Raw genomic sequence first — 144179 nt, forward strand, 5'->3', positions numbered from 1 at the left:
CTTGCAGTTCATCCAGCCTGGCATTTCACATGAGATACTCTGCATATAAGTTAAATAAGCAGGGTGACAATATATAGCCTTGATGTAGGCCTTTCCGGATTTGGAACCAGTCTCTTGTTCCATGTCTGGTTCTAACTGTTGCTTCTTGAACTGCATACAGATTTCTCAGGAGGCAGGTAATGTGGTCTGGTATTTCCATCTCTTGAGGAATTTTCCACAGTTTGCTGTGAAGCCTTGACGTATTCCTTTCCCAATTTTGAACCAGTCCATTGTTCCATGTCTGGTTATAACTGTTGCATCTCGACCTGAATACAAGATTTCTCATGAGGCAGATAAGGTGGTCTGGTATTCCCAACACTTTAAGAAATTTCCATGGTTTGTTGTGATCCACACAGTCAAAGGCTTTAGTGTACTTAATGAAGCAGAAGCAGATGTTTTTCTGGAATTCTCTTGCTTTCTCTATGAGCCAACGGCTGTTAGCAATTTGATCTCCGGTTCCTCTGTCTTTTCTAAATCCAGCTTGTACACCTGGAAGTTCTCAGTTCATGTATTGTTGAAGCCTAGTTTGAAGGATTTTGAGCATTACCTTGCTAGCATTGAAATCAGTGCAATTGTACAGTAGTTTGAATAATTTTTGGCATTGCCCTACTTTGGGATTGGAATGAAAACTGACGTTTTCCAGTCCTATGGTCACTGCTGAGTTTTCCAAATTTGCTGGCATGTTGAATGTAGCAGTTTCACAGCATCATCTTTTAGGATTTGAAATATCTCAGGTGGAAGTCCATCACCTCCACTAACTTTGTTCGTAGCAGTGCTTCTTAAGGCCCACTAGACTTCACTCTCCAGGATGTCTGGCTCTAGGTGAGTGATCACACCATTGTGATTATCCGGGTCGTGAAGATCTTTTTTGTACAGTTCTTCTGTGCATTCTTGCCACCCCTTCTTAATCTCTTCTGCTTCTGTTAGGTCCCTACCATTTCTGTCCTTCATTGTGCTGATCTTTGCACGTGCATCTTTACTTGTAGGTGACATTATGGTCTGTACAGAAAATCTGATGGAATCTACAAAAAAGCTATTAGAACTATTAAGTTAGTTTATTCCGGGTTGCAAGATATAAGATCTATATACAAAAAATCAGTTGTGTTTCTCTATATTGGTAATAAATAACTGAAAATCAGAATTAAAAAAAAACATCTTATGCAATGGAATAAAAAACTTGAAATTATTTAGGGCTAAATCTGACAAATGTGCAAGAACTGTACAATGAAAACTACACATAAATATTTCTGAGAGAACAAAAAGCCTGAACAAATAAGGAGCTGTATCCTGTTCATGAGTCTAAAGATTCAATGTTATTAAAATGCCAATTCTTCCTCAAATTATTTATGAAGTTAAAGCAATCCCAGTCAAAATCCAGAATTTTTTTTGGTAGAAACTGATAAACTGGACCTAAAATTCAGAGAAATGGAAAGACCTATCAGACCCCTAGAATCATCAAGATGACTTTGAAGAAGAATAAAGTCAGAAGATATAGATTACCTGCAGATTTATTTTGTGAGAGTCGCTCAGTCATGTCTGACTCTTTGCGACCCAATGGACTATACAGTCCATGGAATTCTCCAGGCCAGATTACTGGTGTTGGTAGCCTTTCCCTTCTCCAGGGGATCTTCCCAACACAGGGATTGAACCCAGGTCTCCCACATTGCATGTGGATTCTTTACCAACTGAGCCATCAAGGAAGCCTTATTTTGGAGTTTTCATAATCAAGACAGTGAAGTTTTGGTGGAAAGTTTGGTAGAGCAACAAAATAGAAAAATCCAGAAATGACACACATGTGTATGGTCAACTGGTTTTTGACAAAGATTAAGAGGGAATTCAGTGGAGGAAGTATAGTCTTTTCAACAAATGGTACTACAATAATTGGAAATATATTTTTTTTAAAGTGAAAACAGTTTTGATGCATAACTTGATACTTTGTATCATATAAAATTAATTCAAAATGGATCTTGGATTTAAATACAAATCTTAAAACTATAAAGCTTCTAAAAGAAAAGATAGGAGAACATTTTTATGACTTTGAATTAGGCAAATATAACACTGAGAGCAAGATATTTAAAAGAAAAAAAAAATAATTTGGATTTACCAAAATCAAGAACTTCTTTCTGCTGTTTAAAGAACAGTGTTAAGAGAATGAAAATATAAGCCACAGACTGACAGGAAATGATTGCAGCTCATATATCTGACAAATGGCTTGTGACCATAATATATGAAAGACTCTCAAAACTCAATAATAAGAAAACAAAAGAACTCAATAAAATTGAGTCAAAGAACAGACACATCCTATAGAAGATATATGGAAGCAAATCATATGAAAACATATTCAGTTAGTCAAATGCAATTCATTACAGAAATGCAGTTTACAATTATGTTGAGATATTATGACACACCTCTGAGAATGTCTGAAATTAAAAACACTGACCATATCACGTGATGACAAGAATGTGAAGCAACAGGAAACCTCATACACTGCTGTTGGGAATGTAAAACAGTACAAGTCCTTTGAGCAACAGTTTGCCAGTTTCTTATAAAGTTAAACTAATACCTAAGATATGAGAAGTTACTTTACCCCTAGGAATTTACCCAAGAGAAATGAAATATGTCTATAAAAAAGTATGCATATTAACGCTCATAGCATCTTTATCTATGACAACCCCAAACTGGATAGAACCCAAATATCCATCAGATGTTTAACAAATAAACTGCACTATAGGCACAAAAGATTATATTTTGCAATAATAAATGGAACAAACATGGATGAACCTGAATATATTCTTTTTTCATGCCCAGTGAAAGAAGCCAGAAAAAAAGCAAGTGCATTCTGAATCATTCTATTTGTATAAAACTCTAGAACAAGACGCTTACTCCTTGGAAGGAAAGTTATGACCAATCTAGGCAGCATATTGAAAAGCAGAGACATTACTTTGCCAACAAAGGTCCATCTTAGTCAAGGCTATGGTTTTTCCAGTGGTCATGAATGGATGTGAGAGTTGGATTATAAAGAAAGCTGAGCACCGAAGAATTGATGCTTTTGAACTGTGGTGTTGGAGAAGACTCTTGAGAGTCCCTTGGACTGCAAGGAGATCCAACCAGACCATCCTAAAGGAAATCAGTCCTGGGTGTTCATTGGAAGGACTGATGTTGAAGCTGAAATTCCAATACTTTGGCCACCTCATGCAAAGAGTTGACTCATTGGAAAAGACCCTGATGCTGGGAAAGATTGAGGGCGGGAGGAGAAGGGGACGACAGAGGATGAGATGGCTGGATAGTATCACCGACTCAATGGACATGGGTTTGGGTGGATTCTGGGAGTTGGTGATGGACAAGGAGCCCTGACGTGCTGCAGCCCACTGGGTCGCAAAGAGTCGGACATGACTGAGCGACTGGACTGAACTGAACTAGAACATGAAAGCTGATACAGAGGGACAGAAAACAGTAAGTGGTCTCGTGGGGACAGTGACAGGAGAGGACTGGAAGGGTGAGAGGGAGGGAAGTTTACAAAGGGACGCAGGAAGCTGGCTGGGCCACATTCTGAGTTATGGGTGTTTTCTGAGTCTGTGTTCTATTTGTATTTGATATACGTGTCAACACTTTATCAAACTGTACACTTTAAACAGTTTCCAAGTGGCGCTCGTCGTAAAGAACACCCCTGCCAATGCAGGAGACATTAGAGATGGGGGTTGGGTCCCTGGGTTGGGAAGACCCCTTGGAGAAAGGGTCTTCTCTTGCCTGGAGAATCCCATGGACATTGCAGCCGGGCGGGCTACAGTCCATAGGGTCGTGGAGAGTCAGACACACCTGAGGGATGTGCACACGTATAGTGTACTATATATCAATTATACCTCAATAAAGCTGTGAAGATTTTGGTAGTTCACTCTAATAAATTGTATAGGTTCTCATAATATGCATTTCTGAGTGTCAAATATACTTTTCATTTTGTGTTTTTTTAATACAAATTTTTTATTGTTTTCTTTCTCTTTTTTATCTCATGTCACTGTATTATGGGCTTTGAAGGTGGCTTCATGGCAAAGAAAAGTAGCGAAAGTCGCTCAGTTGTGTCTGACTCTGCGGCCCCATGGATTGTAACCTGCCAGGCTCCTCTGTCCATGGAATTCTCCAGGCAAGAATATTGGAGTGGATTGCCATTCCCTTCTCCAGGGGATCTTCCCCACCCAGGGAATTGAACCCAATGTGCACTGCATGCACATTGCAGGAGGATTCCGGTCTGGGCCACCAGGCAAGCCCTCAGTGACAAACAATCTGCCTGTAATGCAGGAGCCATGGGTTTGATCCCCGGGTCAGGAAGATCCTTAGGAGAAGAGAAAGATGAGCCACACTAGTATTTTTGCCTGGGAAACCCCATGGACAGAGGAGCCGGGTGGGGGACAGTCCTTGGGGTTGCCAAAAATCAGACACAACTTAGCAAGCAAACAACACTTTAGTATACATGAAGTCTCAGCAAATTCTTTTTGTAGTAAGATGGGGTATAAAAACACACACTAGTAAATACAATAGTGCCATATTTTTATCAGGATCAGGAGATGCTAAATGGTAACAAAGCTTCTGCACAAATATCTATTTAAAATGTGTCACCAACTGTTTGTATTCTTTTTTTCATGAACTTCTTGTTCATTACCTTAGTCTGTTTTTATTTTGGTAAATAGGATTTAATTTAAAGTGCTAATATAATATATAAGATACCAAGACCATCATAACGATGAAAGAATCTAGTCTGGTTGTACTGTATGTCTTGGGGAATTAAAGTCTTATGTTAATAACTGTTAAATGTCAAGAAGAGAAATAGTTTCATTGTTTCTATTACTAAAGTGAAAGATTGTGTATTAATTGTATAAAATTAGATACTTTGCTTAAGTAAAAATATTTGGAATGTTTTTTAATTTTTCATTTCATTGTTGTTCAGTCACCAATTCGTGTCCGACTCTCTGCCACCCCATGGACTGCAGCACGCCAGGCTTCCCTGCCATCACCAACTCTGCTCAAACTCATGTCCACTGAGTCGGTGATGTCATCCAACCATCTCATTCTCTGTCGTCCCCTTCTCCTCCTGCCCTCAATCTTTCCCAGCATCAGGTCAGAGTTAGCTCTTTGCATCAGGTGGCCAAAGTATTGGAGCTTCAGTTTCAGTATCAGGACCCAGGGTGGTCATTTCATTAAGCATGCCCAGATATTCCAAGCACAGTAAATAACACGTTTTAAAAAGTTCAAGTAGCATTTATAGTAGAGGAAGCATTGCTATCCCCAGCTCAAGTATAACAGTGACATAAAAAACTGTCATCTGTCTTGTCATTATAAGAATAAAATGATTCACATTAAAAAAAATAAAATGCACCACCAAGAAACAGACTCAGGATATAGAGAACAGATGGGTGGTTGCCACGGCGGATGGACTGGGGAGGCGCGGAGAAGGATGCTGGTGTTAGCAGGTGAAAGCATTTATGTGCAACATCCATGAACTGCAAGGTCTGAGTGTGTAGCGCAGAGAACTATACTCAATATTCCACAACAAGCTGCAATGGGAAAGAATATATATACATAAAAGAAGGTATTAATGTGTACATGTACAACTGAATCACTTCGCTGTATGGCAGAAATTAACAGAATATTGTGAAGCAAACTATACTTCAATGAGAATAAATAAATAACTAAACGAAAAACAGTGTACCATAAACAGGACTGTCCATGGGATATGGGTCTCATTCCATACCATACCCCCAACACTTCTCCCGAATGCTCTGGTATCATTAACTCTTTTACTAAATTACAAGTATGTATTTCTTAGAGTAATACAAACATGATGTTGAATTTACTTGCTCATAGATGCTTATCACTGTAGTTAAAGCATTGCATGTAAAACTGCCAACTTTAGGTAGAAAGTTCTACTGACGCAAGATGCAGAGTTTCATCTCTATATTAACTTTTTCTTAGCTGTTCAGTAGAATAGTTTATTTTCAGAATCATGCTGACACATTCTGACATTTGAGTGGTTTGATTTTATTTGATGTATTACCCTTTTTTAAAAATAGGATGCATGCCAAACATCTCTATGAACTTCAGTGTTTCTAGGATAGAATTATTAATTAGATATAGTTCTTCATTTGAAAAATAAGTTTACTGGATCGTACTGATTGGAGTGTGAGTTAATTTAATGTATGTAGTCTGAAATAGAGGAATCACCAAATGCAGTTAAATTTGTATGTTCTTTTTTCTATTTCTTAAAGCTCATGCCCCTATTTAGAGACTTTTTTCTCCCCTAAGAAGATTTCTGCCTTTTTAATTTTGCCTTTGTGAGCATGTTGCAAATATTCTACCTCACTCTGTTCTTCAGGTCCATTGTAGTAGAGCCAATTCTTTGTTTCTCTGCTTCTCACCTGTTTCTGTCTATTTATTTGTGTATAAGATGTCAAAGGAAAATGAAAAGTAACACCTCCAAATACCACCTTGAAAGAGAAAATGCCAACAAATTCTTTTCTGCACCTGAAGCTTTTAATTCTTTAATCCACCATGGAATGTTGCTTAATTACATATTTTATTATGCATAACTGAAAATTATGTACTTTAGTTTCAACAATGATATGAAAGCACTTATTGTTTATAAATAAAGAGTGGCTGGTTTGTCTCTTTTTGTTACAAATATTTGTGGAATTCTCAAAGGTTCTCTTTCTAAAATTGGCTTTTTGAAAATTCTCAGAGAGACCCAAGAAAAACTTCAAGTTTTAATACTTTCTTCGGAAACCAGAAAATTCGTTACTTTGCAAAAGCAAGATGGTGTCACGTCATTATGGGCAAAAGCCATTGAATAGTTTGGATATTTTCATAAGTTTCATCACAATTTTAACAAGCTTCACAAAGTATTTATCGATGGAAAAATGTTACAGTGGTTGAACTAGGTGATGAACGCTTGGAGGTTCATTATACTATTCTATCTTTTTGTGTGTGTGTATTTGGAAACTCCTATAATCAAATGTGTGTTTAAAAAAACTTGGATATATGGATTTTGACCAGAGTTTTGGAGTTAATATTTCATACACTTGAATTCAGTGACTTAGCGATGGACTTTTTCATAGTAGTAAAATAATTACGCTATGTTTCTGAAAATGTCAAATTGCATTTAATTTTTTTCTATATTTTCTGCATTTGATAAAGCTCTGATTGAGAGGGAAACAGATAGGACCTTGCAGATATAAGACTTGGGTTTGAAACCTCTGTGGAGCCGCCCCTCCCTCGCGTCTGCCTTAAGTATGCTTAGTGGGACAGTGATGCTTGTGGCTGTGCCGGGGAAAATGAAGCTTTTCACTAATGTTGTTGCTATTATCACTTTAAGCATATTTGAGGGCAAAGCTAGGAAGAAGCCTTACAAGGTAGAAAGTCTTTGTATGAGACCTGGTAGAACAAATATTTGAAAATTAAAATTGGAAACAAAGGTGGAGCAGGTGAAACCTGTCCTCTTGTGAAGATGCTGTGGGGTAGATTTGTGAACTAGACAAACGTGCATATTGCCACCCACTGCCACAGGCTCAGTGAATTATCACACACACTAAACATATCTGAACTTTCTCAGCATTCTCACTTAACAGGTGCTGTTGGTTCTTTCATAGAGCAGCCCATGGGACACCCTTTCTTTGGAGGGGGAGGGGTGTAAGGATGAATCAGAGATTGTCACTGTCATGAAAACTTATTTGAACACCATAAAAAGCAAATATTCAATAACAGTAAAAGAAAATGCAACAAAGAATAAAGAAAGAATATGCAACATTTAACGCAGTGCAAAATACATTACTTTAGAGTTTTTCTGCCGTTACTTCTTAAAGCAACAAAAATAATAGGCTGCTGTTTTTCCTCACCAACCACCTCATCAGCTAGTATCAGAGAGAATAGGGCCCCAGTCATGTGCTTCTGATCACAACAGGGATATTAGTTGAAATAGCTGACACAGGAAGGTGACTTAATGCATAACCTTGATATAGAGCAAGGAATCAAAATGGAATTCTTGAAGAATTATTTTGATAAAATGGAATTTTTGTAGAATTATTTTGATAAATTAATTTGGAAATCCATATGATCCACCTAAGGAGGGTAAAGCAAGGAAGGCTTAAAAATGTTCATCTTTTAAACATGAATTCCAAACTATTTTTATTTGACATGTGGAATTGTTAAACAAGTAATAGTATTCTGGTCATATACATTTCTTAAATAAGGCTTCTTTGTATTTGATCAAAATGTGCATGGTACCAGACTGTAGTTTAGCCTTTGTTCAAAGACATGCAAGTATTTAGTATTTACACTAAATGGATAGCCTCAGAAGAATAGTGAATACATTCCCTTAAAAAGTAAAAAAAAAAAAAAAAAAAAATCTTTACGGTGAACCATAATATCTTTATCTCTTAATGTTTTAGATAGTATTAATATTCTTGAACCTCCATTGGTTTCCACATTCTCATGCAAATTTCTGGCTTGCTTTAACACAGCAGTCCGATTTCTGTTGGCTATATGACAGGGCATACGCGTGTTAATTGCTCTTTTTGAAAATATCACCAAGCAGTTCAGAATACCTTATTTATTGATAATATCGTGAAAATCAAGGACCTTATATCAGCCAAAGATAACAATATGGAATAGGGCAGAACTGAATAATGAAATGTATGAGATTGTCATTTTCATCTTGAACCATTTGAAAATGTTTTCTACTTAAGCTACATATTTTAGAGAAGCACAGTTAGATATAGATTTCACTAATGAAGAAATAAACACTTTTCTTCTTTTAGCTCAGAATTCCTTAGGACTAAATGTTAATTGATATGCATTTTATATATAATATGTACAGGCTTTGTAACCAAGGGTCACACAACTAGGGCACACATGTTAGTTACCTTGGTTTTCAAGGGTTATGTGTCAACTCTGCATATTATGTGCCAAGGAGATACTATCAACATTATTTTTTGCATAATGTGCAAGTATGATATGGCCACAGAGTGTAATACAAATTAGTGGCAAAGTGCTGAGGGAAGGGATCCACGACAGACTCAGATGCACAAGGTTGAATATTACCCGTAAACTATCTGACTCTGCTAAGGCCTTACCAGCACAGAGTGCCAAGCCATGCCCAGCTTTTAAAAGCTTCTGAAATACTTGGACACAAGGAAGCTTGTGCAAGGAATTCTACCACAGCCTCTGGCAACACTGGGACTGGTGGGAGGGATAAATGACACCCGGGAAGCAACCTGGAAGTTTCCTCAAACCTCTTGCAAAATGTACCATCTTCCCGAAGAACAATTTTGCTCACTCCATCATGACCAACGTTGTTTATTGATATGTGCTTTTTTTTTTTTGGTTTAAAATATATTAGCAAGATGCTGCTGCAGGAGTTAAAAAGAGTCTGAGAATTTTATTGTCATGTTGATTTCTTATACACACTTTTCAATTTACTGAAAATGTATTTTCAAAGAAGTTGAGGTTAGTGGGAAAGAAAAAAATCTTATTTGCAACCCAAATTCCCCTTAAAAAGGTATTACATCTTTGACTCCTTATATTAAGTGCTGTACTCATGTTAAAAAAAAAACACACAAAAAACCAAAAAAAGAACACTACTCTCCGCTCTAGCTTTTCCCTTTAAAGTCAGAGAAGATAGGTTGTTTTCCTTTAAATTTCATAGCATATTTATTTACCCTATTTTTAAAAAATATATGAAATCTTGTTTCCATTTGAACTCAGAATTATTTTGCTAAAATGATTTTCTGAACCCTAGTAATAAGCTAGAATGTTTACAGGTTTTCTCTCATTTAATACAAAGATGTGATAAATTTTTCGACATAATTTTAAGTTTACAGCAAACCAGCTGCCTCTGAAGTAGTTCAACTGTGCTTCAAAAGTAGACAGTAACTTTGAAAATTGAATTGGGAGTTTTCTATGATCCCATTTTAGTTTAAGTTTGGCATCAGAGGAGTCCAGTTGCCCTCCGATGAGCTCATCAGTGTCCAGGGAAAAGAGGCAGGAAGAGAGTGGGTGATTTCAGAACCAAAGGAACCCAAACACCCCCTAACAAGTAGGAAATCTTAAAAAAGCAGCAGGAAAATATAGTGAATGTGAACAAAAATAACCAAAACTGCAACACTGGCCCTAACCTTTACATGAACATTAGCACACCTCACTTCATATCCTGGAGTTTACTGAGCTTTACGCTGCAAGAATTTTGAAGTGCATGTTTAAATTCCAGATTTGTTATTCTTATCTTCTTCATGGAGTTCTTATGGTTATGACATACACAACCAAATGAGCTCAAAGTTATTAATTTGTATTTCATTTACAACTAAAAAAAAAAATACAGTGCTTACAAAGGAGTTCTTGGACAGAAGGTCCATTTTTTCCCCCTACTTATGTTACTTTTAATGGCCTTTAAAAATGTATATACACCAGCTTTAAAAAAGTGTTGCCATGGCGGGCATATTGTGAAGTGCAGATGAATCTATTCTAAGTGCATATCTGCTAGAGCCTGAATTGATGTCTTTGTTGGTGGGTCTTTTGACCATCCTCCTAATCAAGTAAAATGTCAACCAAAACCAGATTATTGTCTTCACTGTTTAACTTAAAAAATGAGCATGTGTTCAGGATTTAAATTTACAGTGTTTCAAGTGACTTTTAAATTGCTCTTTTTCAGATCTGTAAAATGTCAAGAAAGTTTTAACATGCATCTTACTGAGAGGGCCATCTTGGACTCTGTGTTACTTCACATAAGCAGACAAACCCTACCATGTCATACCATACAAACAATTTTAATTGTGTAGTTACAGTCAATAACCACTCCTAATCAGAACATTTCTGCATAAAGAAAATTGTGATACACTTATAAAAACAGCCAGCTGTAACAAAATAGCTGGTGTTTTCATAGCCATAAACTCATAAAAAAGAAATAACACCTTTATACAGAAATTTTATACAGATGTAGCTTTAAAATTGATTGTAAACCAAAGGAAGACACGTTGCAAACATCAATTATTTTCACATTAATTGCATAATTTTCTAAGGTGATCTATTAGTTTTATTAACCTAAGCTTATTTGCATGATAGTAAAAATTGCATACAACAATAAGAGTGAAGCTTATAGTATGAATTGCTTGGATAACATAGAGCACTTTTTATAGGCAACTGTGTAAAGCACATTTTATCTATTTAAAACTTTTAAGACACTTTGTTTTACTGCCCATCAAAATACATTTATAAATAGAAAAGAACCAGTATGGTAACAAGAGAAGCAATATTACATTTAACGGAAACTTCCAAAAATTAATTACAACATGATGCTGCAGGATCTACAAATAAATAATGAGGACTAAATTGTGTTTCACATTTTCTTTTCATTTTTTAAAAAATCTTGTAACAATGAGAATGAAAAAAATTACAGTGAACTTTTATTTCCAAAATAAAAACAAATTTGAATTACGGCAGTGCCATATAATACAAGGCATTTGTTGGCATATGTCATCTTTAAACTGCATTCCACAGTCTATAGTTCTTTTGCAACATACAATAGAGTAACAAACTCTTTTTCTTTTTTAAAACAAGGGGCGAGTTTCCAAAGATAAGTGTGAAGTGTTACAGAAATAAAAGAAGGAAATGATAATCATAGAAGTTATAATGCTTGTTTTGAGGCTCCAGAATAATAATTATAAAATTAAAAAAAAAATCACTGGTTATCATGCTTACGGGTACACACACCCGGGTGTGTTCCGTGAACACAAATTTTCCATTTTTAATACCAAACAATCCGATGCTTCACCTGGGGCTGCCAAGCAGTTCGTAAAAGAGAGAGGAAAACGTTTAGTGCAGTCAGTATCAGCCTTTCTCGACGTTCCCGTTTGTGCAAGTTTCTGACGATTCCCCGGCTGAACGGCGGCGGAGCGGAGCGCGAGGCTCGCGCGGGGCGGAACCCCCGGCCGGGGTGGGGGGGCGCTGATGGGGGCCCGCAGCTCAGTCCCTGGCGTCGGCGCTCGCGTCTGTGCTGCCGTCGGCCGCCGGCTCGTCCTCGAGCTTCACCGCGAAGAGCGGGCTCGCGCCCGCGCCCGGCGCACCCTCATCTGGGTCCTGCAGCAGCTCGTCGTCCTTGTAGTCGGCCACGTCCACCTCCAGGCCCGCGTGGTCCTTCAGCCGGCCGTGGTGCTTGAGGTGGTAGCGCTGATTCTGGAAGAACTTGATGACAGTGTGCTGCGGCAGGTCCAGCTGCGCCGACAGCGTCTGGATGGCCTCCTCGTCCGGGTGCAGCCCCACGTCCTGCATGAAGCTCTGCAGGATGCCCAGCGCCTCCACCGAGATCTTGGTCCGCGGCCGCGCCTTCGGCCGGCTCTCATCCTCCGCCTCGGCCGGCGCCGCCGCGGGAGGCTGCCGCGCGGGAAGCCGGGGCCCGGTTGGAGGCGGCGGCGCCTGTGCCGGCGCGGGGGGCGGTGCGGGCTGCGGCTGCGGGGGCGCCTGCGGCGGCTGCGGGAAGACAGCGTCACAAAATCAGCGGCGCTGCACGTGCCCGGCCCCGCGCGCCTGGCCACTGCCTGTGCCTGGTCCGAGCACTGCGCATGCTCGGTCCCTGCGCAACGCCTGGTCATCGCGCGTGCCCGGGTCCTACGCAATACCTGGGCACTGCGCATGCGGCCTCGTGCGCGGCACACAAGGGCCCGGAAGGAGCGAGCACATGACCTGCCGGGATCGGAAGGTGGGGACGGGTGCCCGATACAATGCAGGCCAGCTGAACGGCCCACGGCACCGGGTAGAAGGTCAGAACGATCGCTAGGAAGGGAGGACCGGGGAGGGTCAGGGTGGCTCCTGGGCTTCGTCGTCAGAGGTCAGGCTGGCTTGCTTACACGGCTGACACTCAGCACTCTGAAAGTGTGAGCCACGTTCACCAGGAGGATATGCCTCCGACGTGAGGACAGCACATTGTGATGTCAGTAATTAATAAAGATTTTAAATGAAGACGGAGAACTGAAGAGTGCCAAAGGCAGTTTAGGAAGGTGAGCTGTGGACACACTGGGAAGGAAATGTATTTCGTCCCATTGCAGCAGATGGTTAAAACGTGGCCCTGGCTTACAAGATCTTAGTTCCAAGTAAAACAGGGAAGCCTCTGCTCTTCTACAGCATTCAAAGTGAAAGCCGCTCAGTCATGTCCAACTCTTTGCGATCCCAGGGACTATACAGTCCGTGGAATTCTCCAGGCCAGAATACTGGAGTGGGCAGCCTTTCCCTTCTCCAGGGGATCGTCCCTACGGAGGGATCGAACCCGGGTCTCCTGCATTGTATAGGTGGATGGATTCTTTACCAGCTGAGCTATGAGGGAAGCCATTAGCTCTTGTGAAACCAGAGAGTTTCTGAGATTCACACGTTTGTGAATTTCCTACCAGACAGTTTCAATCTAACGGACACATTTCTTACTGAATTGCACTGGGCTGACACTGCAAGATTTTTTCTTACCAAAAAATAAAGGTTTCATTCACTCCACAACGGCTAGCAAATTGTTCTGTCTATACTAAGCTCAGATGTAATCATGATTTAAATTTAGTGTATATAGACACTTTTTCATAATTTGTATATGTGCTGTAATTTTCCATACACAATTATACATAGCAAATGTGTGACACACACACACACACACACACACTCTCTCTCTCTCTCTCTTTCTCTCTCTCTCTCTCCAGCTCCAGGATTCTTACCAACAAAGGAAATCAACCTAAGGAAGCCTAAAATATTAGAACGTTTGTATTGTGCCCTAAGCATTTCCTTAATCCCCCTAAGAAGCAATTTTATTAAAAACAATTTACATTTTCAAACAAGTACTTTTTTTTTTACTTATCTTTTTTTTGTTTTTGCTAAACAGTACATTTTTCAGGCTTTCATGATTATTTTAGTGCTTGATATCCTAAGGGATTCTCCTTCTTAATTTATCTTTAACATATACTCAAGGATTCTTTTTCTTAGTGGATGGATAACCCTATTTTTGTTGTGTGTGTGGGTCTCACCACTCCCCCCCCCCCCACCTCCATGCCCCCACAGACACACACAGCAGTACCAAGAAATAATGCAGGTGATTCAACAAAGAGTGTAGAATTTTAAAACTCGGGAAAGCAATGGCATTTTCCCTTAAAGGGGAAAACTAAAAGCATCCCTTTGGATGTAACAGAAATAATTAGTACAGCTCACGTTCAGTTCCAACAGGTTTCCTAAGTAATTGAGGTCAACAACTAGCTGGGCCCAGACTGTCCCCATCTAAATGAACTGGGGATGAATTCAGTGGATCCACTCAGTGGATGAATGGAGACAGGTCTTAGGTTTTGGAAGGGAGTAATTTAGGGGAGTCTGAGGCTGACCCTGCGGGTGCAGTGTATTTGGCCACCACCAGTGTTAGTCTGGCCTTTCCAAGGCTGAGCATCCCGACCAGGGAGCAGGTCTCAGCACCAACCTTCTGTGTGTCCCCCTCTGGCTGGCTAACCTGTGCCTGCTCAGCTGTGGAGCAGTACCAGCCACGGGGTCCAATGCCTCTAGACTCTCCTTGCCTAAGGGTGGTGGGAGAGGGGCTCTAACGGAAAGACAGACAGACGTGACTCACCCCTAACTGGTGCTCACTGAGCCTGCGGCGACAGACAGACCTAAAGTGAAGCCAGGGCTGGGGAGTCGGAAGCCAGATGCCAATTTGGTTTCCGTCCCCTCCTCTCTCTAGGACAGAATCCAATGTATACATTTGTGATCCTACAGACTTCCTCTGCAGAAACAACAGTCATGCTTTTCCTCGGGGACAGGATTGGTGTTCATTAAAAAATATGTGGTGTGTCTAAAAATTCAAATTTTGCTGCAATGCGGGAGACCTGGGTTCGATTCCTGGGTCAGGAAGATCCACTGGAGAAGGGATAGGCTACCCACTCCAGTATTCTTGGGCTTCCCTGGTGGCTCAGCTGGTAAAGAATCCGCCTGCAATGCAGGAGACCTGGACTTGATCCCTGGGTTGGGAAGATCCCCTGGAGAAGGGAAAGGCTGCTACTGCTGCTGCTGTCACTTCAGTCGTGTCCGACTCTGTGTGACCCCATAGATGGCAGCCCACCAGGCTCCCCCTTCCCTGGGATTCTCCAGGCAAGAACACTGGAGTGGGTTGCCATTTCCTTCTCCAATGCATGAAAGGGAAAAGTGAAAGTGAAGTCACTCAGTTGTGTCTGACTCTTAGGGACCCCATGGACTGTAGCCCACCAGGCTCCTCGGTCCATGGGATTTTCCAGGGAAGAGGACTGGAGTGGGGTGCCATTGCCTTCTCCAAGGGAAGGTCTACCCACTCCAGTATTCTTGGGCTTCCCTGGTGGCTCAGCTGGTAAAGAATCCGCCTGCAATGCAGGAGACCTGGGTTCGATCCCTGGGTTGGGAAGATCCCCTGGAGAAGGGACAGGCTACCCACTCCAGTATTCCGGCCTGGAGAATTCCATGGACTGTATAGTCTATGGGGTCGTAAACAGTTGGACACGACTGATCGACTGTCACTTTCAATATGACAAAATAGATTAAGCTCTCACATAGTTCTAATGAAGACTGGCTTGCCAAAGAACAGTGGAAGGGGGTTCCTGCCGCCGGGGGCGGGGAGCGGAGAGGAACACAACACACGTGTTGGAAAACCCAGGTCCTCCTTTGCCCCCCCAGCCGAGATGGCAGGGTATCGTCATCTCTTGCTCAGAAGCCTATGTTCAGATTGGCGGAAAGAAGAGAAATGCCCCTTTCCCTGCCATGTTTAAGCGTCTGTTTACCGCGTGCTCTACTGCAGCGGCCGAGGTGCACGAACCTGAATCTGCTCGGCGGGCACGTGGATGATGTGCGGTGGTCGGTCTCCGTGGTGATGCACCGCGTTGCTCTCCTGTTCGTAGATGGCATCGCGTTCCGGCTGGGGGAGGCTGAGGAACCTTCGGATCATGGAGAGGTTCTCCCACAGGGTCCTGTTTTCTGGAGAAGGGTCTTCTTTCCAGCGTAACAGCTCACACAGCCACCCCTTAGAGACAAGGGCGTTAGCAGGTCAGTTCAGGTCCAAGAGGGGGTGGGTGGGGAGCTGACGGTTCCCATTAGGAAGTAAAAAGGAAGGACCCTGTGCAGTTAACTTTTTCTCAGCTCAAAACACTCCCAATATGCTTAAAAAAAATATTTTTAACCTGTTAAAAGAGAATAGGTGTGATTATCGAAGAGGAGGCAGGTTCTGTTTTTTAATACACAATTGAGATTTGCATCTTAAAGGAGGGCCCTATTTTTCAGACTCCAAAGGCAAGACCCATTTACCCTAGACTCTGCAGAATGTGCCCAAGGAGAAAGCAAGACTGAGTGTGCTTCTGGTCCTATGAATGGCCACATGAGCTTCTGAAGATACTATTTACAAAGGGCTGGGATAGCTTTTTAGAATAATTTTCCAAAAAGGATTCCCTAAGTTTATAATTTTTGCATTAAAAAAGCAATTCTGTGAATATTTGTGTGTGTGTCAATGTATGTGTGCATGTGTAGAAAAGGGAGAGAAAGGATGTGTGCAGTTGTGTGAGCAAGAATGTCATCCAAGGTAAGGCTTTATGTTAGAATGAGTATCAGAAGAATTCTCCAACACAGAACTTTCCAGAAAGACACCTCAGAGTCCTGCCTGCAGCTGTGCACACACGTGGTTCATCGGGGAAGCACTTTCATAGAATCCCTGGGGCCAAGGGAGACGATGGCCACTGAGCGCCGAAACCTGAGTGTCTCTGCTGCACTCCAAGGCCCAGTTTCTGATCCTGAGATCCTCAATCATGAACTGAGTGGTCGAACGTGGGACAGTGGGACTGATATACACACAGAAGTAATAGGCGCTGGGCTGGATGAAGCACAAGCTGGAATCAAGATTGCTGGGAGAAATATCAATAATCTCAGATATGCAGATGACACCACCCTTATGGCAGAAAGTGAAGAAGAACTAAAGAGCCTCTTGATGAAAGTGAAAGAGTAGACTGAAAAAGCTGGCTTAAAGCTCAACATTCAGGAAACTAAGATCATGGCATCCGGTCCCATCACTTCATGGCAAATAGATGGGGAAACAGTGGAAACAGTGGCTGACTTTATTTTTCTGGGCTCCAAAATCACTGCAGATGGTGACTGCAGCCATGAAATAAAAAGACATTTATTCCTTGGAAGGAAAGTTATGACCAACCTAGACAGCATATTAAAAGGCTGAGACATTACTTTGTCAACAAAGGTCCATCTAGTCAAGGCTATGGTTTTTCCAGAGATCATGTATGGATGTGTGAGTTGGACTATAAAGAAAACTGAGCACTGAAGAATTGATGCTTTTGAACTGTGGTGGTGGAGAAGACTCTTGAGAGTCCCCTGGACTGCAAGGAGATCCAACCAGTCCATCCTAAAAAAGATCAGTCCTGGGTGTTCATTGAAAGGACTGATGTTGAAGCTGAAACTCCAATACTTTGGCCACCTGATGTGAAGAGCTGACTCACTGGAAAAGACCCTGATGCTAGGAAAGATTGAAGGCAGGAGGAGAAGGGGACGACAGAGGATGAGATGGCTGGGTGGCATCACCGACTCAATGGACATGGGTTTGGGTGGACTCTGGAGTTGGTGATGGACAGGGAGGCCTGGCGTGCTGTAGTCCGTGGGGTCACAGAGAGTGGGACACGCCTGAGGGACTGTACTGAACTGGATACTATGTATAAAGTAGACTGACTAAGGAGCGCCTACTGTGTAGCACCAGAAACTCTACTTGATGCTCTGGTGAGACCTAAATGGGAAGGAAACCCAAAAAAAGGGGGTGGGGTGGGGGGGGATTATGTACGCATGGAGCTGATTCACTTTCTGTACAGTAGGAACTCACACACCATCGTAAAGCAACTTTGCTCCCATAAAAACTAAAAGCAAGTGTTCCAACCAGCGTGCACTGTCTCCCGTTCTAACCACCATCTCAAACCTCCTTGTCTCGGCCGCCACATGGGTACTGAGCAGCAGGGCGGGGAGGCGGAGGGGAGGGCCGCCTACACCGGCTCCCGCTCTCAGCTCAGAACCGCGCTCCAGAGAAGCATCTGCAGGCCAGCTAACGGGGGACGCCGGCTGCTCCTCTGCCTCCTAAGGGTCCCTCTCCCCCGGCGGCGGCGACCCGCCGGCCGGCCCTCCCGCCCACCGGACCATGGACCGCGCCCTGCACCCTCGGCTCTCCAGACGTGCCCCTCCCGCCCACTCACCCCTGGGCTGTGAATGCAGGCTTTTCCTGAGGCCACGTTCTTCCTGGACTTGCCTCTGCTTTCTTATCCTCCCGATCTCCTGCTGGGTCCCTCACCAGATCAGGGGCCTCGGATTCCTTACCTTAGCTTCTGCTTTAGGGAAACTGACCTAAAACAACGGGGTTCCTTAGAAACTAGTTGGATGGGAATGCAAAGAGGACAGGTTAGTATCTGGTTTTTAGAACTGGCCAAGGGGAGTTGCCTTTTACATGACTTTAGGGTGAGATCAGAACATGGCATGACTTTTCCTTTCTTTTCCAATGTGAACCACGGGAGAAATTCTCTGCTAACTGTAATACACAGTTGAAGAAGACCCCAAACAGCCTGAGAGATTTTAAAGAATAGCTGGAGACTCATACAGTAGCTTCCCGAGACCCACCGACCACCCAGCCAAGGGTGACAGCTGCTAAACCCCATGAGCCCTACTGACCCTAACTGAAGCCAGGGCCTCTGATTCTCCACTCCACACACCATTTAGCCATGTGCATGCCTAGGGACAGTCATGCAACTGTGCATTCACTTGATGCCGCCACGTGCATGATCCCAGGATAACAGAACAGGCGGTAAACTGAAGGTTTACCAGAAAGAATATTAGCTCAATAAAAAAGAACCATGACAACGGCGCCACTGAACATGCTTCTCTTCTAACCATGGCAGCTGTAGGCTTCTTTCCACAATCAGATCATAGGTCACATTTTTACTCTTATCTATGAATGCAACATTAACTACAATTTGAGTATTTGAAATATTTGAGACCCACTTGCATAGGCTGCCCTGGAAATGTTTGTTTAGCTCCTACTGACAAATATTTGCTCTCTGGATTGAGCCATGGAAATATTTTATATTTTCCTACATCAAAAGTTATTGCTTTATTCTTCACTTCTATATTTTGATGCAAGGCAAGTTTTAGATCTGTCTTCCTGAAGGAAGGCTTGACTATTAACTCTGGTTAAGATTATACCCCTGCCCCCTCCTCGTCTCTTCTTTAGCTGTGGCAACCGGCAGGGCCCCATGCCTATATACAGAAAACCACTACAATTTTATTTACCTTTCAAGAGATGCTAGAAGGTTCATCAAGAATATGTTCTTTTTTTCTTTACTTAGCTAGGATTATACTCTTGTAATAAGTGCTAAACACTGACCATATAAGTCTTTTTTTTTTTTCAGAAATAAATGCTTGTAACCAAAAATTGCTAAAAGTTAAATTAAGAACAATTCATGTAAGAAAATCTTCTTGAAGAAAGCTGAAGCACTCCAATAATTTTTTAAATCCTTTTAGAAACTTTTTAAAGTAATGCAGATATCAGTTAGCACTTGGATATATGTGGGGGGGGGGGGAAACATGTGGATCACAGATGTTCTTTGGAAAGGAAAATCATTAGTTCTTTTAAAATGGCTAATAATGATAGCTAATTCCCAAACAATCACACTCATGCTGGTTTCACAAATATTTCAGAAAAAGAGCCTTGACTTATTCAACAAACATTTTGCTCATATTGTCACTTCTGTGTCTCTAAACTTATAAGACAGATTCTTATTTTTATTAATTGCCCATGACTAACATAACATTTCCAGTAGTTTGCTATTAACCTTTGCCCTTAAATAATACTTCTAATTCCTTATCTAAAAATAATGTGATGAATTGTAAATCTGAAGCATGTCTCCGTTAGCCTTTCAAGAGACACGATGATTTTAAGAGACTGAAATCAGATGCTTCTTAGAAAAATATTTAACGGTGCAGCTGGGAACTGTTAGTTCTACAAGGGTATTCCAAAAAACAAAGATGGGGGAGGGGCAGCGTGCTTTTCTCTTGATATGTGTCGCTCTTAACAAATAATGGAAAACAGACATTCTGACAGGCTAGTTCTTTGTCAGCAGAGAAATCAGCTGGCTCATTCCCAATTTACGCTGGCAAAAAGAAGATTAATTTACTATGATTCCATTTAAATACCTTGGAATATTCTGACTCCTTCAAATCCTATCGATCAAGATGATGACAGTAATCTGGTCTATGTTTTGCAGGAAGTGAGGAGAAGCACCAAACACTTTCTAATTCCCCAGTACCTGTCCCGAGGTCACTTTTCCATAAATGATACTGTTGAGCAAATACACTTGGGAAGACAATATATGTCAGAATATAGGTAACATGTGGCAAATAAAAATAATGATTTCCCTAAATACTATATTGGTTCTTTTAAAATGATACATGTATAGATTTACTGGGTGGAGGAGAGATGGTGAATAAAATGCAAGCACTTTGCTGCAAAATGTGAACATAATTACGTTTTAAGCCAGGTCTCTGGGACTTGAAATATTGTAAGAGGGGTAGGGAACTGCTGTGACAATTAAATTAGATCACAACTGTTCTGAACAGTAGAAAAGACAGGAGACTAACAGCCTTAAAATAATGAGACCGATCTATTCTCAGAAAACTAAAATGGCACAAGGAACAACCTAAACTTTAAATGTAGTAAATTTGCCAAGCAACATTACACTGCATATAAAGAGGGCAAAATATAAACAGTAGCCACATGTAAATAAATTAGTCAAACTTTCAGGATGTTCCTACTTTTCAAACTGACAAAGTTTAATTTGACACCTTCTGTTCTAAACCCTTTGTTTCTATTCAAAATCACGCCTTGAGCTGTTGCTATCAATCACAGCACTCCCCCTATTACTTAAAAAAACTGGCATGGACCCTAAACAAGCTGAAAATGCCATGCAGATGAATTCTGAGATAATATGTTCAAACCTGTTATATACAACACAAATCGTGTAAAGTTATGTATTGTAAACCTACATTTATTGAGAACTAAAAGTCTTAAATCCATCTGCCACAAAAGAAATACTGTTATGTACTTTATAGGAACCAAGAACCATCTGTAAATGTCTTGCCACCGTAAGCAAGAAACTGGTACAGAAGATGCTAAACCTCAGACAGCATGAAATCAATAACAGTCTTTGAACTGGCTTTGGTTTAGGGAATCTATGAAAGACATGGAAGATGTGGGGAGGGTAAAGGGGCGAAAAAAAAAGGAAAAGAGAAAATGCGGAACGACTGCCAACCCACTACTGAAAAAAAGCAAAACAAATTCAATGACAACACAATGGCAATTTATCATGGTCCATGAAACACATGACTGTATGCTCATTTTAAAGGAAAAATTAGCAGTTCTGAACTCAATATTCTAATGATGTGCTTTACCGACAGAATCTTGTTGTACCACACTGAAATAAAAATCCTGGCACCTTCATCTCTCAGCTGCTAATTTCCACCCAAACTCAATCTCTGATTTCCATTCTGCTCTTTTTAGAACAGTTAATTCAAGTCGATTCCCTTCTACCATTTTAATGGGTAAGGAGTACGCAATGATTTTTCACCGAGTCAGAAAAGCAACCTCCTTTCACGAATGAATTTATTGTACCTAGGGAGCCTCACATACATGAAAAGAGACCCCTGGCAAGGCCGGGTCTGTGACAGTCAGGAGCACGGAACACAACTAATTTTCCAGGGGGAAAGAGACTTTCGTGTTCTCTAAGGAAAAAAAGTCACTTAGTACAAGGATATGTATATATTGTTGTCATGTACATAATACGTTTTAAACTTAAGAGCTATAAAAAGAGAAAGAAAATGACAAATAATTCTCACTGCAACTAAGAAGGAAAAATACATTAAAAAAAAAAAAAAACAGAAAGATAATTTGTGTTCTAAAAAGGAAAACATTTTATAGTCTGTATTTATTCCCTACCCCTCACCCTCATCTTTTATGTGTTATTTGCAGAAGTATTTTGTTCCGATCTCTGGGGCGTATAGTATAATAATATATGATATTAAAAGAAATCAATCTAAATAGGGAGGTATTTGATACAAACATTTTAGTGGAAAGCATGAATTACATTTTAGCAAGTAGTAGGGATAGGATTAAGTACATAATCCATTAAATAGTACTTCTCACACACAAAAAATTTCAGTATTGTAGACTAAACTACACCAGGCATTTTGAATGAGTACATTTTCAACAACAACTAACTACAGAGCTAGCAATTTATCATTCAGCAAATAATTTTCTACTTTTAAAAGAATCTGTAAGTGTTACTTATGCTAATGAAGACAGTTTTTAATCTGCCCACAAACATGCTAATAGAGGGCAATTTTTTTTTTTTTTTTTTAATTTACAAAGCTGTCTGCTCTGGAGGGTAATTTCATATCAATGTTCTGTAAGGGAGGGGTGAGTTCTAATTGTCAGAACTACTGAATCTTTTACCCTATAAAGGCTTAAAGGTATCACAAAAGATGCAAAGTGACTAATGACGTTTTAAACCACTCCCTGAATGTTCCAGAAGGGACATTTTCACACTTTTTATGTTTTATACGCACTGCCTCAAATATAGTGTTGAAACGTACTACTTCTTCCACACCCTGACACAGAGACACACAGGTCTGATGGGGGTGTGACGCCTGCATCCTTCCTTCACACACCACCATCTAACTTTTTTTTCTTTTTTGTGAGAACAATCATAACACTTTGAATAGTGAGAAACAAAAGAGCAGCAAAGCAATACTGGAAGCATTTTCAATTATTTACGAGGTTAAAAGGGTGAAATGATACTTTAAATACATCAAATTTCATCGTCTGGGCCATTTTTTGGTGGCAAAGTGGTATTGATCTTTCCAAATGCTGAAAATTAACTATTTTCCAGAAGGTCATTATTTGATTAAAGGCATTAAAGTTGAGGGCAAAGAAGCGATGCACTTCTTCCTCTCCATTCAAATCATCACATAATTTAATAAAAACCATCCCATCATGTTCTGTAATAAAAATGCTTATCTTAAGATATTGTTCTTTACCTAACATATTAACCTTTAAATGTTATGAAGTTCTTAAGGAGAAAAACCTTTGCTAAAGCAGATTATTCTATAACATAATGAGAGGCCTCCACCATTAACATTAATAAAGATACATGTTCTCTATGAAATTAGCAGGAAATACATGAATCTTCTTCCCCAGCTTACTAACATCTACTTTGTGTAAAGTAAGGAGAATTTCAGCAGGCATGACAAGTAACTTTTTCCTGCTAAGTTAACATGGGCCTGAATCCAGAAAACATGGGAAGTAAATCTGAGCAGAGACGGAGCAGTAAACGCATTTTCCATTCTAAAAGTAGCATTCTACATCCACTTTATCCAAAGAGAGGTTTTAAAAAGAAACATACTTAAGTGGAATGACATGCATATGTGTGAGCTCAGTCATGTCTGACTCTCTGTGACCCCATGGACTGTAGCCTGTCAGGCTCTTCTGTCCATGGAATTTTCCAGGTAAGAAAACTGCAGTGGGTTGCCATTTCCTTTTCCAGAGGATCATCCCACCCAGGGATTGGACTGGTGTCTCTTGTGTCTCCTGCACAGGCAGGCAGATTCTTTACCACTGTGTCACTTGGAAAGCATATGTGTGTGTCCCCAGATATATTTTATCTTCAGGGTGTGGTTTCTGATGCTTGTATTTTTGCTGGAAAAAAAAAATCACACTGGTTTTTAAAATTATTATTTTAAACTTCTAAACTGTTACTGTTTTAAACTCTCTCCAGACTCCACAGTTTATTTAAGGGACTCAGCATCTTAGCCAAAATCTGTGGGTTTCCATACTGAATTAATAATAGGTCATAAACAACTATCCATGAATTTCTCACTTGAGTAGATTTTTGCCACTCTGTCTTTAAGAGGTTAGACAAAGCTAGCAGAATTTCTGGAGGTTTGGCCTTAACAAAAAGAAATGTTTCTATAATTTAGGGAAAGCTCACATTAAAATTTAGTCAATTTAGAAAGAATATCCAGAATCCCTGGTAAATGATTTTTATTTATCAATTATGCTTAAAATTTAATTAAGCAAAAAAAAAAAAGAAAGAAAATTACTTTTTCTCTGTGGTTTGACTGTTTACTTCCTTACATTCTCAAAGGCACTGGCTTGAGGGAGTATATAAATATGTGTTCTTTTCTTTTCCTATAGATTGTTTGGTTCATAACAAGAGTATCAGATAGTCTGGCCAGAGTAGATAAAAACATAAAAATTGTTCTCCCTTAAAAAGACCATCAGGAAAGTTTTAAAGAATATTTTCAGGAAGAATTTGAGGAGAAAAATTAATGACGATAAAAGTATGAAATTCTAGACAACATATTAAGCTAGCTGACAAGAAGATAATCTCTTAATTTGATTGAAACAGAATTTCCAAAAAAAGCCTTCATCTTATTTTTAAAAAAAAGTAGATCTGGAAGATAACTAATTTAAAGATTAATTTTTTCAAAGACTTCAAACCTGCTTTCAGGATGGTGTCTTCAAAGTTTAAACAAAAATCTGGCTTACGTGTCTGATACTGGATACAGACTCTAAAATAGAGTTCATGTTTTTCCCTCTCAATCTCGATGCATTTTTTACTATTATGTAAGTTTCAATCATAAGGTTTGGCTTTACATTTATACCCTCTGCCTTAAAAATCTTCCTTAAGGGAGGGGCGGAATAGATTAGGAGTTTGGGATTAACAGATACACACTGCTATATATAAAATGGGTAAGCAACAAGGACCTACTTCACAGCACTAGGAATTTGATTCAGTATCTTGCAATAACCCATAATAAGAAAGAATCTGAAAAAAAAAATATAAATCTCTCTATATAAATCTCTCTATATAACTGAAGCACTTTGTTTTACACTGGAAACTAATTCAAAGCTGTGAATTAACTAAAACTTCCAATAAAAATCCAAGAAAATAAAAAATAAAATACCACATCTGTTTTTTTAAAAAAAACACTTAAACTTCAGTCTTTATTCTCTCCTCCTTCTTCATATCAAGTGTCATTAAAAGACAGGAAACTCAGTATCTCCAAGGTTCTCCAAGGTTCACGCTGTGATACTCGTTTCAATTTCCATTGCTGTTTCCATCGTAAAGAACAGTCTGTTCCTTTCCATCCTGCCCACCGCTGACCTGTCGGCACGGGGGCAACTTTTCCTTGAATGATGCTCTTAGGCACCAAATAATCGTTTTAAGTACGTCCCAAGGACGGTTATCTTAAATTCAGAACAAAACAGCCTTTGAGTAATCATTCCTTTCCCTCTCTTAGGGGAAGCATATAGCAGCGATGACTAGAGCTTTAGGAAAGGGGAGAACGAGCATTACCATGGAGAGTTGGAACTCCTACAGAAACAAAGATAACGTCTGGCTTGGCCCGTGGCACTTCCTGCTAGGTAAACACACAGGTGTAATTAAGCTTTCTGGAATCCGCTTAGTCCACTTTGAGATGCCCTTGGAAAAGGGAGGCCAGGATGAAAATCACTGTTCTGGTCTTCGCTTGCAAACTACCCGAAGTTATCCTATTGCTCAAAATGACCTTGAAAGCTTCCCAAGAGAGAGAAAAAGGCTACTCTCCCTAGAGCTTCACGGAAGAGTCCTTCAGTCACGTGCGGACTCAGTCGCTCAGTCGTGTCCAACTCTCTGTGACCCCGTGGACTGCAGCCCGCCAGGCTCCTCTGTCGGTGGGATTCTCCAGGCGAGAACACTGGAACGGGTTGCCGTCTCCTGCTCCAGGGGCTCTTCCTGACCCGGAGATCCGACCCGCGTCTCCGGCATTAGGTGGCAGATTCTGGGCCACTGAGCCGCCTGCAAACCCAATCACACTCAGGTCCTAATTCATCGGACCGTTTACCAGCTATCATTTCCCACATTCTACACCCACTCCCCATACTGTTTTCTCAAATAGAAGAGCCCTCTCCTTTGTTTTTTCCTGCCTATCTAAATACTAACTCCCCTTCCAGTTACTCTCCATCACCTCAGCATACCAGTTAAGAGTTATATCCAGGGCAGACACTTATGTATGCGAACTTGAGCAAATCCCACGAGTCCCTGATCCTCCTTGACAAAGTGCAGATAATAATGGCATTCATCTCAGAAGACTGCGGCTGCTACAAATGAAACAGGGTTATGTTCAGCCCAGTGCCTGGCCTGTGATAACCACAAACGGTCTGATGGCTTAACCCAAAGCACTTGCCTTAAATGGCCCATAGTATAGTAGGGAAGAAGCAGGACTCAAACATAGCTATCAGAGCAAGGGAGTGTGTAGTGAAAGTCAGCGATGGGCAGACATCATGTGGGAACCAAGAGGAGAGATGGGCTGGAGGGGCCAAGGACGTCTTCGCTGACGAAGAGTCATGGCAGCTTGGGTTTGAAGAATGGGCACTATTTAGTGGGAAGAATAAAGAAAAAAAAAGAACTAGCAACAAGCTAGGAAAAATAGGTGGACAGTAGCTGTAGAATCCACTATGCTTACCATTCTTTCACCATTGCTCTTTACCATACTTGCTTGAAGATACTACTTAATTACTGTGACTTCATCTCCTCTATCAGAGAAGGCAATGGCAACCCACCCCAGTGTTCTTGCCTGGAGAATCCCAGGGACGGCGGAGCCTGGTGGGCTGCCGTCTATGCGGTCACACAGAGTCGGACGCGACTGAAGCGACTTAGCAGCAGCAGCAGCATCTCCTCTATATAATGTACCTCTAAGGTCAATTTGTTAAGAAATCCTATGTCTTCATTTTAACACTTATTCTAATAGTGACTAGCCCAGTAACCTTGGTCAAGTGCCTTGAGTTCTCTAGACCCGAATTCACTCCTCTGTAAAATGGGGGTAATGTTACCACCACTCATAGGGTTGTAAGAATTGTTGAGATAATTCACACTAGGGGCTTGGCACACAGTAACAGTATGATGAATGTTAGCTTTTATTATCATTGTTGTCATTATCACCAATATAGTCCAAAGGAATGTGGGTATCTGGGGAGTTAATGAAATTAATTCAGCTACCACATCCCAACCTGAACCCAGTATCTTTCTCCCACAAACACAGCTCCTTCTATATAGTTTAACTGTTAATGGCATCACCACTCACCCAGTCACCCGGGTGAAAGGTTGCTATTTGAAGCATAAATTAGTATAATCTTTCCAAAGCACAATGGGAAATGATGAGTGTAGAATGACTAGCAATTACCTTTAAAACACAAATGCCTTTTTTGATCCAATAATTTCTACTTCTGAGAATTAACCCTAAGGAAATAATAGGTGTATACAAATATTTAACTATAATAAAGTTCACATTAACATTGTTTGTAACAGCAAAAGTTGAATGCAACTTAAATATACCTCAATAGGGAATTAATTAAAAGGTGGGTTTAGAGTATGAATGAATGAAAGGCATGTATGTGCACACATGTGTATGTATGTATATGCATAAACATACATATATGTGTATACAAAGAACACAAATCAGGCTATTTCTAGTTAATTGGGATTTGGGTATTTTTTATGGTCTTTCCTCCGTTATGATTTCTTTAAAATGTATTTTTCTATACTGGCTAGCACTATTTTTCAATTTTAAAAAACCATGGCAAACAGATGCAATTAAAAAATCTGACTTTTTTTGTTTGTTTTCTCCCTAAACAATCATAAACTCCCGTCAATTCTACTCCTCGGTGTCTTTCGAATTTGCGTCTTCTTTTCCATTCCTGCTCTCCGGTCCCGGCCCTCCACGTTTCTCCCACAAACTGAGGCTGGCGGACTTCTTGACTCCAACCCACCCCCATCTCTGCTAAGTTACATCTGTCGTAAACTCGGAGAGCCCTGTGCAGGGCATGCTCTGCACAAGCCTTCACCTAAGAGGTCTGGAGACGCCCTGAGGCTCACACTTCAGTGAGTGAGCGTAAAAATACAGCAGAAGATTCCCTGCAACACTGAAGTGGCAGTGAGTTGGGGGAATCAGAGGTAAGTAGAAAAATAACACAGTCTGAGCCATTTAGTTAGTGGCAAAAAACTGAATACACCACTCCCATTCCTGAGGGCACTGCGCATGACAGCAAAGTCCAACAACTTATAATAATGCTGCATTTCAAAAAAGTAAGATAGAAAGTGAGCTCAGCCTAGTAGGGTCACGAGGCAGAGAGGCCCTGTAACAGGTTTCTGGGACTCCTCTGGGGGTCCAGTGGTTAAGACTCCATGCATCCCACTCAGGGGACACGGGTTTAATCTCTGGTTGGGGAACTAAGATCCAACATACTGCACGGCATGGCCAAAAAAATAAATACATAAAGATAAAATGAAGTGTTATAAAAAAGGTTTCTGTCAAAGGCATATACATTTGACTATTTACAGTAGAGGTTTCCTGGGAAACTTATCTTTTTCCAAATCCCTCAACCCCAATAAACGTGTGCTCTTATACCATAATATTATGAAGCAAATTTCTTATGTAGCATTAAGGCACTATTAAAAACTTAAAATACTTATTTTTTTCTTCAAAATTACAATGATCATAAAGAAAAAATGTTGCAGAATATCTGTATATGCCATGTGCAAAAACAAAAACCTATAAAAATGTGAACCTATAACATGAGTAATTTTTAGGTGATGATTGACTCAATACCCTAGTTGTCAGCTTACAAAAATAATCTATTGTCAGGTTAATTTAAACAAATATTTCTGCCATTGCATTTTTCATTGATTTATATAAAACTTTTCAGCATTGCAGATAAATCCTCAAATGAGCAATACCTCTCATTACTCATATTGAGGGGCTGCAAATTAAAAATTTAAATCTTCCCTCTATGATATTCTACGAGAGATAACAAAAGAATGTTTAAAACCAGAGGAAGGCAATTCGGGATTGTAAAAGTTATGGGGCTCATATCTTAGAGGAACCATCAAGCGGGCAGGGTCATTACAAGCTCCCAAGCTGCTTATGATTTTACAGATAAAGTAACACCCATTTTGCGGCCAAAAACCACACTGTTCTATCCATTATGCAAAGCGACTCATCAGAAGTCAACTTAAATGAGGAACTCGAATTTGGGGATTTAAAAGAAAAAAAAAAAAGAGACTTAAAAGAAAGAAAGGGTGACTATTTCTAGAAGCATCATGGGAGTCACAGTGATAAAGGCCAGGTTAGAAAGGTACCAGTGAAGCGGATGCGCAGGACCGCCACACGAGTGGGAGGCCTCTCCCCGCCGGCCCGGAGAGCAGGTCCAGAGAGGCGGGCAGAGCCGGGCCCACCCTGGCCTCCCGGACACAGGGTCTCCGGCCCTCCTCCCGCCGGGCCCACCTCAGGCAAAACTGCACCTGGATGAACTCCTCCTGAATCATTCCGCCCTTCCACAAATAACCTCAAAGGGCAGTCTACCATGAGGCTGAGACGTGCGGACAGATAGAAGACCGACCATCTCTCCCAGCACTTATTGGCCAATGAGGTAGATCAGCTGAAACCTCAGACTGAAGCTGAGAGCCAAGGTATAGTTTAATTGGCAAAACGTTTCCAGCCTGAGGGCTAAGGCGCTCTCCCAAATGCTGGCACTATACGTGGGCATCAGAATACTGGAGGAAAGGTTGTGTATAGGGTTGTGTTGTTTGAAATGTCACTGCAATCATCGTCACCCATGCTTACATACTCTGGAGCGCAGGGTACTTGAAAAATAAGCACCTGAAAAAGTAATAAATAAATCTTTCCCAGGTAAATTTAAGAACTCTTCAGCTAATGTTTTAAAAAATCAGACATTATTTTTTCTTCTAACACACAACTGATCTAAACATTCGTCTCCCCTCTTTTGTGTGATGGACCTTTCTGGTAGTTTGATAAAGTCCATTGTTTTCAAGACAATGTTTTTATGTGCCAGAAATAAAATGTGTAAAATTATAAAAAAAAAAAAAATCAACTGTACTGAAATACAGTCATCAAAACTCTATGTTGTAGTAATATAACAATGTGTGCTTCTTTATTAGCATACTAAATAACAAGATCTAGGAACAGAGCTAAGACCTACCATAATTTTAGAGTGATGAGCAAAACAGTATTTTGAGATTATCTACAATAAAAATGTGACATGAAAATATTTATGATTTTTATTGGTGACAAATCCTTAGGTATTCCTAATAATACTGTCACTCGTTGCCTATATTGATAATTAAGTGCCTAATCTCAATAAGACATCAGTGAAATAAAGTTCTTTATTCTACCTAAGTTCATGCATGGGCCCTTGGGGGAAGGTGAGACACAGGTTAAGAATTCCTGAAGAGGGTGCCCCCTACCTACATCTATGTGTCTGTGTAGATATGTAGACACACACCTATATATATATATTTCAAACATTATTCCAGAACTATCTCATATAAGCTCCTAGTAGATTAGAAAACGGTGGCATTTAGGAATTCTTGGAACAGATCTCCTTGTCATGTTGCTTTTTGTTTTTGTTTGTTTTTGCCACCACACCTCTTAGAGATGGGTTGAAGGGAACAGTTATCACTAGTCAATGGTTCCCATATTGCGTCCCGAGGAGCCCCAGGATTCCACCAGGGGTGTTTCAGCAGAGCTCTGGGTGTTTGAGTGTGTGGTGTGGGTGCGTGTGCGTGCATGTGTGGGTAAGACCCCACCCACACTCAATCCCCAAGTCAGTCGTGAGAAGACTTTTATCAGATTTATCTGTTTCAGGTCTGGAGGAGAATGCATTCATAAAGTGATAGTTTAATAGTGTGAACTTTCTTGGTTGACAGTTGCACCAGCACATATGTATACCTCACTGTGTTTTTACTTGGTCCTGTTATGAACTCAGTAAATGGGTTTACACATGTGAATAAGGAAGCGCCCACATTCTGACTTAGTTCAGGTCATACCATCCCCAAAACTATAAAGGTAAGCACCATCAGCAGAGTTTCCTTTGAGAAACGTCTATCTGCCTGGAGAGCAGCACTAACAGTACTTTTCCAAAGACACCTGGGTTTCCTAAACAGAAGAGGAAAAAGTATCGGGGCAGGTACAAGATGGAGCAAGGAAAAGGAATGGAATTAAGGCAGGTGCAGGCCCTTGCAGTGGGGGGGGGGGGGGGGGGGGGAGGTGGTGGCGGGAGGGAGGCTTGCAAACAAACAATGATTGGTCTTTCTTCCCCTCACCTCTTCAAAGGGCAAATGGCTATGAAGGATAGCCTTGCAGATGAGAGCAGGCAGAAGGAAGCTAGCAAAGGATTAAAGAAAAAGAAAGTGAACAGGAAAGACAGTAAACGGAGGGTAGAAAAGGAGCCCATGACTGTCTCATCGCTGTACATTCTATGTACACCTCAGTGCTAAATTTATCCAAAAATATAAACACAACTCTCTGCCTGGAAATTAAGCTTGATGGATAAGGCGTTAGTTCTTATGGTTACCCAGGGTCCAAGTTATTTAGTCTCTTTAATCAAAATACTAAAATAAAATCATTACCCATTAGGCTATTACCCTTCCCCCAATCTCCAAACACACAAGCAAAAATTAATTGCAAGTCAGGAAGAAAGAAGGCAATTTAGACAGTAACAGCTTGGCATGGACCAAGCTGGGTTTTCCTAATAGCATTTGTCTGTTTGTGAACGTATATTTACAGCCTTCACTTCCTTGACCCCACTGAAAGTAATTTATTTTTTACCTAATCTGCATTTCATTTTAACCACCAAATACTCCATCAACAAACCAGTCAAGTAACGTCCTGACAAGCAGCCTACTGTTGGTATGTAACAAACGGGGAAACATTTAAAGAAGACAGCTGGGGCTAGGCACCCCTGAGCAGCTATCGGACACTCCAGGTACTAACTGACAAGCTTGCAACCAAGAGTGTCAAGGTAACTCCTTCACACCGGCTCTCATTCCCTGCCTCCTTCACCCAGTTCCCTCTCCACTTCACCGACCTCTTCCAAACCTGTGATTTCTCGTGGACTGCGTCTAATTTTTCCCCGTCGATGTGCCATCCTGCCTTGAAGAATGTTTTTTTTTCTTTTTTTTTAAATCAATCCCCTAAAATGAGAAGTTGAAGGTGGACTTTCAGGCATCAGTTAAAAACCCCAAAAAAAGACATGTTAAAGGAGGAAGCTCTTTAGCAATCTATATCACAGGGTGTTGGTAACCACTACCCCACCGCATAGCGACCCAACCCCAAGCCCCAGCTGAGCGGAGCTCGCCTCCTCTGTATACTGGCCCGACTCCGCATGTTCCCTGACGAAGGAGGCGGCCGTTCCAGCTTTCCAACAGCAGGTTTCAGATGCCAGCACACCAATCCGGAGCTCAGTTCACACTATGTAACACAGAGTTCACAGCCTGGGTTTCAGACAGCCCGTTCTCCTCACTGTACGTCCCTCATAAATATTTCTTTCAGGCTAAAACACCCCCCAAACAGTGCTGGGTCCCCACCCGCTAAGCCTTTCCATTATCCCAAACCTTGCCTCCTCTGGGACTCATCCCCACACTAACATGCCTGCCGGCGGTACCTCCAATCAAAACAGCATCCTTTTTCACACTTGTGCCCCTGCCTCAGCAACAGACTCACGGAACATGGACCTGCCCAGGACGTGGCAGTCTGACCTGACCTGCTTCACTTTCCAGAAGGGGAAAGTCAGAGGCCTGGCAGGTCATGCAACTTGCCTGGGTGTCCACAACGTGACGGCCAGGAAACTGGGACCCCTACTCTTTGCAATCCCCAAGGCCTTCTCTGAAAGATGAAGTTTATGTACAAGCTGTTATATAAACCACAAGTGACTTTGCAGATCAGTATGTTTCTGACATAGATAATCAGGAACCACACTCTCCTCTTTTCTTCAGCTTGGAGTAAAAACATGGGCTACACTACAGATGAAATTGATGACTTCAGTGATGCTGGTGAAAAATGCTGACCTTGAAAATAGAGTAAATATTCAAAGAACAAATTCTGTTTCCTGTACATCTCCCTGAAGATCTGCATGACTGCAGAGTGGGTGAAGGTGGGCTGAACTGAAAGGCAGGATCCTTTTCTACTAATCTGCTGCCAGGACTCACTAGTAGATATATGAAAACTGTCTTTGCATTAGACAGGGACCCAGTAGGGTCCATAAAGAAAATTACAGTATTTTCCTTGAATAATGGGGATTCTTGCAGTCTCGTTAAATTTAATGGAAAGACGTGTTCTTGTCTCCTACTCAAAACTCAAACTTCACACATACTCCAGAATCCCTGAATATTCTTTTTTTTTTTTTGGTTCTTCTTTCTCTTCTCTTTTGTATCCGCAGGTATACTTAAGACAAAAAAAAACCCTAACATATGAAAACTAAAGTTTGCAAATGTGGAAAACCGGGGATGACTTCTTAGGTCACAAATGGAAACTTTCATTTGCAACGAAACAAGGCAAGTTTCCTTTAAGACCCAAGTTCAATGACTGCAAAATATGATTTCATGTGCATGCTGGCTCACCTGTTTTGAAGTAGCTGTGCAGAATTCTTCAGGGTCATTAAAGCAGAGGCAGGATAGGAGTCACAAGCTGCAATTTCTTACCCCCACGTTTCTTATTTCTTCTTCTCATCCCCATACAACTACGTTACAGATATAGCAAGTCTCTTTCTGGGTATCCTAGAGGACAAGTGACAGCCGCGGTGGGTGGACCTCACTGATTAGCAACCGGTGCTTCACTTCTGTGTTAAGAAGGATTCTGAGGTCGTACCTGCACTCAATAGAAGTCAGTGAAGTGACAGGTAATGTGAGACTTTAATCTTCCATGATAATAGTATCTTGCAAAATGACTACCCAGGCTGATTAAGACTGAAGACATCAGCTATGTGAACTGCTCAGCAGTTCATATGTAAGAGGGATTCTAAGACAAATACTTTCTTCTCCTCTAAAGTGATATTCAGGCCAAAAGAAAAAGGATGAATAGGCAGAAAGATGCTAGTTGCAAAGTTGGAAGACATTATGAAGCAAACACAGAGCAAACAGTGAAAAACTGAGAAGGGAGACTTTCCTGTTTTTTAACATAAGGAAATAAGGAAGCAAGGTAAGTGGCTAAAGAAAGGAAAGAAAGGAGAAAAATTCACTATTCCGTGGGAAATGGCACCTCTCATCAAGTGAGGAAGTCTCGAAATGAGGCTCATAACTTCAGTAGTAAAACAAAAATAAAGATAAAAAGGAAGAGTGTATTTTATTTGGCATTAAAAGATATTTAACTAGCTCGATCTACATTTTAAATGGTCTCTAAAGTGGATTGTTGCAAGCCTTCTCTAGAGGTACAGTTCTACATCACCACAGATCTTATTCCTTCCTCCTCTCTTAATTTTAGTTTTCCACCAGCTTTTGCCTTCTTAGAGCTCCAATACTTTAATTTTCTTATGGCTGGATTCTTCCGAGACTGGTGATAACTTTGGCCTTAATGGTTACCCTGCACCTGCACTTTCTGCCAGGCTGTCTCCACTATTTCTAAACAAACAGAATTCACTGGTTTTCAGTTCTACCCTTCACACCAATTCTGCAAATCAACATACCTCTCTGGGAAATAGATTTTTGATGGGTCCATTTTTGTTTTGGGATTGTGAGGAATATGATCGCCATGCCTAAACTACTAACTTTTCATTGACAAAAATAAGGGAAACTCTCCTTTAAAAAACTGCATATATCCACTGTAGAAATTCTTTCTGAATTTAAGTTAAAAAAAAAAAAGGTTTGACACTGACAAAATAAAAAGGCAGAGTCTAAAGGGATATTATTGCTCCCATCCAAAAAAAGAAAGAAAAAAGAAAACTTGTGCAAAATAAAAAAAAGGGGGGGGCAGAATGGAGAGTTCTATCATTTTCCATCTGACTTTTGGCAAAGGTTAAAAAAAAAAAAAGGAAGTTGATGATAGTTTGGATAAAACTACCTGGGGAAAAAAAAACTCGGCAACTTCTCTATTTTTCTAGACACTTTTGTCCATCGCATTTTATTTTTATTTAAGAACATCTCCCACACACACACATGCAGACCCCCAACTCTTAAAAAAAAAAAGGGGGGCCTGAAATTTTAGTTACACCACATGTGGTTTTCATTTGTGAAAAATGAACAAGCTGTTTGTGGTTAAACTGTCTAATCGCCTGTTATCAATCTAGCGCTGCATTCAAGATTTACAGGACCCATCAGCTTCTGTGCTACATTAGCTGGAAAGGCGGGGGAGAGGAGGAGGAGGAGAGAGTTTATCCTGAGGAATAATATTTCCAATGCAGCCACGCTCGCGCTACATCTGGTTGTGCTGGTAGCGGCAGTTAAATTGAAATATTTCACAGCGTGTGTCAGAAACATGCAGAATGGTAATTATGACAGATCTGATTAAGCCCGAGTGCCACACGCTCCCTGGCCAGCGACGGTTGTGCAGGTGTGACCTTGTGCGTGCCTGCGTGTGTAAATAAAATTAATTACAAGCGAGAGGGTGAAGGCTCCGGTGACATCACAAAGCGGAGGAACTCCCAAGGGGGAGACCTAATGGAATATTTTCCCTCAGTCTAATAATACAGTTCATATTGACTTGAGGTAATTAGTGGGATCATTAAAGCAGTTTTCCCGGCGTATTTGGCTGCCTGATCAGATTAGTGAAAATGTTCTTCAGAACAAGCCCTGTGTGGTCTGCCAGAGAGGAGGAAATAAAAAGCAACAAAGCATATTTTGGAATGATAAGCAGCACTGGACTTGTACTCCAGGAAAAAAAAAAAAAACAACCACACGCACACAGAACTCTCCACTCCTCTCTGGAGCTTTCAGATCTCACGGTCCTGTCCGTTTTCATTCTGCTATCCGACTTGTGTATTCCTAGACACATTCTCAACTATTTCTTTCATTTCCCCTCTCTGCTACATCTGACTGCTCCATCATGATGAGCCAGCCCAACTCCTCAACAAATCTCTTTTAAACAAGGCAGGATGAAAACTGGGGAAGAGGCTCTTCAATGACTGCCTTGCCATTAAGTGACTGGATGGGGCCATTGGGAAAAAAAAAAAAAGAAAGAGAGGAGGGGGAAAACAAGCCCAAAGGAAGGAATGCCACTGAAAATTCACCTGCTAAATAAAAGGGTCCTCTCTTCTGCAACCTACAACAGAGGCTTACATATTTCTCTGCCTTCGGATCGCAAAATGGGTTTTGGCATGGGCTGAAGTTGCGGCCAGCGTTCTTGAGTTGAACAGAACGCAGGGCCCTCGTCAAGTAAAGGGCCATTTGTCTGAAACTAGTCTACTGAGCATGCTCTCGGCAGCCACCGGGATGTGCCAAGCGCTGTCACAGATGGCAGGCTCTGACAGTTCCCATCCACAGCGTCGGGGCTCGACAGTTCAGCAGAAGATCAGTGACATTCTGTCTCATTAGAACCACGCTAATTATCACAGCTAGTTTCAGGGGAAACCATGTGTTGCAATGGTCAATTTGAAGGAGTCTGTGCATCAACAAACTGGTAATAAGGATCAGACACCTTATTATACGACAGCATGCTGCCTGTGATCTGATTTACAGGAGCAGAGGCTCTGAGGCGGCCGGGGAGGCGGGTGGGTTATGAGACTGTGTGTTTCAGCCCAATTCCTGAAGCCTACGGGCTGAAAATGCGGTCGTTTAAAAAAAAGAAAAGAAAAGGCCACTGGGATGGCTGAAGCAAGAACTCAAAAGCGAATACGTTCTCTATGACCAGACACCCAAAACAGATGAAGTCTCAGAGAAAGGACAACTTCATCTCTTTAGCAATCACATGGTGATGGCACCAGCAGATTGGAGCTTTTCTTTTTACAAGATACTTAATGATAAATTATAGAATGGCTACATTCCTACTAACCTCTAAAATCTATTTTAAATATATATATTTCGTACATGCAGATATAGATATTTACATGGCTGGTCTATGATTTAGTTGTGTCATTTTATCAGGCAAAAGAACAGCATGTATAAAAGCATAACAACTATAGTTATATGAATGAATAACCCCAAAGGTTACTTTTTAAGGTACTAAAGGTCTTCTTTGAGCAGGGACGAAAAATCCTACATCAGATTCATATTCCCAACATAAGTTCTTCCGTCTCTCTTTTAGGACCTTTCATTGATGTGAAATTTTAATAGTGCAGTTTCTTCTAGAGCTATTTTTCTATTGTCATTTTGCATAAATGCCTTTTCATAGCTCATTCATTTCACAGGGCCTTTATTTTCATTTCTCATATGAGGGAAAAAGAAGATAAAGCTAAAATAAAACCTACCTTTACTACCCAAGCCATAAAAGACAACTGGTGAGACTTTTGAGAAAACACTTTGTCTTTTCACTTGGCAGTCTGTTAAAGAACTATATCGGTGTTATAATTACACACGAAGTTTAGCTGAATAGCATTCTGTTTTGAAATTCGTCCCTGCTGAGAGTTAAAATCCCACTGGTCTGGTCTGTTCCCTACTCCCATTTTGTAGATAGTGGAGCTTGTCCTTTAAGTCTTCAACTGTCAAGCTAACTATATTGGGTCGGCCAGAAAGTTCCGTTTGGGTGGGAAAACCTGAACGAACTTTCTGGCCAACCCAATAGAAGGCTTCCAAAAAGAGGAACTTTCATAAGATATCCTGAGTCTACACTTTTCAACTTGTATTACATTTCAGGACAAAAGGTGGCCCTAGATTACAGTAGATTCTACAGATACATGCTTGGTATACTCATGCCTTAGAAGGCATCACACGCTGGCCTGCCTTGAAGGACCCGCTCTGGGGGTCACCCTCCCCAAACTTCCTCACGTGCTGACCCTCTTTTAGAGAGCTGACTCAACAGTTACAAACTGCTTCTTTCCAAATCCTGAGTAAAAACTTTTTATGACATTTTTTGAAAGCTGGAGAACTGGGCTTAATGAGTTATGATTATACTTGTTACAGTGAACTTACTAAATGGGAGAATGAGGAACGTATATTTACATGACTCCAGTTACTTAATCTTAAATTTTAGAAGAAAAGAAATTTTTCAAGGATGTGCAGGCAGCAATAAGATATCCAAAAACCTTTGGTTTGACTTGCTGAAATAAACAGTACCAAGTGTGTAGGGAGACAACACCCCTTTACGTGATATTTTAACCAAAAATATAATCAGCAGGTAAGCTTCTATTGAATAACTCTGAACCTACCTCTGTGATCAAACCCCAGATTAATTAAAATACATGCTTGTTTTTATAATGCAGAAATGTGAAAAGAGTTCATATTCAGATTCACAGATACAGTTCTTAAAACACTATATAACATACAATCATGTACCTTCAAACTGCTATATTATGTCAATGTTTATGTATTTAAAGCCATTAATTTCAGAAGTCCTGTTTAGCAATCAACTAGACTACAGTGGTCCCCAACCTTTTTGGAACCATGGACCGGTTTTGTGGAAGATGCTTTTTCCAGAGACTGGGGGGAGGGACTGGCTACAGGATGATTCAAGTGCATTACATGTCATTTATTGTGCACTTTATTCCTATTATTATTACATCAACTTCACCTCCTATGATCAGGCCTTAGACCCCAGAGGCTGGGGACCCCTCGAAACATAAAGTATATGTCTACACTTTAGAAAACTAAGTACGCTTCCCTAGTGGTCCACTGGTTAAGACTCCATGCTTCCAATGCAGGGGGTATGAATTCCATCCCTGGTTGGGGAGTGGGATTGTCACAAATATACTATTGATACCATGTGTAAAATTGGTAACTCACGAGAACATTCTGTATAGCATAAGGAATCCTACTTAGAGCACTGTGGTCTAAATGGGATCATTTATTCTTCTATACCATCATTACCTGATTCATGACCATCACTCTTCTATACAGCAGAAATGAACACAACATTATAAAGCAACTATATTCCAATAACAGAGAAGGCAATGGCAACCCACTCCAGTGTTCTTGCCTGGAAAATCCCATGGACAGAGGAGCCTGGTAGGCTGCAGTCCATCGGGTCGTGAAGAGTTGGACACGACTGAGCGACCTCACTTTCACTTTTCACTTTCATGCATTGGAGGAGGAAATGGCAACCCACTCCAGTGTTCTTGCCTGGAGAATCCCAGGAACAGCGGAACCTGGTGGGCTGCCATCTATAGGGTCACACAGAGTTGGACACAACTGAAGTGATTTAGCAGCAGCAGCATATTCCAATAACAAAATTAATTAAAAAAATAAAAGCATAATTCAAGTTAAAAAAAAAAAGGAAAAGTCAATCTAATAGGGACCCCGGTATTTAGACAGAATGGACTCTTAGAGATCGCACAATGCAGAATACCGTACAGATGGGCAGGACCCCAGGTCCTCATCACGAAGGCAGCACGGAGCCTCCCAAGACGTGGGCTAACCTGGGGACCAGCAGGTCCTGAGACGCTGTGCATTGGGCCGCCTTACTGTTCTCCTCCCTTCAAGCTTTCCTCATGCCTCCTCCTCCTCCCTGGAAGCTGGTCCAGGGAAAGGGAACCTGTATCTCCTGAGGGTCTCCTCCCCACCAGGAAAGATATGTGAAGATAAAATAAGGTGCGAGGTGGAGAAGGGCGGCTCCCTCCCTTGATCCCGGCTGCAGGCAGCTGCGTCAGCCCAAGGGAAGGGGCTCTGGGGACACGGGGGAGAGGCCTTCCCACAGGCTGCCGGGGAAGCAGGCGGCTCCGGAAATCGCTGGAACCGGGGCTCGGAAACGTGCAGGGGCCTCCTGCGGGTCTGAGACAGGAGGCTGCACAGGTGAAATCCTGCTGCAGCGAAGTCTGTTAGGAGAACATTCCAAAAGAATGAGTCAGCACAGAGCTTCCAAGTGAGGTTTCTGTGAAAGCAATGTGATTCTGACAAAATAAAAGATGCCTTTGCTGACACGCTGGAATACAGAATGCAGTCTGCTATACGGAATGCACATGGTTATGTGATTTTTTTTTTCTCCTGGATTTCAGCACTGTAGATTCCTATAACCAGCAACAAAAATGATATTCTTAGCCCTATGCACAGGGGAATCTGGCGGGCTATAGTCCATGGAGTTGCAAAGAGTCAGTCACGACTTAGCGACTAAACAACAAACAGCAGCCCTATTTCTACCATGGATGATGTGTGACATGTCTTCCTCGTATTTAAGGCATTCCAATCACCATCTAAGAATTTCCAAACCCAAAGATACTTTCCTTTTTTTCACCTACAAGCCCAGTGAGCACGAAAGCATTCTTTCTTCTTCACTCTCCCTTCTCTCTCCCATCTAACAGGTCTGACAATGAAAAAAGTGTCTAAAAGTAGGTGAAAGAGTGCAAGAGGCTTTGAATTATTTGGTCGCTTCAACTGGCATGCTATTTTCACAGAGGCAGAAATTCTTTTTTTAGTGCGAAAACCCACATCTATTCACCAAAGTTGTTGCAGTCAAAGTGTCCAGTAACTCGCCAGGACCGGTGGGTAGAGACTGCAAACGATTCTACTGAAAGCGTGTTCAGTCAAATAGAATTTCCATCATCTGACTGCTTTACCTAAAAGAAACACCCTGTTCAATAAAGCGCCAGAGAGAAATCACTTTCTAAACGCAAGCGGGGATGCAGCTGCACAGTGAAAGCCCTTCACTCCGACAGCATCACTGCCTCTGCAAGCCCCACCTCCGCAAACACGAAAACCAATGTAACAACTCGATGTACAAGGCAAGGCCTACAGCACTGCTAATGTCCCCTTGCTGGACATACACCTTAAGTCTCAGAGCTCTCAGGGGGTTTGCTGTGGAATAAAATTAGATTCCAACATCTGCCACCATTAAGGAAAGAATTCCATTTCCATCTCCCATATGAAAACAGCAGAGCCACTGAAGAGTAACTGAACCTTGATACCGTAATGGTTATTACCCAAATCAACTATTTTTTTTAACAGTAAAATTAGCGAATTCTGCTCCTGAAATTATTTGAATGTTATCAGACTAAATGTTTGATAAAATTCCAGTATGATTCACTTGGAAAAAAAACGGCTGCTTATTTGAATACTCAGAATATAAAGTGTATTCATTTGTAGCTATTCGCATTATGTTTAAAGCATATCATCTTTTTCAAGTTTGCATTAGCCTGCTTTCCTACCCAAGCACAAAAAGTAGCCTTCCTTCAGCCTGCACTTGCATATTTTACCCAGACATTTCTATTACAGTTAAAAACAATCTCATTTCTATTGCTCATCGAAGAGAAGATGTAATACATGTGCAATGGTGGAATCTGCGGAGTTGGTTTCTTCTCCTGAAAACACTCTGGTGCATTAGTCATCGCAGGTCACAGTTACTATGTTACCTGGCTCCGCAACATTCTAGGGCTGTGCTGTCTTTTAAAAAAAATTCCGCTGCCTGCCATTGAGACAACCTACCTAAAGCTTTACCGTGTAAAATGAAAGGTATCTGAGATACATAAATAGGTAATAAATAAGTCACTCTGTGTGAAGGTCTGAGTCTCTGGCTTAACACATTACAAGCCATTATCTGTTTGTGTTACAGTGTTGTAAATTTCAACGCTCTTCTGCGTACAGGGCGGCATGAGACCCCTCCCATCTCCCAGCGCTCTAACTAACACCAGTGACAGAGCTGGGACCACGGTCCCCTCTGAGTCCTCACCAGGCACCCCTCCCTACACCCCAGCCCCAACCAGGCATGAAGCAGCTCGGGTTTCGAGGACCCTCTGATGGCGAGAATCCATAACCCATGAACATGTCAATGAAGACAGGAAAGCCCCCACCATTCTGACCATCGATTAGTTCAGCATCCCAAATTCCTCTTTCCTGGAAGAGGGGAGCTAACTTTGGTCCTGATGCTACCTGGAACCCTGAGAAGACACTAGAATAGTGATGCGGGGAACTTGGGGTTGGCTCTCCTACTTGTAGTCAAGTGACCCTCGTGTGTAAACAGAGAAAATCAACGTGATAGCTCACAGGGTTACTGAGAACTAAATGCAGGCAATATATAGTACATGATGGGGTCTAGCACAAAAAAGGTGATGGATGTTAAGCCGGCAGAGAGAATCAGGGCCAGATACAGAAGTGGACGGGCCTGAACGGGCTGACACAGGAGTGCCTCCAGCTCCTCCCTTGGTACCTGGGGGTACCTGCGTGCTGACGGGCCTCGGCAAGTGGATCCAAGGCATAAATAACTCGCAATTTGAGAGTTCTGACCAGGCAAAAGGCTGGTCTCATCTGAAGATTTTTGTTTGTTTCGGTTTGTATTCCAGTTTTTATATTTCCTTCATAAAAACCATGGCAAGAGAACACAGCATGTCAATGACTACCTGCCCTTGTTAAGTCGGGCCTCCTCTCTTAGTGATGCATACCATTTTTGGAAGGTCTTATTTTTCGGCAATCATCAACCTTTAGATTTTCATGAAGAGGGTAGCTAACATTTCAACTGAACAACAAAGAGAAAGCGACAAAAAATGCTTTTTAATGAAGTTGCAGTAAATCAGTAATTGGGAACTGTGATGTGAGGGAATGAAAGTTAATAGTCTGCTGGACTCCAACAGTCTACAGCTGGACCCTTGGATTCTCCTTCAACCGGTACCGAGGTAATGAGCCAGCAGCTTTGGGAGTTCCGGGGAACACTTCATCATGGCAGATACACAGAAGCTACAACTGAAGTGGTTGAAAGTGACTCACAGGGAGCTTTGCAGGACAGGGATACAAAGCAAGGATGCTTAAACCCCCCAGAACATCACTCACAGTGACATTATCAACCCACTGCTACCACTGTCCCTTAGACTGCAAGCAGATTCAACCAGTCCACCCTAAAGATCAGTCCTGGGTGTTCACCGGAAGGACTGATGCTGGAGCTGAAACTCCAATCCTTTGGCCACCTGATACGAAGAACTGACTCACTGGAAAAGACCCTGATGCTGGGAAAGATTGAGGGCAGGAGGAGAAGGGGAAGACAGAGGATGAGATGGTTGGATGGCATCACTGACTCAATTGACATGGGTTTGGGTAAACTCTGGGAGCCAGTAATGGACAGGGAGGCCTGGTGTGCTGTGGTTCACGGGATCGCAAAGAGTCGGACATGACTGAGCGACTAAACTGAACTGAACCCTGTCTGAATGGCTCCAACATCAGAAACTCAGCTTAGATGGGCAGAATTGGGGTACTGTTTAAAAGAAAGAAAGAAAGAATGAAGGTCGTCAAAACACAGCTAGGCAGAAGGAGATATGCTCTCGTAAGACAGGAAATGGGTTGGGGGGTCAGGGCAGGGATAGGGATTAAATGACAGATGCCAACTTACCAGAAAGTTTTAATATCTATTTCTGTTTGTGGGTTTGAAGGCTGCCCCTTACTGCAATAATGCATGTTTAGTTTCTCTGTTTATCTATTTTGGAGATTTGGGGAAAGTGTTCGGCCTTGTAGGAAGATAGTCTGTTATTCTCGATAATTTAATTGGAAAGGTCAGAAGAGCTGTATAATCACAGAGAAAGGTGGGACAAAATATGTTGACCTAGGCGATCCTCATCCTAATTATACTAAATAGCAAGAAGGTGCAGGCTGGGTGGGTGAGGGGCAACGTGAGTATAGGACATTTCTCCTTAACGCCGAGTCTTGGCATGTAAATGAAGACATCTGAAGAAGCACACAGGTTTGAAGCGGCTCTAACATTCTATCATAATTAGAAACATTTCAAGAGCCCTGTAATTTCCAATCAAAATTACAGTAATTTCCGATATACAAGCCATGATTCATGACAGAATTTTACATTCCATGAGAGATTACGGTGGCCTGATGTATGACACGCCGGGTACAGCGCTAACATAAACAATTCAGTTTAATGTTTAAACAGCACTTGATGTTTAGAATCTCACAATAAAAGAAACATATTATTGTAGAAATTATCACTTTGACAGTGATTGAAGGGTAGGCAGGCATGTGGCCTATAAAGCTGTAATTTTTACAGTCCACAGCTTGAGTTTAACCATTTTTATATAACGTTTCCAAGATACCCCTTAAGTATTTCAGCCAGCCTATAACTTAAACAAGAACAACCTCTTCTCAAGCAAAACTCCCATCAAGGACCACTATTGATGTTGCTAGAGTAAGATTCCAGAAAAAGCTAATAATAAAAGTTATATTATAATTACATCACATTGTAAATAAGTCTCAGGATGGTATAATCTTGTCAGAAGTTGACAGCAGCCAGGCTGTTTTATAAAGGAGAGTTCACTAATGATAATGAAATGTATGTGTCTAAAATTTCTTTGACTGCCTCTCAATCTCATTTGGCTAGTGTTATCAAGTGAAGTGAAAAGTCGCTCAGTTGTGTCTGACTCTTGGCGACCCCATAGTCTATATGGTTCATGGAATTCTCCATGCCAGAATACTGGAGCAGGTAGCCTTTCCCTTCTCCAAGGGATCTTCCCAACCCAGGAATCGAAATCTTTCTGCAAAGAGGAAGAGATTTCAGTATTCTTCCAGTCCTTTACATAGTATTCCTGCCTTTGAACAAGAGCTTGTAGATAACTGTGAGTTTGTTCATGTAGATGACCCTATATTTGATAAACTTAAATTACCAGTTTATAGCAATCATACTGGTAAAAGACTGCATTATCTGTCCTTTTTTATGTCATCTTGTAAAGATTTGTAACTTATCCATATTCAATTCTATTCATTTATAATTCAAAAGATTTAGACAATCTTTCTAACTGTAATTAAAATTGTGTATCATATACAGTGTCTAAAAGATTTAGACAGTTTTTCCAATTGTAATTAAATGTTTCATATATATATATATGCATATATGCAATTATTAATATGCAAAGATATACGTGTGTGTGTGTGTGTGTGTGTGTGTGAGTGAGTCTGCTTTAATAAGTGCACCTAATGGTGGTAGACGCCAGAGTTGGAACAGAAACGAACTACAACGTTCACAGTATTTTAGGATGGAAATCAAGGTCACCCAAGTTCTAATGAAATAATAATAACTCAAGTTATTTGTTCCACTACAATAGACCAGATGGAGAAACCTCCTACACACTACAATACTCTCCTGGAAACAACTATTAACTGACTGAGGGATTTACTGAGAAATCTGTGACTTGGATGATGGTTGCTAGAGAAAACACAGTCGAGTATCTATTACCTGAATCTGAACCCTGTCTCATCCCAGAGTTGTCAACACTCCTGGAAGCCGCGACCTCTCAGGGACGCAAGTTCAAACTGCAGACAGACACTCCTTTGAATGAACTTCCACAGGCACAGCGGATCAACAGTCTGCATGCCGAACAGAGGGTCTTACCTGGCTTTTGGTAGCTGCCACCTTTGCAAACAGAGCTTGGGAAACTTTAGCACGCTTCATTTCCTGCTGAATCTCGTCGTAAATGGAAGCATTAATGTTCATGGTATTGTTCTCTGGTTTCCCATTCCTCTCAGTGGCAATAGTAGCTGTTTTCACCTACAAAACATTTTGAACATGCCTGTCATTTACCATTGGCCAAATTGTTTTGAAGCTTCTCAGGCTCAGCATCCAAACTGGACATTGCTGCTCCTTTTATGATCAAGGTGATCAACAGGGTGGTCATTCAACATTAGTTATTAGCTGGAGATCAGATTGCTTAAGGTAAGGAAGTCGTATTGTCACAGGTGATTGCATCTGTAATGTGACAGCAACTGCCACCTGACAACCAGGAATTATAATACCATAAAGTAAGTTTTCTGGAAAGCGGAATAGTTTCAAAGACTTGAAAACCCTAAACTAACTGTTACCCAATTACCTTCCATTGCAATTCTAACAAAGGAAATTCACAATTAAAATTGTAATGCACAGTGCTGTATCTTTGTTGGGTACCTGATGCCTAATAGACAATCGCACCACTAATAGCTATTATATACTATGGCCTTTTTAATTTTAGACTCCTTTTTTATGCCTTTTCCACTTATGTTTCATTTAAAAATCTTCCATAACAAAGCCATTTGCAGAGCTGCATATTTAAATCTTCTATCCATCCATGAAACAGGTAGAGTGCCTTGCTTAATTATCATAAAGGCTGGTTGCACTTTACACGTGCATGTCCAAGCTGTTCTGTGTAATTATTTCATTGCTTCCTGGCACCCCTGTATAACTATTTCCCTTTAACTTGTGGAACCAGACAATAAGAAAATATTTCACAATATTTAATAGACCATGACTGCAAGTCACACAAAATATAGAATCATGGTTTTACAAATATATTCAAACTATATAATCTTGACTGAGGAATCAGTATCAATCCCTTTGGTAAAAATGATAAGCAGATATCACCAGAAAAATGACAAAAAATGTAGGTGGGAAATCAACCTCAAAATTTACTGATGATATAATCTTTTTTAAAACTTAAAAAGCAATCCTTAATACTTTAAATCATTAAAATAAAAATCTGACTTTCATTACACAGTTACAGGAACCAGCCTGGGACATTCGCATATGAACCACAAAGCTGCTTTTTACTGGGAAACCAATGAAAATGTAAGTGGAATGTTACCAGAGATGCAGGACCATGTTTCTCCCGACAACATGATTCATCAAAAACCACTCTTCTTAGTGACCTTTAGAGAATCCATATTTCCGTTCTCTGCAAACTGACCATCTTGGACCTTCCCTCTCATTTACTACGAATAGTAGAAACTCAGCTCACTTTAGGATAAATGAATAATTTGGGGCCTGAGATGACACCTTCTCCCAAACAACAAGACTTCTAATCTTTATTTCACCTTGCCCCCAAATATTTGATATCAAAAGAAGGGCAGAATTCATTAAGCAATCTAATTCCCTGCGCTTAGAAAGTAACGATCGGCTTGCTTCAAAACTGATGCCATCTGACTCCCTTTCTAACTTGCAGCCAGTTAGCAAAGTCAGTCACCTCTGGAGGATGTGGCTAGACTCTCCTACCTGGACACTAGCCTTGCGAGCTCAGAAACAAGGATGCTGGGAAGCGGCTGGACCGCAGCCCCGGGGAGGACACGGCATCAGAGACGGCAGGAGGCTGGCCTCACAGGTGCCCCCGCCAGCTCTGGGACTCCAGCGGGCAGGGGCACCCAGGGAGGCGGTTAAGGACAGGCCACCAGGCACAGACAGCGGGCTTTGAAGCAATAATCTGCTAAACACCACTTTAGGAGCCAGAAGAGTTACCGCATTACCATAAACTGCCTACAAAGTTGCTTTGGTGAGATTCACAACTTCGCTCTGGGGTGGTCTTGCTTTGAGGCAGAAGGATAGATTTGATCACCCCATGGGGTCCCTTTTAATACCTATTTTTCTCACTGCTTAAATGAAAGAGAAAAGAAAAGCCATTTCAATCGCTTTGAACACTGAATGTTATGGAAATGGAGGCACGGAGTCCAGTGCATTGGAAGAAACAGTTCCTTGGTAGTGATCTGCTTAGCAGTCGTTAAGAGGGCAGGCTTTGGAAACTTGGGAGTTTCAGTGTTTTGAAAGTAATTTTCATTCTTCTGTAAAAATGATGCTTGAGAATTTATCTTCAAGGTGGGCTATAATCATTTGTTTCAACCTTGTGATTTTGCTTCTAAAATTTTCTTTGGTTTAATTTTTTAAATAAAGCAATTACCACTTGAATCAACAAGCAAACATTTTAAATTATTTACCAAAAAAAAAAAAAGTCAAATAACCATTTCCTAGCAGCTAACATAGTCTAAAGTGGAAAAGAAGCACATGAAACATTTTCTTTTTTTTAAAGTGAGAGCAGTAACTTTTAAAAATATTAAGGAACTGTATTACTCATTTTAAAAATATTTAGAAAAGCTCTTTATCATCTTGTTGGCTCGGATAGGCATCTTATCAGAGATAAGCTATTAGAATTCTGGAATCACTTTTTTTCCCCTAAACACAAGCTATTGCTTAAGGGGAACTGACTTGGACAGCTTTTCAAAAATATGAAAGCTAAAATTTTTTTCCCCAGGTAAAAATGGAAACAAAAATCTTTTATACCTCACTCTACTAAGTACTATTTTAGCTTAGCACAAAAAAAATCTTCTTTAATCCTGGTTTAGCTTTTAATATTATATCACACATTAAAATTCATAAAGTAGTTCATTCCAGGCAAAACAAACTACTCTCCAGCTCTTCTCCGCAAATAGCACAGGAGGTAAAATAAAGGCAGTTGCTTTTCTGAATAGCTTTTATCAAGGTAGCGCACACCACTCCATCATTACAGAGGCGCCGGGGAAGTAGTTAAGAACTGGAGCCTTCTGCTATTCACCCTCCCACGTGGGGACAGGGTGCGGCACGAGAGCCTGCTTGATACTTCACTAAAATTGTGCAGCAGAACACAAATCTTCCATGAAGGTTTTTTTTTCTCCTTTACACACTGCTGAATTCGTCAAGCCATCCTATGTATGTGCGACACGCGAGGTACAGAGTGGACTCCACCGGGGTCGTCCTTGATGCGGGGGAAGCGCCTGTGAGCACACACTGCACACGTGTGCGATGGTGGGTGTGCACACACACCAATCAAGGTCTGATAAAGTTTTAATAATAATTATGACAATAAGAGAAACTGACATTAGTTATTATAAGCTGGGCACTGGGTTAACGTACATTCACCCACATAAGAGCCCTGAGTAGGTTAATATTAATGTTCAATTATTGCTCTGTTTTTAAATTGAGAAAACTACCAACAGGTTAAGTCATCTGTCCATGGGGCAAGGCTGAGGACTGAACTTGGGTCTGTCTAACACCAATGCTTACCTCAGAAAGCACCGCAGTCCACTTACATAGGACTTCTTTATTTGGAAAAATTCTTACTTTCTAAGACATAATGCACCTGCTTTTTCGTGACCCTTTTGCTAAATCTAGCTCATGAATGTCTAATTTTTAGTAGCAAATGGTTTTATCATTAGTTTAACAAATCCAATCTAAATTTATTTTTCAAGTTAGGCAAACTATAAATGTTTTCTTAGTAATGTTATGTAAGACATACTATTTTGAGGAATTCCTATTGGTGACAGAAAATAGACTCCATTTTCAAATTCGTATATATTAACACTGTTTGGAGTATCATGGCTCTATCCTTTTACATTTCCTTTTGTAGAAACAATAATATTGGTTATTTTTCCAAATATGGACTTTTCAAAAGTCCTCTAGCTTTTAAAAGATGACCATTAAGGAGAAGTATTTTCCAAGCACATATATGGTCTTAACGTAAAGCTGGTAAAGAGATTAATAATAAAACTTTTATCAAGTGTGAAGTTCCTGCCCATAACTAACATTTTATTATATTATAGAAGAATTTGTTGTAAAGAGACAGAAGGGTGAGGCTACCAGATTAAGTTAATTATACTGGTATATTGCATCTATAAACTTGGTACATCTTCTAAAACATTGCTATAAAATATCACATCTTACTTCAGAAGAAACCAAAGAATTCCTTAAAGAGATGTTAAAAGAAATAGGAAAAATAATTATATAATTCATGTAAAAGTTAAAACTTGATAATTATAGGCTTTTGAACAGTCCTTAGGAAGATAGCAAATGCTAATTCGACTTCAAATGTCACATATCTTAAATCACATAAAATAAATCCGTAGTAAGTGCGCACCTAAACAGAAACCACCAACTAAATGGCTATGTTTGGTGGAATAGACAACTCCCAGAAAGTAAGAGCTAATTACCACTAATGAAATTCATCTCGTAAACTCATCTGAAAAATTTGCCAAGTGATAAAAAGAAACCTCTTAGATCAGGGGGCTTTGGAGGGACTGGTGTCTCCCAGATAGTCCTACTATCAAAGTGGCTCTTTCCTCTACAATCTCAGAAATGCCCAAAGTCTTCCAAGGCAGATCCTCTGTCAAACGGTCAATGCATTTCATCAGGACAACGTTCTCATCTGTGTTCTTGCTCCTTAGCTGGCAACACAATTCTCATCCTCTCTGACAGAGTCCCCAAGTTCCATTTTCTCCTTTCTAAACTGTCTATGTTCTCAGGACGTGGCTTGAGGTAGAGGAAAGAGCAGCCGACTGACTAGAGGACTTGAGAACTACGTCTTTGACTTTTCTCATTTTTCTCCCACCAAAAGGTTGGTATGAGAATTCCAGGAATTCATGTACATGAAGGTGCTCAGAAAATTGTGAATCAGGTATTCTTTTTTGGGGGGGGGGGCGTGGAGGGGGATATGGACCACTTTTAAAGTCTTCACGAAACGTGTTACAATATGGCTTCTGTTTCATGCTTTGGTTTTTTCGGCCCCAAGGCGAGCAGGATCTTCGCTCCCCGACCAGGGATCGAATCTGTACCCCATGCATCGAAAGGCCAAGTCTTAACCACTGGACTGCCATGGAAGTCCCACGGAACCTGCACTTCTTGAATCAGAACACATATGTTGTGAAAATATACTTTCAACAAAGCTCCTGGCGTGGCTACCCCTCCGAAGTCTGACGGACAGGGGGGCAGACAGCCATCTCACCGAGGCGAGGAGAGCTAAGAGCCTCTGCAGAATGGTTCATGCCTTCCCTTCGGGAGGCTCTCCTGAGAGTAAAGCCTGGGGCCTGGGGAAGCCCCTTCCTGCAGACGATCCGAGCACCTCTGTGGGTTAGGATCTCGGTCTGGTACAAGCCAGGAACTTCCAACCACCTCCTGTGTGACCTACACTCTCCAGGGAAGGAGCTGGAAGAGGCTCCATTCTCTCAAGCGTCAGGGGCCCTGAGTCTCTGGTGAGTCACAAGGGACCTCTGCCTGCAACAGGCAGTCCTTTAGAAAGCAAGCCTGTCCGGGTCCAATCCAAGCCCAAGACTTGTCTCAACATAGCTTTCGAGTATCTTCACTTGAGGTGGGGCGGGGGGAGTTGTGTGGGCAATGAAATGCCAGTGATCTCATACAGACTCCTCTCTGGCAAAATACAAAACGTAAAGAGACAAAATTCTGCCATCCTCTTCTGGTCTGCGGCTTCCTCCTCTCCTCCCCTTTCCGTCATTTGTAAATAAGCACGTGAAAGTCTTATGTGCGGTACTGGTTCCAGTGTAAGCACTGCATTTCAGCTGTTGCAAGACAGGGCTAACTCCACTGCTCCATAACCTGCTTTTCTAAACCCGAAGTACTCATTCTACACTGATAATACATTCAATACATTAAAAATTCCCCCAAATTTAATCCACTGCATCACTGCCAAAGGGTAAAAGGTGAAGAAACTGCCTGTGAGGTCTGGGATGATAAAATCAGGGCTTAAGGGACGCTCAATGAGGCGCATCCACTGAAGCACAGGAGCTACCTTGAAGACTTATATGAAGCAGTGAAACAAAATTATTCACACATATCAGAATCATTTTAGAGTTTTGTTAGATGGACAAGACTATTGTGCAAATAAAAACTTTTTTCTTCGAAAGCGCTTCACTAAGAATCTACTGTACCCGAGTACATTCATCATTGGCTAAATATCCAAGCTAAAAGGCCTAGTCTCGACTCCTCTTGAGAACTAACACATCAGCTGAGGGTGGCTCAACCAGTTCATCAGTAATTCAGGCCCAAATAAATGATATTTTCTAACCCAACTTGTCATCAGAGATAGTCTTTAGATATACATATAGGAAAGCAACCTGAGTATCTAACTAGCATACCAAAATAAATATCACAATTAAGAATTAATGTTACTTTGGAGAAGAAAACAGTTGATGAATAAGGAGAGCAAACTCACACTGGAAAAGCAAAAAAAAAGCATTAAAATCCTAGAAAACAAAAGCTATACTAGGGAACTACTAATCCAAATATTTGAACAGATTTAAAAAAAAAGAAGAAAGAAACTCAACAATTAAATTCAGCCTGGTCTTAAGTAAGTCCTTCTTTTGCTAGTATTGCAGATTAAGTGATAAGTACAATAACTCTGCCCAGAGGCCTTCCAATGATGACTGCGGCAACGAAATTAACGATGGTACGTAAATTAACTCTGAACACCATGAACTGAGAGTTCAATCAAGCCTAAAGGAGAGGAGTTTTTGTTTAATCACTCTTACAAATGTCATATATGTATGTAAAGAGGTCTTCGTTCTTATTTGTAAGGAGTATTTTAGAGAAGCCTTGACAGATCAAATTCAATACGTGCATCTGCAGGAGACGGATATGTATGAATGTATATGGGAGCCATTCTTTTCTGCTAGAGACATATGTTTTTCTTATTCACAATTACAGCAAAGCCTTCCTTACTCTGCTCCTACGGACACCAGGACTAAATTGATTTTCAATGAATAAAATGGAGAAAATGGACTTTTGTGACGTTTCTAAAAAGCAATCATTTCAGAACATCACAATATGCAGCTTAAGACCCTCTACAAGTGGCTGTATATTACGTATATTTCTCATTTATGGAGTTTCTGTGGCAGTTTCATTTCTAGTGTTGAATGAACTTTATTTCTATACTTGGAAATGAATGACTATTTTTTACTATGGATGAAATTAACATTAAGAGATAATTTCATTATGACATTATGCTACATAAGTACTTTAAATTAGTATTCCATATTCACTTTTTGTCATTTTAGCTGACCTTATTTTTAAGAACTACACAAAACACAAATTAAATGTGTAAGAAATACACTTACTTGAAGATTTTAAGTCTAATCCACTCTCATATCTAATAGTTTGTGCTGAAATTAATTTCTTGAATTTTTCTAATAGTTATAATGCCACCTTTTAAACTTGATTTAAAAAATAATCAGGAAGGTGACTTTTCTAAAGAGTGCAAAAGTGTGGAAAATAGAGAATGTGCCCATTTCTGGGACTATGGATGGAATTCCTTATCAGTCCATTTAAAGCTGCCTTTAAGGATTGTATTAAACTTAATTATGAAAGATTACAAACGAGATGATGTGTAATTGGTACCAGCTGCAGTACGTATTGGAAAGCATAAATACAAATGGAATTATTTATTTATTTTTATTTATTTACTATTCAAATGGTGGTTCTAAAACTGGTAGGGATAAAATGGACTTCATTACATTTTCCTATTGAGTTTAAAACACTTTTTTACTTAATAGTAGTAGGGCCAAATATCCCATTTAAAGATCACTTTTCACCCCCAAAATGAAGCAATGCAAAGTGATTTTTCCCATCTAATTAGCAGCTTATTGTTTTTAAACCAGAGTTAGTAAGTTCAGACTAAATTTGCCTCAAGCAACTATGAATTACTGTTCCTTAAAAAATCTCCCTAAGCACCTATCTTTCTATTTCCTTATTGAGAGTCTTCCTTAGCCCTTTTTTTAAAAAACAACAACCAGACACAGAAAGGATGAAGAGGAAACGCGCCTCACCTGGGGAGGGCGGCTGGGCGGCGTGCTTATCAGCGGGGCGGGACCCATGGCCGAGGCCGCACTCAGGCTCCTTTCCCTTTCGTCCTGGTAAATGCGATCTCTCTCAGCTTCCGGTAACTGCAAGAAATTCTGCATAGCCCGAAGGTTTACCAGCAAAGACTGGGACGCAGTCTTGGGATCCTCTTCCTTTCGGAGGATTTCTGAAAGCAAGCCCTGCGGGGGATGAATGGCACAGGGTGAGCGGGTCTCGGGACTCTGCCTGTCCGTGGGGATGCCTGCCTTTTCGTCTCCACTCTGCTCAGAAAATGAACAGTCAGAAGCATCAATTCTACACAGGAATATATTAGTTACAATTGAAGTGGTGGAGAAGAGAGCCTCAATTGTGTTCTTAATTTTATTAAGCGTCTGCTTTACACATAACATAAACTGCAACTGCCTAATTGGTCTCCTTCCTTTGAGTAGCTTAACTTGCCATGAAATCTTTCAGAGTGAGGATTGAGGCAAGTTAGGAATAAATGAAATTCTCATAATACAACAGCACTGAACTGTACAGTTCTCAAGCTGCCTGCACAAAGGCAGTGGAATGCCAACAGCCCAATATGTAAAGATACAAAGCCATTTCGAGAGAAGCAGGGTTTACAAAGAAAAGACTGGAAAATGAATCGCAACACACTAGGAAAGAGTATCACTAAGCCATCATCTAAGACGGACACGAGGGTTTCATAGGCAATAATTTTACGTTATTCCTTGGTTTTCAAACTACTGGAGTCAATGACAAGTGATTCTATTTACAACTTAAGGAGACTATCCTGACAGCCCCCAAGCCTGCTATACACCACCCAGGAACAGGCTGAAATTCTGAACTTCACAAACCACCCTTAACATGAGACACACAGCCCCTTTTCCATATTGCAAAATAGCATCGTAGTATGCCATGGAAAAGAATATTCTCAAATTCTGTAATAATCCCATTTCTTGAGCAATATTTTTATTAGTGCTAGAAGAAACGCACAAACCATTATTAGGAAACTCCTTCCAGGTGTTCCTCCCAAATAACAGAGTGCTGTCCACCACTTTAATTTTTGGAAGAATTTTTTTTTTTTTTTTTAATGGGTGGTTTCCCACAATTGTCTTTAAGGGAGTATATGAACTACAAGAATTGGAAACATTTCCTGCCTATTTGGTAAGGGCTGAGTAGCCCTCACCTCTTCAGTCTTCTACATAAAATAGCACGTGGAATGCCAAGTCATGTTTGCTTCCTACATTTCAGCTTATCAGGATAAAATGTTGTCAAGACCTCTTTATAATTTGCAAATTTCACTTTCTGATAACCCTGAAAAAATGAAGATGGGGTACATCGTCAGGGAGGTAATGTGTCAAAACCACCAAGCCGTGGGGTTAAGCACTGCAGTTTTTCCATGGTTTCCTAGAAGCACAAACCTGGTTTTGTTCCCAATTCCTCAGGGATAATGTGGCCTATTGCCTCAAGATAACAGTTGGGTACATACAATATAAAAGCGGTGTCCACTTTAAAAATGACCTGTAGACTGTTGTTAAAAAGAGCCTCCAACAGCCTCAGAGGGCTCAGGAGTTCATCTGAGTTTCTCACTTGGCCCACACAAGGGAAGCCAGCTTCATCCTAAGAAAGGCGACTGAAGAATGAAGGGTATGTGTCCTATCGTTCATGATGCTGACAAGTAATGCTGCAACTGTGTTTACACAAAAGCAAAACATCCAGTCAATTTAACTAAAATCTAGTCAAACAGGCAGTCAATCACACAGCTATTTAATTTGCGCAAGGCCAACTAATTAGATTGACTGGGTTTTTGATATGTCATGTTGAAACCAAAAAATGCAGGTCTCAGAAACAATGTTTTATCATAGGTGGTTAAAAAAAAAAAAAAAAAGCCCCTGCTCTGCAATCTTGCCCACCAAATGGGGATAAAAAATTTTAAAGATATTAAAAGATGTACTTGGCAAAGCAGTCTATCTTAACTATAGGGAAAGAGATATTAACATATAGTACATAAAAATACAATGTTATAAATTCCTCAAGTAAATAATCTAATACCCTTTAATATTATCCCGGAACAATGCCTGTCACATGTTTGAAAAATATTTACTAAATGGATTATGTGTACTTGCAGCATAAAAGGAAAACATTACAAACAGGTGACAGAAACTTAAGAACAAGTTATGCTCCCCATGGGAAAATTTTAAAGGTAATTATTAATTTACTCAAACCAAGCCTTCAGTGAAAAGTTACGTGGCACTTTGTAGTATGTTTATATGTAGTAACTGTTCAGTAATTTAAAAAAATGTTGTGGCAACATAGATGGAACTAGAAATTATCATACTAAGTGAAGTGAGTCAGACAAATATCACATAATGTTGCTTATATGTGGGATCTAAAATATGACACAAATGAACTTACTTACAAAACAGAAATAGATTCACAGACTTAGAAAACAAACTTATGGTTTTCAAAGAGGAAGGATGAAGGGATAAGTGAGGAGACTGGGATTAATGCATACACATTGGCATATAAAAATAACATATATGTAAATAAACAATATATGTAGACATGAAATATAAACAAGGACCCAGGGCACAGCATAGGGAACTATAATCAATATTTGGTAGTAAGGGAAAAGAATCTGAAAAGGAATATACACATATGCGTACACATGTGTATGTGTACACACATATATGTATGTGTATATACATTCATATATAAAATCTGATTCATTGCTGCACCTCTGAACATAACATCATAAATCAACCATAGCTCAAAAAATAATTTTAGATCAGAACAGATCCTATAAACATTTAGGATGCTATTACATTCGGGAAATTTGAAATTAGATATTCAGAGATCTCAACTCAATATCCTTTCTTTCCACTAGAGAACCACGGTGAGAAAACCAACACATGAAGAAATACATAACAACATCAAGTCTCATTAACACGAGACTCAGTGATTCCTGTGTAGCTTAGAGTAACAGCAGGTCACTTGGGAGAGAATTTAGAAATTTCTCTAACCACATTTTGAGGTCAGCATGATGTCCCACTTGAGCATACAAAGTGTTTTCAGGACAAAGCATTTTATTTTCACTTAATTATTCTAACAAGAGCAAGTACGGGTTTTCTGCCTGGGATGTGTTGGAAGGTCTAGATTGATATCTCAAATCCTGGGAGATTCCAAGAGCTCTAACACAGCCAGTGTAGACAGTCTCAGGTGTTTTACAAAACCTTCAGGGGTTTTTTTTTTCCCTTCTTTTTTGGCCCAGGCTTTCAATGAGGGGAGTGCCCCCTGGTGGAAATGCTTGAAAATATTATTAGAAAACGTTTTGATTAGAATGTGTTAATTACTTTCAAAAAAATGACGTCACTTGAGAAAATTCTGGACGCAAGATGACTGCTATGAGAATTACAATTTGGGAACATACATTTTGGTCCAGCTCAGGCTGCTGTGACTTGAGCAGCGGCATTTATGATTTCAAGATGTATGTGGTCTTGTTTCCTGTTTCTCATGGCTGAAAATCTAGTTCAGATTGTCACATTAGGTCAAGGTCATTTGTAGTAATCCCCCATGGTGGATAATAAGAAAGATCTCTTATCAAAACTCTTATTCATGCTAAAAATACAACATGTCACGGTCACTGTGTACCCTGCTTACTCTCGCTGACTAAAATACATCAATATTGGGCCCTACAGGTGCTCAGTACATTTGTTGAACAAAATTAAAATCATCAGTCATTCGTGTTTCCAAAAAGAACTTGCATTTTGTATGTTATACAGTGAGTTACCAGCACCTCGTGGATATCAATTTTATGGGAAATGAGAAGTTGCTCTTCATTGTACTTTGTGTCATCAAATCGTTCAATATGTGCTCCGTACGTGAAAACATGAAATTATTCTGTGTCGTCATTCCACGACAGTTGTCAGAATTCTAATATTTTCAATTAAAGAGTGAACTTGCTGATGAATTCCTAAACCTTTTTTATATTCCAGAAAGAGTTTACAAGTAAAATTCATTAGTAATTGGAAAAGAAAGAAAAACCTTCAATAAATACTATCAGTACTTCCAAAAGCTAATTATGAATTCTTGAAAACAGCAGATAAGCGAAAGAGACTGCCAATCTGAACAAAGGCCTGTCTGGCCTCCTGTTCGTCTCCTCTTTGAACATAATCACTGATTCAAATAGATTTTTATCAGCTTCATGGAACTTCAAAGCCCTCAGAAGAAAAATGTGATTTGATGAAATCGCCTCCTAAAAATAAAACATGTAGCATACTCTTCAGGGCTACCTGCCTCTGCCATTTGGTGAATTTTTAATCACGTGTCCAGGTGAAAGACTACTTTGAAGCTCCACCTACTCCCCTGGACTCAGGCCAAGCAAGTTATAAGCAGACACATTTATCTCTGCCTTTTGGGAGGCCAAACCAGAGCTGTCACGTTGGGGTAATAGCACCTTTTTACCTTTTATTCAATAGTAATATGGAGAGTGGACTTTTCTTAAATTACACTGCGAAGAATTATAGGAACACAGTAGCAATTTCTGTTATACTTAAGCAGGCAAATTTCTCTCTACCACATAATTTACAGGACTCAAATTCAATAAAACATTACATGATGGTCCATTACTGTTATCAGTTTTGAATAATCCATCTTCATTCTTTATTTTACTGGAAAACAAAGTGTGCCAAAGACAAGCGGAGGGGGGGCAGAAAAAAAGCCACTGGATGGGATTAGAGTTAAACTCTGGGTTAAATTTTTTAAAAAAGGGGGAGGCACTAAAGAATGTATTTCCTTCTATAATGACCTTTAAATAGCAATAATACAGAGAAGTGAATTGAAATGTATAAGTCTAGAAGCATCAGCAATTAATTTTAGCCATGGGTTTCCATTAAAAAGACATCTAGTAGGCATAACTGAATGAATGGCAGATGCTAAGAACTGGTATCTTCAGTAGCAATTAAAGAACATATGCCCCTCAATTCAGAAGAGAAGTCCTCAAAACAAAAAATGATATCAATTTCATCACAAACTTTCAGAAAAGGCAGACTTTTTAAAACCTCTTTGTTTTTAGACCTTTTCAAAAAAGTGATACATGAACATCTTAAGAGAGAGATAGATTTTAAATTAGGAGACCCAATTAATACGATGAGAAAATTCTCCAAAGAAGAGTTAAAGCAAGAGATCCAGGATTTTAACATTACACAGAGCTGTCAATGGCTAAAACAGTCTCAGCTCACAATACCACTATCTATTATACGTATGTTTTCATGTACTGTTTATAGGGGGCCAGCATCTTTATCCGATCACATCATAGAACTCTGCATTTGTATGTACATATTTTACATTAATTTTTTTTAAACCTGGAGCTGGAACTGCACATTGTAATAAGCGCACACAAACGTGTGCGTGGTTTAACTCTGCAGAGCTCCTGCTCTATACATATGCATTAGCATGTGTATTTTCGTCCTCCACACGCATACCATACACTCTAACGCTGCACCTGCTTTTATTGAAATGCATACACTTTGAAATAAACACACTACATGCACGCATATGAATGTATAATCATTTAAATAAATGCAGCTGCGTGTGTGCGCGTGCGTGAGCATGGCGTTTCAGTATGACCACCGAAAAGACATGCATGCTTGCATGCTCTAAAGCAAATTCCCCAAAAGTGGATCCTTAAATACACATTAAAAAATTACTTTCATTGAAATCAGACAGCTACAAATATGGCCAACATTCACTTCGACAGAGGAGTCCCAATTACCAATATAAAGGTTTAAAACCAAACCCCTCTGTCACTGGGGGCTCTAGACAATTTTTCAGTAATGACTGTTTCTCAACTGGCTATTATTAATAAAGAGATGGATATCAAGCTGTATCCAGTCTTCATTCCCCTTTCTCCCTCAAAAACATTAAGTCACTGTTTTTGATGTTAACCACAGAAATAGCTATCTTTTTGGAGAGACTGATAGGGTATAAAAAAGGGAGAACTCCGCCTTTTTCCCAGTAACAAATCCTACTGCTATCTATGGACTCTGTCCACGTGAAAACCCAAGAAGAACAACTGGTCACTCTCCAGGGTGATGCCTGGGACACGGCAGCCCCAAAGGTGAAAAAAATGCCCTGATGGGGGTAACCTAATCCTTCTCTCCTTTAGCTGAACACTCTTTACCATATAAAACACACTTTCCCAGGTCCTTTAAGAAATAACAATTTGCCCAACTTCCGAAATGTTTACCAGTGAATCTGTGAGTCATTTGTGTCCATGTCAATGCTATCTTTGTGGGCATTCAATTCAGTTCAACAAGCATCTTATTGAACTTTTATGCAGAGACCTGCCTGGTTTTTGCCCAGGACTGAGAACTACTGGTAGTTAACTGCTATTCACAAAAGTAATGACGCTGCCAGAAACGTGAGTATCGAGAAGGTTGACTTGATTCTTTCATCTGTTCACTTTATTTTTCTAAAATAATGATCCTCCAACTGAATAGGGGTGTCAGATTAAATGTACCAGCTAATAATGAATACATTTTTAAGTTAAAGATATAAAACTAGGCAAATGCTTACAATTTTGCAACCTGAGGAAAAACTTTTGAACCATCCCTTTAAACACAGACAAATGATGTACCAGAAAAAGTTAAAGAATCCGAAAACAAACACTGAGATAAAGGTTTTGTAAGGCCTCCTAACTTTCAATCCAGCAAAGGCAAGCCAAAAATAAGTCACAGCTGGGATTCTCCTAGGTATGGAAACTCTGCCAGCAAGGAATTAATACTAGATATTTTTGTACCAGGATTTTATTCTTATAATCATGTAATAAACAAAATAACTTAAATATGAAAGGAAAGTATGAGTCAGGCTTAAAAAAAAAAGCCTGACAAAAGAAATAACAGTGGTAAAACAAGAAAGTTAAAAGACATCATGTCCTCACTGATAATCAGAGTTACACGTTCTTCTGGGTTATTTTTTGGGGTGTGTGTGTGTGTGTGTGTGCGCGCGCAAGCCTGGGCCAGAAATAAACACCATATATATTGTACTAATTGCCAAAAAGAGAAAAAAAAATCCTCTCATTAACTTTTGTTTAGGGCTTTTCAAAAGTGTTTATCTTAGGCCTTCCCTTGGATCACCCTCTAAATATCTCCCCTGCTAAATATTCTCCCTGTTGATAGTATCTTCACAGAAATTCTCCCAGGAGGACAAAGGTGTGAACACAACGGGTGTATGCAAAACTCAGTGAGAAGTCTCAAACAAGGCTTCCAAGGGCAAGCCTACCCACTACAGGGCCTGTTTTATAAACAGTTTTACTGAAACACCATACCCACATCCATGCATTTACTTCTATGGCTACTATACCCTCAAAGCCTAAAATTTTAACTGTATGGCATATTACAGAAAAGGTCTGGCTGATCCCTGGTCTAGGAAAGGAAGCTGGTCGGCTAGAAGCCTGAAGTTCTACCAGCGGCCTTGACCAAGTCCTGTAACCTTTCTCCCTCGGCTCTGAACACTCTATGTTTCCATTAGGTAAAAGCATAGGTAATGTCAACTTTTGACATTTGTTCGTTCAAAGCCCCTGATTCAGGATTCATCTGTACATAGCTTTCTCTTGGTAGGAGAGGTTTCTGCTAAGGAGAGAAGTGCTTAAATGTAGGCACCCCCAGGAACAGACAATAGGATCACGTGGAGAGCAGGAGAAAACGTTAACATGGGACACAGCAGCAGAATAAAGGTTAGCACAGCCAGGATGAAAGAAGGAAGAGCAAGACAGAGAGGAACCATGTTCAAATGAACAAAACTGACCTGAGTTCTGTTAAAAGCCACACGTGCAAATACTGCCTGGGAGATTCCTGCCCGTTTCAGTTCATCACGTACCCACTGGTAGATTTCGGAAGACACCTCTGTGTTGGTGGAAACCTGCTGCTCCAAAGGTTTATTCATAGACCTGCTGACGGGGGGAGGGTGGTTCAAGTACTGTTGGTTTAAGGACTGCTGGGCTAGGAGTCTGTTCACGGCATATTGCTGGTTCAGCAGCTGGGCCATCACCAGCTGCTGGTTGACCAGCTGAGGGCTGATGGGCGTCGACACCAGCCCAGGGTGCAGGTTGGGCAGCGGCGTCCGCACGGATGGCTGACTGCCATGGGACAGCTGGGCAGGCGAGGGGGGCTGCTCCGCTGTGCTCCCCGGGGCGGGCTGCTGGCCGAAGCTGACGTGGTTGGCACCCTGCTGGGACAGCTCCGACAGACTATCCATTTCCACTGCAGCGGGCGAGAGGGAGAACCACGTTAGCCAACGGTACCCACACTGCTGAGGAGCTCTGAGCGTCCCCAAACACGGAGCGGCACGGGGCGCGCTGAAGGTCCAACGAAACCAAGGACATCTCAGGATGGAACCCAACCGACTGTGAGTTTACCTTTCTTTTCACACCCGGCCACCAACTCTGAAAAGGGGAAAGCACTTTCTAATGCTGTAAAGTGGCTTAGATTTAAGGCCCGAAATCAATTATTTTCACATTCTACTCGACTAATTTTGGGGTCACCAATAGTTCACTATTAATTCTGATCCCATGAAGGCTTATAAAACCAAAAGTTTATTTCAAAACAGCTTCTAGGGAAACTCCCTGGAGGCCTAGTAGTTAGGGATTGGTGCTTTCACTGCTGAGGACCTGGGTTCCATCCCTGGCCAGGGAACTTAGATCCCACAAGCCAGGCGGTACAGATGCCCACCGAAAAAAAATTCTAGAAAAACACTAGTTGCTTACTGGTGACTAGAAAGAGTGAAGCTAAGAAAATATCATATGCAACTGTAGAAAAAAAGAAATATTCAAATATATATATATGTATATATATATACAGTGATCCCATGGACTGTAGCCTGCCTAGCTCCTCTGTCTACGGGATTTTCCAAGCAAGAGTACTAGAGTGATTTGTCATTTCTGATTCCAGGGGATCTTTCTGGCCCAGAGATCAAACCTCAGTCTCTTGTGTTTCCTGCATGGCAGGTGGATTCCTTACCACTGTGCTACCTGGGAAGCCCTATGTATATGTATATTTACAATGAGAAAATACTTGGACATACATATATAAGCCTCCTTGGTGGCTCAGCTGGTGAAGACTCTGCCTGCAATGCGGGAGACCTGGGTTTGAACCCTGGGTTGGGAAGATCCCCTGGAGGAGGGAAAGGCTACCCACTCCAGTATTCTGGCCTGGAGAAGTCCAAGGACTCTATAGTCCATGGGGTCGCAAGGAGCCAGACACGACTGAGTGACTTTCACTTCACTTCACACGTATATAAACTGTTACCACTTCAAGAAAAAGGTTTGAAAGAAAAATGATCGAAATGGTATTTACGTTCAATTTTAAACCAGTTGTGAGTTTAAGAAAGCAATCAATATAATCAATGAAAGGGGTCATCATGATAAGTAATGGTGACTGAGTTCAGACTGAACCCTGGGCTGAGTGTCTCACATGTCCTGCTTCACTGAATTATAACTCTCAAGTTAGGTGGCCCTGAGTGCTGCAATCATTGCTTAGAATGAAGCAACCGATTTATTGCATCGCAAGCCAGTGTACCCGGTGTTGCTAAGATCCAGATGCTTCTTGAAGAAGCTACGGCCATCACCAGATACTAATGACAATCTTTCAAGGGAGAGGTGGGGAGTCGTCCCAGTGCAAGGTGATGCTGTCACCATTTTGCAATTTATTATCACCCACCAGGGATGGATGCTTCTCCCTTGGCTAGACACCTCATGTGGACCAGCTGAGAGGGAGCAGTAAGGGCGTCAAATGCTTTGCGGCTACAAGGAAGAGACAGCTTTGATGCTCTGGAACTGAGAGTTGAGGATAGTAGGTGAGTGAGTCTTTCTAAACAGCATACCATGGGAATCCCCTGGGCGCCCAGTGGTTAAGATTCCATGCTTTCACAGCTGTGGGTCTAGGTTCGATCCCCAAGCCGTGCGGTGCAGCCAATAAATAAACAAAAAAATAGTACACCATGCCTCTCATGTGTGGACTCTGGGTTGATTTTCATCATCATTTCTCTTTTTATTAAATATTCCGACTTTATATTTAGAGGAACTTATCATATCGCTATAATCACTGATATATGCAAAACATAACTAAGAACTGGGGAAGAAACTTCCATTTCTACCAGTGCTATCAGCCCAAGTGGGCCATTCATAGGGAATAGTAATTCAAGCAATTATTCCAAAAAATGATGTATTGTCTTCATTACAGCTCTAAGCTATAAAAGGCAAAGAATTTGTTTTGGTAGATGGATGATTTTGCTTCAAATATTAAAAGCTAAAACAGGCTCAAAATTCAGGTTCTCCTGCCTCTTAAAATCTTAAGGAGAAGTTATTATTGCTGTTTTATTAAATCAATGTAATGGAAGTAAACAGAGATAGGCGGAAAACATGACATAATGCTATGCATATTAAACATCCCATTCCTATACTATTTTAAAACATTTATTTGGAAGGTACAAGCATGTGAAAGAAAACCTTAATAGAAATTAAAACATTAACCTTAATCACAGTGTTTGCTTCTACAAACACTAACAGACTCAACAGGGGAAAAAAAGTCATAATCTAAACGCTCAGGTACAACACACAACTTTTATCTGTCACTTCACACTGCAAATAATTTTAATGTGTTCCCTGAGTAACAAATATTGACCTAAAGTTACACATTAAGATAGGAGGCCTGGCGTGGAGAGTGGAGGAATGATGCAATGGTTCTTGGGTGATGGATGGTCCAGAAAGCAGCAGACCCACCCAAAGCCCCCATCTAGGGCACTGGAGACAACAGCTCCACTCATCACCTGATCTCCACTGCGGAGACTATAAATACAATTTAATGTCTTTAATCACTGGGTGTAAAATCTGGCACTTTCCCTTCTTCTCCAACAAAACCAACCAACCAAACAAACAAACCCATAAAAGCATGACTTATCTCTGAGAACCCACAGCCACTCTTAGCTATTCCAGGCCTGGTGAGGCCTTCACTGAGATGTTAAAAAAATGACAGCCGCCCCCCTCCCCGCTCTCGCCTCCATCTCCTGCATGTCTGACAACCAAGTCAGTTGGGCTGATTTAAACACAAACATTTACTGAATTTAATTATCTCATTATACTCAGACCCACTCCCCACCCTCCAAGAAACAGTCTAAATCCATCTCTAAATGGGCGATCACGAGGCCTGGCTGCACATGTGACTTGGAGAGGCCTCCAAACGACACGCGGCGGTATGGAGCCACGGCTGCCACGGCGGGCTGCTTACCCATCATATCTTTTGTCTTCTTGAAATGTTTGTACCACCTTCCAAATTCTTGACATTTTGCCGCTGAGACATTTGCATAGTAAGTGCTGTTCACAATGGAGGAGATCATGCTCTGCATGGAGAAGGGGGAGAACAGTTGTCATACATCGCGGCACGAGACAGAACATGGTCATGCTTTCAACTGTGCAAACTCGGTTTGGTTTTTTTTTTTTTGAAATCCATGGAGGACCAATACCCGTTTGCTTCGCCCTTTGGCCTAAAGCCGCGACTTCTTCAAAGCCACTAAGTAGATCCTCAAACGTTTATTTCAGTAGAAAGCCTCAGCCCACAGAGACTGCTATAAAGCGATCACACCCACAGATTTTGCTCCCGTATGTCTGGGAAATGTCATCTATTCCTGGGCTGACAACTGTCCACCCATCCCAATAAATCCAAACACTTGGAGATGACTTTCTGATCACAGCTCATAAATAAATGCCACTTTGTGGTCTGATGCCTAAATCTCCATCCTTGCAAGTCCCAGGATGGTCCAGGGACCAGCATCATCTGGAAACTTACTAGAAATACAGAAGGTTGGGCCCTAAGCTAGGCCAGGGCAATCACCATCTACATTTCAATCAGATCCCCAGGAGGGTTGCGTGCACATTAAAGTTTGGGAAACACCCCTTACACTGTTTATTCACAGTATTTGGGTTTCAATCACAGGTAAATTAACACTGTTCCAAGGCTGACTGACCACATTTAAGAAGAAACAACCTACTCACAAAGATCTTCTATCAGAAGAAAAAAAAAGCATACGGCCATCTTATTGCTAGCTTCATATAAAGTTTGGGTTTTGAATTTCAAACTAAGTGTAACATTTTTAAATATATGCATTTCATGGTGAACTGTTTCTCAAGGACACCACAAAAAAGAAAACAACCTATTTTGTCACTTATCTTCATCCTGTGTCTAACAAAAAGCTTGGAAAATAGAATCAACAGTTTAACATAGAAAAATGAAGACAGACGATGATTTTGACATATTACCGGGTATTTTTTTTCTTTTTTAAACTCATTTTCAACATGGAAAAGTATTTTCTTTCCTCCCAGTTTTGGTTCTGGTCATTTCAGTGACTTGATCCACAACACGCATACTCTCTAGTAGTGGCTAAATTAATTTCTCAATTGAGTTGTAGGAATAATTAGACTCTGCAGCACCAGTCTCCTATACGGAGAAACAGGAGAACTTACCTTTTGGACGCCAGTTGGTCTATGACAAGCAATTTACAGAAGTCAATTGTTTGGGAGGTGAGCCACAACCAGAAAAGCCAGTTTGGGAACAAAAGCATCTTTTACACCATTATCTTCTTTAAGCTACTTCTAATGTCGAGCACTTTTGGTTATCACTGATTCTCCCAACACCTCTCATCAGTGCTAATTTCGTAACACACACACATTCTCGTAACACGTAAATCTAGGGGATCTGGGAAGAACTTCCAGTGAAGGATAAGTTGGAGTTACATTATCGATGTAAAACATGGCTATCCTAAGAGCCACAATGACGTTTTTTTGACACTTTCTACTTGATAGTCATTTTCACATTTTATTTCTCTAAAAAGACATGCTTAATGTGCTCGTGATACTCTGCCATTAATTCAGACTCTGCCATTAATAAGAGTCTTCCTCAGTCCAGGGTACAAAAAGATACTTAGCAAGGTTGCCAAAACCAGAGCCAGAAATCTACCTGATCCAGTTAACAATCCATCAGCTTCAATCACACTTACTCTATTGTTAATGATGGATCAATAAAGTCAACGATAATAAAACTACGGAGATGACTGATGGATCATAGTGATTCTGCAAATGGGCGAGAGCCCATGTTCTTCTACTTTGGTCCAATTTTCAAAAAATTATTACTCTTCAATTTAGATAAGCTGGGAGATTCTTAAATGTTAAGGTAATAGTACATGCAAATTTTGCATGTAGCTTATTCTTAATTTTTAGAAAGGTATGAAATACTGAAACTTTGCTGAGGTTTTTGACAAACAAGTCCAGGCTACTTGACTTTGCCGATAGTTCTGTGTATGAGACTTGCTCTGGGCTGCACGCCTACTATGTGAGTGGCTGGTACTAGAGACACAAATGTGGTTAAAACACAGCCTTTGCCCACAAGAAGTTCACCCTCAATTAGGAGGAGACATGTAAACAGATCATTTCAATTTAATGTGATTCAGTAGACCCACAGAGGAAAATATATGGGGGGGGGGGGATATATAATGTGTGGGGAAAAAGAAAAAAAATCTGAAACATTCTCATAAAAGTAGAGCCCATATGTAACAGTGCTATGTAGTTCATTATTATCCATATGTGGAAAACAATATCCATATGTGCGTAATCATCAAAGCTTCCCCCTGCCCTCGTTTAACCCTAAATTGGTATGCGCTGTCCTTAAGTGACTTTCTGGATGCCTTCTCCTCTGTCAAGTGATGCATGCTTAGGGAAACTCTGATTAATGTAAATATTAGCCTAAGCGAGACATAAATCGAAAGGCTAATCCACAGGTTATGAAGCAGGCCAGAGCAGCTTTCTAGATTCTCCTTCTGTGCTTTCAGGGGGTTGGGAAATAGCCCATAATTCAGGTAACTTGGGGTCACCTCTATTTTTATTGGAACAATATGCAGTGATCTGTACAACTAGATGGCTCAGTCAGCCACTACATGAGACTTTTTTTCCCTTGTGGTAAAGTCTCTATTGAAGGCTTAGGCATGGCATCTGACTAGGTCTATGAGTTCCAAAGGAGGGAAGAGAGACCTCAGAAAATTGTGAGGCACGTGGTATTTGAAAGATCACATTTTGCTGTGTATGTTAAATTTGGACATGAATACCTATTGCTTTGATAACACAAACGACAGAGTCAAGATGATAACATTTTCCTACAGGGTGAGGTGGGAAAGGGGGAAGGTAGACAAAGATCCATGTTTCTAAGGAGAAAAGCTTGGGATGCTTCTGTCATCACAAGGAGATACTGATTCAAAAAGATTACTATCTAAAAAGATGACTCACTGAGTTCTGAGTCCATACAGGTCTGGGGCTCTGTATTTCTTTCCAGCCCAAATATGCCTGGCACTTATTACACACACATGACATTTTCAGCTGGTAAAGAAGCCGCCTGCAATGCAGGAGACCTGGGTTCGATCCCTGGGTTGGGAAGATCCCCTGGAGAAGGGAAAGGCTACCCACTCCAGTATTCTGGCCTGGAGAGTTCCATGGACTGTACAGTCCATGGGGTCGCAAAGAGTTGGACACTACTGAGAGACTTTCACTTTTCACATGTTCATGTGAACATGTGCAAGTCCCACATGCAAGTCCGAGCCATGCTGCACACTGGCGGGGCGACCTTAGCTGAATTAATCAACGACTAGGACCATCCCCCATGCTTAATGGGGATGACAGCAGCAACCACCTCATGGGGAGTTCTGAGAATCCATTAATTCATTCTGCGAATAACTATGAAACTCCTATTTTGTGTCTACCACTGGACTAGGTCACTGGAAAAATAACTTGACGAGGTACTTGGACAGACAATAAATAAAATAATGAATGTGGTGCAATTAGCACAGAGCCTGGACCACAATGAGCACGGAGTTAAGAGAAGTTAATTGCTATGACAACCCTGCGCCTCCCTTCACATTGGCTTTTATTATATGATCACATTTCAGATCAGTCCAAAGACTATGCTTTAAATAACTCAAGTCTTAGATATAGTTTTCAAACGAAGCATTAAGTCAGAAAAATTTTCTTACGAAGAACACACAGGATACAAATCAATGATCCAATGACTAGTCGGATCAAGGCATAACCAGAGAAAACCTCAACGGAAAAGAGCATTTCCATTGGAATCGTTTCAATATTCCAATCTGGTGGTACCTTCTGAAGCTGGCCTGCAGGCGCTCCTCTGACATGTCACCTCCACGCCCTCACCCATCTCTAGCTACAGCTGCTCAGCTAGGAGATAACTTCCGTGGGAACTACTGCAAAGCCCTTCCTGACAGCCCAAGTATCCCTTTCTTGGGCACCATGGCGGTCTTGTCAAGCTGTTTCTTTCCTGCTAGGCCGTGAGCCTCGGGGCTTATCTCCATATAGCCTGGGCCCATCACAGCGCTGGGCATGACGATGGGGATCAATGAAAGGTCACTGACATGGGTCATCTCTGCAGGCTACCAGAAACCCATCCTCTCTGCTTTCTTAAAGGTCAAAGGTTATTGCAGCTTCATTATCAGAGGAATCTTTTCAATCCATCACTTCTGGTTATCCAGCTCCCACCCAGAGCTCTTCGAACTCTTGGCTCTTGAATTTGCAAGAGATCCCGCCCCAGGCTTCCAAAGCTACATCCACACAGATGTCTCGGGAGTCACAGAGCTTTGTGGCTTGCCTTCTCCCAGATCGCCTATACCGATCCATGTGAAAGATCTCCCTCTCCCCGGCTCTTTCACAAAGATCTGTATGTGACTTGCCTGGCAAGTCCCATTTGGTGGCCAGCCTGCATAAAGCATCCATGTTCAGAGACGAAAATAACCAGGCTGATCAAACTCCTTTGGTTTAAATCCCAAGTTCAAATGCTACACAGACCCAGGAAGAGGCCTCGGCTTCCAGTGTCAGGAAATACAGTTTGGAAGTCGGCAGAAATTGGCTGTGGGTCTCCTAACCCCAGTGTGACACAATATTCTCATCCTAGGAGCCAAGTTGTAAGCTTTTCTAAGATCCATAAAGCACATGTCTGCGCTCCATGAGGAGCTCCGGCTCTTTCTGAGAGTCTGCTCGAGTTCCGATCTGAAAGAATGCCATCTTCACAGAAACCCGGGTTCTCTAGAATGATACCATCTGCCACAGGCTGAGCTTCCTTTTCAGCCAAATACATTATTTATAACCTTTCTAATTGTGAAAAGGTAAGGGTGGAATTTTTCTACCGCCTGGCTTCGATATGGTTAGAACATTCTGAACCTTTGCTCTCAAAGATTGCTGGGTCTCTGAATTTGAAAAACAAAAAGCAACCCCAAACCCACAAGGAACTGGTGGAGGTCACACACATTTCCAAAATATTTTATCCTTTCAACGCCCTGCTAGAATAGGACATACACTGGGGGTATGTATTTATAACAATTTAGAAACCAAAGGAAGATAAGCTTTCTTTTTCTCCTTGGTCATCTGATAGCCAAGGAAAGAGGTTTGGTAAGAGGTGAGACCTTCTGGAAAAAAAAAAAGGTTCACCAACTGGGGGAAAAACAGTGATCTGATTACCCTTAAAATGGCTTTGTTGTGCCTTTAACAACAACAAAAAAAACCCAGCCCCAAACAATGCTAATCAGGTTATTCAATCATTTAAACCAGAACTGTTCATGCTTTTCTGCCAAATCAACCAACCACAGCAAAATCTGTTATCTGTGATTGCTCAGCTTCCAGTCAAAGAAACACTTAACCCCCACTATACCAAAAGTTTTCCAAAATGCCATGCTCACTGGAAAGAAAGAGAATGTCATGACATAGGGAAAGGGAACCTGGAGGGCTGGAGCCTAAACCTGCATATTAGGACAGAACCTACTCCAGTCTGCACCAGAAGCTAGCGGTTCCCCAGCACTCATGTGAGCCCCAGCCACGCTTCCCCTGAACATTTTTTTTTTTTAAACAGGACTGTGATATCATGTTCAAAACTTACTAAAGACTTGAGGATGGTGTAACTGAGGTGGGAGGAGGCAGCCAGAGCCTCTGCAAAACAGTGGGTCCCCCATATTTAAAGCTTTCAGGCTCCATCAGCAGAGAGGGCAAAAGCTACAACATCTTATTTACACAATTATCTAAATACGATTAAACAGCTGATGGACAAATATTAAACTGGAAAATGTATAGTCATTTCAGCTTAATGTAATCCTCTTTCTGTAAACACCCAAGATGATTTTTTTCAACCAGAACAGTCCTGACATCTCATAAGCCTAAGGGTGAATAGCAAGAGATTGTTTTTGATAGTTATAAATATTCAAAAGACATGCAGACCATCTGCTTTCATAATACAGGTAAAGCAAGACTGAAATGGGGACTGCTGTATAAAAATGATTCTTTTAACAAAGTCTTCCTCTCCTCGAAAACTATAAAGACAGATGTCAAAAACTGTTTACACAGAGCAATCAGGAGCGTGCAAAATGTAATATTCCTTTTACACTCGGTGCTTGCTAAAGAGATTTTTTTTTCCCTTTTTCTTCCCATCTGTGTGTTGCAACACATTTCTACAAGTTAAAAACATTTTTTTTCAAACAGAGATCTCATGAATACCCAAAAACATGCTATCTGGTTTCTGAATGCTAATTAATTTCAACTAAGGAATCTGAATATCTGCTTCTGTAGAAAGGAATGTATGTTTTGAATCGCAATACTCTAGAGATGGCAAGGGAACTCATCTTGCACAGGTTTAATTCCGTGAGGCGATTGTTCATGATTCTTACCTTGTCGATAATATGTATCTGGCCCATCCATGTCTTAAATGAAAGCCCATCACTGCTAATGTCTTTGGCATAAAGTCTAAGATAATTGTTTTCTGAAATAAATGTCGATGCATGTAAAATGTATATACAGAAACCTTTAACTTCTCAGGTGACATAGAGCAATGCTTTAGCAAGCTCCACAGTTAATTTTCAGGCCTAGAACACTAATCTTGACAGTAACCTTTTTATGTATTGTATTAATGGCACAGAGACATTAAGCACCTTTTTATAATTTTCAATAAAATGAGCATTTACTGAACAATCTGTCAAACTGCTGGCTCTCTCTTCCCTAAATTTTATTTTTTGAGAAGTGTGTAACTTCACAGGCCTGGATGGCCCTCTGCTTTCTCCAGGTCTTGTCTGCCTGCGGCCTGAATTTTCACAGCAGGTTTTTCGAGGCATGTGGGAAACTTAAAAAGGTCAAACTTGAACTTCAGATCAAATGACATCAACTCCATACTCAAACACAGTTTTCACAGGGATTCTCAGTCAGCAGGGTTTTCTTTTCATCCCAAAGGACATCAAACACTACGAACAAGCTCTAAAAAGCATCGCAGGAGGCAGGGCCATGGGGTGAATCTGCTGAAAACGCTCAGGTAGGCCCCGTCTGGTGTTGGGGGAGGAGAAGGCGAGGTCCCGGCTGGGCTACAGTTTATGGGAAGCAAACAACAGGGTTTCTAAGGGTCCTGTTTGGTTTGTGATGTTAGCTTACGTTCCCCCAAATCCCTCCCTCTGGATCCTCTTCTGCTTTCTAAGTTATGCTCTTGGGAGATACAACTGGGGCGTGGCCGGTATCTCGATGTGTGGAGAAGAGGCTGCTGCTGCTAAGTCACTTCAATCGTGTCCGACTCTCTGCGACCCCACGGACGGCAGCCCACCAGGCTCCTCTGTCCACGGGATTCTCCAGGCAAGAATACTGGAGTGGGTTGCCATGTCCTTCTCCAGAGAAGAGCTGATCACTTCTAAATTTGACTTAAACTCCATGTGTCACAGTTATGGCTCTTGCCATTTTGATCAGTCCTGGAGCCAGAAAATGGCCCCTTCACAGAGTCACCCTTGCATCGTGCTAAAAACAGAAACTGGGTCCAAAGCTCCAGAGGAATACAAAAGGAAGCATCGTGAGAACCTGCGCGATGCTGCTTCAATCCTCTTACTGCAGTTCCTAAAGACGAAAATGTCATCATTTCAAAGCATGGAAATTTTACGTAATGATTTAAATGGGCAATTCATAATTTTTTAAGGAAATGCTGGTTCACAGTTCATATGACTTTTCTGCATAATTAAAGTAATTTTACATAAGGCCCAGATGATATCTTTTGACGAAATTCTCCATGCATTTTGTGTAAGTATCCATCTAGATCTTTCTTACTGTTGGCAAAGAGCTTAGATTAGAAAATACTTGTTAAAAAGTGTATTATTACAAAAGGGTTTGTAGTATTTCAAATTAATTGCACGTAGAGGCTTAAGTTTGTTCATCTGCAGGATGAAGTGAAATGGACTAGATAATCTGCAAGGTCCCTTCTCACAGCCTGGAGGCTCTAGGAGACCTCTATTTATTCCCAGACACAGGTCTTACAGGGTCTTCTCCAGCGACTGAAGACAATGCAACTGTAATACACATCATCCATTCACTGTGCAGACATGCACAACTATAGCTTTATTTTTGAGGAATGTTGAAGTCCCTTGGTATCGTGCTTAATAATGTGATTATTAAAAATATACTATTATTAAATACTATGCTACTCCAAATAGAATTTTCACAAGTTTTTCATTAGATATATCTAAATCTAATGAGTCTTATTTGATTTTATAGTGAAAATTATTTCCCAAGATTCTCAATCTTGAGCACCTGGGATGCTTGCTTCTTCTTTCTCTGATGGCCCTTATGTGGTTAAATCTCCCATTCTCTGTGATGATTAAAATTTTTTGAATCTGTACTTAGAAATAGATACCCAATTGGTATTAAATTTCAGAGGTCCTAAATACAGCATTTTGAAAAACTTCAAGCCCCAGAGTGAAAACAAGAACTAAACTAGCTTGAGCAATCCATTTTTCCAAAAGTAAATACTAGAATTAAGTTCTGTAACACTTCACAGATTTTTATATTTCTTGCTTCGTTGTATGAATGCTATTAGCTTTTTAAGCCACAATGCCTAAAAAAGTGGGGAGAAAAGTTAAGTCTGGTTTTCAGCTTTTTACAGGGCCAAGAACTTTCCTTGGGAGTCTCATGAAACTGACAGAAGCTCTTCCCCCATACAAACTCCCCCAAAGAGGCTTGGAACTTCAGGGTCTGTGCAAACCCTTTGGAGCAGGGCCCACTGGTCTGACTTAGAGCTGATCCAATATTTCACAGGAAAATGAGGCTAAATCATGGCCTTGGTTTCTGTGTTCTGTTAGTTCCCCCATGTCTACTAGAGGAAAATAAACCAATGTCACCTCTGGATGAGGTCATAGAGAAAAATCAAATTAATCTAGGTCATCTCTATCAACATCATGAAAAAGCTTCACCGTTAAGGAAAATGCCAGATTCTGGTAATCACCTCTCTGGGAGTTACAATGAAGCAGTAAAAATGTGCCGGACAGGCTGTCGGTCATGAAATAAGGAGCCCTGTCTGTCCATGGCGGGGGCGTGAGTTCCACGCTGAGCTGGTGCTCCCGCAGGAGGGTGGACAAACCAACCCCCAGAGGCCTGCTCTGGAATGGCTGAGCACTCATCTCCACCTGCAGCTCTCTCTGAATTCCAGTGATCCTGGTCCCGCACACAGCTAACTTTTTACACATCACATGTTTATAGCCCTAAACGGAGTCTCCAAGGCCAAATGTGAACTCTGGAGCCTCAGCTGATGGAGGCATGCTGTAGGCTAACCAGGGTGGTACTAAGTATTAGCATTTCCATTTTGGCAGCATCAGAATGTTGGGCTATACATCACTCGATTCTGCTACTGACATTCCCCTCCTTCATACTTTCGTCAATATGAGAAATAGACAAACAAATTGACTAATAGTAAAAAAGCGTGGATCTTAAATATGAGATGATTGAGACAAAATGAAAACTATCAGTCAGGCTGAAATACATGATTATAAAAGAAACACTTTTATGTGCACAGAAATAAGTTGCTAACGACTATGCTTAACAGTGACATATAATTAGGTCTTTTATAGCATCTTTTCAGATCTCTGGGTCCCATGATGATTATTCTGCTTACAAACATACAACTTTTGTACATTCATTCAAGAACATTGCAATACAAGCAAAACTATCGATCAGCTTTGAATATCAGTAGGTTTTCTTAGAGGAAAATGCAGAAGTACGTTAAGTAAACTAAAAAATCAGAAGTGTAATAGGGAAAAATATTTTGCAAAGTAAGGTACTATAGATAAGATTACAAATAAAATACTACTAATAAAACTATGGACATAGTTTATCGGTTCACAAAATAAATGTGATGAAAACTCTACGAGGTTGTTTCAATTTGATAAACATTCCTGAGACCCTACTGTATGCCAGATTCCTGAGTGTGATGATGGATAAAACCAAGTCCCTTTGTGACCACTGATCAGTGTTTTCAGAAAACCTACTCAGCCCACCTATAATCATAGAAACTGTGGAAAGGACTATGGAGAGGGGATGAAGCGGGGTCTGGGCCTTGGATTAGGGTGTCAGAGTAAGGGTAGTTAATGTTAACTCTGAGAAAAACACCCAGAGGAGAGTCCCCATGGGACAGCTTTCCCCACTTACACTTTAAGACACATCAGAACTTTATGATGATCTCAGGACGGAGCTAAAAGCATTCCTTAAAGGTGAGCATGAGTTATAAAACAGCCCTTTAATTTTTTTCACAAATGAAAAGTTCTTGGTTGTTTCCATTAAAAACAATGCTTACCTCAAAATCTTCTACGTAGCAACAAAGTCTGTGAGACCTACAAGAGTGATTTCTAAGTCTCAAGCTCCCACGTTGTAGAAAAACAAGGGACGTTATAGTGTACTTTAGAACTGAGCGCTATTCTAAATGCTTTACAAGTATTAACTCACGCAATTCTCCTAAGAGTCCTGAAAAATTGGTACTACTATCTTGCTACTTTATAGATGAAAAAATTGAGGCATGGAGAGTCACTTGCCTGAATTTACAGATCGGTAATGACAGAGCTCACATTCTCAACTCCTATGGAACGAATGCTATTAGCGCACTAATTATATGATGGCAAAGAGCAGTTGCTGATGAAACACATTACTTCCAAAGATAGTCCCATTAAGAAATAAAAAGAAAATGAGATTACACTCTGTTCTACGTTAACATAACTGACGAGACTCAATGCATTTTGGGAACTACTTCTTGTGACGTTTCATAAAGTTAATACCTTGTTCTGGTTAGCTCCACATTTTTTCATTGCGTAGGAATACACGCTGGATTAACAGGAAAATGGGACAAGCCTAGAACAATCTGGATGGTACCCAATGAGGAAATACTGTCTTATCTAGAGAAGAATGGGATCTCAAATGGTGCTAATAATTAAAGCTTCAATCTTTCTTAACTTTCAACACATCATCTGGTTTGCCTCTTTAACCTCTCTGCGTAAACTCAATTAGATTAGCATTTTATGGGAAAATATTGCCATACAAAAAGATAGCTTTTTTGAAAAGAAGAAAGAAAAAAGATGATGACTAAGGAGGATGAAGTTTTAGAGTGAGAATAAGAGGTGGGAAAAAGGCTCTTAAAGCAAGTCAGCCACTTTCTCTAGGATGTGGAGTTCTGCAGCCTCCTCAAATGTCCAGAATGAACCAGCACCCATAACAACACTGCATATTAGGACTCAAGACCATCTTGTATTTCTGGAGCGCCCTTTGCTGCAAGGATCCCAGGGTGCTTCACAATCACTGTGAGTTAAAATTAAAGCTGAAGCACGTACAATTCCTAATAGACCCATTTAAAAAATGCTAAACAGAACAAATAACTTTTTAAGTCTAGATTTAAAAGTCCCAACAGCCAGAGCGTTCCTTACTTCAATTGGCATCGCGCCGCATAGCTGGCTGAAGCTCTCTCCTGTTATGTTCAAGGCTCTCTCGTGTTTTTTTATACCAGAGCACCTTACGATCAAGCAGTTTCCAAAGAAAGGGAAAAAAACTGGGTGCACATCGTATCTGTTGGTTCTGATTATTCTGAATTGAGAGTTTCCTGTTTGTGAGTTAGTTTGGGGCCCAAATCTGACATGAAATAAAGCAGGTTTAAAAAGCAAATCCAGATAAAGCTCAACTTGAAATTTAAGTAGTCATTCCAACAAAAGAGAGCTTTAGAACTTGCTGTTTGAGTAAGTAAATCGGATTGATTAGCATGATTTTGGTTAACTTTAAAAAATAAAAAAGCAATTAGAAAGTAACATTTAATAGGCTTTCTCTCAGGCCATGTCTGCTCCTAAGCCTTGGCAGTATTTATTATTCTGCACACCAGAAAAAAATCAGGGAGATGCACTCATGATATGGTAATTTTCCTCGCATTAGTGATTTTGAGGTCAAAGGAAACCTGTTCAGATCTAAAACAAAGCATAGGTAAATATCTATTAAGTGAAGATGAAGTGCTTACACATTGTTAAAGCACTCTAAATTGGCATGGCTTAACTCTTTTAGGTTTTACTATTGTGAGAAGACAGTGGCCATACAATATTTGAGATCAATCCATTTGAAGTTAGATGCTTTATTAAGTTTGGCTTTTTTGAAAGGTTACAGGGAACAAATATCAAGCTATAATACAACCTTCACATATCTAAAATGGCTAAAAATGAATCTGACAGATGAAATGCAAAAAGAAAAATTCATAATTTGGAGGACACATCTATCATAGATACTATGCATCACATTCCCAACAGAAGAGCTATCTCACTGTCGAATTCGAAAGAAGCACGAGAGTGAAGTAATAGCTGGTTCAGAAAAGAAGACAGAAAAAAAATGATTTGGTGGAAGTTTGCCCATAAAAGACTGGTTGACCATTTCCTTTATGGATGTCACCATTAATACAATTGCTGAAAGTGGTAATAAAATCTAGTTAGTATCAAGTACTTCAGCGCCTGGCAAAGCAGATACACACAACCTCGGATTTCCACGGGCAGTATCGTAAAAACTGGGGAAAGTTTTGTAATTTAAAAGAGGAATGGACTTCCTCAAAATGAATGCTATTTAACAGCAAGCTTCACAATAGATTTACAATATTCTGCTAGGAAGGGACAAGCACAAAATCCTAGAAGCAGTGTCTCAAACAGTAAACTTTAGAGCTGCCAGTTACACCCTTGCTCACCGCATCAAGCCAGTGAATGACTAAGGTCTATATTTTCAAAGAAACATGGGAAACTGCCCACTGCTTCCCACACAAATACTTAACATTGTTGTGGGGGTCAAAACAAAGGCTCTTAGCTCAGTTATATACTTACTGATCCAGACAGGATGTGAAGCCAGGGAGAGACGATTGACAAAGAGCTGCTACAGTAAACCCTCTCGGAACCTTCCCAACGCCAGATGATCCCTGAAGCCAGTCCCCGTGCTCTCAGTCACCCTCCCATGCTCTAATTTAAGGACATGATGGCATTTTTCAAGGGAGTCAATGTAAGGATGGCACAATCAAAGATACAAAATACATGTTAAAGATTCCAGCAGTGAGAATAAATGCAACTGGAAAACCTGAGGTGTCAGCACTTCAGAGAAAAGTTCTCTTATAAAAAATCAAATTAATTGGAGAAAGACTTTTAAAAGCCTTTTTCTCTCCTTACTTCCTTCCTTTCTCTCCATCCATCTATCCATCCACCCAAGGATAGCTAATTAAGCTCACAGGTCTGGGGATGAATTGCCACCCCACGCTTCACCCGTTCCATAACCATGGGGCTCGCTTAAACATTCCATGCCTCAGGTTCCTTAATTGAAAATGAGGATATAAAACCACCTACCATTTACGGTGACAGGCATGCTCTTGATGCAAAAATACTAAAGGAAAGTTACCATTATTTGAACTACTAAGATGTGTTATCCTTATTACTCCACAGGAAAACAGAATGCCTGTCACACAACAGACTGTCGATACATACTCTTGAATGAATAAATATGTGAATAAATTTCATAGGTTAGATGCTCATGTGAAATGCAATATATGAATACTGATGCTGGATGTTCTCTGGAGACAATGTGATTATTAATACTTATTGATTTTTTTTCAGAAACATCATTCTGGTTCAAAAATTATGAAAAAATACCAAGTGCAGTTAGACATATATATATATATATCTCCTAATGAGTAGGGTTTTTTTAAATTGGTGCTTTGTATAATACAGACTGAAAATTAGCTGAACACAGGGGTTTATTAATGTCTATGGAAATGATTATCAAGTTTCAGAGAGAGGACCTGGATAAACGCTAAGCTTCAGGAGGGCAGGGTGGTTGGTTTCTTTTTTTTGTTTATTTTGCCAGTACCTTATAAAAAGTCTGAGGCATTCAGGATCCCTAGATGCTGTCAGGAAAAGGAAAACTAAAAAATCATTTTTCCCCATATTACTTCTAAATGGAATGTTCAAATTTAAATTCATATTATGTATCTTTTGTTGCTTGAAAATAAAAATGACAATTCTCACTTTATGGAGAACTCGGGCTTGGAACTACTTCTCCCAGGTGAGAAATGAAACGGAAAGAACCAATACCTTAAAAATATGAAAGTAGTGATGTGTGTGCATGTACACGAGTGTGCAAGTGTGCACAGAGAAAGTGACTGGTAAAGGTGCACACGTATCAGATTAAAATCCCCCAGGAATATCTGACCTAAACATCTTTAGAAGGAAGACACTAGGCTGGCAGAAGTAATAACCGAACTTTTACTCATGATATTTTCAACAAAATGAATCTATCCTTGTATCAAATGTATGTATCTTTACCTAGTGGTCAAGTTCAATTTCCAAAACTTCAGGGAAAACTAAAATCATGATGAAATGTTTTGTTGTAAATCACCAATTTATTGATACCTTCCAAATCCATGCTCTCTGAGTTCCTATGACCATAAACATTCTTGCCCCCCCAAGTCAGACTTCAAATCTCTCCTCCCAACTTGCAGGTCTGAAGACAAAACCCACCTTATCTAAGCACCTCCATGGAAAAAAGTAAGAGTAACAACAAAATGCCCAATCTCAGAGCTATGAGCTAAGGGTTTATTATGCCTTAGAACAGTTTACAAAAATAACCACATGGTACAAAAAACTTAATAAATGGATGTCAATCTATCTGGACAGATGTATAAGAGAAAAAGTAGCCACAGAAATGAAGGTCTGAGTTATAAATCAAGCCTCACACACACTTATGGAATTTCTACAGCTAGAGAAACCCTTGAAGAGATTATCCCAGAAAACATTACTGCAGCCAAACCTTTGCGTCCATTTTAAAGTCAACTTTAAAACTTTAAAAGCTATTTAAAAGCTGACTTTTAAAAGTCAACTTGAAAACTTAACATTGGGAAAGGACTTCTGGGTCAGCCACCAGCCAGCATGCTGACTTTAACCTCGAGGGACACTGGCTCTGAAGAGGAGTCTGAGAAGCACAACATATTCCAGTTCTAAGGTTCCAAGTGCAAACTGGGCTTGCCCTTGACAAGTGTGGGATGGTCCTCGCTGGGGGCCGGGGCAGGGCGTGCGGATCTGCCCTCGCCTCCCCTCCCGCCTCCACTCAGTAACGGCATCTACATGCCCACAGGGTGGGCATGCCGCTCAGAGTAACGCGAAGGTACCCACCAGCCATTTTTAAGACTGGGGCACTTCAACCATAGCAAGCAAAACCAAAGCACTGATGCACAGCGAAATGTGCACGCTGAAGGCCATGCTCAAAGCGCTCACGTGAAGGAACCGAAACGCCACAGAGAGGGAACACGCCTTAGGCGGGAGCCTTCCTTGCTGCCAGGCGCTGTTCTGCACAAGACCGAGGCAGCATTTATCTGCGAGGCCTTCACCGCAGCACCTTCACCTCCGCATCGCGCTGGGGAGGAGAGAACGGCAGTTTTACCCCGCTCAGCACATATTTGGGGCTGAGGACTCAGATGCCTGTGCTTCCTCTAACTAATAGCTCCTGACACAGGAGAAAATAAAGAAGCAAATGGAAAATAGTTCATAATTAAAACATTCCGAATTGAGTATCAGATTCATAAATTCATTCTGGAGAAAGAAATAGAAGATGATGCAGCGGAACAGAAAATAACTCCCTCATTTAGAGCACAAGTTGCCCTTTCTCATAATAATATTAATTTCAAATATTTGCTGCCACTGCTGAACGATGTGTGTCTTTCTTTCCAATCTGTTTTGTAAAAGAAAAGAAGACTGTAATTACGACTGATGTTGAAGTTACAGCCTGGGTTCGCCTCTGAAGGATGGCTCCGGGGTCCCCAGCTATACAGGCCCACGTGTTCCACTTGAGGCCTCTTTACGGAAATTCATCCACATCTGACTCCAAAATCCATTCCTGAATTTTATTTTGTCATTCTGTTTAATGCCATAATTGTTTTATTCAATTAATTACCCATGATATCATTAAGTAAACTCACAATTGTATTTATAAGCTATAGTGAGGTGGAGTTTATTGGCTGAATGTTACTGTAATTTAACCATTAGTTCTCACCGCCTGTATCAATAAATACGCAAGCTAGCATCCTCTTCTCCAGCTCACAGTAAATGCCTTAAAGCTTTGCCCGAATTTACTTCCCAAATCAATGGGACATTTAGTAAAGTGAAGACATGTGAGATTCCTACACTGGGTGTTTATACATATTTTAATGCTCAGTTAAACAAGAAAACCTTTATTTCTAAGACATTTCAAATTTCAAATCCTAGAGACCAACTGACAGGTTATCTGGAGTTGTCTACAAAGCCCAAAGTCCCAGAGGTAGGAGTCACCTGCTTCATTACATCATCCTATTGATTTAACTGTGTTTAATTAACTTAAATTATTTTTACTCGATGGTTATAAATTCACAATCTCTCTATTCAAAAGAGTGAGACACAGAATAGGAGATCTGCTAAAGTGACAAAAAGACTTTGATTTTCAAGAAATGGACTTAACGCCAGAGAATATCTCACCTGTGGCTACCTACAGCTTACTTTAAAAGAATACAAAAAGCCATCATTTATTATGAACTTAATTCATTTGCTTCATTCCTATAATTGCTAACAAATATCAAAGTCAAACTGATGGACCATAATGCAGTAAACCTGAAGTGCATGGAGTTTTCATGAAAGAGGAGCACGAACGCCACAAGCTTCCTTCCAAAGGTACCCACGTTATCTTCATGGCCATCACATTGGAAACAAACCTGGAGAAATTCTCTACTGCAGAAATATTTACAGCAGTCACACAGTTCATGTTCAAATACCTGACAGACTTGGCACTCAGGCTTACATACTAACCTTGCATTGAAAGAAAAACGTTAGTAAAAATTTGGTAAAAATCTAGTTAGACCAACCAACACCTCAATTATACTCTCCAGTGGCGTGACCTTCAGGGGGTGGGGGGGGCGAGACAGTCGGCCTGATGGCCCAGCGACATCGGGACCACAGGAGCAGCATGTGAAGGGCGGCTCACAGCGCCCTTTGCTTTTTCATTTAAAATCGACTGTGCAGCACCAAAAGTGATGCTCAGCTTTACATCTAGAAACTGAGGCAGGCTCTCACCGGAGTTCCTACTGCCCCTCTACAAAAACTCATCCTGAAAACTCAAATACAGTAATAATAAATCTCTGTCTCATTCAAAAATCCCTGACAGTACGACAGGCATCTCAGAGGAAAACAGATGACCCCACCAAAAAAAAAAAAAAAGTAAAAGGGGGGGGGGGGTTGAACCAATGCCATAAAACTGGTGACAGAATCCTGATGAATAACTACCGAACCTTTAATTAGAGGGAAAAGATTTGTCTTCTGTGTAATTTTTTTTCTAAATTCACTTCTTCTGCTTCTTTTTCCTTTGTTTGGTAAAGAAGAAAGTACCCAGAAGCTACCCTGTTCCTTTATCTGGTAGCATGGTGACGTTTTGGACAGTAACACTTCCAAGGCGCTTCCTGGCATCTAGGGGTTCCAGGAAAGTATACCACCTTTATTCCCTTAAATACGGGCCCTCAGGACAACGAAGCATCCAGTCTCAGCGCACTCAGAGGAGGGATCTACAAATGAGCTAGCGCAAAGCTCTGCTGAGTGGTTTTCCCTCCCACTTTCCTTCCCACACTGTTCAGGATGAATCGTGCATACTTCTGAAAGTCACCAGTGGTCAAGTCACTTTGCATTTTGGGGAGATTCTTGCTTCCGATACCAGTCGTTTTAGACTATGGCTTCCCATGACTCCTCCAACGAGGCTGCCCTCAAAGACTTATCATTTAGGACCAGCAATGCTCAGTACCTGTGAGAGGGGGCACTCCTTCGCCAAGGAGCTCTGATTCATATCCTTCAGCAAGTCCTTCAGCGCATTCCTCACGGTGGTGTGCGACCACTGCTCGGGAGGCAGGTCTTCCAGTTTGGGGCAACTATTGGAGACACAGATTAGAAAGGGGATTATGACAAGATTGCATCCCGCTGCAGAACATTCCTTTAAGACAGACAGATTTCATTTTGCGCATCAAACAGATGCATCTGGAGATTGCTCTCGGTCTCCTGATTGTTCCGATTAGTTAATTACTTTATACAACACATCTGCTGTATCGATGCATGAATTATACATCAGCTGCCTGTGGTGGCTATTTTTCCATGTTACTTCTACCTTCCTGCTCTGATGCGCTTGGGAAGACAATTTAAGGTGTACTGCTTCCTCAAGAGCCATTGTGAAAAACATGAACGTGGGAACCGTTCTCCCTTCAGGACTCCGCTCATACGAATTAAAATGGTTAAAAAAAAATTATATAAATAAATAAGAGCTCGGCAATAGTGAATAAGGCATTCTTTCACAAAGTGTACACAGATGGCAGTGTTCATGATATGCAAAAATATTTTTCTCTTAAGTAAACTTTATGTAAAATGCCTTCTTGCAATGCATCATTTAATTGATTACATAGAAAAAGTCTTGTCTTTTGATAACCTGCACAAGTAGATGCATTTGGGGGGAACACTGCTTTTAAATGTAGACTGAAATTAGGAAAATAAAGGAGAAAGGGTGAGGTGACAAAATCAATTTGGGTTAACCTCTCTGAAATGCAGAGCAAATCACAACTGAAGGCTGACCAGAGATACTTTGTTTCAAACAATCAGGTGAGTAGAACCCTCTGCCCTGGAATTGCTTTCCTGACTCACCTGTGTAACTGAATTTTCAATGTGACCACATGATACACGTCTTGAAGCATATCTGCTACTGTAGCATCAGGGGCATCTGTCACGTAAGACAGTGGGACCGGATTCCACTTCCCAACCTGGATCAGCCCTATTCCAGATAAAGAGCACGTGTCACTGCATGTCTGACCCTTCAGATAACCTATCCAGCGGAAGGCTATTTTTCATTGCCCCCACCACAAGCAATTTTGGTACTTCTGTTTGAATGATTCCCGTCCCTCTAAAAGGCAGGTCAATGAAAATATTCACAGCTTAGTTTTCCAAACTGTGAAATTATGTAAATGACAGCGGGGTTGTTTATTATTTTGGAAATAAAACCCCATCAATAAAACCTAGGCAGAGGCCACATTTTCCTAACTTACAGGAAGTTCTAATAAGACATAGCTGAACCAGTTCTAAATGGCTTTACGATTTAGATAAGATTCTCGATTGCAATGGGAATCAGCATTGAAAAATACTTTACAGCCCATAAAACCATCAGAAACAGAATAAAAGAAACAGAACTAGATATTCAGTCATAAATGCAAATTGACTCTCAACAGTCCATCTGCTCAGATACGCTCCTCACTTCCTTGTGGGTCCTCAGTGGAGCAGATTATTAAGGTCAATAAGCATACTAATGATTCAGCTGAAGTAATTTAAAAAAAAAACCTACCTCCACATTCCACATGAGCAAAATGTGTGTTAACTAAACCAAACTGAATTAAGCCAATTTTTTAAAGCCACAGTCTAGAAGAAACCCATGTAACATACAGGTTACAGTTCTTTGAATGAAAATATTCAGATGCTTTCTCTGCAAGGTAAACAAAGGATGCCAAGCAATTTCTCCAACCCCACGGATGCATTATTTACCTTTGGCCTGGGCAGCAGAGCTATGTGAATAACCCAGAGACAGCAAGGCCATTTCTATCAGCTGGTTGAAAAGCATATCCTTCCTCACCAACACAAATTCTGCATGCTCCTCCTTACAATCGTATTCAATGGCATTTTCATAATGTTCCACAACGCAGAAAACCGGGAGCATGGTTCCTATCGAGGAGACAGAGCAAAAAGAGATGCAAACCAACGGATTTCAGCAGCACAGTCTGGGGGGAGGAGGGAGGGAAAACATGAAGCCATGAAAATAAATCTTCACCACCGTGAGAGAAGGGGAGCCTGTTCCCAAGACAGACAGGGCACAGAGATCCAGGCATACAGACACAAAGATACACCTCCTTTTATTTTTATTTCTTAAGTTGTAAGAGAAATGTTGAAATAGAATATGAACTTGGCCCTGCGGTAGCGTGGGCTCTAATTTTAACCGAGCATTTCCCCTAACCAATTAATGCAGAATTACCTTTCTGATCAAATCATAAGGCTGACAGGAGAGGACTAAGTGTCTGCTCTGATCTGCTGTGAGTGGTACCTGGTGTGCAAATGTAATTCACTCAACTCAGCTTCGAAAGAGCCCATCTCCATGCTTCCTACATGTTTTTGTTAGGATTCAACTTTCTCTGTCTGTGTCCAAACAAATTAACTTTGATTATAAAATTATGAGCATTCGCCTCCTTCTTTACGATCTTCACATTGAGGCCACAGAAGAAACACAAAACTTAAGCAAACTGAAGTTCATGACACAGGATTTCAATATGTGCCCACTGCAGATGAGTGATATTTATTTTGATGGCTACTCATTTAATCTACTTGCCTAAAAGGATATCACGGTAACCACAGGTCTTTGAAACGAACAATCTCTGCTCTAGCAAGTGGGGTACAGATGAGAGCAAGGGAAACAGTCCTCATCAGGGGGTCTCAGGATGCAGGAATCTGCAGAGACGAGATGTGCTCTCCGTTTACTATAATCCTAGGTAATAACTCAGGAGCCAGATGGTTAATAAACACAGGCCACACCACTGTCAGCAAAGAGGCTTCTAGAAACAGAAATCACGGAACGCTGTCGTCCTCGAGGTGTTTACACAGCGCACTGTCAGACTTCCAGTGATAAACGGAAAAGGGTTAAAAGCAGATGCAGCAGAGTGCAGTGTGGCATGCCGCCAGGAGGGCATCATCCTCAGCATAAATGATGACAAAGGTTACTGTACCAGGGCACCCAGGACCCCCAATTAGTCCTGGAACGCTAATGCCTCTCTAAGCTCTGCCCTCTGCATTCCCAGAATCCAACCAACTTCTGAAGGTGTCCGGGGCTGGCACAGCAGAGCTAAAAACCCAGGGTTTCCTCCTGACACCAGAGGTGTCCTTTAAAAACGCCCTATTTGCCTGTTTCTGCTGAACAAAGCCGGCAGGAAAAGCAGCCACAGTTTTCTACGTGGGCATCTACACCACAGCTTCAGTGAACTGTTCACAAGAGATTCTAGTTCTGACAAACAAACCCCTTTAGGTTTACTTAGAAAAGCTCACAAACTCATTTGGAGGGACCCAACAGGCTAGGCATGAAAAACAAGCTGCGGAGCTTGCCAATATCCTTGTCATTCATTCGGCTGTTTTTATACCAGAGAGAGAACCCGTCAGGGATCAGAAGGAGACTGGGAGAGACCACGGCAGAAACAGCAATATGCAAACTGGTGATTTCTTCCTTGGCTGCAAGGTACTTTGGCAAAACCTCCTAAACAAACAAACAAAAAAACCTCCAACCCCCTTCCTTAAGGTGTGCTTTCTCAACCCAGCCACACTCACTATCTGGCACCTGTCAAGCGGAAACGCTCCACGTGAAAAAGAAGATAAAACAATACTACCACCAACACAAGGCTGGAGGCATTTTGTTGCTTCAAGCAAGCAGAGACCCTTCTACAATTAAAGTGCATTTTTAAAATGTCACTACGAATGCGATGCTTGGAGGAAAAAAAAAAAAGCAGCACTTGAGCAGGAAGTGAAATTATTGTACTTTGGTTTCTCCTCCCTCCATCCTGAGGTCTTCAAAGAGTTGGGTTACTAACACAACAAAAAAACATAGGCATTGATTTTTCCTCTTATAGAATGATACAGACCTGGGCTGCCCTGGGCTGCTCCTCAGACCTGGGAGATAACTGAAGGTTTTTTAAACTGTTGGAATAAACGAGTCGCTCTGGATTTTAGAGAGACCCTGTAAGATCATTAAGGTGGCTGCTGATGAGGTGACAATTGCAGACTCTAATTTTCAATCTGACTGCTTAAATCTCCCAGCAAACTGTCGCTGTCCTCCTGATACTGTGAGTCAGGCTGAACGGGAGCCTTCTCTGAACCGATTGTTTGTCTGAGTGTTTGGCGAGGCTTCCGACTCAGGCAACTTCATAACCTTCCAGTATGGAAAGGGGAGTGCGCTGGTCACTGCTGCCTGCTAAAAATACCGCATGATTTAAACCTGGAGGCAGTCTTAGAAGCTTTTGCTGAAGGTTTATGAGCCTGTGTAAACAGCACGTCTGCCATAAGGAGCAGTGAAGTCTGTAGAATCCTTGTCTAAAACTGTCCTGGCATCAAAGTTTGCTGTGCAAATATCACATAATACCAGAGACAGCTGAAATCTCCTATTTAGGAATTTATGGAACTTATATGTTTGCAGGCGTCAGAAAGTCTTTTTTATAGAGCCCCAGTGCTTCGCAGTACAATATTAATGCACTCTGTTTGAAAAGCCATAATAAATTATATTTTTAATGCTCTTACCCTGGCTTTCTTAAGATGCATACATTCTTGGCAAACAATCAATAAATAGGGTAATCATGAGGAGAGGCCAAAGAATTTGCTGAAGTGCTGTTTTTCCATTTTTAATAGATAAAGATCTAACAATACGGACTGCTGTGTCTGTTCATTTCAGGATCAATATATTCTTTGTTTTCGCCAAACCAAGGAAAAAATAAATGATTGTATGATAAATGTTATGCATCAAACACAATGAAATTCCTCTGCCTGCTAACTTTATCTACTTAATATTCTTGGTTGTTACAAGATGGCATTTTTATCCTTTGCTTTAGCAAATGTATGGAAAATCTGAATCCCATACACAGTTATTCAGAGACAAATAAAGACCTTCTAAGGCCCACACGTACGCCCAGGGTAGACCCTGATATACAGAAACAACAGGGCTGAATGCAGCCAAAGTGGTTAAACTCCATCAATGTAACAGAACACTGGCAACAGGAACCACAGAGTTGCATATCCCCTCCTTATTAACTTGCTTAAATCTGCCCTTTTATCTGAAACACCCAATTACAGCCAAAGGGAAACACCAGAATTATCAGGTTTTTAGCTACTAAGTAACCAAGTTGCTCTTAAGAAAACAAACCACAAAAAGAAAAAAATCACAAAACTTTTGCATCCTATCAGAGAAGCCTTCCATTATCTGCCTTACAACCAGTAATACTATGAACAAGCCAGGTCCGTCCTCAAACAATTTAAAGGTCTCATTCTCAAGCAGGGTTAGTTTCAGCAACAGCCACTTCTACACCCTCTTCTGCAACACCACCTTATCAATGGAAGCCTTGTATAACTGAGACCACCAGACTTAATTCAGTCTTTATCATCCACAATGTCCAAAGACTCCAGTCTACAGTAGGAGGAGATGCTCTGCTGAAGCACGAAGCCTACACTTTCAGACATGCCTGACGCTGCAACCAGAGAGGGAACTCATTTCAGAACAGAAAATAGAGTCAAGGAGAACATACAAAGCCAGCCTCTGCCTGTCCAGCCCCGCACCAGGTGGTGCTGGGTGGACACGGGGCTTGCGGCTTTCCAGGATTTGGCTTGAGAGTATTTACCTTTTCTAAGGTTGCTTTTCATCAGATGGCCCGAGTGTTTCAAAGGCACTCCCTGCATTTTTGCACCTGTGCTCCCAAGCCTTCCTCTTCCTAGCGGGCTCCCGTTCTGTTCCAGGCGGGCAATCTTGGCTGGTGGACCCTTCGGATCACTCACATTGTTAGACATTTCTGAATGTTCTTTCCCCTGAGTTGCCTCATTCAAATGATCCATACTCAGTTACTCTCTAAAGATCACCTGCCAGAATTTAAAAAGAAGAAGACATGTTACAACTGGGTGGGGGGGGGGGGGGTCTCCGCACGCCCCCACCTTCTCTGTGTATATATAATGCCATACATGTTTTATCCCTGGATATTTCTCTCCACAAATATAATGTATTTGTACGACTGCTTAACCAGACATGTAATAGGTTACTCTATTTCTAGATCACAGCATTATATTTCCATTCAAGTTAACAGAATAATTTGTGGAAATTGTATCAACACACATGAACGAAAAGATAATTTGTCACCTACCAGCAAAACTATGTGTGTGGGGGGGTGGGGGGTGTGGGGGATTATTTTTAGAACAAAAATTACTACAAGTGTAGCTAAAAGGAAAATAACAAATTGTATTTATATAGTCCCAATTTTTAAAAATGAGAAACTTAATACAGAACATAATAATGACACTTTAATCAAAGATGGAAAGATTATTTTATCAGTCCAAGAGATTAGTTACATCTGTTGCCTTTATATTTTAATATACATTTTAATTCTCATGAAGGAAAAATAGATTCCTATGTATATACACCACCTCAAAAGAAGGTAGCAGACAATTGCTTTTTAAACTCTCTATTGGCTTTATGGTTAATGTGTAGAAAAAGTTTTCTACTGTCAAAGTATCAAGAATTACATGACCTGTTTTAAAGATTCAGTCAAGTCTTGGCTCAAACATGCAATTGGATCATTCCATCCCTAACCAAGTGGATAAAAGTGCAGGGTTTCTTCAAAGAGCCTCGATGTTGAAGTATTACAGCTCATGTATCTTAGAGTTAATATTTAGGTATTCTTTAGTAATGGAATGCTGTTAACAATTTAAATACCAAAAATTTTGAAAACATTTTGTAATATACACATTAGATTGAAGCGCTAAACTTGCTTTGAAAGAAAGCTTGTTAATTTTGGTAAAACAAAATAACCGGTGTTCAAAAATAATCTCAGCAGGCAATGAAGTCAACATTTCAATTAACTCCAGAAAAAAATGAACATAATTATTTTTCAGTTGTATTATATTTTGGACATCAATTTTCATACGGTTTATAGTAAAGCAGCTAGTACATTATCAAAATCACTTCTACAATAGTTCTAACATTGACAGGAACAGGTAAGTAGAATTATTTTATGAACTTTCATGGTGCTTGAAGTATTGAGTTCACCAATACTAAGGGAAAGAGAATCATACTCAGAAAAAACAGAATATGATAATTATCACTTTCCTCCAGCTGTTTGGTGATTTGACATATCTTGCACATTTATATAAATATATATGCATATATATAAAATATGAAGAAGCTACTTAGATACAGATTTGAAAGCAAGCTTATATTATTAGCAGGGCCTTTCTGTAAGCATTGCTTCCCCCTCTGTTTAACCATAGGTTACTGTGTCCACTATAATTAAGGAAAGTGGTAATGGGGAGGGGGAAGCAAGGATAATCTGTAAGTTTAAAACCAACCTTCAGAAGGCCAGTTGAACTATAAAGTTAGAGAAATAATGGCTATTTATCCTTGTACTCCAAGGTGGCACAGTGAGACCAAAGGTTTACTGTTGATCGAGGTCCCATCTGTTTTTGGTTATGAGGTTCATTAACAATAAATGTGCCTCTTTTAACCACTTTTTATCAAGATTACTCTTTCCATTACATTAAACTGTAGTCTAAAGCCAAAATTAGTGGTGATTATTAACTTACTCAAAACACTCTTTATAATGCTTCATGTGGGTTATAATACAGAACTGCTTTTCCTGAAATTGGCTGCCTTACCCTAAAGCAGAAGATGAATTTTAAAACATATGATTTGAAAAGAAAATACTTAACCCGTGTGGCAATTTAAGAGTCAAAAAAAAAAAAAAAAAAAGAGAGAGAGAGAGGATAAGTAGACAACAGCATCAAAGTTAATGCTACAAAACGTATTAAGTAGTCATGAAGCTTAACAGTATTATAAACTGTGAAGTGATAGATCATAATTTAGTTAATGTATTGACAATCAAAACATCGTATAGGTCATACAAAATTGTCCTTCGAATGAATACCCACCTATAAGCAGCTATTAAACACTCAGTCATCTTGTAAAAAGCTTTACATTATAAAGCAAAATTACATGCACATAAAACACCCAATTTACTCATTTAAACTCTGTGCCCAAGGCTGAAGTTCACCAAACCTGAGTTTGGAATTGCAAAGAGCAGCCTCCGCGGGGCCTGCTGGACTGACTGCAAGGGAACAAACTAAGGTCTCAACAGACGCCAGGCTGTAGAGTTTCTTGTGAGTTACACATTTTAAAAACCGATTTCACTGTGATGTCTGGCTGGCACATTGAAAGCAGGCTACTTTCTCCAAACCCCACTTCCCTGTCCATAAACGAAGTCCATATATGATCATTAACGAATTAAACAGCGAGCTCAGACACAGCAATTATTTCCTTTAAAAAGAAAGAGCAAAGCACGAAATTCCGGTTTCAAGAACCTATTTGTGTTTTTTTTTTTTTTGCAGTGTGGGAGCCTTTTCAACGAGTTCCCTGCTGAATCGCCTCCTTCGCCCCCACACAACCCCATAATCACATTTTAAGAGACTGTGCCCTTATCCGTTCCATATGGCCGGCACGATCCAGGCCAAGCTTTCACTGTGACCTTTTAAAGAGACAAAGAAGCAAAGTACTATCTAGAATCAGAAACACTGCAGTTTTACTGAGTGAAATTAGCAAAACCGACCTGAAACTCACCACTTCAAAACTTGACAGCATATAAATAACAAAAACAAAGGAGATTTCCTTTGCAGCCCGGGTTCTCGAAGAGAAGTTCAAGAATGATGTTTTCTATGTCTTTTTTTTTTAATTAAAAAAAAAAAAAAAAAGCAGCAGCAGACCTGAAGGCGACTTCCCCTGAAATTGTATTATTTTCTCTTCCTTTACCCTCGCCCCCCTAAGCGGGGGAAGGGCGGATAAGCGTCTGGAAGAGTAGCCATGGAAGAGAGGGGTTAAGGGGGGGGGGGATCACAATTGGACCAACAGCATATATGGTTTGTAAAATGTCTAACCTCGGAGAACGGGGTTTTCGATGGGGGAGGAGGGGAGAGCGGGAAGGAGGGAGGAGGGGGAAGACAGAATTGATCTGACAAGTGATTCGTTGGGGGGAAATCGTAAAAACAAAGCCAGTACGCGGCGGCGGTGCTGGGGAGGCGAGGTGGGGATCGGGAATTCTCTTAAAAAGAAAAAGAAAAAAAAAAAAAAAAACAAAACCCAAACAAACCTCGGCGGCCGAGGTCTGCAAAAGCGACCCCCGCCCGCCGGGGCTCTCCGGGGCGCGGGTTGAAAGTCTGCCCGGCCGTGGCCCGCGGTCCCCTCCTCCTGCCGCCCCGCGCGCGCGCGGCTGGGGGGCCGGCTCGCCTCCCCCCGCCCGCTCCCCGAGAACCGCGCCGGAGAGTAACCGACCTGCAACTTTCTTCCCGCAGCCTCGGGCCCCGCGCAGGGCATCTAGCGGGGGGCCGGGGGCGCCGGGGGCCGCAGGGCGCGCAGGAAGCCCCGGCAAGGCACTGGGGCGCCACTTTGGAGCCGGCCCTCGCGGACGAGCGCCCCGAGGACCCCCCCGCGGCCCATGGACGCGGGGCCGCGAGCGTCTGCGGAGCCTGGAGAGTGAGGCGGGAGGGGGGGCCGGGGGGGGCCGGAGGGCGCACCCGCCGCCTACCCGCCGCCCCCCGAAAGTCGCGGAGCCCTAGCTCAGCCGGAGTCCGAGGTAAACACCCGGCCCCACAATGGCCCCGGGGCGCGGGGGGCCCGGACGCCCCGCAAAACTGAGCAGGAGTTTCGGCGCGCGCGGGCTGGGGGCGCGGGGCGCCCCCCGAGCCGCCTGGGCCCCGCGCCGCCTAGAGCGCGGCGGAGGCGACGAGGCCGGCGGGCGCCGGGCGGCGCGGCGCCGAGTGCGCGCGCGGGCCGCTCCCCGCGCCCGGCCGCTCCGCTGCCCCCCGCGCCGCCGGCGCGGCCCCCATCAAACGCGGGGCGCGCTCCTCCCGGCCGCCGCCGCGCCCCGCTCGGCCCCGCGCGCCCGGCCGCGCCGCCGCCGCTGCTGCCGCCGCCGCCGCTGTGGCTGCCGCTTCCCCGTCCTCGTCATCTTAACGCACGGCCCCCGCTCGCAGCCCCCGGGCCGCCCGCCGCCCGGCCCTTCCCCAGCGGGGCCGGCTGCGCCGCGTCCGGGCGGCGGGAGCGAGCGGGCGGGCGGCGCGGGGGCGGGGGCGCGGGGAGGGGCGCGGGGCGCGGGGGAGGGACGCGGCTTAAAACCCGGGCTGGAGGGCCGGGAGCGCGGAGGGGCGGCGGCGCGGCGGACGGGCGCGGGGAGCCGGCCGGGCGGGCGGCACACAATGCCCGGAACAGCGGGGCGCGCGGGCCGGGCGCGCAGGGGCCCAGGCCGGGGGCGCGCGGGGGCAGGTGTGCGCGGCGGCGGCGGCGGGGCGGGGAGCGGCCGGCGGGGAGAGAGGGGGAGGCGGGGGCGAGGCCGGGAGGCGAGCCACCCCCCGCCCCGCGGGAACACCGAGAGGCGAGCTGCAGGAGCGGGGCGCGCTGGCGCCCGGGGACGGGCGAGGGCGCACCGGCCCGCGCGGGGCTCCGAGGCTCGGGCCCTTCGGGACGGGGCCGGGGGACGGCGGGGCACCGGCTCTCGAGGAGCGCGCGCCAGCGGCAGCAGAAACGGAAGGACTGGGACCCCCGAAACCCTCTGCGCAATATGATCGCTCCTCACGGGAGGGGGAAGCCTCAACGAAGAGCCAGCGGCCCAAAAAGAGGAGCACTTTCCGAGCTCATCGGTACCCGGCCCCTCTGTACCGGGCGCAGGTAGATGCCAACGTCCCTCACTTTTGAGCCGGAGAACTCGGAGGAGGGAATACGTGGCCCACGGTGGCCGAGTTAACCAAAATTTGGGTCACTTTCTTGAAACAGACCTGACTAGTTAAAAGTTATTACAAAGGAAAACGTGCCACATTTACCCCTGGTTGGGGGGGCGGTTTAATACCTGTGTTGTACCAATAAATACTTCTGTAATCTAAGGTAAATTACCCGGGTAGATAAATGGTCATTACACCCAAGTATGATCCTCTTATTTAGATAATCTATTAAATATAGTGCCTATAAAAACGAAGAACATCACAGTCTTGACCGAAATGGGGATGTAGCGTTCGTCGTTTAGGTTTGAGTGCTAACATCTTAAGACCCTGAAGGCAGTTAATCATTAAACAGAAACAAAAATGTTCCAATTATTTTTTCAGAATACACTAGGAGGGAAAAGAGAAAAATCAGTGAGATAAACATTTTGTTACACATAAAAAAGCAACAAGTTAGCGCAAGTACTGAGATAAGAGGAAAATATGCAAATGAAGCTCTTTAAAGCTACCAATACACTCTCAGACACTGTCTACACTAGAAATCTTAGACAAACAGAAGGTAAAACAGAAGATAAAGGATAGGAAATAATGGCCTCCTGGGGAGGACAAGTTCAGGAGGAGCACAGTGAAAATATATCACTCTAAGGGCACCCACGTTTCACCCACAAAACCAGAAAAGTTAGTGAAGGCAGCAGTGAATCTTGGTACATGTAAACCCAAACCTAGAGCTAAAGAATGTGATGGTAAAATACAGTATCAAAAACAAGAAAAGAAATACAAGGAAATCTTTATGAAAAAGCTCAAATGATACGTATTTTCAAAAGTTGGTATGCAGTTAAGTATGGAGGAGGGTATTTTAATTAAAGTATAAGAAATACAATCAATAAGGAAATATATATAAACATGGCAACATGTAACACTGGTGTCAGAGTTGTTATTGTAGATGGAAGTAAACATTTTTTTTTAATGTTTGATATTCAGAAGAAAATATGGATAACAGTTACCTTTATAATGAGAATGATTTTTGCAATATGATGGGTTAAATTGGGAATTTCCAAGATGTATATTTTAATAGTTGCTTCACACTGGGGATGCCTGACATGTTTCCCTGAAACCCGCCTGGTTTTTCAGTAGGGACTGCATTCTAGTATCACAGTGTATAAATTTACAAGCAATAGCAAAATCTCAAAATAGAGAAGAAGTATCCTGTACTACAAAGAATCATTCAGGCAAATGGAACTCAAATGGAGTGTTTAAAAAGAAAGAAAGTTGTTGGGCAAAACAAAATTTGAACAAAGAGAAAGGAAGACTAAAATAGGTTACTGAATATATCAATATTAAAACACACTGGGATAAAATACTGTAAATGATGATTACCCCATTATTTCCACAAATAAGACAGAAAGCTTTCTGATTGCCTTAGCCTCCTATTGATGTTGGGGTTAAAATATTAATCTTTAAATTTGAATAGCAGCTTTTATCTAGGAATTCCAAGCTAATTCTCAAACACAAACATAAAAAAGTGTAATAAGGATGGACATGGCCTTGGAAAATGGTAAAACAGAATAAGTGAGGATAAAGGCATCTAATAATAACTTTGCTACACAAATATAAGTCTATTAATCATATATGCATATTAATCTCCCTCAAGCACATTCTGTATTTCAGAACTATATAAGATATAAGCAAAAGCGCAGAGTTTTATGCCCTCCAAGTAATAGTACACTGACGAACTTCCTATGTATTATTTACTCTTTTAGAATACTCACTAAACCACTGAATACTAAACCCAGATTAAAATAAAGAACAAAGGAAAAGTAATAAGGAAAATTCCACCTTTCCAGGCATAGTGATGGGAGGCATCAGTTTTATTCTACAAAGTATCTTAAATTTGGCAATAAAGATGCAAGCTAAGTATTGAAAAAAGTTAAGATAAACTTTATAAATCCAACTATGAGAACGGAAAATCTCAGGAACATGAAATATTACAAGCCAAATACATGAACTATTAAACATGTGGGTGTACAGTTAAAACAGTGCATCAATTTTTTATCACAGGAGAAGGAATTCAGTCTGGCTACACAAAGGTAGCGGAGATAAAATACGGTAACAGAGATACGAGATTTTTTAAAAACAATAACAAAAGGGCTACTGCATGTTTCAGGGGGCCCCATATTAAGATAAATATGCTGGCAGATATCCGGAAGCATTAAAACATTCAGAATTCTGAATAGCACATACATTTGTAATAAACAGAGAAAGCATTTAGAATTTGAACGCTTTTAAGATACGGCAACTCCGCCAGTGACTGTGTTAGCAGAGCATGCTTACCACCATGGCACTTTCTAAGGACATGGTAGGGTTGTTTTGTTTTTTTTCCCCATCTTTTTAAATTCAAACACTGTTGGCTATCTCTCCACACTCTTAAAGCAGCACATTTCACGTGGCATATTGCTCTTTTTGTCGCGCCGACTCTTTGTGTTTTGGCTTTAGCTGCAGGTGGTGCTTCCCGTATATGAATTTCTGGGAATACGGTCTGTGTTGGCCATATAAGGATGTTTCTCTGAGCCATATGTTCTGCTGTCATCTGTCTCATTTTGTCTGTCTGGGATGTCAGGACTGATTTCCACATCGTTTCTTGAATGGGCCAGATACAAATTTGTAAGAGCAGAGAGGGGGGGATTAAAAAAAAAAAACAAAAAAAAACTGGGGCTGGAGCCCAAACAACTTTGTCAAAACATACATTGGAGAGGAAATGCAATATCCTGTAAACATTCGCACCCTCCTTCTCACGTCTTATCTGTGACTGACATCATCACAACTGCATAGCTTGAGAGGGGATCTGTGCGATCAAGTTCAGGAGTCTGCAGCCTGTGGGTGTGCGGCTGAGTCAGACGGACCCTGCGCCTCTGGAGGTCACGGCAGGCACAGGGGGACTGCCCTGCTCCAGAGTCCTGGGCCCTGCAGCTAGCCTGACCCGGCCTTGAACCCGGGGAAGGAAGCCACCTCATGCCTTTCTCCTTCAGAGAATCAACAGGACTCTGATTAAGCTTTCGGGCAAATCATGCAAGAAGGCCTGGTCCCCATTTTACACTCTCATAGGCTCTGGTACTTCTCCTCTGTCACAGTTAGCATCAGTGAACAATCTGGATAATTACCAGCTTAATAAATATCTTCCATCAGTCCAGTTCAGTCATGTCCGACTCTTTGCGACCCTGTGGCCTGCAGCATGCCAGGCCTCCCTGTCCCAAGCTAGACTGTCATCCCTATGAGTGCAGAGACTGTGTCTTGCTCACTGCCCTATGACCAGGGATTCATGCCGCATCCCTGCAATGTTTACATTCTGAATAAATAAATGAGAGGCAAAAGTTCAGGGTAACTTGCAACCAAATTCTATGGCTAACTGGAATGACCGTTCCTCTTAGTGACTGTGGAAGTGAGGTGGAGTTAACAGTGGGGAAAGTGGCTGTATCATTGAAATGTGAATTCACTGAAATTAAATAACATTTACAGTTTAGTTCCTCAGTCACATATCAAGTATTCAATAGCCCCATGTGACCAGTGGCTATCCTATGAGACAGTGTGGGTTAGAGAACCCTTCCACCATTGCAGAAAGTTCTATCAGCCAGCACAGACCTAGAGAACTTCTATAATAGACAACTAAGTAAATCCAGGACCTCGCCTGGAGGAGTCTTCGAGGTGCTGGACGGCTTTCAGACATCCTAATGAAGTCCAAATTGAAGTCCTTTTCCACTTTAGAACAGGCCCGTAGATCTGTAAAGCTGTGTGGAACGAGACGTGGGCAGCGCTGCACACAAATTTAAGACGGCTTTCTAGACATGTCTGCATGTGAAAGGGTCTTAGAGTACATTTGGAATAACATGCATTTACCCCAAAGGCTGCTTTCCATGAACATTTCAGCAGCTCACAGGTGAAGCTGAAAACCACAGAATCATTCCACACCCTCTCCCACCCCCACATTAAAAAAGCAGAGTTGCCACTAGAAATGGCTTTTTTGGAAGCTTTAATGTAGATATCTACTCAAACCGGGAGGGCATCCAAATACCAAACAAATAATGGTGTGCTGCAGAGAATCAAAGCAAATGGCTTGAATATGTTTCAGGAGAGATAAAGGAGAAATAATAAACTCTAAACATGGGGCCTGAGGTTTTTGGTTTTTTTCCCCTAATATGTGGGGTTTCAGTTATAGCCGGACTGATAGCAATCAAAAGTTGTTTCCTAATTACTTTAAGGTGAATGTAAATACCCACTGGTAATTTGGGTTATGGTTTTAATAGACAAAGGTCACTATTACAGTGAAGCAAAGAAAGGCTGATGTTTAAGCTAGTTTGGGGGGAGCAGGCTGAGGTAAACGAACAGCCATTAGAGTTGGCTTCCAGAACCTGGTGAGATATCAGGGACTTTGAAATATCTGCAATGTTTACATTCTGAATAAATACAGCCAAAATCTCAGTGTCACTTGCAACCAAATTCTATCGCTAATTGCAATAGCGTTCCTTTTTGAGACTGTGGAAGTGAGATGGACTTAACAGAAATATTACCTCTGAAAACTACTTTTTAAAGCAAGAATTTATTGGACAAATTTGTATATCTTCCTTCCATAGGTATCAGTATGGACCGCAACATTGACATGCACAATGGGAATAATCCCATCAAAATTGGTTATCTCTGCCTGTAACTCCAAAACTGAGCAGGAGGCCAGGTTCCAATAGCAATGCTGTTAAGACCCCCGCATACCTGCGTATTAGCCTGTGTATTAACAGCTATCAGCACCAAATCCCTTAAGAGTTTCAGGCTGTCTTCTTTCCCCATTGCTTCTGGAGAGCAGGTTCTTCCTCTTCTCACTGGGGACCTCCCTTCTGCCGCATTCTTTGATATGCAGCCTGATTGCACCTCTTCTTTCCAAAGCCTCCTCCAGCTACTAGCCACTTCCTCCTCGATGCCCCATCCCAGTCCTCCTTCAAGTGTGGCATTTCATATTTGCATGCCTGCCCTTCCCAACTGCACATCTGTCAACATCTTGAGGCTGGACTCCTGTCTGTATTCCAGGAGTCTCTGACAGTGCCGGCAATTAACAGGGAAAGGAAGCCAAGAACTGTTTTGATGAGTGACTGCTGGTAAAAATCTTAGAAAGGTTCTTGCATTCTTAGGCAGTAAAGCCAAGGATAAGATCAGAAGTTAGTTCAGTGGCTCCTCAAATCTGCTGCATTTTAATATCACTTGGTATGTCAACAGTCCAGATACCCAGGCTGCACCCCATTGCCAAGGGCTGGAGCCAGCGGTTGAGAGTTTCCAAGCTGATTCCAGCGTACAGCCAGCTGTAGCATCCATTGGAGTAGGTAACATGTTAGAGACAAGAAATCAAATATTCCTATTAGGACATCTTCCACGGGTATGGAGATCCTAGAGTCACTTGGAAAAGTTGAGGCCCTTTAAAGAATCAGCACTTACCCCAAATTTAAGAAATTTATGTGCAGGCAAGGTACTTGTTTCAAATTAAAAAAAAAAAGGTAGGGGGCAAGCTATTAGATCATTGATTTGGTGAATAAAAGTCTGCTGTCTGAGGAACCATGATAAATTAGCATTTGGGCACTTGCTTGAGATTTACCGGGGTGCCAGAAATCCTGTGCAAGTGTATGATTTATCATCACAGACATAAGAGACTAACCACAAAATTACACATGGAAGTAAAGTTCCAAATCCAGTCTATTATTTACTGGAGCCAGAACCAGCCTGGTTTTCTCTGATTTTTTTTTTCCCCCAACATAGTTGAGCAGGCTTTTTCTCCCAGAAAATTTCAACCTTGAGTGGGATTCCCTTTGAGACAGCTAAAACCATTCAACTCTTTTCTGACCCTAGGCATGGCACTCAGCAGGACTGAAGTGTTCACTGTCCATGCCCTGGAGTCGCTGCAGGGCCCCTAGCTGCCGTGTGGCGCCCCCAGGAAGCCCACGGGATTTTAATTCCAGCGAAGTCGAACAGAAACCGTTCTCAGCCAGCCTTCACTCAAGACATACCAACCAAGTCTTAGTGATGTCAATGCTATTCTAATCTTTCCCGGTCACCTGAAGACAAAAACAGTTTGAGGTTGCAACAGGCCTGGATCCTGGTCCAGATTGGTTTTGGGAAAAGGCTCAACCAAGGGCAGTATCAGATACTGCACCACCATGCCCAACACCATAAGCAGTGGACAAGGGCCATTCATCGGGGGAAAGGAGTGCAACGCACCTGGACAGTGTTTAAAGACTTCTATGATGCTTGAGACGTGCTGAAGCAAAGGAGGAGTTTAATTCAACACTCAAGCACACTCTCTCTGGGATGATGGCAAAGAGCTGGAAGGGACTGTGGCGCTGGGCGCACAACAGTGTGATTGTGACCAAGGCCACTGAACTCACACTCACACACTGTCCGAACGGCATGAGGTATGGCACCATCTTTCACCCCAATTCAAAAATTTGAAAACAACAAAAGTAAAGGAAAACAGTCCTCTATTCCTAAGACTGGCAGGTGTATATTATTATGAAAACATCGTGCTGTGCAGAAAACAATAAGCTGCAAGACACTGACAACTGCCTCCAACCTTCCACTGCCTTGCCCTTACCTGCCAACAGCCGTGGTCCGGTCTCCACTGGATAATTAATTCATATGATGATTACCTGACCCAAGGATAATTCACATGGATTGGTAATGAGAGACCCAACATCCCACCCAAAGTAGGTAATTTGATGGTCCTCTGATGCAAGAAAATGGTTCTCTTTTCAGATTTTCTTCTATATTCTTGTATCTTAGCAAAAGAAGAGAAAGGAGGGACAAAAACCAGGCCTTCCAAATATCCAGCATTCAAATATCCAAACATTCTACTTGGATATTTTCAAGTGAGTAAAAATTTTCAAGTGAGTAAAAATTAACTACACTCCTGAGACAGCAGACAGTCCCCAGGAGCATCTCCAGGACACTGGCAGTCCCTGCAGTCCAGGCACAGAGGTGGGACAACCCCACATATGTACTCACCCTAACCCTAGATTGCACTTATTAATAAGAGAATGCATCTTTAGTAATAAGCTCAAAAGGCTTTCAAATTTATCTGTCACTTTTTGTGATAGTAATTACAATTACTTATTTCTGCATGCAGTAATCTATAATGATATATTTTTTACAATGTATTGCCTGATACTGTTTCCTGTCATCTGTTCTCACTGATTTTATATTAGGGACTTTTATATTAATGATGGAGTGTTTTTTAATGTACTGGAATTCGTGTCTAAACTGCATCTCCCTGAAGGTCATCCCTACATATATGTATTTCTCTGATGCATGACTAGGGAATGTGATTACATAGTAAAGCCAAATTAAGATTACATATTTATTGGTCTAAAATAAAATACTAAATAAAAGAAAATAATTCAAAGTCTAAATAAAACACTAAAAGTAGTTTCACAGCATAACTGTAGCTAAAGGATATCCAGTTACCTACTTTGCAGGTGCGGCTTTCTTTATTAGTGTGTTTATTGTGGAATTTAATTCATTAGATATCTAACAGGGACTATAAATACACATGCAAATTTCCAGCTGATAGGAAGCAAAAAGTTGATAAATAATGCTGCAGTATAACTTTAAAAACAGAAGTAGTGAGCCTTCAGGCTATTTTTTTAATCATTTAATTTTATTTATTCTGTAAAGACTATTTTCATTTGTATTTTTAAAATCTATATATAAATACACTGGGGAGAGAAACAAACAGCATATTTATGAACATTTTTGATGGGGACCAGCTTGTAACTGTTTTGAGACTGTAACTGCTGTAAAGATGGACAATACCCACAGTTTTATTACTTCTGCAACTGGAAAACTACTACACATTCGTATCATATTTAATGAAAATTAAACTTATCTCTCAGTGGAGGTAACAAGACTCTCAAAAATAACTTTTTAGTTCACTCTGCACAAAGGGGTTTTGTCTCTAAGAATTTATAACACCACAAGCTAGTGTAAAGGCATCTTTGTAACTGGGATATGCTGTAGTTTTGGATATAAACCAAATCTTGGAGTATTTTCAATAGATTTGGAAAATCCAATTGTTTGACCAACAACCTAGTATGAATAAATGTATATATAATACACATCTAGCATCACATGATATATACATTCACAGATACAATCTGCATGTCATACAAGAGAACGTTACACAAATTAAAACTAGTCAACCACAGTTTCCATCAGAAATTCTTTAAAACCCAGAGTTGGTATGAGAGTGCTCTCTATCAGTAAGCAACTCCTACAAAAAAGAATCAGTGACATGGAGGGAAAGAAGGGGAAAATCAATGACATGGTGGGAAAGAAGTGGAGAAGAGCAGAAACCTGAGATTCAGGTGGTGCTTCTTCCTCTACCAACTAGAAGAGTCACCCTTCGTGAGCCGAACAGAACCCGGTTCTGTATCCCCAAAGTGATGGAAAAGACCCTGATCATCTTTAAGGCCACAGAAAGTCTCTGCCCTAAAGTTAAAAAAAAATCAAGTTCATTTTAAGGAGAATACAAAGATATGAGGACATTTCTCGCATGCTACATTAGATGTTTATCTATATATGAGACAGGTGTCAAACAAACAAATTAAAAAAAAAAAAAAAAACCACTAAGGCAAAGGGAAACTTTAACTCACCAGATTCCATCTGTTACATCTGAATTCATGCATAATTGATTATCCATGACTGGTAAGTTCTTTTCTCACTAGCCGACCATAGTTTTCTAAACATTATGTATTAAATCACTAGCAAAGTAGACTACATTCAGAAACAGCAAGGGCAGAATAAGAATATTTTAAATGAAAAATTACATGCTGGTTAATAATAATACAGCTGACCTATGTTTAAGGGAGAGAAATTTTAATCATGTGCATATTAAATATTAATAACCTATTCTGTTATTGTTATAATAAGGTTAAGTAGGCTTCTCCATGCTTAAGGAAAGAGGGAGAACTAGGAATGCATAACTGTGCAAAGAGATATAGAGACAGGGACAGACAGAAGGAAAATGTGTCAACAATAAACGAGAGGAAATGAAAAAGAAGGAAAAGATGAAGGTGGAAACTAATCTCTATGTGTCATTATGACTGCCAGAGTACTGGCAAAGAAGCAGCATCCTTTTATTTCAATTTTAATCATTTCTGAATTTTAATACCCAGCTCCTTTTGTAATTCTCCTGGCATTCCCCATATGCCTCCATCCCAGCCAAAACACCAGTGTAAATTAAATGGCAGGCAACCACACCACTGATGTAGCCTCCCCAAAGAACCTAGCAGGTGACCAAAAGCAGAAAAAGGTATGTCTACCTTACATCCCTGAGGACCTCCAGCCAATTAACTGGCTGAATGTTCTCTATTTTCTCTAATTTTGCAAAGAAGGACAGTAGTTGGGTAATCTACAGATAGAGAAGCATTAAAAAAAATAAAGCAAGCCAGTGGTAATACAATAATCAGTGACCATCAGGGCCTGGAAAAATGAGTTTGCTCTCACTGGCACTAAGGAGCATCACATGATTATTTAATTACAGCTCTAATTTTTGTCTCGTGGATGGCAACATATCAACAATTAATAGGGCAAATAGAGGAGACTGTTTTTAAAGAGACAGAATGCGCATGATAATGGACTAGGTCACACAGCAGTCTGCAGCTTCAGGAAGACTTTTCTTTGTGTAACTAAACAGCACTGTCTTGCCACAGCCTCACACGTGGAAATAAATTTAAAGAGGAAGTGTTTCTTTTTTTTTTTTTTAATGATAACTTTCTTAGAAGGCTGGGAACTTTTCAGAACATTTTAGATGCACCTAACCCAAACCCACTGCAATGCGAGCATTAATTTTAAGGAATAGAAGGAAATCATCCTTAACATAAACACCCTAAATCCCAAAACAGTGTTACACAATGGATATAAAAATCCATTTTATATCTAAGTGGGTAGAAAAATATCTGTTATGCAATTAATCATGGTTGATATGAGGTCCTGGAAAAACATCACTGTCGTAGGAAAGAGACAGACAGAAGTCAGTCAGATGCAGGCTGCTTAGCGCACAGTATTTGGGCCCAAGAAGATCAGAAGGACCGTTACCCGGTAGCCTGACTCCAGGGCCCTCTGGGGAGAGCTCTGCGCTGACTCCAGAGCAGGTTGTGAGCACCACTTGCACCAAAGGACCGTGAGCTTCGACAGAGACCCTGCCCCATCCTCAAGGTCGAGGAGGAGGAGACAGACCCCGGTGCTACTGTCCAAGAAGGACACGGCGCACAGAGGAGTAAAGCCCTCAGTTACCCAGGACACGGGGCACGTGCAGATGAAGTGTGCAGAGAACCCCGGGGAAAGGAGAAGATCGGGGAGAAAAGCCTTCTCTCACTAAACCATCTCGGCACAAGCTAAATTCACTATTCTGTTACGGATTTAGCAGATCTTCAATGAGTGCTCTCCACGCAAGACAGAATGTGAAGTTACTATTTTCTGTAACACAGACATGTACCTTACACTGATTTTTTTTTTTTTGTAGTTGAATAACTTGTTGGAATAAAGGCAGCAGCACCTAAAAATTCATAAAGTGGGAATCCCAGTACATTTTTAAGTGCTGTATTACCAGGTTACAAGGTCAACATATCCAGATTAGCCGAGAGAGTTCAAAGAGTCAACCAGTGTGAGAGTTGTCTAAGGCAGGCTCAGTCCAGCTTTCAACCTCACTAGTTTCAGTCACCCATTGTTTGCCATGCCAGAAGCCAAGGCAAAAACCCAGGCTTTAGATTTGGAAAAAAGTCTTAGAACTACTGCTGTGATTAACTGCTCAAATGTATCTTATATATCACGCTCTACAGAACTGCAAGAAAGCACAGCCTTGCTCAAGAAATAGTGACTAAAAAGATGCTACAAAGAGGATCAACTCAATAAGCTTTTAATGGCTAATGTTGGCCAAAGTCATCACAAAACAAAAATGTAGGCATCTCAAACTACAGTGTGGGAAAGCTAAAACTGCTGAGGGACACTGATTTCTAAACCTACTATCAAAAGTGCTCAAGTCAATGCTAATACAGAGAAAGGGGGAAAATAAGATTTTTAGAAAACTAAAAATCTCACATCCCAGGGAAAAGTTTAGAATTAAGTTACTTTATTAGAAAACATTCTGATAATTCTGGACCCAAAATCTGACTCCATACTTTCTGAAAGACTATTTTGAAAAGAGTCTAGCAAGCAGCAGCTTGTGTGTAACAGTATACATCATTCTTTTTTAACATTACTGTTAATATACAGTTAACATGTCTCAGAAAAGTCTGTAATTAACTGTCTACTGCTCCAATAACACTAATAAGTGTACAGTATTATTAAAATACAATGACTCCTTGCAAAGTAAGGCTGTCATTTATAAACTTTTAAGATAATGTTCTAAATTGGTTTTGAGTCTTCTTAAACCACCCCAAAGCGAGCCCACCACTAAGAAAAATAATTTAAAGCATAGTTATTAAAATATTATTCCTTCCTCTCACAGTCTGGAGAAATCTATTAGAAAGACCGTCTAGGTATCATTTCAGTTGGCGAAAACACAATGAGAAACACTTGGGATTATTTCATCAATTCTGGATGTCCTTTTAAAATTTAAAATTGTAAGCATTTGAATTGAGTGCTTTATTTACTGATAAAATATTTTTATCAGTGTACAAGGAAAGAAAGGTTTGCTATATCAAGAATCATTACATAGCCCTGCTGTTAATCCCCAATGATTTCCATTGTCTGGTTCATTGGATCAGGAAAACTCAATTGCATTCAACATCAAACAGCTAATTATGGAGACACCATATTCAGGACTATCTCTATTGCATATACTAGGTTGTATTTTATTTATAATAATTATTACAATAAAATATTTATAACAGACAACCTCTTTTACCTTAAAGTCCTTAATATTATAAACGTTAAAAGGCCAAACTGTCGTTTGCAGGCTCTCAGCGGCATACCAGAAACCATGGAGTAAGATTAGAAAAGAACCTCTAGCAATCCACTCTACTCTCTGCCCAGCTTCCTGGAAAACTGCATCTAAAGAGTTCCCCCTCTCACAGATTACTGAGTACCTTTTCTTTAAATATCTCAAGGAAGGAAAATCTAGTAATTTCTCCTGGGAGATCTCCACCACATTTCACCACCCAGAGTAGCATGCATGCTGCAGAATCTCTGCTGCTGTCTGGCTCCAAATCATCTCTCACCAAGAAATAGCAAGATCCAGACATGGAGACCTCCCCTGGACACTATGTGCCCATCTCTCCTGGTGGCTGCAGCCCCTGAGTCCCCACTGGAACTAATAGGAACTTTTCTGGCACTTACCCTCCAAATACCAGAGGCTGCTCTCAGGATCTAGCCCTCCAGGAGAGCTCTCAAGAAGGAGTCTGATGAGGTGACAATGACGAAGTTGTCTCTGGCACTGCTAGCAAGGCAGAAGCATCCCCAAATGAGGTGGGTACCAGTTGCCTGCAAAGCAGCTGGACCATTACTGCAGTTCTGAGGATACGTCACAAATCAGGTCATAGCTCTGGGCAGAGTCCACCCACCTCACCGGCTACACCGCCCTCCATTTCCTGCGCACCTGGGGGGAAGGGGTGCGGGGAGGGGGGTGGCAGCACGGGTCCACAGACACCCCAGCAGAGGCAGGACCAGGTGCAGCCTGCCATCTGCTTCTTCTGCAAGCGTTTCAGCTTCATTTGGGGGACCTGCACCCCTGAGGTGCAGGAAAAATTCGTGTCACGATAAGCGGGCTCTCAAATGAGTGATGAGTGTAATAAAATATTGCACAGTTAAAGGTTTTATCCAGCAAGACCATTTCTCCACTGGAAAACTGAACCAACTCTTAATGTTTGATTACAAGACACTTCACTACCAAATAGCAAATAACTGGACTGAATACATGTCAGCCAAATCTAGGCACATACATGCTGGGATACTGGTTAACTGATTTTCATCTCTCATAACTAAGCTGGGATCGCCGCATAAACTAAATTACATCCTTGAAAGTCCATTGAAAGAGGTGATGAGAATTTCTATTTACGAACCTTCAGACAGCAACAACTGTGGAAGAAATACAGAATAACTTCAAAGCATAAAAATAGGCCAATATGCTGGAGGAACGCTAAGCTACTAAATCTCACCCTGAATATATATACACACAATCTGTATCTATTTACTCTGAAATGAAATATCTGATCTTAAAAAAGACTTTAAAAAATAAACAGCAAAAGGTACCATTGGCATAAGTTCAAAAGTACTAAATAATGTGTGTTAATGTGTTGATCACACTCTATGAAGACATCAAGTTGAAATAGACTTACCATTGAGAACAGCACTTAGGAACGAAATATAAATTACCAAGAAGACACTTTTTCTTTGGGAGGGAAGGAGAAGAACCTTGTGTAACAGATTTGATTTATATGCTGCATTAAGGCCACATTCTGCTCTGATGTCAATGGAGTATGTGATTAGAGACTGACAACTGGGTGGACAGTCTGTTAAGAGCTACTTACAGAATGTCCTTGATAACAAACATTTTTCTCAAATTAACTACAAGTTTTGGAGCTCAACCTTAACTGTATTTTGATGTTTCCTGGGGTCTCCAAAGAGAATGGGCTTCCAATTTAAAAGGAAAAACACCTGTATTTAGTATTGTAACAGTTGAAATCCAAGGTTGGCAGCTTAAACAAAAAGATGAAGGAGGCAAGCATATTTTCAGAGGAAAGTTAACTGTACCAATCCATCCATCTATCCGTGTGTCTCACTCTATATTCATATTTGCAGATCTCCACTAAAAACTGAAGCATTCCATCTAAAGCTTGGAAGAGAAGACACTTTATCAAAGCTATTATCTAAGTAATCAAATAGTTGAAGTTATCTCTTTGGAACTTTGCAGAGAGTTTAATTTAGCAAACGTACACTTGAATGTGTTTGAACATATTTGTCCTGAGGTTGCTCTAAGATGACTATTTTAAGTGGCATGTGGATTCTTTTGGGATTTGGATGTAACAGTTGAGGGATGTAAAGCAAACATGTATAATATCTCTTTCAACTGATTCTTGCAGGACAGAAATGAGAAGCTGAAATGACTCTTTTTTTAAAGTTTAGCCACTGGGAAATGATAAGAAAACTCTTCTCGACCCCTACCCCCAACCAGGAAGAGTCTAAAGCCCTGGATTAGAGTACAGGTAGATATTAAAGTGGAGACAGGGCCATTATTTAGTGGTGACAGGAATATAAATACGTGCACTAACCTATAAACTGGTATTTACTTCAGGAAGGTAAGTAATATTTTTCCTCTGATTGCTGAGCTGTCAGTTTAATGCAGCGTAAATAAACAGTAGGTGCCTGCTAGCTCGAAGTAGGAAGTGTTCATTCCACACGAGGAACAGATTACTGAAGCCTGATGCTCATCGTGCTGAAACATAACTTTCATTTTACCAGAAAATACACCCTACCATGGAGGATTTTCCGTGCCTGATCTATTAATTAACTTAACTCTGTTCTGTCAAAATGGAAACCAATTTGTTAAAAGCATCCCAGAGTTTTGGAGTTTGCAAACCAAATCAATTGGAAAAGCAAGAGGGATGCCGGTTCTGTAATCTGATCACAAATGCTAAAAATGACTACTTAATAAGCAGAAATGACACCAAACCAAAAAAAGACAAAGAGCATATTTAAATAGAGAATTTAATCATCACGGATACCGAATTTACTCAAAATCCTCCTCCTTTGCTAATTAAAAGCAACTGGCACCTTTTATATTTTGCAACCTTGTGCGACTGAGGTCTGTTCACAATGGATGCTTATTCTGCTCTCTGAAATATCTACCATTCACAAAAATCCAATCACATGCCTTAATTCTAATCAAAATACTACTGCACTCCCCTGAGAGAAGTGGCAAGTTTGGAGAGCAAATGATGATACCCACCCAAACAGCACTCATGTCAAATGCGGTTTTCTTCTCCTTCTCCATACTCCACAAAGCTCTGTCGGCAAGGAGCAACTCCTGCTCGTCTACGCAAGCACCAAGCAACATATCTCCTGGCATCATTTAAAGTGGGAACTCACCTTCTCCAAAAAGCAGCAGAGGCAATTTGGGGAGGTTTCTGTTTAAAACCCGAACAAACTCTGATCATTAATCAGGGGATTGTACAGTAGTAAGAGGGGTTTGAAAAAATAATATTTGGACTAGATCTGCACTTGACTACAACAGGTTCAGGCAGCGTCAGTCACATGCCCTCACACACTCCATCAGTCTCAAGTATGAAAATGATACAAGAGTCGCCCGAGACAACGCGTCCGAGAAGAAGAGGTGTTTGTGTGCAGGGCATATCTGCGTATGGCCCTTTTGGAAATGTACAGAGCGGGTGAAAAACCACCAGAATGCCTTACAGAGTTCCTGCTGTATATCCATGTTCTGTTTAGCTCAACAGTGTTTGTAACCAAAAGGTTTTAACAATAATGAGGAACAGGTGCTTGTCACCTGACCTTTTAGGCCTAATTTACGATCCTCAACCTATCACATGAACAAAAATCATTGAAGATCTCCCCCAGATATTTCCGTTTTTGCTAATTTAATGCAGACTTGCTGAACCATCACTCAGCACATCATCTTATTCAATCACAGGTTCCTATAGCTGGCAACAGAGTTCTGTGCAGAAATAAACCAACATTCATTTTGTTGCTGTTCTCGTTTAAGATGCTGTGAGACAAAAGAACTACTTTTGTAGATTATCAACCAAAGAATATATTAATTTATTACAACAACTGAACAAAAGGCATTCCTTTGGAATACTTTTACATACAAAGAACTATTATTTATTACATATTTCAGCTTGTGGGAAAATGAAGAATGCATTGATTCTGGAAATAACTATTCAGACTTTTGGAAGTTCTTTAAGTCTTCTTTCTCTGCTGATCTTTTCCCTGCTTCTCCCCCTTGTCCCCATCTGCCCCCCACCCCCTACACACATTTTAAGGCACTGGTACTTTAGGAGGGAAATCCCTATCTGTTATTTTCTCATTCATCATGTGTATTCATTATTCAGAAAGGAATACAAAATTGAGCAGGGATTTTTATTTCTCTTGTATAATCTTGTTACAATGTAGCCATGCTCAAATTTAACAATGCTTTGTATTTTATAGCTACTGTTTACATATTATGTATTACATATGACTGAACAACTCTACATTTAAAATATTGTTTCCATTAGGAAAAATATAAAGTAATAAGTGTCAAATGGAGATGAAGAATAAACATGCCTGGTATATTTATAAAATGCATAGTCATTTAAAATGTACACAAATAGGATACATATTTCGCTACTGTTACATTTTATATAGTATTCACATCGTCTAAAGTGTATTTAATAATGTGCCTAACCAAGTTAATTAAAGTATTTATGTCTGCTGATTGTGTTAAACACTTGGAGAGGTAGTGAAAGATACAGCCAGTTACTCCTGCTAACTAAAGTTGAAATTATGCACTTATTATAACCTTTTCTAACAATGTGAGAAAAACAGAGTAAATATATTAAATTTGTTTCACAACAGATGCTTAGGTTGTTAATATTTAAGATGCCTATTCATGCTATTCCTGTCTGCACATTTGTCAAAAATGTAAGCCTGAATGCTAATGTTTGCCAGCAGACTGGGGCAGCCAGTATATGAATGTACTCCTGTTCTAGTAAAATAATACGCAAAAAAAATAAAGGACTGCTGCTAAATCATAGCAGAGTACCACACAGGATTAAAGGTTTTTAGAGCAAACACCTCAACCTTGGCTGTCTCGTCTTTTTTTTTTTTCCCCCCCAAGCTACGTTTGACTGCAGAATAAATCTTAATTCCTGACATCTCAGAAAAATCCACTTTAGACTGGGTGTAAATTTCAATAAAATTTCAGCGGCATGAATGACTGTCGGCAGCACAAACACTGGATTTCGGGACCTGCTTGGGACAAATCCTGACACCCGGCAGTCGCGTGTTCCTCATTCCTAACCCCTCGTCTGTCCTCTTGGGAAAGTAAGGTCCCCTGGCCTCCCAGGAGGGAACCCCAGCCAGCAGGGGCAGAAAGGTTCTCTCCTGAGACTAGGACTTGCTTGCCTTTCGCTTTTCTCGATCTCCTTACAACCATGTGGAGTTCAAGACTCCCAGCGTTTGCCTGAAAATCCGGAATGCTGCGGAGAAAGTTCGCCAGGGTCCAAGTTGCCAACCAAGGCGCTCTGAGAGGCGATCCTGAGGTTGACACTTGGAAGTGAAACGTTCTACGGTCTAGTGGCGATCCGGGCCGAAACGTCTAGCAAGAGCCCCGAGCCCCTCTCCGTGGCTTCTGGGGGCACCCGGGTGTCCAGCCCAGTGGGTCTTCTGGGTCCCGGCACGCGCCTGTCACTGCCCAGAGCAGCCGCCGGCCGGCCCTGCCCTCTCCCCGAGGTTGTGCAAACCCGCGCCCCGCCGGCCCCGGAGCCTAGGCGGCGGAGCGCCCCGCGAAGGCCGCGGCGCCCGGGCCGGGGAGGCTGAGGGAGACTCGGCGCGGACCGCAGGCCGCCCCGGTGCGGTCCCGGCCCCCGGGGAGGGCGGCGCGCCCTGCGGCCACGAGCCGGACCCCCCACCCCGCCCGCGTTCGCCCCGGGAGCCGGTCAGGACCCACCTGCCTACCGCCGGCGAGGGCTCGACACGCCGGGCGCCGCCGCTTTCCAACTCCCGGCTCCAAGTTGAGCGCCCCGGCGCCGAGCCGCTCCGGGCTGGAGAAGTTGCCGCAAACTTCCCGCGCCCCCCTCGCCGCCCCCGGCGGGCGCGCGGGCCGGGACAGATGCCGAGCCTGCACGCGGCCGGCCGACGGGACCTTTCCTCTCCCCGCCGGGCGCCGCGCGGCCAAGCCGGCTCCGGGGCGCACACAGCGGGTCCCCGCGATCTCCTGGCGCGCTTCCCGACTCCCCTTTTCTCTTGCCAAAGGGGGTCCCACGGCGGGCCCGGAGGCTTTCGTTCAGCCGGAGTCTGTCGGGGCAGGTGTGCGCGCGCGTCCACACCCCGAAGGAGGGCGAGTGAGCGCCCCGCGGCCCCGGCCCGGGCGCCCCCTCCCCTCCCCGGCCCCCGGCCGCCCCTCCGGGTCCCGCCGCGCGCGGGAGGAGGGCCTCGGGGACCCCTTGTCGCCGGGCGCCCCCAACTAGGCGCCCAGCGCGCGGGTCCCGCGGTGAAGTTTGGATCGCTTCCGAGCAAATCAGAGACCAAGGGAAAAGAGCACGAACCGGGGCGAAAAAAAAGAGAGAGAGAGAGAAAGGCGCGAGGGCGGGGAGGGGAGCGGCACTCACTCAGGCTGGGGCGCCGGGGGCGGCGGGGGGCGCGCCGGCGTCGGGCTCCAGAGGCGGCGGGCTCAGCCTCCGGTGCCGCCGCCGCCCGGGCTGCGGCCGCCACGGAAGTTAATTGCAACTTGACTGCAAGTTGTCTTCTTTTCCCATCCGGAGTGGGCGTTTAAAGGGGAGAGCGAGGCGCGGAGCGAGCGCGCGAGCGCGCGGGGCCGGGGGAAGGAAGGGGGAGGGGGTGCGGCCGGGGGGAGGGGGCGGGGGCGGCGGCGCCCGCGGTCTGGAGGCACCGGGGCGCCCCCCGCGGGAGCCCGCAGCCGCCCGGGCGCGCATCCAGCCGCAGCCCCGGGCCGGGCACGCTGCGCCCGGGGCTCGGCAGACCCGCGCGCAGCCGCCGCCGCCGCCCCGGCTCCCGCCCGGTTCTCCCCCTGGCGGCGGAGTCTCAGCGGCCGCCCGCCCGCGGGGCGCGCCGGAGCCCTCGCCGCCGCCGCCGCCGCCGCGCGCCGCTCCCGGCTCCTTCCCCGCGCGCGCCGGCGGGGCCCGGGGGGCACGCGGGCGGCAGGGGCGCGCGCCGAGACGGGCACCGGAGCCGCGACCCCCGGGCGCGAGGGTAAGTGTGGGCGCCCGGGGGGCGCGCGGGGGGCGCGGCGCGGCCCCGGACGCCGCCAACCCGGCCCCTCGCCTCTCCCGGGCCCCCGGCGCGCGCACCCCGCCTCCTGCCGCCGGCGGCTTCCTCCCGCGGTTCGCTGTTTGGCTGGGCTTTTGGGGGGGGGTGCCGGGGGTGTCCGGGGGTGACTGGGGCTGAGTGCCAGCGGAGGAGGAAGTCAGGGGAGAGGCCCCCCCGCGCCGCGCCCCCACCCAGGCCGGCCGGCGAGCGGAGGCTCGCCCCCCCGCCCGGGGCGCAGGGCCGCTCTCCCCTCCGCGGCGCTCGGCGGAGACGATCCCGCCTAGAGGGCCTCCTTGCCCGCCAGGCGGCTCCGCTCCCCTCCCCGCGCCCCACCCTCGTCCCGCAGCGCCCCATGCGGGAGCGCGGCGACCCCTCCGCGGAGCACGTGGCGGGCGAGTCGGGGTCCTCCTGCAGACCCCACCCCCCCGCACCTCCTCGTTCATTTCTTATCCTCCCGGGGCAGCGCTCCTGTTGATCAGCCCATTGGCCAAAGGCGCCTAAACTGAGGTCCACTCGCTCCAAAGAGCAGGAAGCGCAAAGGGCCAGTGAGGAGGCTGAAAGGACTGAGCACTCGGGGATCGGGGGCGAGGGGCCCTTTCCAAGGGGGCCCGAGGTGCCACACGCCTCGGGGGGTGGGTGACCGAGGACCCCGGGCTGAGGAGAAATGGGAACTCGGCTTGTCCTCTTTTCCTAAGGGAGCTCGCAGGTCTTTTGTGTTGTCTTGTCTTTGGGAAATGCGCGTGGAGTATGCCCTCAGATAATGACTCCTGTTTACTCAAAGTTGAGGAAATTGCGGAAACGAGGTGCTTTTCTGTGTGTGTGTCTGTGTGTGTAGTTAAGTTCGTGGCTTGAACTGTCAAACGTCAGTTGGTAACAATACGGACCGCAGAGGCGCCCCAGTGTATTTTTTTAGAAGCTGCACTTTCTTGAGTTCCGTTCACTTAGGGCTGGCTCTCTCATGAAGCCCCCGTAAATCAGTGTGCTTCGAGGGAAGCTCCGGGAGCAGGAGGAATATGGCTCAGATCTCCGTCCCGCCAGCACAGAGCACTGTTGGCAGTGGAGTTCCTGGAAAGTGGCTGTGGGCTGAGAACTCAGCTTTTCCTCAAAGCGCTATGAGGTCCTCTTCTGTCAGATGTCTATGAATAAGGCACGCTGGGAAAATCCTGATATCCTTGCTGTCTTGCTTTATCTTTTACACGGTGGTTGGAATCTACTTTCAAGTCCTGGTAACAGCACATCGACTGTGCTGTATTTTTGTGTGGTTTTTCTAAATAAAAGGAGGGCAGCGCTTGTCTTCACCCTGGCTTCTGATATGCCCATTCTTTTCTATTAAAGGGTATTGAATTCACTGGAATTGATCCGCCTTTTTCAGTTGATTGTCATTTTATGCAGAGCCGGCAATCCCAAAGACAGAAGAATGTAGAAAGTTTATGAATTAAAGTTCTTTTAGAGAACTAGCACCTTGCTTTTTAAGACACAGGTGCCTACCTCAGCTCCTGGTTCTAAAGCAAAGCAAAAAGGTGTAAATAATTCCAGTGGGTAAAACAAAATAAAACACAAGTGTTTCTTCCTGGACCACTTTTCTGCCTCCACAGGATCCAAAAGACACCAAATCCTTCTGCCTTCATTTACCAAAATGCTGAATTGCCTAACTAGTACCAATATCTCCATCTGGGGATGACATCAGGTTTGGAATGGAAAGAATAAATTCTCAGTCTTTAATTACTGCTTATTAGCAATTTCTTAATGCAGGCAGCTGATTCTCCAATTCTGAAAGCCTGAAATGAAGCTTAGCAGAAATGGAAACATTGAAAAAAGGTTGTTTCTTCTCCCTTACATACTTTTACATTACTCATCTACTACCCCAAGTCATTCATCAAACCCTCAGAATTTAAGGCGTTAAACCAAGGGAATGTTTTGCTCCAACCTTTTGAACTTGTTTTTCTCCTTGCAAATAGTCTTATACGGAGAACTCATAGGCACTATTATAACATAGAATTATGTAACGATGGGTACAGTGCATGAAATAACATATCTTGTAAACTCTTATGTAAACCTTGCCCCCTGGCACATAGTGGGAATACATTAAATACTTACCCAATTAAGAAGTTAATGAAATATTGTAATTGGCCACAAATTCAATAGTACAGGGCTAAGGGTTTTTTTTTTTTTTTTCCAGAAGGAAGAATCATTTTGCCTGAAAATTATTAGGGTAATATATTTGTGCTCCTTGTTTTTTTTTTTTTTTTTTTAAACAAGTCCAAACCTAATATAAATGGTTGAAAAACCAGTAAATCTGAAACATATCAATCAGTTAATAATAAAAGCTAGTGTCAAATGCTGACTGTTTTCTTAGAAGGACAGACAATAAACTATTGCCTCCTAAATAGTATGAGAAAGATACGAAGGAAGAATAAGAGTATTGGCCTACAAGGGACTTATTTGCTGGGAAAATTACATTAAAATCTGAAAAGACAACTCAGTGGGTCAGTAAATGGTTTGAGGCAAAGGAATACTTTAAATAAATAGATTTTTTTTTTTCTTTTTTAGACCAGAGGAAATAGACATCCTGAAGTTCCAGGTTGAAAGGTATTTTTATAGTTCATTTGTTGAGTCAAAACTTTCGGGGCCATCCAAACAAGCATCTTGAGTGAAGAGAAACTTGCCACTTACCTCCCTAGAGACGAGGATTTGGTCTACAGAATACTTACCCAGAGTAGAGTTTAGTGTACACTGTATAAATGGATAATAACCTAAGTAGTTCATTCCATCTTTGTATACTTTGTACATCTTTTTCTTAAATTGCACAGAATCAGTCTTCCTAAAATTTCCAGCCGTTAGTCTTAGTTCTGCCACTTGCAGCAGACCAGAGCCATCTGTTGTATTAGTCAGGATAGGCTATGTTATGTTGAAGTAACAAACAGTTCCAAGAATTCATGACCACGGTGGCAAAAACCTCTTGGTTATGCAATGTGTCCACTGCAGGCTGACGGGTCTGTTCCCTGTCCCAGGCTGACAGAACAGTCGTCACCTTGAGTGTTTCATGTTGCTCTGGGAGAAATGAAGATCACCCTGGGGAGTCTCCTGCTGGTATTTAAGTGCGGTGGCCACAAGGCATACATCCTTGGGGCTCACAACTCATTGTCCAGGACTAGCGATGTGGCTCCATGGAATCCTCTCAAGACCAAATAGAGCAGTCTGTCTGCGCTCAAGCGGAGAGCCGTGGTGAACAGCCCCGAGAACGGCTGTGTTCGTGGTGGCTCGTGTCCACATGACCACTCCAGATAAATGATTTCTTCCTGCCACTCAGGGCCCAGATGTTCCGCTTCTCAGGGCAGACGCTGCCAGAGAGACCAGTAGCTAATAGGAGACTCGATGTGGTTCCTTTCACTGCCAGCTCTCTGAGTGCTGCGTGTTGATTCACCCCTCCACACCAACACGTGTTGTCCTATCAATTTTAAGTCTCTTTTACTTAAAATACACTTACTTTTGTCGTATATATTTCATTTTCTCAAGGCTTATTTTCCCCGAAAGGGTGCGATGAACAAGAACTTTTAAGAGCTGCTATCTGAAGATGTCATGATCATTATCAAACTTTGAAATTTGGTTTCAAGTCACTACTTCCCTTATTTTAAATGTCACAATCTTGTGACACAGATAAAATGTTCTCCTGGAAGTATTCATTCATGCATCCATTCATCCATCTTTTTGTCCACTCAGTAAACATTGTGTACCTACCAGGTGCCAGATACCATATTAAGAGTCAGGGATATGGAGGTGGATTGTTGTTGTTTAGTATCTAAGTCGTGTCTGACTGTTTTGCCATCTCATGGGCTGTAGACAGCCAGGCTTCTCTGTCCATGGGATTTCCCAGGCAAGGATACTGGAGTGGGTTGCCATTTCCTTCTCTAGGGGATCTTCCTGACCCAGGGATCAAACCTGCAGCTCCTGCATTGGCAGATGGACTCTTTACCACTGAGTTACCTGGGAAGCCCTATGGCGTGGATAGAGTCCTCCTTTTCAAGTAACATTTTCCAACTGGACAGATAGAATTTTGAATTTTAATTTTTATTAGAATTGCAATACTAATAGAGTCACATAGTGCTGTGGGAACACTTGGGTAGAAGCAAATAACTCTCTGGTAGGATTGAAGAACGTTCCATGGAGGCATTGGCCTAAGTCTTGAGGACACATGAGATTCCTTTAGGCAGAAAAGGAAGCTGAAGGGAGAGAGTCCAGCAGGAGTCAGTGCCCCGAGGATGGCAAAGCTTGTCATTTAGTGAACTACAGAGAATTCACCGTGGTTGGAACAGGGAGTCTTTACAAAGGATGAAGCCAAAGAGCTTCAAGTTGTGAAGATCCTCGAAGACATACTCTGCATAGACGTTATCCCATCCCTCAAGGGATTGCAAACTCTTACATCTCCCTTGGTCCCAGCATAAATGTAAATGAACAAAGCAGGTGGAGCTGAAGCCATCAGTGACTGTGGCAAGCAGGAGAAGAGGTTCTCTGTCTAAATGGAGTGGTCACTTTGGCCCATGGTGCCAAATGTCAGACCTTCCAACTTTTAAAGAGAAGCTGCTGATTCAGATTTATATGAAAAATTAAAACATTGCATGTTGAGGACTTATCCACATTTTAAAGAACACACGTGGAGGGAAAACAAGCCTATGGGTCAAAACCAGCTTAAGGACCCCCAGTTCCATGTCTTTTGCTGCTTGAGACAGGAGGCATTAAAGTGTATAAAGATAGGGTGACGCCATCAGGTCTCTCCAGAAGGATCGCTCTGGAGGCAGAGTGGACGGGAAAATCCTGGAGCCAGGAGAGGCTAGTTGATACTTCATAACAATTTGAGTGATGATGCAAAGCCCTTTGTAAGGACACAACCTTCCCAGTATATAGGGGACATGCATGCTCAGTTGCTAAGTCACATCAGACTTTTTGTGAGTCTATGGACTGCAGCCGCCAGGCTCCCCTGTCCTTGACATTCTCTAGGCACGGATACCAGAGTGGGTTGCCATTTCCTCCTCCAGGGGATCTTCCTGATCCAGGGATTGAACTGGTGTCTCCTGCATCTCCTGCATTGGCAGGCAGGTTTTTTTTTTTTTTTTTTTTTTTTACCACTGCACCACAGGGGAAGCCCATGTATGGGGGATACCCAATAAATGTTTACAAACTAATGAATGAAAGAGAAGACATTTTTAGAGGAGGGACACATATTTTGAGTATTCCTTGTATTATACCCTTCCTTTGCTAGACTGTTAATTTTTCAAGACCACAATGATCGTTTTTTTTAATGACTTAAAAAAATTTCTCGGCATATCATTGCTTACAGTGTTGTGTTAGTTTTAGGTGTACGGCATAGTGATTCAGTTATACTTACACATATGTCCATTCTTTTTCAGATTTATTTCCCATATGGGTTACTACAGAATATTGAGCAGAGTTCTCTGTGCTATACAATAGGCCCTAGTTGGTTGTCTATTTTATATATAGTCATGTGGGTATGTTAATCCCAAGCTCCTAGTTTATTCCTCCTTGCTGCATCTTTTTCCCTTTTGATAACCGTAGTTTGTTTTCAAAATTTGTGTGTCTGTTCCTGTTTGGAAATGTGTTTGTTTATATCATTTTTTAAAATTTCACATATGAGTGATACCATGTTTGTCTTTCTCTGTCTGACTTAATTTTCTTTGACAGATGAATGGATAAAGAAGATGTGGTACATGTAAAAAGTGGAATATTACTCAGCCATAAAAAAGAATGGAATAGTGCCACTTGCAGTAGCATGGATACACCATGATCTTTTCTTGATCAGATATAATTTTTCTGTATCACTCTCTGATAAATATTAGTTTGTTAAAAAAATGCACAAATCATTCAGTGCAGGACACAAAGATCAATAGCTATCAGTTTATCTGTTCTCTGGGACTAAACTTCCTAATCCGTCCACCTTATTAAGGAATGCCAGCTAATCTGATAGATCTTATTCCAGGCCCTACAACTGTACTCTTGGGCTCCATGAAACTGTAGAGACACATTTATATAGCTTGTGTTTCTAGTGAAAACCAAGCTCTTGGTTACTATCATCCATCAGAGTACATTTTAACTCTGTCTGTCCTATTCATGTGCCTAAGACTGTCTCAATGTTGTTAACTTTTCAGTTAAATAAGAATGAGTCCACTAAACACTTCTTTCCCACAGCTTCTTTCCTGCTTTGAAACCATACTTGTCTGCCATTCCACAGTCAGCAGCCTGAAAGAACGCCCCACAGTCTCCCATCAACTTCTATAAAATCTTAGAATCACTGGGTGTTCTTTCATAAGATGTGTGATCAGTTTCTTGTAGGTTTTGTTCCCCTGGACACATCCAGATTCTTCAAGCCACTCAGTTCACTAGACAATGAAATCTTTGCATTCTCAACAACACACTCTACACATTGTCATTTTCTAGCTCAACTTTCCTGAGGTTTAATCTCTAGAGGATAAAAGCACCTATTTTATATATTACATGAGTTTTTAAGACAGTGGAACAGCATGAGCAAATTATAATATTTTCAGCAAACTTCAGAATAAATAGATAGGCAGAATAGAAAGTGAAGAGGAACTAAAGAGCCTCTTGATGAAAGTGAAAGAGGAGAGTGGAAAAGCTGGCTTAAAACTCAACTTTCAAAAACTAAGATTATGGCATCCGGTCCCATCACTTCATGGCAAATAGATGGGGAAACAATGGAAATAGAGACAAACTTTATTTTCTTGGGCTCCAAAATCACTGCAGATGGTGATTGCAGCCATGAAATTAAAAGACATTTGCTCCTGGGAAAGAAAGCTATGACCAACCTAGACAGCATATTAAAAAGCAGAGACATTACTTGGTTGACAAAGGTCTGTCTAGTCAAGGCTATGGTTTTTCCAGTAGTCATGTATGGATGTGAGAGTTGGACTATAAAGAAAGCTGAGTGCTGAAGAATTGATGCTTTTGAACTGTGGTGTTGGAGAAGACTCTTGAGAGTCCCCTGGACAGCAAGGAGATCCAACCTATCCATCATAAAGGAAATCAGTCCTGGGTGTTCATTGGAAGGACTGATGTTGAAGCTGAAACTCCAATACTTTGGCCACCTGATGTGAAGAACTGACTCGCTGGAAAAGACTCTGAGGCTGGGAAAGATTGAAGACAGGAGGAGAAGGGGATGGCAGAGGATGAGATGGTTGGATGGCATCACCGATTCAATGGACATGAGTTTGAGTAAACTCCAGGAGTCGGTGATGGACAGGGAGGCCTGGCGTGCTGCGGTCCATGGGGTCACGAAGAGTCGGACACGACTGAGCGACTGAACTGAACTGAGCCGTGGGTATCCGACTACCTAGATTCTAATCCTGGTCCAACTACCTGTATGACGTTGAGCAAGTCTCCTAATTTTCTGCCTCAGCTTCCTTATCCTCGTGATGGAAATAATCGTTTTACCCGTCTCCTCTCCTAGGTATAGGCCCAGTGTTTCAACACAGCTAGTGCTCAATAAAGGCTCACAATTGCTTCTTTTGTTAATGTTTTCATTATGAATGATTCTAGTGGAAAAGAAATCCTGGGGTTTAAAGAAGAATAAACATGAATTGACTAGAATGTAAGTGGGGTAGGAGCAAGTCCCTCCTGGGTACCAGGGATGAACAAAGCCCTGGAATAATGGTGGCCACTGCTTCTGGAATATTTATTTTTTTACTTAAATATTTTGTAAGAAAATCTTTTTCTGTTACATACCCCGGGATTGAATACAACATGTTGCATGCGTTTTTTAAGGAAAACAAGTGTCTTTGAGGCTTGGACGGGGAGGGGTGGGGCCTGCGTGGGAACTGCATTTGTTTCTTTTGCTGCTCTGTATCCTCCATTGCTTTGATGGAAATGTTTGCAAATTTTAGACCATCCACCTAGTAGCATTTACCTCAAGGTGGTTAGAACACCTATTTTTATATGCCATGAAAGCTGCCCAGATGCAGAATCTTTGCCATTAGTCAGCGTTCACAGTTAGATGAAAAATCAGGAAGACATGTATTAAAGCAGAAATTTGGGAAGATCAAGTCACCAGGAGCAGAATTCTAGTTCTGGTCCTATAACTCATCAGCTAGTTTGTTGACATCTTCCCAACTATCATTCCCACATACCTAGAATAAATATGTGCTGTTGAAAGATCTTGGGATAGACACCTAATCTTCATTATCTCAGTTTCCTAAACCATAACATTGGAACAGCAGATCTTAAACTTGAGCATGTTTAGGAATTAACTAGAATGCTTGTTGCAATGCAGGTTCCTCAGCTTTAAGTCGGTACATTCAGATTCAGTAGAAACAAGCTGGGATCCAGCAATCCCTACGGATTTGAGAAACGAGGGCTGTAAAGGGGAAAAATCCAACTCAAAACTGAAGAACTTATTACCTTGTTTATTCTCCCTGGCACATATATATTCTCACACATGCACCCAGACTCTGAAAATACTGTGTGAGGACTGCTTTAGGCATAGTTAGATCTAGCTGCTCAGATAGTGTCACCAACTATCTCTGGGTTCTCTGTTCTGTTTTAACTTTATTCTCGGTCTGATTGTCCCTTCACTGGAGTAAACTACCCTTCCAGGCGTCTATTCTTCTGACATGGGAACCCCAGCCCAAAGAGCTTCCCTCTTTCTCAAAGTTTCCAGCTAAGGAAATATACCTAGTTGTGGCTGGATCAACTTCCATCCTATATCCAGACCTGGACTCATCACCCTGGTCAGGGGCTGTGATACTTTGACTCACTAGTCCTGGGCCAAATGCCCACCTTGGTTTTGTGAGTGTAGCCATCCCACCCAAATCAAGTAGTCTGGGATTAGGGAGATATGATTCTCCAAGATAAATGGGATCGATCATGTTTCCAGAAACAGGAAAAATGGATGCAAATTGACCAGAACTGTAGATTTCCAGCCAGTACCTTACATTTTTTGGAAGTACTTAGATGAGCATGAGCCGACTGCTCTGGTACAAATAGACAACCAGTGTGCTGATACATTGAGGCCTTCAGCTTTCCAGGAGATCCAGCAGGGCCCAGGAAAGGCTGAGGTTATTACAGTCCCTGACACACTTCCCTCATCCATTTACCCCCGTGTTTTTCAGTTCAGTTCAGTTGCTCAGTCGTGTCTGATTCTTTGCGACCCCATGGACTGCAGCACGCCAGGCCTCCCTGTCCATCACCAACTCCCGGAGTTTACTCAAACTCATGTCCATTGAGTCAGTGATGCAATCCAGCCATCTCATCCTCTGTTGTCCCCTTCTCCCGCCTTCAATCTTTTCTAACATCAGGGTCTTTTCTAGTGAGTCAGTTCTTTCCATCAGGTGGCCAAAGTGTTAGAGTTTCAGCTTGAGCATGTGTCCTTCCAATGAATATTCAGGACTGATTTCCTTTAGGATTAGCTGTTTGATCTCCAGTGTTTTTGTCCAATAATAAACATTTTTTATGTGTTCCACAAGGATGATTTATATGCAGCTTACCTGTGACTTACATATTGCAAATCAATGGATTTTGAGAATCATTCATACTTTGGAGTCATTTCTAACACAGTAAGGTTATTATTTTAAGATCTAAGTAATTATTCTAAGATAACTTGGGAGTTGATTTATCCAATTGAAAGGACAATAAAATCTCCAATGATGTTGCAAAAAAGTGGGACAAGACAAATGAACAAGCAAGGCCAGCAGTTAAATCCTACTTTGAGTTGGTTTTCAGTTTGGTTTTATTTAATATTCTTGGGCAAATACAGTCTACTCCACCTAACGGATAGAGTCCTCCTCTCGATCTCAGTTAATGTCTGGTACATTAAGGGATGCACGTTATACACACAATGCAGAAGGATAAGCTGGCAACAACATAGGACAGAAGCCTGAGTTAACTACTGGCCATCTGATATGTTTTAGGTAGATTATGTGCAAATTCATGGCAAATGAATTCTAGTGAATGGACTGTCAGCCCATTCTTTTCTTAAGGGAAGAGACTACCATGTTTTCTTAAACTCAGTAAGATGAGTAAAATCAATGACGTCTCCCTCTCCATGTCAGTACGGTCATTAGTTCAGCTTCAGATGATCCCTTCATGCCCGCCTTCCCCGGTTTCATCTTCTCCAGGGCTGCCCAGTGTGCCCGAGGAAGTGCTTTCAGCCCGCGGTGCTAGAATGACCGGACATCCATGGGGAAAACAGACTAGAAGCCCTTGATCCCTGCCTCACACCATACACAGCAGCTCATCAGCAATGAATGAGCTGTAAGTGCAGAAGCTAAAGCCCTAAACTTTTAGAGCTTTGTGTTTTAAAGCATATGTTGAAGATAGATGAAGATTGCTTAGAGAAGCCTGAAAAGTGATAATCATAAAGAAAGAACTAGATAAATTACATATTAAAAAAAATTTCTCCTCATTAAAGAAAAGGGAAAGACTAAAGCCTGAGAAACCTGTATGCAGGTCAGGAAGCAACAGTTAGAACTGGACATGGAACAACAGACTGGTTCCAAATAGGGAAAGGAGTACGTCAAGGCTGTATGTGGTCACCCTGCTCATTTAACTTATATGCAGAGTACATCATGAGAAACGCTGGGCTGGAGGAAGCACAAGCTGGAATCAAGATTGCTAGGAGAAATAGCAATAACCTCAGATATGCAGATGACACCACCCTTATGGCAGAAAGTGAAGAACTAAAGAGCCTCTTGATGAAAGCGAAAGAGGAGAGTGAAAAAGTTGGCTTAAAGTTCACCATTCAGAAAACAAAAGATGATGGCATCCAGCCCCATGACTTCATGGTAAATAGATGGGGAAACAGTGGAACAGTGGCAGACTATTTTGTGGGGCTCCAAAATCACTGCAGATGGTGATTGCAGCCATGAAATTAAAAGACACTTATTCCTTGGAAGAAAAGTTATGACCAACCTAGACAGCATATTAAAAAGCAGAGACATTACTTTGCCAACAAAGGTCTGTCTAGTCAAGGCTATGGTTTTTCCAGTGGTCATGTATGGATGTGAGAGTTGGACCATAAAGAAAGCTGAGCGCCGAAGAATTGATGCTTTTGAACTGTGGTGTTGGAGAAACTCTTGAGAGTCCCTCGGACTGCAAGGAGATCCAACCAGTCCATCCTAAAGGAGATCAGTCCTGGGTGTTCATTGGAAGGACTGATATTGAAGCTGAAACCTGAATACTTTGGCCACCTGATGCGAAGAACTGACTCATTTGAAAAGACCCTGATGCTGGGAAAGATTGAAGGTGGGAGGAGAAGGGGGCAACAGAGGATGAGATGGTTGGATGGCCTCACAGACTCAGTGGACATGAGTTTGAGTAAACTCCGGGAGTTGGTGATGGACAGGGAGACCTGGCGTGCTGCAGTCCGTGGGGTCACAGAGTCGGACATGACTGAGTGACTGAACTACTAAACTGAACTGAAAGTCTGGGAATCCATGATTAAGCAAACATTACCGTCAAGAGGATTTCTTCTCTTGTGCCTTAGTTCAAATTGGTTTGACTTGTAAATGCTAGAAGGGACTCTGAGCTTAAGCAGAAAAGGGAAAAGCCCGCTGGGTCTTCCCATGAGATCCGGAGTCGGGTGTGATGGGGCCGCCGGGACAGGAAGTGCTGAAGGGCTGAAGGGAGCCCCTGAGTCTCCTTTCTCCAAACCTCTCTGTCTGTCTTCCTAGGCTCCCGTTGCGCCTCTCCTCCATTATATAACTGAGCCTGGTCGCAGGTTGTTACGGAGCCTTGGGTATTCCAGTGGAGCCCCCAGGGACAGGACTGCCTTTCTGCCTCCCACAGTTCTCAGGGAAGAGTCTGCTCGGTCCGCCTGGGGCCATGACCACCCTTGCTTGGTTCAGCGAACTGACCTCGGGAAGGACTGTATTTAAGGAAACACAGCAGCTCTTTTCACCTCTGAGGCGGCAGGGTGAAAAGAAACTGCATTTCAGCTGAGGTTCACTTGACATTCCCTCTTTATAGCACACGAGTCAGAGTAGATGAAAGTTTGTACTTGGTCAGTTTTTAATGACTGCAAGTTTTAATGTTTTGATATACTATCTCTTTGGTTACCTAATGTCAGCATCTCTGCGTTTCTACCAGTTGACTGATACATATTAAAGGCCATAAACAAAATTAGTTTATTTTTTAAATTGGCAAATTTATTTTTGAATTATTAGCCAAGATCTATCCAAACGCAGACATGCTTTGTTCTAGTCTGGATATGCAATAAAATTAATTTAAATAACTTTAATCAGCTTCAAAAACAGCAAATTTCAAGACAATTAGGTTAACTTTAAGAACTCATATTTATTGAGTTAACAGATGGTAAATTAAAAAACAATGAAGTTAATTTTTTAAATCATTCATTGGATTAGAAAAGCAGACATTTAACAAAACTGTTTTTAAGCTGGATTTTGTTTTTTTTTTTCATCCCAATATGCATATTTTAAGATTCCAATTTGGGGGACTTCTGTGAAGACACCGAATGAGTTGCAATATATGAATATACTCCTCCAGCAAATTACTTTTTTAAAGGCTTTAAAACCATCTGCAAAAGAATTTTGTGCATCAACAATAAAAATATGAGAAAGAAGTATATTCCAGATATTGGAAGGAGTGAAGAGTCTACTTTGTCACGTTCATACTGTAACATGTTTCTGGCCTTCTGCGTTGCCTGCCCTGGCATACTTTGGGAGTTTCCTATGCTGGCAGAGTAAAAGTTACTGCCGGGCAGAATTGCATTTTAATGGTCAAACACAGGCCTTCCCTTTGATGGCTTCTTGGGCCTTGTGCATGAATGGCTTGAAATATATGAGCATCCCCAAATGTTCTCCTTTGTTCTTTTTTGTTTTCTCCTTTGTTTTCTTTGTAAGTGCTAAAAGTTGACTCTGTAGGCTTACAGGAAAGGGGGAAAGGCATGGGAGCCTTTCCTCTGTAGGTGGAATTGGAAATAACATCACGAATAAATGAAGATAATATTTTCATTTTACTGGCCATTGTTAGTTTTAACCGATGGCATATTTAGCATCTGAGTTACACATATGAAAGCAAAATTGTTCCATACAAATAGTTGAACTAGATTTGTTTGAATGGCTCATTGTTCAATTGCTGTTATAGGTCTTACCTCACCTTGGATAGTCGCAAACTGTTACAATTTATTTCATGGTCCTAGAAACCCCTTGTCTAAAATGTGGTCTTACTTTACATTGTAAATCTAACATTACTTGGTCAATAATGTTGAGAACTCTATTTATTGATTTTGAAAGAAAAATTTATTAATCACAATTTGAGTTAAAAGCAGAGATATAAAAGCATAATTATTGACATTACTGTGGTAAAAATTATCTTATTTTTGTGCATTTGAAACTGTTCAGCCCCTAGTCCCTTTTCTCCTTGAAATAGTTGTTTTTATAATAGCCTTTTGATAATACAAGTATTCTTAGGAATGCAATTATAATAGTATAGCAGGACAGACTGTGTTGTTTTTAATTAAACAGGTAAAAATAAGAATAGATTGTGACTAAATAAAAAATTCATTAGATGAAATTTCTGTTTTGCAAAAGTGGAAATAAGGGATACAGAGGAAAACTTTGTAACTACTCTAAACATCCAAAGAAAATGAATAAAAGTTCAAAGGATAAGAGAAAAATGGGCAAATTATGTAGCTCTCACTTAGAACGTAAGCTTCTTCAGAGCAATAAATATCTTACTGTAACGCTACCCCTACCAGAGCAGTTAATACATAGTATATACTATTAGTGTTACATAAATATTTCTTAAATTTGTGACTAAAATAATGGATGTTTCCTTGAAAATAAAGCAAGTGATTCAGAACTAAAAATCAAAGTTATAACTGAAGAAAATTTTCTCTATCTAAAAACTATAGTGATATTGTAAGGTTTCTTTTGGGCAGAATTAAGAAATGGAGATAAATGTCTGGTCATAGGCTGGTTAATTTTTAAATTTTAGGACAAACAAAATTCCTGCAAGTATCTAAGAATACATTATATATATATGTATATATGTGTATATACACACTTGTAGATTACCTTCATATTTCTTATTTAGAACAAGAACTTTTTTAAGGCCTTTGGTCAATTTCTACACAATTTTAGAAAGAAACAAGTTTGATTCTGCAAGTTTTATGCCTACCCAGGTATTGGCTTATGTGTAAAAACAACAGAAGAACATTTTAAAATCTGTAAAGTATCAGAAAATAGAACAGCTAAGAGTATTTCATATAAAAATTGCAAAGAGATAACTTCTAGATGACTAAGAAGTGAGACAATATAAAAATTCAAGAAAAGGAAATTTCAGGGACAATGATTAGTGCTAACTAAGACTTGAAGGTAAAGATAAGGTAATAAATGAGTAGTGAACATTGAAGTGATTAAGAATTGATGCTGGTGACTAGATTTTTTTATGAAGGAAGCAATGTTTTCAATAAAATAATTCTGAAAAGGAGGTTTTAAAATTTTTAAATAAAGAGGCTGTAGCTAATGATCACAGTGTGGAAAAAGAAGCTGGACAAAACAAAAAAAAATCACTAAAAGTTTTGCTTTCCTTTTACATAATCAGGTAAGAATGTATTTAAAGATTGTTGTGAATGATTTATTATAGGTGGTAATTGAATAGGAAATGTAGTATCTGTTTTATAAATAATTGTGGAAGATAAAAGTAAATAAGACATAGCCATGCAATAGGGAAGTTGGAAAGAAAGCAATAAATAGTTGAAGAAAATATAACGTCCCATCAATCATGGGCAGTTTGTACCACAGTTCTATTTCTTTTCTTCCATTTCTCACATTCTCAAACTTAGGATAACCTAAGTTCCTTATATTAAAAAATGTACCATTGTTTAAATATAAGAACTTGCAGCATTTATTGGGTAAGCATCTGGGCTGTGGAGTCAGGTGGCCTGTGTCAGCGCCCATCAGGTGTGTGACCACGGGCATGTCCTTGAACTTTTGTTTCTAAGTTTATCCTGTAAAATGAGGATAATTGTAGTACCTACCTCTCTGGGTGATTGAGAGGATTAAATGTGCTTTAAATGTGTTTAGAACACTGTGGAACTTAAATATGTGTCATCTAGTATTGTTATTGTTAATTTACAAATAAACCTCACTGTTTCACAGCTCCTTAGAGACCAGACAAAATGACATTTCCCTTTAGCTGGTCCTTACATAGGACATCCGTTAGTAACCAGTTTCATTTTTATATATAAATTGTACTTTGTCTTTACTATGAATTACCCAGTGCAGAGATTTCTAGAAACCTACCTACTATTGGTTGAAACAGCACTTGTAATTTCTCTCCAAGGAGCGTTGTCAAAAATCAAATTTCTTTTTTTTTCCACTTTCAAGAAACTCAGTCTCTCTCCTTTTGTTATGTCTCTGAGGACCTGGACATGAGCAATTGAAACTGCCCATTGAAGCCAGGATTACATTAATTTCACCAGCCTTGAGTTAGAGAAAATATGTATCTACTGTCCCCAGTTTTCACCTTCATCTAGCTGTGTAACTTTTTCCAGCCCCTTGATTTGATGGTAGACAGCTGTTTAAGAAATGGGACATTTGTTGTGACTTGAGTTTTATGAATTGCACACCCTAGAAAACTGAAGATGTGCCTTGAAACATTATCCCACTTGGCAGATCCAAAGAATTTAGAAGATTTTGGTAGAATTTATTCACAACTTGAAACACCTTCAGTGAAGTAAAAAATCAAAACAAAAAAACCCAGAAAGCCAAACAACTGTTAAGATGCCAGGATTTATTAACTATCTTAATGGGCTGATGAAGCTATGAGACCTTATAATAACCTCTGCCAATTATATTGACTGGTGTTGACAAGGTTAAGTATCACAGTACCTGCAAGAGGAAAGGTGAGAATTGGTTTTTTGCACATCTGCAAAAGCAGTCCCTCTGATGTGTCTGCTTGGGTTTCAGGGTGCAGCTGCCCTCTGCTCTTCTGAACCTTCGGCTTGTAAGCACCCAGGGGTGAGCCCTCCGAGATGAGCGGCGCTCTGCCTAATGCCAGCTTTCTCCTTAACTGTCTCTCCCAGGCCCTACGGCATTTATAAATAATGTCCCTTGGTTAAACTCCGCCATGATGATGAGCTCTATAAAATGGTAAATGCCTAGCAAACTGCCTCAACGTCTGAGTTTCTCATTTTTGCTGGAGTTGTGATCGCCTTGATTCATGAAGGCAGGGTTGGGTTCATCCACCTCCACCTCCTTCCAGGATTGATCCCAAGCCTTTCGTGCTCTCTTTTCTAACGGTTATGTTATATTGGCGCACAGTACCACTTTTGAAGACATTTGCTAAGTCAGCAGGTAGCGTTTCACAATTAGTGTTGATTGGCCACGTGAAGAACAAGAGAATAGTAACAGTGATAGTAATCATGAAACCCCTGTCCTCTTTTGGGAAAACGGTTCAAAGGATTCATGCAGTTCAGTTCAGTTCAGTCGCTCAGTCGTGTCCGACTCTTTGTGACCCCATGAACCGCAGCACGCCAGGCCTCCCTGTCCATCACCAACTCCCAGAGTCCACCCAAACTCATGTCCATTGAGTCAGTGATGCCACTGAACCATCTCATCCTCTGTTGTGCCCTTCTCCTCCTGCCCTCAATCTTTCCCAGCATCAGGATCTTTTCAAATGAGTCAGCTCTTCGCATCAGGTGGCCAAAGGATTGGAGTTTCAGCCTCAGCATCAGTCCTTCCAATGAACACGCAGGACTGATCTGCTTTAGGATGGACTGGTTGGGTCTCCTGGATTCACCCAGCAAATGCTAAATCAAGTGAATTATAGGGTGACTGACTATGTTACTAAAAGGTGATCTCAAGATTATTACTATATTTTGAACTGTTTTCTTAAGTAGCCAAATCTAGACAACTTCTTATTCTTATAGTACTACTGGAGGTGATCTCTTGTGTTTATGCTACCCCATGAGATGAAATGGAATTGAGTTTGGTCCTCTCATTAGCAAACCATCAGTGTCTGAACTTGGGGAAAATTTCTGAACAATTCTGGGCCTCAGTATCTCCACTTGAGAATAGGAACAATGGTATCTATCTATTAGGTTATGAGAGCAACATGTCATAACATAAAACACCTGGTACCCAGCAGTCACTTGATAAATGCTAGTCCTCCCCATCCCTGTTTATGTAGATAACACACAACTCAGATTTCATCTTCAAATATGTTCTATATTGATTATCTTATGAATAGAGCTATTGATTCTGAAAATAGGTGAAATTTTCATCTCTCCATCTCTTCATGCCTTTATTCATGTCTCAGTGCTTTAATGAGCATCTACGATAAGAACTGACTACTTTGGAGGACACCAAAGGAGACTGAAGTATTAATCCTGTTATCAAGGAAATTGGGGTCTAGAAAGGGAGGTTACCTATTTTTTAAATGCCAGTAGACAAACAATAAAGTAGTATCTTTATAAGAAGGAGAAATTATTATTTTTTAAATTGAAGTTAGTTGATGTACAATGTTGTGTGTGTTTCGAGTGTACGGTCCAGTGATTCAGTTATACATATACATGTATATTCTTTTTCATATTCTTTTCCATTATGGGTTATTACAGGTACTGAATACAGTTTCCTGTGCTATACAGCGGGTCCGCGTTTATCTGTCTTAGATACATTAGTGTGCATGTGTTAAGCCCACACTCCTAACTTATCCCAGCCCTCCCCTTTCTCCATTGGTTACCAGAAGTTCTCGTCTATGTCTGTGATTCTGTTTCTCTTTTGTAAATAAGTTCATCTGTATCATTTTATTTTTACATTCCACATATAAGCAATGTCACATGATATTGGTCTTTGTCTGCCCTCCTTCACTTTCTTCCCTGGTGGCTAAGATGGTAAAGAATCTGCCTGCAGTGTGGAAGATCTGGGTTTGATGCCTGGGTTGAGAAGATCCCTGGGAGGAGGGCATGGCAACCCACTCCAATACTCTTGCTTGGAGAATCCCATGGACAGAGGAGCCCGGCAGGCTACAGTCCATGGGGTCACCAAGAGTCAGACACGACTGACTAAGCACAGACCTGCTTCACTCAGTGTGATAATCTCTGGATCCTTCCATGTGGCTGCAAATACCATTATTTCTTCCTTCGTAATGACTAAGTAATATCCCACCATATATATGTGTCCAGTCTTTATCTTTTCATCTGTCAATGGACATTGAGGTTACTTCCATGCCTTGGCTGCTGTAAATAGTCCACTAGAACACGGGTGGCATGTATCTTTTCAAATTAGAGTTTCTCTGGAAGGAGAAAGTTTATTAACTAGGGTTATCAGGGAAGGCTTCATGGAGGAGGTAGTGTTGTATTGGGCTTTAAAGAAGAGGTACAGTTCAGACAACAGTTAAGGTGGGGATACAGTGAGCCAAGACAAACTTTGTGGAATTGAGTAGAAGAAACACTGACCTGGGACTGGCAAGACCTAGGTGGGGATTACCTTGGCTGGACCACTTCACCTTCAGTTCCTTCATCTGTGCAGTGTGTGAAATGATCTGTCCCATTGATCTTTCAGGGCTCTGGAGAAGATCTAATGGGAGCTTGAGTGTGGAAACTCCTTGGAAACCATGAAGCACTCAGTGAAGGAAGAGGGTACATTTTTTCTTCTCTTAGACCATAAACTTCATGAGAGCAGTGGACAGGATGGACTGTGTCAGCCTTTCAAAAATGGTTCATGAAGTTTATCAAAAATTATACTGTAAACCTTCAGTTCAGTTGCTCAGTCATGTCTGACTTTTTGCAACCCCATGGACTGCAGCACGCCAGACCTCCCTGTCTATCACCAACTCTCCAAACTTGCTCAAACTTATGTCCATCAAATCAGTGATGCCATCCAACCATCTCATCCTCTGTCATCCCCTTCTCCTCCTACTTTCAATCTTTCCAAGCATCAGGGCCTTTTCCAATGAGTCAGTTCTTCCCATCAGGTGGCCAAAGTATTGGAGTTTCAGCTTCAATATCAGTCCTTCCAATAAATATTCAAGACTGATTTCCTTTGGGATGGACTGGTTGGATCTCTTTGCAGTCCAAGGGACTCTCAAGAGTCTTCTCCAACACCACAGTTCAAAAGAAGCAATTCTTTGGTTCTTAGCTTTCTTTATAGTCCAACATTCACATCCATACATGACTACTGGAAAAACCATGACTTTGACTATATGGACCTTTGTTGGCAAAGTAATGTCTCTGCTTTTTAATATGCTGTCTAGGTTGGTCATAATTTTTCTTCCAAGGAGCAAGTGTCTTTTAATTTCATGGCTGCAGTCACCATCTGCAGTGATTTTGGAGCCCAAGAATTATGAAATCTGTCACTGTTTCCATTGTTTCTCCATCTATTTGCCATGAAGTGATGGGACCAGATGCCATGATCTTAGTTTTCTGAATGTTGACATTTAAGTCAACTTTTTCACTCTTCTCTTTCACTTTCATCAGGAGGCTCTTTAGTTCTTCTTTGCTTTCTGCCATAAGAGTGGTGTCAACTGTATATCTGAGGTTATCGATATTTCTCCTGACAATCTTGATTCCACTTTGTGCTTCATCCAGCCCAGCCTTTCTCATGATGTATTCTGCATATAAGTTAAATAAGCAGAGTGACAATATACATCCTTGACGTACTCCTTTCCCAATTTTGAACCAGTCTGTTGGTCCATGTCGAATTCTAACTGTTGCTTCTTGACCTGCATGCAGATTTCTCAGGAAGCAGGTCAGGTGGTCTGATATTGCCATGTCTTGTAGAATTTTCCACAGTTTGTTGTGATCCACACAGTCAAAGGCTTTGGTGTAGTCAGTAAAGCAGAAATAGATGTTTTTCTGGAACTCTCTTGCTTTTTCGATGATCCAGTGGATGCTGGCAATTTGATCTCTGATTCCTCTGCCTTTTCTAAATCCAGCTTGAACATCTGGAAGTTCTCAGTTCACATACTGTTGCAGCCTGGCTTGGAGAATTTTGAGCACTACTTTACTAGTGTGTAAGATGAGTGCAATTGTGCAGTAGTTTGAACACTCTTTGGCATTGCCTTTCTTTGGGATTGGAATGAAAACTGACCTTTTCCAGTCCTGTGGGCACTGCTGAGTTTTCCAAATGTGCTGGCATATTAAGTGCAACACTTTCACAGCATCATCTCTTAGGATTTGAAATAGCTCAACTAGAATTCCATCACCTCCACTAGCTTTGTTTGTTGTGATGCTTCCTAAGGCCCACTTGACTTCAGATTCCAGGATGTCCGGCTCTAGGTGAGTGACCTCACCATCGTGATTATCTGGGTCATGAAGATCTTTTTTGTACAGTTCTTCTGTGTATTCTTGCCACCTCTTCTTAATATCTTCTGCTTCTGTTAGGTCCATACCATTTCTGTCCTTTACTGTACTCACCTTTGCATGAAATGTTCCCTTGGTAACTCTAATTTTCTTGAAGAGATCTCTAGTCTTTTCCATTTGTTTGTTTTCCTCTATTTCTTTGCATTGATCTCTGAGGAAGGCTTTCTTATCTCTCCTTGTCATTCTTTGGAACTCTGCCTTCAGGTGAGTATATCTTTCCTTTTCTCCTGTTCCTTTAGCCTTACATATTTAGTTTAAATATTGTAAGTCTTAAATATTTACAGCTTTTTTCAATTGTACCTCACTGAAACTGAGGGTAAAAAAGTTTGATGAAATAAAGAAACATTGATTGAATGAATGACTCCATGAATGCTCTGGGCTGAATGTCTGCGTCCCCCACAAAGTCATATGTTGAAATCCCCAATTTGGTGGTATTAGTATGTGGGGCCTTTGGGAGGTAATTAGGTTTAGATGAGGTCATGAAGGTGGAGTCTGTTAGAAAAAGAGAAGACACAGGATACAGTGCAGAAGGTGTGGTCTACCAGCCAGAAGTGTGTCTTCACCATGAACCAAACCTGCTGGCACCTTGATCATGGACTTCCCGCCTTCAGAGCCATGAGAAATGAATGTCTGTTGCTTAAACCACCCAGTCTGTGGTATTCTGTGATAGCATCCTGAGCAGATTAAGACAATGAATGAGTGAATTCATGAATGAAATGAAACGATAGCACAGAGTAGGAAAGGAATACAGCATGAACCGGGAATCAAGGGCTGTCCTTGAAGACATGTCCTGTAGCTGGGTGTTGGGAGAGCGATCTGTGATGGGATAGAATGGGTCCATTAAGCTGGTGGTTCTGGGACTGTGGTCTGTGAGCCAGCAGCTTCTGAATCACCTGGGAACTAGTTAGAAATGCAAGTTTCTGGGCCCCCACCCAGACCAACTGAATCTGAAACTCAAGGGTGGGGCCAGCAGTCTGTGTTTTAGCAATCAGTCCCTCTAAGTCATGATGCATAGTAGAGTTTTTTTGTTTTGTTTTGTTTTGTTTTTTCCATAGTAGAGTTTTGAGAACCATTGCTTTGTACTACTGTGGGGATTTTAGAAGTGATTCTCCTGAAAATTCAGTCTTAATGAAGGTGGTTGGCTATTGATGGACATAATCAGAGCTGTATTTCTGATATGATAAGGCATGAAGTTGTGCCTAGAAGAATTTATGGTCTCAATTTACAAAGGACTAGTAGTAATACTGGAAAACATGTATCTGCCAATCCTCAGAGTTGAATGTTTTGTCCACATTGTCACCTAAGCAGCAAAACAGAATAGGCATTTCTCCCAGGCACTGGGCAAGCCTGCTGGGTCTGCAGAGACAGAAGGATGCTTGTGTGAAAGCACAGGAATTAACTGTCCAAATGAGGCCCAGCCAATCTCAGAGAGGCCTCCTAGTTCTGAGGAACTCTGGGGAAATGTTATGTGGGACCTTCCAAACCAAGTTAAATGGGCAGCTCTTCCTGAGACTGAGCTAACTAAATACACAGGATGCAAATTCAGTTTTGTCTTCTGGGCTGGTGGAGACAGGTCTGCCAAAGGATAGGACATCTCATGGAAGAGAAATGAAGAGCCTCAAGAGAAAACATTTATCTTAAGGGTCAAGAAGCAAAAATCCATGGGTAGAATGGGGAGGAAGTTAGGGAGAAGCATAATGAGAGCTATTCAGAGTGGCTCTGGGGCTCTTGGGATGACCAGTCTGCCCAGGACTGTGGGGTATCCCAGGACACATGGTGTTCAGGACCAGCCCTGTCAAGCCTGGACAACTGGTTACCCTGTGGCTACACTCCCTAACCTATATTCAAGGCTTGGGGAGAAGAGGTGGTGAAAGCTGAGTAAGTACTGCTCTGAAGCTGTTTCTCAGAGTAACTGTCTGCAGATGCAAAGGTGGCATCACCTGGGAGCTTATTAGAGGTGCGGCTTCAGAACTTCCCTGGTGATTCAGCTGGTAAAGCATCTCCCTGCCGTAGAGGAGACCTGGGTTCAGTCCCTGGGTTGGGAAGATCCCCTGGAGAAGGGAACGGCTGAACCCATTCCCACTGAACCCACTCCAGTGTTCTTTTCTTGAGTATTCCATGGACAGTCCATGGAGTCGCAAAGAATCAGACATGACTGAGCAACTTTCACTCACTTCTAGACCTGCAGGATTAGACCTGTACTAGAACAAGAGCCCTGGTGATTTGCAAAACATCAGTTTGAAAAAGATAGTCTTAGGAGATCCTGTGAGCCCCACGTGGCTTCCCCCAATAAGAAGATGTAGCGCTGATGGAAAGTAGAGGGGATTTCTTGGCTGTGATATGGTTTATGTCCAGGTCAGCCAGATTCTAAGCCAAAACCATATCAATCGTCCAGAGAAGGAACAGAAGCATCAGGGAATATGAGATGTTGGAGTATCCAGAACAGACAGCAGAGAGGGAAGAGATGGATGACCCAAAGCAGCCAAGAGGGGCCTCCTGAGCGATTAATGGTGGTAATTGTAGGGAACGCGAGGAAAGCCAGAAATCCAGCAATTGTGTGGTGAGAGCCAAGCTGAAGCAAACACTGTTCTGTTCCTGCTACTGTGACACTTTTTGGTTAAAAACAAGCCTCAGGCAACTGGGAAATGAGTGATACTTGGAAATATGGAACCACAGCCCTATTGCGAAGCTCGTAGAGAAAAATGAAAAATCATCATCTGCTAAAAGTATTCAGCTTTACTACTTGCATATCACTCTGATATGCAAAGAAAGTTGTTTTCTCCTCTACCTGACCTGATCTTTTTCATGGGCTCCAGTTCTCCATTCTAGCAGACATAATTTGCACTTAATTAATCATGTTTCATTTTCTTCCAGCTTGAACATAATTCTTTCACTTAAAACAGTCTAATTGGGTGGCTCTTAAATGCAGGCTTGCATCCGAATCACCTAGGGGGCTTGTTAAAACACAGATTGCTGGGCCCAACTCCAGGGTTTCTGATTCAGTGCATTGGGTAGAGATTTTAACTTTGTGTTTCCAAGAAGTTCGAGGATGACATTGATACTGTTGGTCCAAGGCACACACACTGACAACCGCTCATTCAAACGACTCAGCATCGTCTTCCCACCCAAAGGTGATGGTTTCAAAACCATCCCCTCTGAGAAGAATGCTTCTCGAATTGATTGATCTTTCCAGTGGATCATGAATTCAATACATGGTCTTCCAGTGAAGGATGAGGATGCAGCTTGTGCCAAGAGCACCCGAACACACCAGTTCAACGCACCTGAACTGGTCTATGTCTTATTCAACAAACCCCATCCACTGATCATATGCTAGGATGTCAAGGCAATGTCAGTTGATGATACAAATTCCTGAACATGACTCCCCTGTATGTATCTCACCTCAGGTAGCTAACACACTGGCCCTCCTGATAGACTTGCACTTTGAGTAACTTTATGTGATTTGAGATGACTCTCAGATTCTCTTCCTTCCTTGTCTGTCTCTTTCCCAAGATGGCATCTGGGTATATGAAGGGGGTATTTTTGTATCCTTGTGGCATCCTTGGATTGTGCATTGTTTTCTGGAGGCTCCAAATCTCTTCTATAGAAAGTGAAGCTGCTCAGTCATGTCCAACTCTTTGCAATTCCATGGACTGTAGCCTGCCAGACTCCTCTGTCTATGGGATTTTCCAGGCAAGGGTACTGGAGTGGGTTGCCCCTTCATTCTCCAGCAAATCTTCCCAACCCATGATCGAACCCAGGTCTCCCTCATTGCAGGCAGATGCTTGACCATCTGAGCCATGAGGGAAGCCCTTCTATAGAACCTTTTCTATAGAACGGCTGAATTCATCTTCTGCCTGAAATTGAGGTCATTGAAATGTGACTAGATTCCACTGATGGGTGTGCAATGATGTGTGCCGGCCGCTTCTGTTGCTGTAACCTTGGACTTTTCCCCTACTGTCTACACAGTTCCACACCTGCCCCACCCCAACCCATGGTCTCTTTCTCAGACATTAGATCTCTGCTAGTCCACCAATGGTCTCAATGGGGAAGTGAGAAACTCCGGAGATCTCTGCTTCCCACACAAAGGCCTCAAGGAGACAGGATCACTTTCTAAGTTCTGTATACCTTCTACAAATGTCTCTGCATCCTTGCTTCTGGTCCACATGGGATGTGGTGCTGGGTCAAATGCTCAGAATCCCCTAGAAGTAGGGACATGTTGGAGGGAGCTTGCAACTCAATTTTGGGGGGAATCTTGCACTCCAACTGTTTCTGTTTGTGTTTGTTCAGTTGTTCAGTCATGTCTGACTCTTTAGAACCCCATGGACTGCACCACACCAGGCTTCCCTGTCCTTCACTATCTCCTGGAGCTTGCTCAAACTCATGTCCATTGAATTGGTGATGCCATCCAACCGTCTCATCCCCTATCATCCCCTTCTCCTCCCACCTTCAATCTTTCCCAGCATCAGGGTCTTTTCCAATGAGTCTGCTCTTCACATCAGGTGGCCAAATTATTGAAGCTTCAGCTTTAGCATCAGTCCTTCCAGTGAATATTCAGGGTTGATTTCCTTTAGGATTGAATGATTAGATATTCTTGCTGTTCAAGGGACTCTCAAGAGTCTTATCCAGCATCACAGTTTGAAAGCATCAATTCTTTGGCATTTAACCTTTATGGTCCAACTCACATCCATACATGACTACTGGAAAAACCATAACGTTCACTATATGGACATTTGTCTGCAAAGTGATGTCTCTGCTTTTTAATATACTAAGTTTGTCATAGCTTTTCTTACAAGGAGCAAGCATCTTTTAATTTCATGGCTTTAGTCATCATCTGCAGTGATTTTGGAGCCCAAGGAAATAAAGTCTGTCACTATTTCCCTTGTTTCCCCATCGATTTGCCATGGAGTGATGGGACTGGATACCATGATCTTAGTTTTTTGAACGTTGAATTTTAAGCCAACTTTTTCATTCTTTTCTTTCACTTTCATCAAGAGACTCTTTAGTTTTTCATTTTCTGCTATTAGGATGTGTCATCTGCATATTTGATGCTGTTAATATTCCTCCCAGCAATATGGATTCCAGTTTGGCATTCATTCAGCCCAGCATTTCACACGATGCACTCTGCATGTAAGTTAAATAAGCAAGGTGACAATATTCCACTATGTTCTGCTCCTTTCCCAATTTGAAACCAGTCCATTGTTCCACGTCCGGTTCTGACTGTTGCTTCTTGACCCACATACAGGTTTCTCAGGAGGCAGGTAAGATGGTCTAGTCTTCCCATCTCTTGAAGAATTTTCCACAGTTTGTTATGATCCACACAGTCAAAGACTTTAACATATTCAATGAAGCAGAAGTAGACATTTTTCTGGAACTCTCTTGCTTTTTCTGTGATCCAACAGATGTTGGCAATTTGACCTCTGCTTCCTCCGCCTTCGCTAAATCCAGCCTGAACACCTGGAAGTTCTTGGTTCACGTACTGTTGAAGCCTCACTTGAAGGGGCATTACCTTCCTAACATATGAAATGAGTGCAACTGTGCGGTAGTTTGAACCTTCTTTGGCATTGCCTTCTTTGAGATTTGAATGAAAACTGATCTTGTCCAGTCCTGTGGCCAGTGCTGAATTTTCCAAATTTGCTGGCATATTGAGTGCAGCACATTCACAGCATCATCTTTTAGGATTTGAAATAGCTCAACTGGAATTCTATCACCTCCACTAGCTTTGTTCATGGTGATGCTTCCTCAGGCCCACTAGACTTTATACTCCAGGATGTCTGACTCTAAGTGAAACAGAGCCATTGCTCCAAATTAAATGATATATCTTTAAACGAATTATATTAAAAGCCAAGTTGATTGATACTCAGAATCATCACTTTCTATTGTTTTACAGCATTTTACAATTATCTATATTTGTTATGGCTTCCCAGGTGGCTCAGTGGTAAGCAAGCTGCCTGCAAATTCAGGAGATGCAGATTTGACCCCTGGATTGGGAAGATCTCCTGGAGAAGGAGATGGCAACTCACTCCAGTATGCTTGTCTAGGGAATCTCATGGACAGAGGAGCCTGGTGGGCTGCAGTCCATGGGGTTGCAAAGGGTCAGACACGACTTAGCAACTAAACAGCAACACGCTTGTTATAGATGTGTGATGGAAATACTATGTAAGAGTGAATATAGATGTGTGATGGAAATACTATGTAAGAGTGAACTGAAACACAGGTCTTCTCACTTCTGTTCAGTAACATTATGTTGATAGTTTCATACTGGCCGAGGCTAGGGTGCTTACACCTAGCAATGAGCTAGCAATGGAAATGAGCAAACATTATAATCAGGGCTCCACCCTCCCACACCTCCACCCCCGAACCCTGCCCCCAAGGCCAGTTATTCAGTGTTGACCAGCACATCACTGCCTAGAGCCTAAATCTGGGAAAGCGACCCCCTAACCCTATGGTCTCTCTCATGCTACACTTACCTAGATGTTACAAAGCAGCCCTTACCCTCCAGATTAGCCCCCAAAAGTTGTGCATGGAGGAGATACTGAAAAGTCGACCCCCTATTATCCTCTTATCTACTTGTTCTACTTCGTCTCCCTCTCTCCCTACCAACTTTTGAGAACAGAAGGAGCAAATATCTGGCTTTTTCTTTCCTACACATCTTGTCTTTGTTCATTAAGAATACCACTCCTGGTTTAACATCACCTTTCTGGTATTCTTCCCCAAAACATATACATTTAGCCTTATTGTGAGAAAATATTGGATAAACTCAGATTGAGGGACATTCTCTACCGTATTTGCTTTAAAACTGTAGAGATCACGGGACTTCCCTGGCAGCCCAGTGGTTAAGGCTCAGCGCTACCAATGCAGGGCTTGGGAGTTTGCTCCCTGGTTGAGGAACTAAGATCCCACATGGTACATGGCTTGGCCCAAAACAAACAGCAAAGAAAACTGTAGGGATCATGAAAGACAAGGAAAGACTAAGATATATATAATCATAGCCTAGAGGAGACTCATGCACTAGATTCAGGGTGACATCATGAATAGGAAGAAAGAGAAAATTAGTAGAAAACCAGGAAGTCCAAATCAAGTCTGAATATGTCCATTTCTTAGTTTTAATCATTATGCATGGCTGGGGGAAGGACACAGGAGAACTCTTCATACCATGTTTGTAGCTCTCCTGTAAATATGTAGTCACTTCCAAAAAATAAATAAATACATAAACAATGAAGGGAAAACTTCACAGTGTAAGTAACTGGTGGAATACAAATCATTTCTACTCTGGGGGAAAATCTTATGCTCTGCATTCACCTGTTTCTTGATAGGATGAAACGGGGAAAGATGGGGCTGGTAGGAAATCTTTGCTTAACAAAGCCTGGCTTTCAAGTCTTATCTTTTGCAGGATAAAACATTTTAGTGTGGATGTTGTATGCTGAACACTGGCTCAGTAGTAAAGAATCCACCTGCCAATGCCAAAGATGCAGGTTCAGTCCCTGGGTCTGGAAGATCCCCTAGAGAAGGAAATGGCAACCCACTCTAGTTTTCTTGCCTGGGAAATCCCATGGACAGCGGAGCCTGGTGGGCTGCTGCCCATGTGGTCCCGAAAGAGTCAGACACAATTTTGTGACTAAATGACAACAGTCTGAACATTAACTATTTCCCGTTGTCTTTACAATCTTGCTGTAACAACAGGAAAAAATCACCGTCACCTGAAAGTGGGCTTCCTCGGACAGTTAAGAAGGTCATGAACATAGAAGGTACATTAATGTAAACTCCCCGACGATGCTTTGCTGCTGGTGTCTGAGTAGAAAGAGTTAGGGCTCTTTCTGGGGTATCTCTGCTTCCCTTAGCACAGGAAGCACTGGGAAAGTGCTTATTGATCAGAGCCTTGAAGACATAGGAAATGCTCAGTATCTCCGCAAGACCAGAAATAAAACAAACAGCTTAAAGAAGAAGCACACACATCAAAATATGACATTATTACACACACTGAGATAGAACGAAAAGTGGACCATCCAGGCATTCACTATTAGCGAAGCTGTTCTTGGGGTTTAATTTAAAGCCCCAAATAAGAGTCATTGTATCTAGTTATACCCTGTCACTAGAAAGAAAAAATTTAACATTTTCTATTAAGGAGGAAGGAAAGCTCTCAAAAGTACTGCGTTGTCACGTGCCAATTTACACAAATCTCTTCCCTTCTCCAAAAGTTTCTGATGATTATGGTTTCTGGAAAACAATGGATCATTTTTTTCAGTACACACTCAATCTATGAAAAATCTCTTCCTAAAATTCAAGCTAGAAAAACAGGTAATTTGCCAGTATCGTAGAGATAACTCAGGTCAGTTAAAAAACACATTTTTAGAATTTGGAACATTACAAGGAGAGTAAACTGTTTTGCATGTGTCTGTGCATGTTTTTACCCCCTCACCAGTAAGATCTTCCAAGGTGTAACGTGCATTTAGAGTCGCTCTCCTAGCATTGAAACTGTGAGGCATTTTTCTAAAAGATTCACTTGGTCATCCAGTAGGCATGCTGGCAATCACATATGTGATTTATAAGCATTGTGATGTACTTTTCAGAAGCAAACGAGAGTCTGCTAATCACTTATCACATCTTTCACCGACTACTTCTTCGTGTAAGAGGCGATGTTGCTTATCTTACCAATACACAGTACCAACTTGCAGAAAATATAAATAATATGGAAAACAGCGAAAGGAGATCCTGTGTGCAGATTCCTACATCTTGGGCGGCACAGATCTATTTAGGCCCGATAACTCTTTCCTGTGCCATGGCCAGTGCCGAATAGACTGCTTATGTCATTCTTGGCTTTCGTTCTGTCTCTTTGGGAATCAGTAGAGTTTCTTTTTCCCTACACACCAATTTCGTCTCCTTTATACTTGAAGAATTCAGTATTAGTTTAAAGGACTTTTCAGTTTAAAGCAAACTTGTAGAGATTTTCTCACCCACGATTGATGGACAAACAGGAAAAAAAGTAGGTTGATTTCGTCCCCAGACTTTCAGATCTTGAAGGGAAAAGAAAGTAGATTGTACCTGAAAACTGTTCAAATTTTTCAAAGTAAGGAAAGCTACATTGCTCTTCAAGCTTTTAGCTATAGAAATGAGTTTCTATGCTTTTTTTTCTTTTTCTTTTTTCTTTAAGGGCTTGTGTTCATTTGTCTCTTGGCATAAAAATTTATCATTGAAAATTATTGAATTGTCATCTTAATGTTGCACATTAAGTGAATCTAATATGTATATTAGCAACAAAGACTTATGTTCCAAACAGAAAAGGATAATTCATGAAACCAAATTTGAAGTTCAAGCAGAACTGTGATATTCATAAATTTGTATTTTCCTTTCTCTTGGCCTTATTGGTATTTGTACAGTGTATAAATAACGACAAATAAAGAACCAATGATCACATTTCTACTGGGAAATATTTTTTAAATGGGACAACTATCCCTCAATTATTTCTGTACATAAAGCTGCTGGCAGACCCTGATTCCTTTTTCATAAGAAAAACTGGTGAATCTGAAATAAAAGTGCAGGAGATTATCTTTCATGAAAACATATTGATAATACCAAAGAAAGTAAGACAACTTAAAAAAGAATTGTTCTTGACAAGAGATTTACACGTAGGAGCCTAATTTATAAATTTCATGTTTTGCTCTTCCTGCTTTTGCCTTGTTCCCTTGAACTTTTTTACTCCAGATGACCTGGTACTTTCTTTGTGACTCATACTCAATAATGTGTGTCATTGTGCATTTTTTATAGCAAGAAGCAAAGTATTAAAAAATTAATCAAAGTTTCAGGGAAAATGGCACTCCCATAATAAGAAAAAGAAAATGGAGCTTTATTTTAGCATCTTTTTGGAGACTCTCAAGAGAGGCACAAAGTTCCTTTAAAAATATGAGATGATATATCATTTGTTAGTTGCTTTAACTACTGCTGATTGAGATAGTAAATTGGAAAAACAGGTGGTAATGGAATTCAAAAAGAAAACAAAAAAACCCCACAAATTGTGTATAGCCATTCACACATCACTTTTAGAAAATTGTGCAAAGGAAATATGGATGTGTTCACAGTTATATATAGGAATGTTCAGTGCAGCATATATGGTGGAAATATTGGAAATACCTGATGTCAAAGCATAGAAACTAGTGTAATATAATAAATTCAATCTATAAAATTCCATTCACTATTACAAAAGAAATAGTGTAGAAAGTATTTAATGATGTGAAAAATGGGAAACATTAAATGAAAAAAATACAAAAGTAAATTTTATAGACTATATGTGTGTGTGTGTGTGTGTTTGTGTGTGTTATAAAGGGCTTCCCAGGCGATGCAGTGGAAAAGAATCTTCCTGCCAATGCAGAAGACTTAAGAGACATGGGTTTGGTCTCTGGGAAGATCCCCTGGAGTAGGAAATGGCACCCACTCTAGTACTCTTGTCTGGGAGTCCCATGGATGGAGGAGCCAGGTGAACTGCAGTCCATGGGGTCACAGAGTCAGACACGACTGAGTGAGCACACACATGCACACAATGTTATAAAATGTTAATGAGCCAATTATATTTCAGTAAAACTAGAAAAAATGTTAATAGTATCTGTTTATGGCTTTTGGTATTATGATTATATTATTTTTGCTTACCTACAGTTTGAGTGAAAAAGTTGACTTAAAGCTCAACATTCAGAAAACTAAGACCATGGCATCCGGTCCCATTACTTCATGGCAAGTAGATGGGGAAACAGTGGAAACAGTGGCTGACTTTATTTGGGGGGGTCTCCAGAATCACTGCAGATGGTGACTTCAGCCATGAAATTAAAAGACACTTACTCCTTGGAAGGAAAATTATGACCCACCTAGACAGCATATTAAAAGGCAGAGACATTACTTTGCCAAGAAAGGTCTGTCTAGTCAAGGCTATGGTTTTTCCCATAGTCATGTATATATGTGAGAGTTGAACTGTAAAGAAAGCTGAGCACAGAAGAATTGATGCTTTTGAACTGTGGTGTTGGAGAAGACTCTTGAGAGTCCCTTGGACTGCAAGGAGATCCAACCAGTCCATCCTAAAGGAAATCAGTCCTGGGTGTTCATTGGAAGGACTGATGTTGAAGATGAAACTCCAATACTTTGGCCACGTGATGTGAAGAACTGACTCATTTGAAAAGACCCTGATGCTGGGAAAGATTGACGGCAGGAGGAGAAGGGGACGACAGAGGATGAGATGGCTGGATGGCATCACCGACTCAATGGACATGGGTTTGGGTAAACTCTGGGAGTTGGTGATGGACAGGGAGGCCTGGCGTGCTGTGGTTCATGGGGTTGCAAAGAGTCAGACACGACTGAGTGACTGAACTGAGCTGAGCATGCTATTTTAATATGAAAAGCAATGGTATTATCTTTTTTAAAAAAACAATTAATTTTATTAATATGCCCCTATTTGTCCTTTGAAAATTTGATAGCTTTGTATACTAGTAATTCTCTAACAGGTACTTGA

At 41.7% G+C, this 144179-nt stretch overlaps 2 protein-coding genes across 7 annotated transcripts; one reads left to right on the top strand and one right to left on the bottom strand.

Moving 5' to 3' along the window:
* Positions 1-9440: 9440 nt before the first annotated feature.
* Positions 9441-111705, bottom strand: SATB1 (SATB homeobox 1). Of its 6 annotated transcripts, XM_065942718.1 has the most exons (13): positions 91898-92209; positions 91190-91348; positions 90160-90232; positions 88212-88446; positions 84337-84513; positions 83449-83575; positions 82565-82688; positions 64656-64767; positions 61180-61634; positions 53355-53567; positions 45364-45519; positions 15872-16075; positions 9441-12543 (listed from the first exon to the last, which is right to left on the bottom strand). In XM_065942718.1, the coding sequence occupies exons 4-13, from the start codon at positions 88420-88422 to the stop codon at positions 12040-12042; spliced, it is 2283 nt and encodes a 760-aa protein (XP_065798790.1). In that variant the 5' UTR covers positions 88423-88446; positions 90160-90232; positions 91190-91348; positions 91898-92209; the 3' UTR covers positions 9441-12039. The 6 variants fall into 6 exon arrangements, with proteins under 6 accessions (XP_065798790.1, XP_065798791.1, XP_065798794.1 ...); XM_065942719.1 differs by lacking the exon at positions 91190-91348; XM_065942722.1 differs by having other exon boundaries at positions 61252-61634; positions 91190-92209.
* LOC136172937 (collagen alpha-1(I) chain-like) lies at positions 92061-112819 on the top strand. Its single transcript, XM_065942104.1, has 6 exons — positions 92061-92098; positions 92168-93289; positions 107654-107657; positions 110654-111793; positions 111853-112425; positions 112490-112819. Exons 1-6 carry the CDS (start codon positions 92061-92063, stop codon positions 112817-112819), a joined length of 3207 nt encoding a protein of 1068 aa, XP_065798176.1.
* Positions 112820-144179: the final 31360 nt, after the last annotated feature.

The sequence above is a fragment of the Muntiacus reevesi genome, chromosome 8 (assembly GCF_963930625.1).
Source record: "Muntiacus reevesi chromosome 8, mMunRee1.1, whole genome shotgun sequence".
Taxonomy (NCBI): Eukaryota; Metazoa; Chordata; class Mammalia; order Artiodactyla; family Cervidae; genus Muntiacus; species Muntiacus reevesi.

What these genes read in the sequence shown, in the direction of transcription:
- SATB1 (XM_065942721.1), bottom strand. Translation starts at nt 88,422, where the DNA reads ATGGATCATTTGAATGAGGCAACTCAGGGGAAAGAACATTCAGAAATG. An exon ending in GAAAAGCAACCTTAGAAAAG is followed by an intron (nt 84,514 to 88,211) that starts GTAAATACTCTC and finishes TCTCCTCGATAG; the next exon opens with GAACCATGCTCCCGGTTTTC. An exon ending in CGCCCAGCCGCCCTCCCCAG is followed by an intron (nt 45,520 to 53,354) that starts GTGAGGCGCGTT and finishes AATGTTTTGTAG; the next exon opens with GTGAAAACAGCTACTATTGC.
- LOC136172937 (XM_065942104.1), top strand. Translation starts at nt 92,061, where the DNA reads ATGGACGCGGGGCCGCGAGCGTCTGCGGAGCCTGGAGA. An exon ending in GCGTCTGCGGAGCCTGGAGA is followed by an intron (nt 92,099 to 92,167) that starts GTGAGGCGGGAG and finishes GCCCCCCGAAAG; the next exon opens with TCGCGGAGCCCTAGCTCAGC. An exon ending in GGGCTGCGGCCGCCACGGAA is followed by an intron (nt 111,794 to 111,852) that starts GTTAATTGCAAC and finishes GGGCGTTTAAAG; the next exon opens with GGGAGAGCGAGGCGCGGAGC.